This window comes from Oryctolagus cuniculus, chromosome 17 (assembly GCF_964237555.1).
Source record: "Oryctolagus cuniculus chromosome 17, mOryCun1.1, whole genome shotgun sequence".
NCBI lineage: Eukaryota > Metazoa > Chordata > Mammalia > Lagomorpha > Leporidae > Oryctolagus > Oryctolagus cuniculus.
Genome location: NC_091448.1, coordinates 36,791,728 through 36,922,983, shown reverse-complemented (window position 1 = coordinate 36,922,983; position 131,256 = coordinate 36,791,728). Strand labels below are relative to the sequence as shown.

At 44.9% G+C, this 131,256-nt stretch overlaps 2 protein-coding genes, 1 long non-coding RNA gene, 1 other non-coding gene and 1 pseudogene across 4 annotated transcripts; 3 read left to right on the top strand and 2 right to left on the bottom strand.

Annotated features, from left to right (window-relative positions):
- Positions 1-2,920: 2,920 nt before the first annotated feature.
- LOC100357771 (isopentenyl-diphosphate Delta-isomerase 1-like) lies at positions 2,921-6,338 on the top strand (annotated as a pseudogene).
- Positions 6,339-25,791: 19,453 nt separating this feature from the next.
- On the top strand, positions 25,792-32,740 carry CHCT1 (CHD1 helical C-terminal domain containing 1). Its single transcript, XM_002719083.5, has 6 exons — positions 25,792-25,973; positions 26,869-26,970; positions 27,208-27,383; positions 27,768-27,867; positions 30,093-30,288; positions 32,504-32,740. The coding sequence occupies exons 1-6, from the start codon at positions 25,881-25,883 to the stop codon at positions 32,587-32,589; spliced, it is 753 nt and encodes a 250-aa protein (XP_002719129.3). The 5' UTR covers positions 25,792-25,880; the 3' UTR covers positions 32,590-32,740.
- An 8,639-nt stretch (positions 32,741-41,379) lies between these two features.
- APPBP2 (amyloid beta precursor protein binding protein 2) lies at positions 41,380-115,711 on the bottom strand. Its single transcript, XM_008271184.4, has 13 exons — positions 115,261-115,711; positions 93,119-93,207; positions 86,840-86,991; positions 79,176-79,299; positions 62,249-62,417; positions 59,371-59,460; positions 57,262-57,329; positions 57,079-57,184; positions 56,391-56,515; positions 51,041-51,126; positions 49,433-49,623; positions 47,108-47,273; positions 41,380-45,709 (listed from the first exon to the last, which is right to left on the bottom strand). The coding sequence occupies exons 1-13, from the start codon at positions 115,396-115,398 to the stop codon at positions 45,456-45,458; spliced, it is 1,758 nt and encodes a 585-aa protein (XP_008269406.1). The 5' UTR covers positions 115,399-115,711; the 3' UTR covers positions 41,380-45,455.
- On the top strand, positions 70,437-70,570 carry LOC127484530 (small nucleolar RNA SNORA42/SNORA80 family). Its single transcript, XR_007911591.1, has one exon. It is a non-coding gene; the product is annotated as a small nucleolar RNA SNORA42/SNORA80 family (small nucleolar RNA).
- LOC138846155 (uncharacterized) lies at positions 104,736-110,768 on the bottom strand. Its single transcript, XR_011383555.1, has 2 exons — positions 110,708-110,768; positions 104,736-104,937 (listed from the first exon to the last, which is right to left on the bottom strand). It is a non-coding gene; the product is annotated as an uncharacterized lncRNA (long non-coding RNA).
- Positions 115,712-131,256: the final 15,545 nt, after the last annotated feature.

The window sequence follows — 131,256 nt, the reverse complement described above, 5'->3', positions numbered from 1 at the left end:
GGAGGATGGCCAAGTGCTGGGACCCACACATGGAGTTCCAGATGCCTAGCTTCAGTGGGGAGTGGCCCCATGGATGGAAAATCTCTCTTTCTCCCTTTCTCCCCATCATACACACTCTGTCTTTCCTTCTCTGTAAATCTGACTTTCAAATAAAGTGAAATTTTATAAAAAAAAAATCAGTGTAAGAATCTTTTTTTTTTTTTTTTTTTTTTTTTTTGACAGGCAGAGTGGACAGTGAGAGAGAGAGACAGAGAGAAAGGTCTTCCTTTAACGTTGGTTCACCCTCCAATGGCCGCCACGGCTGGCGCACTGCAGCCGACGCACCGTGCTGATCCGATGGCAGGAGCCAGGTACTTCTCCTGGTCTCCCATAGGGTGCAGGGCCCAAGTACTTGGGCCATCCTCCACTGCACTTCCCTGGCCACAGCAGAGAACTGGCCTGGAAGAGGGGCAACCGGGACAGAATCCGGCGCCCTGACCGGGACTAGAACCCAGTGTGCCGGCGCCACAAGGCAGAGGATTAGCCTAGTGAGCCGCGGCACCAGCCCAGTGTAAGAATCTTTAACTTAGTCTCTTTTTCTGTCTTACCACATCCATGTTTAACAATCCTACACTACCCACTGAGTCTGTGAGTGAATGTTTGCTTGTTATAATATTCCCAGTCACCCTTCTTCAGACCAACACAGTGAAGTTGTGTTTCTGTTCCCTATAAATTTTTTTTTTCCAGCAAACGCCAACTACAAACTTGAGGACAACTACGTCAGTTGAACTCTAATCAGCCATGAATACGCATAGAGCAATGCCAATGCAGCTTTCCACACACGTGATATGACTTACTTCAGCTTCTGGGTCGTAAACAAGTTTGCCAAGTCACCTGGAGCCCAAGCTTATCAGTCTAATGTGCTTTCTTAGATAGCTGTGACATGCCGGCTCCAGCCACGTGCCTTTGACTTTGATTTCTTCCTCTTGTAGATGAGAGATTTCAACTCACTCAGGCCTTTTCCTGGTTCTTAAATCTACCACCTCAATATATCTTGAAATGTACACTCTTCCCAGTTCAAATCTTCTGGAGGGGCTGGCATTGTGGCACAGCATGTTGAGCTGCCACTCACAATGCCAGCATTCCCTACCAGAGTGTCCCTTGGTTCGAGTCCCAGCTGCTCAGCTTCTGATGCAGCTCCCTGCTCGTGTACCTGGGAAGGCAGCAGAAGATGGCCAAGTACTGGGGCCCCTGCCACCCACTGGAGATGTGGATGGAGTTCCTGGCTCCTGGTTCAGTCTGCCCTATGCCCAGCTGTTCGGGCCATTTGGGAAATGAACCAGCAGATGGAAGCTCTCTCTCTCTCTTTCTGTCTGCCACTTTCACTTGCAAATAAATAAATCTTTTCTAAAATATGCTTTTATTTTTGTTTCAGCCTGCATTTTTCTCTCCTGGCTATTAGACTTATCCTATTCTGTTTCTTTCTCTTTACTCAAGCACCAGTCTGCTGGTTTTCTAATTGTCCTCCTTTTCTTGACTGTGACTCTTTTTGATCAATAACTATTCAGATACTCAAGAATATTCTGATAAACAAATATTCTGAGGCAGAGATGTGCCCACCTATGTACAGCTATTTAATAGCCAAAGATTATGTTATAATTTGCAAGATCCAGGGATTTGCAGTGAAGTGAGGATGGACTAAGTCACTGGAGTCATGAAAGGAAAGGAAGCCAGACATGCCACAAGCAGTCTACGATTCCACATTTAGGTAAAACTCTGTTCTTGCTGGTACTGATTCAATAATTTCACATCTTGGGACTGGTGGCATGGAATTGTGGGTAAAACAGTTCATGTCTTTTAACAATCTATTTTCAGGGCTGGCACTGTGGCATAGCGGATAAACCCACCACCTGCAGTGCTGGCATCGTATATGGGCACTGGTTCAAGACCTGGCTGCTCCACTTCCCGTCCAGCTCTCTGACATGGCCTGGGAAAGCAGTAGAAGATGGCCCAAGTCCTTGGACCCCTGCACCCGTGTGGGAGATCCAGAAGAAGCTCCTGGCTCCTGGCGTCAGATTGGCTCAGCTCCAGCTATTGCAGTCACCTGGGGAGTGAATCAGAGGATAGAAGATCTCTCTTTCTCTTTATGCCTCTGCTTCTCTGTAATTCTGCCTTTCAAATAAATAAATCTTTTTTAAAAATCTATTTTCCTCCAAATGCATTTGAAATCTGTAAACTAGCATTTGGTCAAAGGTTAGCAAGTTTGTCCAATTGCCAGTGCTCTGCTGGGGGTGACAAATCCAATCTGGGTTTCTTAGAAAGAGGAAGGAAATTCATATAAAAAAAGGGGAAGTTGGCAAGTTCCACTCATGCCTCTTTAGCATTTTCCCACTACCCTAATAATTAGGAGAAATGTTGAAAATAGTTCATTTTAATGTTTATAAAGCACTTTCTAAACCCTAGGGAAAGTAATTACAAATTCTTTTTTAATCTCTGGAGTACTATGGTCAAGACAAATGCAGGATGTTATAAGAACCCAGAGTAGTCCAAGAGTTACAGAAGCCCAGCAGATGGAGTCCTAAGGGATAAATAAGAAAGCAGTCATTAAAAAATGATAATAATTATAATAGCAGTTATTCATTCACACCAATAAATCCAAAGTGCCTACTATGTGGCAAGCATTGCTTTAGGCACTGAAGATGCAAAGTTGAGAATTTACATTCGAGTAGGAAAATGAAGACAAAATAAGTAAAATAATAATGGCACATCAGTCGTTAGCCAAGATCAATGGAGAAAACTGCAGGGGAGGGAAACAAAGTTCTAAGACAGAGGCTGTAATTTAGAATGGTCAGAGAGGAGCAAGAAAGGTGGTCCTTAGCCAAGACCTGACCAAGACGACAGGTGCACCTTGTGGGTATCCAAGGGCTGAGTGTGCAAGACAATGAGGCAAGAATATTTCCTAACAGGTGTGAAAACCTACAAGAAAGGAAGTATGACTGTGTTATTGAAGCCTTCGGCTCTTAGTCTTTGGAAAATGGGAGGCTGCAGGTGTTTGAATGAAGAAGAGGTTTGTCAGACTTTTTTTTTTTTTGACAGGCAGAGTGGACAGTGAGAGAGAGACAGAGAGAAAGGTCTTCCTTTTCCATTGGTTCACCCCCCAGTGGCCACTGTGGCCGGCGCACTGCGCTGATCCGAAGCCAGGAGCCAGGTGCTTCTCCTGGTCTCCCATGTGGGTGCAGGACCCAAGGACTTGGGCCATCCTCCACTGCTTTCCCGGGCCACAGCAGAGAGCTGGACTGGAAGAGGAGCAACCGGGACAGAATCTAGCACCCCAACCAGGATTAGAACCCAGTGTGCTGGCGCCACAGGTGGAGGATTAGCCTAGTGAGCCGCAGCACCGGTGGTCTGTCAGACATTTTAAAAGGTATGTCTGATGCTGGGTTGAGAATGGACTGGAGAGCAGGGACAGAAGACAGACACAGGGAGGCAGGCTAAGGAGGCTACTGCAGCCATCCGGGCAGTGAAGACTAAGGGGTGAGAGGTTGATCCCCAGATCTTATTTTGAAAGAAGAGCCAACAGATTTGTTGACATATTAGCTTGGGATGTTTGAGAGACTATTTGAAGATGACCCCAAACTTAGTGACCCAAGTTACTAGAAGCACAGTGTCGCTCCCCCTCTTCGTGGAGGAACGACACAGGACCCTGCGCTGTTCTTTTGTCTGCTCGGCCCTCCCCGGGTTTGCTGCTGGTTCTTCCCGGGTTGGCTACTGTCCCTTCCACCTCCGTGGAAGGGCGGTTCCCCCTGGCCACTTTCCCCACTTCCGCAGGGGAGCGGCACACCGCCGGCCAGCTCTCTCGGGGGCTGCACAGGTGTTCCCCTTAGATGTTCCTGGTGCATGCCGTCTCTCTCCTCCTTTATAGTCCTCTTCCACCAATCCCAACTCTGCTACCCACACGCCGAGTACGCTGCTCTCCTCCAATCAGGAGCAAGTCCTACAGTTTATTGGCTGAACTGGAGGCAGCTGTGTAGAAGCTGTTTTCTTCTCTCCCAGCGCCATATTGTGGGAGAGCAGATGCATAGAATAAGTCTTAATTCCAGTAACTTAGTCTAGTCCGGGTTGCTCCCCACAGCACAGAATCGCTGTCACTGAGATGAGAAAGACGATGTTTGGGGGAAGACTTAGGTGCAATCTGGGGGCAGATTTTGCTGCAGCAAATAAGATACCACTTGGGACACCCGCTTCCCGTATTGGATTGCCTGAGTTCAAGTTCTGCTTCCTTCCAACTCCAGCGCACCCTGGGAGGCAAGATGATGGCTCGAGTGCTTGAGTCCCAGCTACCTACCTGGGAGACATGACTGGAGTTCTGGACTCCGGTCTTTGGCCTGGCCCAGCCCTAGCTGTTGTGAGCATCAGGGAGTGAACCAATGAGTGGGAACTCTCCCCCTCTCTCTCCCTATCTCTCTCTCCCTCTCTCCCTCTCTCCCTCTCCCCCTCTCCCTTTTCCTCTCTCCCTCTGCCTTTCAAATAAGTACAGGGGCCAGCACTGTGGTGCAGTGGGTAAAGCCCCAATTTGAGTTCTGACCCAGTTCCCTGTTAATGCTCCTAGGAAAGCAGCAAAAGATGGTCTGAGTACTTGAGCCCCTGCACCAATGGGAGACTCAGAAGAAGCTCCTGGTTCCTGGCTTTGGCCAGGCCCAGCCCTAGCCATTGCGGCCATGTAGGGAATGAACCAGCAGATAGAAGATGCCTTTTTCTTTATCTCTCCCTCTCTTCATAACTCTGCCTTTCAAATAAATAAATCTTCATAAGTACATAACATTTTTGGGAGAAGTCATCAGAAATCAGCAGAATTTAAGCTGTCTGGGAGCCGGCGCTGTGGCGTAGTGGATAGAGCCATCGCCTGCAGAGCCAGCATCCCATATGGGTGCCGGTTCATGTCCCAGCTGCTCCACTTCTGATCCAGCTCTCTGCTATGGCTTGGGAAAGCAGCAGAAGACGGCCCAAGTCCTTGGGCCCTTGCACTCACGTGGGAGACCTGGAAGAAGCTCCTGGCTCCTGGCTTCGGATCAGCATAGCTCTGGCCATTGCAGCCAACTGGGGAGTGAACCAGCAGATGGAAGACCTCTCTCTCTCTCTCTCTGCCTCTCCTTCTCTCTCTGTGTAACTCTGACTTTCAAATAAATAATAAGTAAATCTTTAAAAAAAAAAAGCTGTCTGACTAGATGAGCTCTCTCTCACTTGCAATGTGATAGCCACTTGCAGAGAGCCAACATTAAAAGCAGGAAGAGCAGCTAGCAGTAAGACAAGAAGGCAAACTGGAGAGGTGGGGAAGCGCAGAAGGAGAGCGGGCACGCCAAGAAAAAAGAAAACTGTGAGCAAAGGCACAGGGATGTAAGGTAGAACTCAAAAGATAAGAAGCTCTGCCTCGTCAGAGATGCCTTCGTACCAATGGAATCAAAGCCAGCTACCAACACAACCAGAAAATCAAAATTCATTATTAACCTGCAAGGTGATATTTCTCACTACTAACACTTGGTAACAATTGTAAGCAGTTTAGGAACACTTTCAGATAGATTTTAAGAGCTTCATTGATTCTTATCAGATTTCTGTTTTGCCAGGACCTCTTAGAGCTATGAATGGGCAATACTTGACAGGAGGTTCCGGGGACCACGGGCACCCTCCAACTTTGTCCAACAGGAATGGTGTGCCCAGTCCACCTGCAGCCCACGCCTGAGCATCCTGGGGCAGACCATTTTGTAACGATGCCCAAATAAACACACTGCATCTGCGTGAGCAAATTTCGACCCTGGCAGAAATGTGTATCCTTGCTGATGAAAATGACAGTAATGCTGGGGCTGAGACCCAAGAATTGTCACCTGCATGAAAACACTGAGACAGAGTCACTGCACTGAGCTTTTAGTGTCTTCCCGTTCAACACTGAAAATCAGCTCCTGCTAGAGCAGAGATGAGATGCTAAAATTATCTTTCCGGGTTGTTCTACCCATAGCTGTCATAGCATCCATTAAGTAAGCCAGGTGAGCTTGAAGGACATCATGCCACTGGTGTGGGACCCGTGGCACAGGGGTAGTTAAAAGCTGAATCAGGAGATCCGCACAAGAGGGTCCATTGGAAGAAATGAATTAGCCACCATGAGTTCACTACCAGGCTCACTCTGACAGTATCTGGGGTGAACTTGACGCTAATTCATTTAGTTTGTAAGGAAGAATGTAACTTTCAATCTAGATCCTGATGAGATTAAAAAAGAACCAGAAGAACTTGCTGAAAAAAGCAGCTGGTGGTGAAATTAAGATGACTCCACAGTTTCAATTATTGTAGAGACTTTTCTTTTTCAATAGTGTGATACCATAAAACATTTCAGTTTGTTGACTGTGAAAGAATATAAAATATGAATGTGCAGATGGACGAAGACTGAAAATTTTGTCTACCTTAGGAAACTCAGGCCAGCACCACGGCTCACTAGGCTAATCCTCTGCCTGCGGCGCCGGCACACCGGGTTCTAGTCCTGGTCAGGGTGCCACATTCTGTCCTGGTTGCCCCTCTTCCAGTCCAGCTCTCTGCTGTGGCCCAGGGAAGGCAGTGGAGGTTGGCCCAAGTGCTTGGGCCCTGCACCCCCATGGGAGACCAGGAGAAGCACCTGGCTCCTGGCTTCGGATCAGCGCAGTGGGCCAGCCGCAGCGCACTGGCCGCAGTGGCCATTGGAAGGTGAACCAACAGCAAAAGGAAGACCTTTCTCTCGCTCTCTCTCTCTCTCTCTCACTGTCCACTCTGCCTGTCAAAAAAAAAAGAAAAAAGAAAAGAAAAGAAAAAGAAAACTCAGAACAAAAATCATAACACAATTCCCTTAGATCCCTCATAATGATTCAGTGATACTTTATAATCAGAGTAATTGTAGCACAGTGGACTAAGCTGCCACTTGGAATGCCCAGATCATTTATCAAGGTGCCACTTGGGGGTCCTAGTTCCACCACTTCCAACTCAGTTTGCTGCTAATGTGCTGGGAATGCAGCAGATGGTAGCACAATGCTTGGATCCCTGCCACCCATGAGGGAGACCAGGATGGAGTTCCTGTCGCCTGGCAGATACCCGGCTGTTGGCTACCATTTGGAAACTGAAGCATTAAGTGGAAGATGATCTCTCAGACAATGCATGTTAAGATGCTGCCAGCAGCACTGGCATCCCATGTGAGTGCAGGCTCAAGTCCTGGTTGCTCCACTTCTGATCCAACTCCCTGCTGATGAGCCTGTGAAAGCAGCGGAGGATAACCCAAGAGTTTGGGCCCCTGCACCCATGTGGGAAACCCAGATAAAGCTCCCGGCTCCTGGTTTCAGCCTGGTCTAGCCCTGGCTGTTGTGGCCAGTTGGGAAGTGAATCAGCAGATGGAAGCTCTCGCTCGCTCGCTCTCTCTCCCCCTCTGTAACCCTGCCTTTCAATTAAATTTAAAAATCTTTAAAAAAGCTATCTCTATCATCTCTTCCTCTCTTCTTTCACTCTGCCTTTCAAACAAAAATATCTTTTTTAAAAAATGTTCTGTATCAAGAGAATATGGTAGTGAAATTTGAATTTGAGTTTATTTCTCAAACATACTCTCCTCAAAAGGGAAAGCCTGGTAGATACATAAGAGATTAGTTTATTATTACATATGAGTGCAGTATTTCCCCACCTCAACACTCCATCCCTCATTAGCCTCTCATTCCCCTGAAATGCTAATCCACTAATCAGGATCACATTATGGAAGACACATCTTTGTACAAGAGAGTGCACCTGTGCTACTGTGATATGTAGTGCCATCAACGGCAACAACAGTGTGGACATGTGGCACAGTGGTTAAGCTGCTGCTTGGGATGCTTGCACTGTACCCTGTGTTGGGGTGCCTGGGTTCAAAGCCCACCTCTGCTTTCAATCCAGCTTCCTATAAATGCATACACTGGGAGGCAGCAGGTTGTGGCTCACGCACATGGTTCCTGCCACCCATGTGGGAGATCCAAAAAGAGTTTTGGGCTCCTGGCTTCAGCCTAGCACAGCCATGACTGTTGCAGACATTTGTGGAGTGATCCAGCAGAAGGAAGACCTATTTCTCTCTCTCTTTCTGTGTCACTTTGTCTTTCAAACAAATAATAAATAAGAACTTTTTAAAAAGACAAAAAAGGAACAATGACACTTATTTTATTTACAAACCTGCAGTTTAGGCAAGGTTCACTGGGCACTGCTGACTTCTGTCCATTTAGTGTCAGCTGCTATGGTTCGAAGGCCAGGGACTGAAACTTCTAGAGGCTTGGTCACCCACGAGACTGCCGACTGATGCTGGTTGTCAGCTGAAACCTTAGTTGGTGCTTCCTCCTACCTCACACACTGTGGGCAGGTTGCAAAGGGGAGAAGAAAAGGGAAGAAGGAAGGTGGGAGAGAGGGAAAGAGAGAGGGAGAGAGAGAAGCTGCATTGCTGTTTATGACCTAGCCTCAGAGGTAACTCAGTGTCACTTCCACTGCACTGTAGTCCCTGAAGCAGCCACGCATCGTCCTGCCCAGCTCAAGATGGGGGAAATCACCTCCAGGGGCAAATTCTGGCTTGCACGTTGCATTAACCCCTGGAGGTGGAGGGAAAGCCCTTTAATTCCACCTTTGCCCAGATGTCTATGAGAAGACATATCCCATTTCCTTCAAGAGCTAGTGCTGGGATAAATCTCTCTTTGAGAGGGGAGATTTGGCTAAACTGAAACTTGGCTTTTCAGTGCTGTCTGAATTGCCTCTCACTGTAGGCACCTTGAAGCTTCCCTTGGCTCATTCAGAAACTGTGGAGGGATGCACATCAGTCTCCTTGTGACAAAAGAGGTGGGGATTAGCCTCCTCCAAGCACCATCATTGTGCTCCCAGAGCACAGACTAAAAATAGCGACCGCTGAGCAATGGCCTTCTCGTGTTTCCGGCTGGAATAGGCTTGAACAGAAGGCAGGTCTTTTTAGCTACGGTGTCAATCCCCAAACAAACAGGAACAGTCACAAAAGTCTCATTTTAGAGACTGTTTAATACACTTAAAGGCACAGGATGGCCATTTAATATGTTTACACCTAACCATTATAGGTACAATTTTATTCTTTCAAGACTGGTTACTGAAATCCTTGGACCCAAATCAGAAGTTTTGTCACCTCAAAATATCTAATTATCTATGCCAATGATTCATACAGAGTTCATTTTACAAGGCAAATCCTCTTCTTAATAATTTCTATCACTTATTTACCTCTTACACATATCAGACACTAGTTTAAGGTATTTTTCATATATCATTATATTATATAATGCTCACAACAGCCTTATAAAATGTATGTCATCATTATCTTGTTTTTTACAGATGAAGTAAATTGAACTCCAACAAGTTTACATAATAACTTGCCGAAAATCATGCATCTAAGTTGATGCAGGAACTGGAACTTGAACCCAGCAATCTGGAGCTGGAATCCTGCTCAAACCTACACTTACACCGTGTATTGGCAAAGAAAGCATGAACTGCAACAGATTTTTTTTTTTTTTTTTTTGACAGGCAGAGTTAGACAGTGAGAGAGAGAGACAGAGAGAAAGGTCTTCCTTCCGTTGGTTCACCCCCAAAATGGCCACTATGGCTGGTGCTGCACCGATCCAAAACCAGGAGCCAGGTGCTTCCTCCTGGTCTCCCACGCAGGTGCAGGGCCCAAGCACTTGGGCCATCCTCCACTGCACTCCCGGGCCACAGCAGAGAGCTGGACTGGAAGAGGAGCAACCGGGACTAGAACCAGGGGTACCAGCGCCCCTGGCACAGGATTAGCCTAGTTAGCCGCGTCACTGGCCGAACTGCAGTAGATTTTGTGAGCTACTTTTCCTTCCTGAGATTACAGCTAAGCTTTTACTGCCCATGGTGAATATTCATTCCCTGGTAAATTAGTTTGTTTCTAATGATGAATATGAATATGATTAGATAACTTCTCTGCTATTAGAATCATAGGTCCACATGTTAGTAAGTTCTTAGGAGAAAGCAATCAGTCATTTAGTGACACTCGTTCATTAATTTACTTATTTAGCAAACATTGGTTGAGTAAACATTTTGTGTAGTCTGTGTATCAGCTATAACCTGGACAAGCCTGTTGGCTTCTAAAACAAGCAAAAAAGCCTCCAAGGTTGCAACTATTAGTATACTTACCTCAGCTGAAAAACTTTTAGATTTACAAACTGCATTTTTGTAGGTCAATCAGGTCCCCAAAGACTGGCTTCTTTCATCAAATTCCAAAGAAACAGAGGACTTTTTTTTCTGATTGTGATGGAGTTAAAACAAGCCAGATTTACCCTTCCACTATACACAACTTGGAAGCTAGAAAAATAGAGAAAACAGCCATCTTTAGCTATTGGACAATGAGTAGCATAGGGCTGACTATGTTGTAAGAAGGAAAACAAACGAGGTGACTTCTACAACTGCCCTGGCTTTTTCCAGTAGACACAGTCTGGATCATGAAATCAGAACATGGCAGTCTCGTTAAGGACACAGAGATTGGATTCACGGAACCTCAGTAGCGGGAGGTCGTGTAGAATTCCAAAAAGGAACAAGGTATACAAAAACAGAGAGAGAGATCCAAATACCTGCATAGAATTTTGAGTCTTCGCTAAATGTTAATGTAGTCATACACAGAGTTAAATTCCAGGAGGCTGGGCAAAGAATAATCGAACTATAACTGAACAATTCCCAGAGCTCAAACAGGGCTTGAAAACATTCAGAGTTTGGCCAACTGGAGTAGAAATACCTCCATGACAACCCAAGGTTTCAGGAGAGACCTCAGAAGAATCAAATCTGACTGATAGGTCTAAACTAACCCTAACGTATGCTCTACATCTGCTTAACAACAACAAAAACAAGGCTCTACAACATAAAGTTAATCTGAAATTAAGTTAACAGCCTGGCAAAAACAAGGACCTAAGTGCTTCAAGAGAAATGCAGACACTCAAAAATGTAAAAAACTACAGTATATGCCAAGAAGAAGGAAAAGAAAGAACTGGGAGAAATGGCAGACTGCCAGACCCCTGAAATAGACCCAATAATGACAGGAAGATCAGACAAGAAGGATAAAACTGCCACTATATTTAGAAATTTAAAGGAAAATACAAACATAATGAGAAAAGAAGTGGAAGATATGGAAAGAGCCAAATGGAAATCCTAGAGATGAAAAATAGAATAAATGAAGTGAAAACTTCAGCATGGCACCTGGCTTCTCCCAGAGCAAGTGATCAGGCAGGGGAAGAAAAGCGCAAAGAAGAAAAGAAGGTAACGAGGCTTTTTGTGGCTTCGTGTATCCAACGAGGCTTTTTGTGGCTTCGTGTATCCGTTTTCTACAGCCGTGATAACTTGCCACAAATTAATGGCTTAAAAGAACTCAAATTTAGCAGCTCACAACTCTATGGGCTCTCACAGTGTGAGGAAATTGAAGAAGTCCTTTCAAAGGTCCAGGTAGCAAACAATCAGCAGAAAGTTAGCAGGCATGTGAAATAAGCATCGTCCAAGTGGATCTCCCAGGAGCCAGCATTGCGGCGCAGCAGGTCCAGCTACTGCTTATGACTCTGGCGTTCCATTCTGCTTCTGAAGCTCTGCTTCTGATCCAGCTCCCTGTTAGTGCACCTGAGAAAGCAGCAGAGGATGGCCCAAGTGCTTGGGTCCCCACCACCCACATGGGAGACCAGGACGGAGTTCTTGGCTCCTGGCTTCAGCCTAGGTCAGCCCTGCCTGTTGTGTTCATTTGGGAAGTGAATCAGCCGAGAGAAGATCTCTGTCTCTCCCTCTCTAATAAAACAAATAAACCTTTTCTAAAAGAAAAAAAAAAAAAAAAAAAAAAAAACAAGAAAGAAGGTGGAGCCAGCTCTGTGGCATAGCAGGTAAGGCCACCACCTGTGGCACCAGCGTCCCATAGGGGCACCAGTTCTAGTCTCGGCTGCTCCTCTTCTGATCTCACTCTCTGCTATGGCCTGGGAAAGCAGTAGAAGATGGCCCGAGTGCTTAGGCTCCTACACTTGAGTGGGAGATCCGGAAGAAGCTCCTGGCTCCTGGCTTCGGATTGGCTTGGCTCCGGCCATTGCGGTCATTTGGAGAGTGAACTGGCGGATAGAAGACTCTCTCTCTCTCCCTTTCTCTCTCTGCCTCTGCCTCTCTATAACTCTGCCTCTCAAATACATAAATAAATCTTTTAAAAAAGGAACTTTTTTGTTGTGCAGAATTTTTTTTTTTATTTTTTTTTTACAGGCAGAGTGGATAGTGAGAGAGAGAGACAGAGAGAAAGGTCTTCCTTTTGCCATTGGTTCACCCTCCAATGGCCGCCACGGCTGGCGCACTGCAGCTGGTGCACTGCGCCTATCTGAAGGCAGGAACCAGGTGCTTCTCCTGGTCTCCCATGGGGTGCAGGGCCCAAGCACTTGGGCCATCCTCCACTGCACTCCCGGGCCACAGCAGAGAGCTGGCCTGGAAGAGGGGCAACCGGGACAGAATCCGGCGCCCCGACCAGGACTAGAACCTGGTGTGCCGGCGCCGCTAGGTGGAGGATTAGCCTATTGAGCCGTGGCACCAGCCAGAATTGTTTTGTATATTAACTGTGGCTATAAAAGTTACAAAAGTGTATCACTTAAAACTCACTAAATATTACACATAGAATATTTGTTTTTATAAACTGAAAAAAAGATCCTATGAAACAAGTGTAGCTTCCTAAATAGCTATTACCTTTCATATAGGAGAGATTTATTCCATATTAAGGATCTGTCGCTTTCCAACATCAGAGGTACCCAGGAAACTAAATTAGCAGCATGAAGGTTTCTTGGCCAGCAGCTACCATTGTTCTAACTCCCCAACAGCTGATGTCACAATTTGTCATTGTCATTACAAATTTCTGGGATTGCTCACTGATGTTTTGCTCCTCCATTAGACAGTAAGCTCCACAAAGTTAGAGCCTGGGCCTGTTTGCCTCACTTCGGCATCCTCAGAGCGAAATGTGCCTAATATATATTTGTTGAATAAATTCTCTGTGTCAATCAAGGTCCACAAACTAATGCTATAAACACAGATTCCGGGCCTCTCTCACGGGGCGGGGGACAGATTCCTTTTCTCACACTCAGCACGCTGTGCTCTCACACAGCTCCCTTTGGCAGGCTTTGTGAGTTCTCCCTGTCCCTTCCTTTGTCTTCCCGTTTCTTCCTAGCCTGCCTGTCTTCTCTAACTCATGTGAATCCCTTCTCCAGGGGCCGGCGCTATGAGGTAGCAGGTAAGGCCACTGCCGGCAGTGCCGGCATCCCATATGGGTGCCGGTTCGAATCCTGGCTGCTCCACTTCCGATCCAGCTCTCTGCTATGGCCTGAGAAAGCAGTACAAGATGGCCCAAGTCCTTGGGCCCCTGCACCCGCGTGGGAGACCCAGTAGAAGTTCCTGGCTCCTGGCTTCTTATCGACACAGCTCCAGCCATTGCGGCCATCTGGGGAGTGAACCAGCAGATGGAAGACCTCTCTCTCTCTCTCTCTCTGCCTCTGCCTCTGCCTCTCTATAACTCTGCATCTCAAATAAATAAATAAAATTAAAAAAAAAATCCCTTCTCCATCTGCAGATGGTATCACAGACGCTGCCCCTGGCTTAGATGGCTGCCTTCCTTGACATTCTCTTCTCTTCCCTAACCCAGCTTCTTCACTTCCAGGAAGCTATTATGATCCTTTACCTCCACACAATTCTTATTTAAAAATTTTTTTTCATGTGATTTGAAAGGCAGCAAGACAGGAAAACATTCAGAGAGATCTTTTATCTACTGGTTCACTACCCAAATGTCCCCAATAGACAGGTCTGGGCCAGGTCAAAGTCAAGAACCTGGCAGATCTTCCACCTGGTGCCAACGACCGAAGTACTTGAGCCATCATCTGCCTCCAGGGTACACATTAGCAGGAAGCTAGATCAGAAGTGGAGGAGGGGCCAGCGCTGTGGCATTGTGGGTAAAGCTGCTGCCTGCAGTGTAGGCATCCTAGATGGGCACTGGTTCAAGTCCCGGCTGTTCCACTTCCAATCTAGCTCTCTACTATGATCTGGGAAAGCAGTACAAGATGGCCCAAGTCCTTAGGCCCCTGCACCCATGTGGGAGGCCCAGAAGAAGCTCTTGGTTCCTGGCTTTGAATCAGCCCAGCTCTGTCCATTGCAGCCATATGGGGAGTGAACCAGCGGATGAAAGATCTCTCTCTCTCTCTCTCTCTCTCTCTCTCTCTCTCTCTGCCTTTCTGTAACTTTGCCTTTCAAATGAATAAATAAATCTTTAAAAAAAAAAAAAAAAGAAGAAGAAGAAGAAGTGGAGGAGTCAGGACTCAAACCAGACACTCCAATATGGGATGTGGGCATCCCAAGCACGGTCTTAACTGCTGTACCAAACACTCTTTATTTACTTTCATTTTATTTGAAAGGCAAAGAGAGAGAGGAGAGAGAGATCTTCTGCCTGCACACTCCCCAAGTGCCTGGTCAGGCAAAAACCAGGAGTCTGGAACCCAATCTGGGTCTCCCACGTAGGTAACAGTGACCCAAATACTTGAGCCATCATCTGATGCTTCCCAGGGTGCACATTAGCAGGAAGCTGGAATCAGAAGCAGAGCTGGGGAGGCCAGCGTTGTAATACCAGCAGCCCATCCTGAAGTGCTCGTTTGAGTGCCAGCAACTCCACTTCCAATTGAGCAGTCCTGTTCATGTGCCTAAGAGGGCAGCAGAAGATGGACCAAGTACCTGGGCTCCTGCCGTCCATGTGGGAGCTCATGATGGAGCTCCTGGCTTCTGCCTGGCTCACAGCTGACCGCTATGGCCATTTGGGAAGTGAACCAGCAGATAGACTCTCTCTGTTTCTCTCTCTCTCTCCCCCTCCCCTTCTCCCTAGTCACTCTGACTTTAAAATAAAATAAATAAGTAAATGAGTACATAGTGTTAAAAAAAATAAGTTGAGTGGGGCTCAAAGCCAGGCACTCTGCTATGGAATATGGGCATCGCAGGCAGCATTTTATCGGAGGCACCAAATGTCTGCATCCTCACAGTTCTTCCTTCTTACTGTACAGTCTCCATGACTGTGACCAGGCCATTGCCTCCACTGCAAGAAACACTAATTCCCTCTTACCAGTCCACCAAATTTGGCCTAAAAATTATTTATTTTAGGAAACTATTCCTGCCAAACACCTCCTAACTGCTCTGCTCTGCTTGGGTTCAGCCTGGTCACACACAGACTGTGCACTCACGGAGCTGCCACTCAGGTGTACCAACCTAACGGACTTCGCGTGACTGTGATATTGTCCACTGACTTTAAACTCCTGCCAGATGCAGCCCGCTTGCCTCTTTCCCTCGTGTCTCTGTCCTTTCTTATACAACTACCCAGGGCAGAATGCTGTACAAGTTGCCCTAGAACTCTGGATCTGACCGTTGCACAAATGAAATCGCTGTGGGTTAATCACCTCAGGAGCCGACCTGAAGAGAAGCCAGACTTGACCTTACACAAAGAGCTTAAAGAGGACTGTTTGTCTTGGCAGTAGGTTCACAAATTCATCTCTTGTTGTAGGTATCAGAGCTTAGGAATAAAAACACACTGTTACTGTTTCTTTGCCATTAGGGACTCCTTGGAAGATGCCCAGTGAAGGTTTTCTGAAATTACTCTCCATGTGGCACAAATAAGCCATACAATAGAAAAGCTCAGTACAACGATAATGGGGTCCTTTGGTCAACCCAAAGGCCTTATATCTCATATTTGTTATTAAACTTTTTAAAAAAGATTTTTATTTATTTATTTGAGAGGGAGAGTTACAGAGAGAGAATGAGACAAAGAGAGAAAGGTCTTCCATCTGCTGGTTCACTCCCCAAATGCCTGCAATGGCCAGAGCTGTGCTGATCCGATTCCAGGAGCCAGGATCTTCCTTTGGGCCTCTCACACAGGTGCAGGGGCCCAAGCACTTGGGCCATCTTCCACTGCTTTGTCAGGGCATAAACAGAGCGCTGGATCGGAAGAGGAGCAACCGGAACACAAACCAGCACCCAGGTAGGATGCCAGTGCTGCAGGTAGAAGCTTAGCCTATTATGCCGTGGCACCAGCCCCATATTTTTTTGAAACACACTTTTTATTCAGAAATTGTTCTAGATTAACAAAAAAAGTTGTAAAGATTGTGTAAAGAGTCCCTGAATACTGCTTACTCAATTTCCCCTACTGTTAACAGCTTTTATCACCATGGCACGTTTGTCAAAGCTAGAAATCAACAAAGCTGCATTATTAACTAAATTCCAGACTTTATCTGGATTTCACCAGTTTTTTTTCTTAACATTCCCTTTCTGTTGCAGGATTCCACGTTTCATTTAATTGTCATGTCTCCCCAGTCTTCACTAATCCGTGACAGTTTCAAACAGTACTGGCTGGATATCCTGTGGAATGTCCCCCAATCTGGGCTGATCTGATGGCTTTCTCATGATTAGACGGGGGTTATGGGTTTTTCAAAAAACTACTGTAGGGGCCATCATTGTGTAATAGTAGGTAGAGCTTCCGCCTGTGATACTGGCATCCCATACGGGTGCCAGTTGGAATCCTGGCTGCTCCACTTCCCATCAGGCTCTCTGCTAATGGCCTTGGGAAAGCAGTAGAAGATGGGCCCAGTGCTTGGGCCCCAGCCATCCATGTGGGAGACCCAGAAGAAGCTCCTGGCTCCTGGCTTTGGCCTGGCCCAGCCTTGGCTACTATAGCCATCTGAGGCATGAACCAGAGGATGGAAGATCAATCTCTCTCTCTCTCTCTCTCTCTCTCTCTCTCTCTTTCCTTCTCTCTGTAACTCTGACTTTCAAATAAATAAATAAACTACTACAGAGGTTAAGTGTCTTTCTTGGCACATCATAGGTGAGAATATAATATCCACATGACATCATTGGTAATAATATTCAGCCCTTAGTTAAGGTAGTGTCTGTCAGGCTTCTCCATGGTAAAAGACCTTCTTTTTTCCTACCCTATTCTTTGGATAGATTAGATTCTGACAGCCATCAAAAGCCAATTCACCACAGAGCAAGGTAATGTGATACTATAACAGCCTTAATTTTATAGATTTGCCCAGAACATTCTTAATTCAAGCTGAAGTCCAAGAAGACAAAGAATTCTCTCAAAATCTAAAACTCCAAACTATAGGAATGAACTAAAATGCATTAACACCCACAGATCAAGAAATAGAACATCACCAAGGCCTAAAAATGTCAAGATCATTGAATGTAACCTATGGGCCTCTGGGATACCCTCATCTCCATCTCCCTAAAAACTAGAGAAGATCCAACCTTCAGCATTAGACCACAGATCTTCAAAAGACCGCTCAGGCTTTCTCCAAGGACTTCCCAAGCGTTTGTATCACCATAGAGCTGGGTTCTGATCACCTTCCCTGCCTCTGCTACACTTTTTAGTCTGAAACACCATGTCCTGTCACTGTCCCTTCGTTGCCTCACTGGCAGCCGGGGCCAAAAGAGGCCAGCCCGGCTTCTTCTTGATTCATCACATTCCCAAACGAATCCAAACACAAGGCTGTTGAAGAGACTAGAAACTTCACTGAAGATGTGTGTGGGTCATAATGAGAGCCTACAGCAAACAAATACAGCCCGTTTTAACCCAGGAATGCCTATTAGAAATCCCATCTCCATCCCACCCGCCCTACAGCTCACTCCATGGACACCCAGCCTCTCCCTGTCTCTGCTTTTCTGGCTTCTATCCTTGCAGTGCCCCTTATTTCTGGCATCCTTTTCTGGGTCACAGAAAGGTCAAGCTCTTGTTTTCCCTTTCAGAGCTGCTGGGAGAAGACTCTCACCATGAGCGCAGGCCCCACCTTCTTCCCTAGCAGCTTCCAAAGTTAATTCTCTTACTGAAAGTGGTTCTGGTGCCAGCTGTTAAAATAGGAAAGCTCTCCACACTGGCACCAGGAATCCATCCATTTGTTCATTTGTTCAATCTAACATCTACTGCATGCCTCTAATAAAGACTTAGGAAACAGGTTATTTCAGCAGGATTGGCCCTCAAGGAGCTCAAGGTCCCTAGTGAAAAGGGACAAGTGCCATGTGGTGAGCACTCCCACAGGCCTTTTCACCTCAACTAATCCTCAGAGAAATTGCTGTTTCCTTTTCACTCTTGAGGAAACTGGGGGTCAGAATCAGTGGTGTGGAGCCAGCGCTGTGGTGTAACTGGTAAAGCCACTGCCTACAGTGCCAGCATCCTACAAGGGCACCAATTTGTCTCTGGCTGCTACACTTCCGATCAGGATCACTCGCTCGCTCTCTCTGTCTCTCTCTCTCTCTCTCTTTCTCTTTTTAATAGCCTGGGAAAGCAGTAGAAGATGGCCCAAGTGCTTGGGCCCCTGTACCCACGTGGGAGACCTGGAAGAAGCTCCTGGCTCCTGGCTCCTGGCTTCGGATCGGCTCAGCTCCAGCTACTGCAGCCATTTGGGGAGTGAACCAGCAGATGGAAGACCTCTGTCTCTTTCTCTCTGTAATTCTGCATTTCAAATAAATAAAAATAAATCTTAAAAAAAAAAAAAGAATTAGCAGTGCGTTGACAAATGCTTAACAAACACTTGGAGGGGAGGAAAGACCCTGAGTTGTGGCGTTTTTGATTTCCAGCCAATATCTAACTATCAAGGTGATGTCACTGAGCATGGAGATTGGAAGAGATGCTTGACAGATACAGCAGACAAAACCTCAGAAACAAACCTAACTGTATAATGTGGAAAAAACTAGGAATCGTTCAATTTTGATGATTTTGTTTTCAAAATTATTTTTTTAGAAATGTGTATTTAATTTCTGACAGAATTCTACTTACTAATATGAACATATAGATGACACAAAATTTGTCATTTTAACCATTTCAAATATAATGCGGTAGCATTAAGTACTTCACAAAGTTGTGTAATCATTACCACTATTTCCAGAACCTTTTCATCATCTAAATGGAAACTTTCTACCCAATCGACTTTCCTTCCAGACTTGGAAACTTTTTTTTTTTTTTTTTTTTTTTGACAGGCAGAGTGGACAGTGAGAGAGAGACAGAGAGAAAGGTCTTCCTTTGCCGTTGGTTCACCCTCCAATGGCCGCCGCGGCCGGTGGGCTGTGGCCGGCGCACCACGCTGATCCGATGGCAGGAGCCAGGTGCTTCTCCTGGTCTCCCATGGGGTGCAGGGCCCAAGCACTTGGGCCATCCTCCACTGCACTCCCTGGCCACAGCAGAGAGCTGGCCTGGAAGAGGGGCAACCGGGACAGGATCCGGCACCCCAACCGGGACTAGAACCCGGTGTGCCGGCGCCGCTAGGCGGAGGATTAGCCTAGTGAGCCATGGCGCCAGCCCAGACTTGGAAACTTTTATTTTACTTTCTGCGGCTATGAGTTTTTCTGTTCTGTGTACTTCATGTAAATGGAATCAGGCAGTTTTTCTTTTTGTGTCTGCTTTATTTTACTTGGCATAATGCTTTTAAGATTCTTCCGTGTTGTCACATGTATCAGAACTTCATTGCGTTTTCGGGCTGAAGAACATTCTATTGTATGAATACACCTTATTTGTTTATCCATTCCCCTGCTGATGGGCACTTGCCCTGTTCTCCCTTGTTGCCTATTGTGAACAACGCTGCTATGAATATTGGTGTACATGTAATTTAATATTTAATAATGCCTATGGCTAACAGACAGCTGGCAAAAGTTGCTACAAACTTGATGGTCACCCTGTGAGGGCCAGCTCCAGCACGGTCCTGGGCAGCCTGTAGCACGCCCAGCTGGACGCAGACAAGGGCCAGTTTGGGATTCTAGCTCAGCACACCACTCTCAGTTATTTTTTGAAAAGAAATTATAGGAAAAGAATTGCCTGGAACATGTTTTTTAAATTTTTAAATTTATTTGTATTTATTTGCTAGGCAGAGCAAGACAGAGGGTGAGAGATAGCATCCATTCACTGGTTTACTCCCCAGATGCCTGCAATAGCTAGAGCTGGGCCGAGCTAAAGTGAGGAGTCAGGAGCTCCATCCAGGCGTCCCACACGGGTGGCAGGAATCCCAGCACTTGAACCATCACCTGCTGCCTCTCAGGGTGCACATATCAGGAAGCTGGAATTGGAAGAAGAGCCGGGACTCGAACCCCGGCACTGCAGTATGGGATGTGGTGTCCTGAGCCCTGGTTTAACTGCTGCACTACAACACCCACGCACAGGGACAGCTACTAACATACTTATACTACTCCTCCTCCCTCTCTGTCTCTACCTCTCTGTAACTCGGCCTTTCCAATAAACAGAATAAATATTTAAAAAAAAAAAAACAACACAACAATTAAGGGGCCGACATTGTGGTGCAGTAGGTTAAAGCCCTAGCCTGAAACGCCAGCATCCCATATGGATGCCGGTTTAAGTCCTGGCTGCTCCACTCCAATCCAGCTCCCTGTTAATGTCCCTGGGAAAGCAGCGGAAAATGGCCTAAGTCCTTGGGCTCCCGTACCCATGTGAGAGACCTGGAAGAAGCTCCTGGCTCCTGGCTTCAGCCTGGCCCAGCTCTGGCTGTTGCAACCATTTAGAGAGTGAACTGGCGGATGGGAGACATCTCTCTCTGCAAATCTTTCAAATAAATAAAATAAATCTTTTTTAAAAAAATACTGATAAAATTCTGATTCTGAAGATCTCAGTCAGGGAAACTCTGATATAAACCCCCAGTACCACCAATTCCAGGCCTGAAGGGAGAGTAGGGTACAAACCCATGGCCCTGGGAGTGTGGTGGCAAGCAAGGCGGCAGGACTGAATGCTTCAGGGCGGTGCTGTGGCACAGTGGGTTAAGCCGCCTGAGACACCTCACATCTCATAATCCCGGCTACCTTGCTGCTGATCCAGTTTCCTGCTAATGCATTCTGCAAGGCAGCAGATGATGGCCCAAGTACTTGGGTGCCTGCCACCCATGTGGGAGACCTGGATGGAGTTCCTGGCTCCGAGATTAGGCCTGGCCCAGCCCCAGCTGTTGCAGTCATTTGGGGAGTGAGCCAACTGATGAAAGGTTCCCATATTCTCTCTTTCTCCCTTTCTGTCTTTCTCTCTCTCTCTAGTAGATAAAAATATTTTTTCAAAGAATGAATCTTTGAAATTACTGAAAAATTCAGGATGCATCGTATGCTTTCCCAAATCATCTCCAGCTCCAGCATTAATCGTCTGTAACTCTCTCCTGCGCCTCCCCTGAATCCCATCTTAGGAAAGAAAAGCTTCAGAAAGAGCCAAGTGGAAATCATTAGGCCAGCAATTTACACAATCGCAGACACTTGCATATCATCAGACTATTTAGAAACACTGTGAAGTTCTGAGGCTGCCGTTCTGCAGTGCTATTCTGATACTGACAAGATATTTTTAGAGCACATGAAGCCCAAATTAAAACCTTGCTATTACAAAAGTGCATTTAAACCAGAGCTCCACTAACGGGAAAACCACAGTAAATATGAAATAAGAGCAAAGAAAACACTACCTCACATTTTTGCACACTATTGTGAGAGCAGCAGGAGATAAAGGGACGCTCCTGACCTGTGCGCTTGGCTGTGTCTGTGTCGTGGCCATCGGGAAGGGAAAGCCCTCGCACCTGCATCTCCTCCGTACAGCCCTGATGCCCTGTGTCAGCGCGAGAGGGACTCCCCGGCCTGTGATACAGGCTGGACGCAGGTGGCTGGCAGGGGTAACAGTAGCACTTCAGCTTCATTGTGTGTGGTCAAGGACTTCGCTGGCGTTCTGCTTAGTCTCTGGTTCCCTGGATGGGCCTGGGAAATGCTTAGACTTAAACTCCTTTGTCTTCTTCCTCTGTTCTTTTTCTCTCGAGACTTGCTGTTTCTGGTGTTTCTCAGAGTGCCTTTGTTTGCGAGTTTCTAGGAGCTCAGATTTAAAGATCTGAGCCTTGGGAAGTGGTCCACACCCTCATTAGACCCGGTAGATCGCTGGTGCCTAACATCTCTGAAGCTACGGACTTCTCCAGTGAGTTCTCAAAAGAACTTGCAGGCTGGAGTTTCAAAAGGCTCACTGACCAGGAGATCCCATTGAGAGATTCTGTCTTCAGCTGTGATTCAGACCCTGGGGGCCATGCCTTGGCCCTCAGCTGAGAGCTGTCAGTGTGATCTGCAGACATAGCCCCCCTCTAGGAGGAGAACTGTAAGCAGTAGACGCTGAGTCTCTTTCCTCCTTCACTTAGTTCAGGGCGTGTTGTGAGCTCTATCCTGTGGACGGGGGGTGGAGGTGGTTGGTGGGGTGGAGTGAGACACGATGCTTATGAAACCAATCTGTGCCATCGAGGGACATGGTGGCCTGTATGGAGTGCAGAGAAAAATTAAAGGCCCTTGTTCCTCCACCACCTGCCACGTGCCCAACACCTATGGCACAATTTTTTAAAATTAAACTAAATTTAATTTTATTTGAAAGCAGATCTCTCATCTGCTGGTTCACTCCAAAATGCTAGCCGCAGCCATGGTTGAGCTGGGCCAAAGCCAGGACGTGTGAGCGCAATCCAGATCTCCCTCATGGGGGCAGGGACTCACCCACTGGGACCATCACCTGCTGTCTCCGGGGTTGCACGTTCCAGGAAGCTGGAATCAGGAGTACAGACAGAACTCAAACTCAGGCATTCCCATACGAGAAGCCAGCGTCCCAAGTGGCACTTTAACCACACCAGACACCCACCCCTGTTTGCCTGTTTTAATAAATGTTTCAAAATAACCTGTGGAATGAGTTGACTTGTCCTAAAGAGTCATTTTTAAGCTGACTAATTAGTTTTTGAAAGAATGTCTCCCAAAGGCAACGGATTTTTGCTCTTAGTTAATGTTGTGTGTTGAGCCATTATTCCCGGCTCATGTTAGGTTCAATTGTCTCTCCAGGCTACTCCCCATGGTTGATAATACACCCATTATGGGAACAGGGCAGCCATCCAGAGCCTAGCACTCACTGGAAGCTCTGGGAGGGAAAAGCAGGGGTGGAGTAGGGTGAGGATGCAAGCAAGGACAGCACAGCTTTGAAATGCGAGCACCTGGCCACCCCTTTGGAACTGGAGATAGTTGGGGATATACCTATATGAGGTGTTCAAAAGTTCACAGAAAATTGGTATGGAAAAGCCACCCATGGATTTCAATTCTTTGTTTTGGCATCAAAATAAACTCATCGGTGTGGGTGTTTGGTCTAGGGGTTGAGAAGGCTGGCGTCCCACACTGGAGTACCTGGTTCACCAGCTCCCGGTGCCAGCTGCCCACTACTGTAGACCCTGAGGCAGTGGGATGGCTCAAGGGAACGGGTTCCTGCCACCCACTGCGAGGCCTGCACTGCTTTCCTGGCCCCTGGCCCCTGGCCCCTGGCCCTCGGCGGAGGGGGCGTCCTCCTCTCCCTCACTCTTGCAGGCTTCTTGAGTGACCCAGCTTTTGAAGGCTGAGCCAGGTGAGAGTTCTTTCTCCCTCTCCCTCTAAAATACACTCACTAATAAGCTTAAAAAGCAACACCTGTGAATTCTGTTTCCAACTCGAGGTACATTCCTGTGAATCTGTGTGCCAGCACACACACACACACTCAGTTCCTTGCTTCTTTTTACTGTGCTTTCTTCCAGCCTTGTCCACACTCAGGCTCACTTAGGAGCTGTTACCATACACATCCTTTTGAGTTCTGTTTTCAAACTTAGCATCATATAACTTTTTAATGATGTTATTTAGGCTTTTTTTTTTTTTTTATAGGCAGAGTTAGAGACAGAGAGAAAGGTTTTCCTTTTTCCTTTGGTTCACCCCCAAAATGGCCACTACAGCTGGCAAGCTGCGCAGATCTGAAGCCAGGAACCAGGTGCTTCCTCCTGGTCTCCCATGGGGTGCAGGGCCCAAGCACTTGGGCCATCCTCCACTGCCCTCCCGGGCCACAGCAGAGAGCTGGCCTAGAAGAGGGGCAACCGGGACAGAATCCGGCGCCCCGACCAGGACTAGAACCCAGGGTACGGGCGCCACAGGCCGAGGATTAGCCAAGTGAGCAGTGGCACTGGCCTATTTAGGCTTTTCTGTCTGTAAAAGTAAAGCGCATTTTTTGAGTTAGGAAATTCAAAAAAAGAAAATGAGAACTCACCCTTGATATATGGAAGTACATCTTGCAAGACTTCGTACGCGGCTGGCACCACAGCTCACTAGGCTAATCCTCCGCCTTGCGGCGCCAGCACACTGGGTTCTAGTCCCGGTAGGGGCACCGGATTCTGTCCCGGTTGCCCCTCTTCCAGGCCAGCTCTCTGCTGTGGCCAGGGAGTGCAGTGGAGGATGGCCCAAGTACTTGGGCCCTGCACCCCATGGGAGACCAGGAGAAGCACCTGGCTCCTGCCATCGGATCAGCGCGGTGCGCCAGCCACGGCGGCCATTGGAGGGTGAACCAACGGCAAAGGAAGACCTTTCTCTCTGTCTCTCTCTCACTGCCCACTCTGCCTATTAAAAAAAAAAAAAGACTTTGTACGCGCACACACACTGACCATAACGGGACCTGCTACCCATGCTGCTTTAGTTCCTGTTTTCCACGTCAATAACTGTTTCGTAGCTTTTTAAATGGCTTTATGGATATACCTCAAATGCAAATTCCATATTTTTGAAGCACTCCGTTTAGCAATTATTACTCCCAAGAGAAGCGTACACGAGGCCAGCGTGACCATCCTACTTAACAGCCGCAAAATAATTCTGAATTAAGGCTCAGAAAACAAACGTTCCAGATCGGAGACAAAGTGCGAACTTCTATGTTGCCTCCATACAGCAACAACAACAAAGATGCGTTAAACAAGATGGAGTAGAGAGCAGGTTAACACCACTTTGAGGACGCGCAGGGAACTCGATGGAACCCTGGGACTCTGCACCCCCCCACCCCCCCCATCACCACCCCCACCCCCACCCCCACCCCCACCCCCACCCCCACCCCCGCCTCGAGGCAGCAGAGCCGGGGTCCCTGTCACGTGCCCGTCGCGCCGCTAGGTGGCGAGCGGGGACCGGGCCGTCGGTGAGGCGGGACCCAGGCCCGAGCATCGACCGCGGCCTCCGACCTGGTGCCGGCGAAGGGAGGGGAAGAAGCCACTGCGTAGGGAGCGCCGGCCCCCGAGGCCCGAAGACACGAAGGGCGGCCCAGGCCACGCGCCTCCGCGTTCCCGGGAAGACGATGTGGCTCAAGGCGCCGCCCCGTGGTTGCAACGGTCTTTCCGCCGTCGAAAGTCGCCGGGCGCCGCCGAACGACACGAGGGGGCGCCTGAGGCGCGTCGGGGACGAGATGGCCGCAGCTCGCACCAGCGCCGCGCAGCGCCCCCGGGGCCGGCCGGGCGGCCGAGACGCGGGGACGCGGCCCCGCGGGGGCCACGCCGGCCAGAAACGCCGGGGCGGTGGGACTCCGAGCCGAGTCCCCGCGCCCTACTTAGTGGCCGCGCACGCCAGGCAAGTAACAGGGTCTCCGTGTGTCCAGCTCGTGTCTGCGAAACGGGGTTCGCTGCCGGCGTCTTCGCCACGGAGGGTGTCCCTGCCCGCGTGCCTGAGAAACGCCGCCCCCAAGCCCAGCCGGGTGGGCGCCTTAACTCTCGGGCGGCCCCGGGCGTCGAGGAGAAGCCGCCCCCGTTCACTCGGCACAGCCCCGGGAGCCCACTCCGGCCCCCCACACGCGGGACGCTCGCTCCGAGAGCCTTGCCGGGACCCGACGGCCACGGCATCCCCGGCCCACGCTGGGCCCCCGTGGGAGGAGGTGGCTGGCGCCGCCCGCCCCACCCCCGCGGTGAGGGCCTGGGGGAGGGGCTGTGTGTTGGCGGTTGCCATGGTTTTGCCCCGAGTTCTGGAGCCCACCTGCCCACTCCCCAAGAGGTTCAGGTCGCGGAAGCAGTAGGTCAGAAGCCGGAGGGGACATGAGCAGGGCCACCTCGGAGCCTGCCAGCACACTTGTGGAGATGGAGGCCTCGGATGGGCCAGGGGGTGAAGGGGACAAGCCACTGGAGAAGGTGACCACGCGGGTGGGAGGAGGGGAGCAGAGCGGGACCTGGGGGGCTGGTGTCAGAAAACACGGGATAAGAAGAATAAGAAGAAGATAATAAGAAGACGAGGTGGTGGGGTCCCGGAGCTAGCCCGAGGCCACAAGAACAAGAGGACAGGGGGACGGGAAGGAGCCCCAGCCCACTGTTGGCTGTGAAGACACATGGTGTTATGGTCTGTGTGTGGCGGTGGCCGCGTGGTGGGTGTGGCACGTTTAAGAGTTCACCAGCCAGAGCCTCGAGTGTCCTGTGCCTCCTCCATCCGCCTTACCGTGGTCTCGCCCTTGAGTGTGCTCTGGACTTGGAATTTGTCGGCCCAGAACACAGACGGCTCAAAGCCAGCGGGTCAGTTCAGGGCTGTGGTCTGACTTGCGGTGCCGTCTCCTGGCCGCCCTGCTGTCACCACGCCTTTTCTCCTTTCTTTGCCCCACTTTGACTCAAAACGTTGTTTCTCATCATCACCGTCGGGGCGGTTTTCTGCCTGCCCTGACGCACAGCGTGATGCAGAGGGCTGGAGATGCGGAGCTGGGCCCGGGGGCTGGGCAGTGGATCGGTGTTTGCTGGACCAGTGAGCACACGAACCCTGCTCTCAGCTAACCTCACAGAACGCGTGGTGGCGTAAAAGGAGCTCATGTTTATCCAGTGCCCTGCAAAGGGACCCTGGTATGGCATGCTGGGATGACTGTTCTAAGTTTTCTGAACAGAGGGGTTTCCAGAGATGGCCGTGTTTACCCAGTGCTCACTCCAGCAGTTCTGTGTCCGGAAGGAAGTTGTAGGGGGAGTCATCTGGGCCAGCGTTTGCCCGGCAGTGTCCCAGGAAGAGAGGCCCAAGCCCCAAGGTTGACTGCTCCCTGCCTCCTCCCAGGTGGCGAGCGCGCCCTGCCTAGGCAGGAGCTCCAGCACCACCCCTCGGGGAGGCTCCCTCGTGCGCCATGCCAAGGGCCTGAGCCAGGACACCTTCAAAATTGTGAGTGGAGCCCTGTCCCCTGTTGCCCAGGGGTGAGGGAGCTAGGGTCAGGAGTAGCATAGCCTCCAACCCACATCTCTGCCCCACTTGTCGTGCCCTTGTGGGGAGAGGGGGGAGGTCCACTGGCACCTGCTCACGCAACACACACGGCCCCGCCTGGAGCGCTGCGGCTGGCTCGGCTCCCGTGTGCCTCATCGCGTCCTCCCGGGCTCTCCCCCTCTCCTGTTGCCTCCCCAGTGTAAAGAATACCTAAGGCCGCTGAAGAAGTTCCTGCGAAAGCTGCAGCTGCGCAGGGACCTTCCCCAGAAAAAGCAGCTGAAGTACATGAAGCAGAGCCTGCTGGTGCTGGGCGACCACATCGACAGCTTCCTGCAGCACTGCTGCCGAGCCTGGGAGCTGAAGCACTGGAGGAAGTAAGGCCGCCTCGGCTCCCGCGCCTGCCCCGCGCCTGCCCCGCGCCCGCCCCGCGCCCAGGGCCGCGCCTCAGCCAGCATCCCCCAGTCCCTCATCTCTGTGTGGACGGGTCAGGGGCCTGGGGGAGGGGCGCAGGGGGACCACGTACCCAGTGGAAAGAGGCCCCTCCCGCCTCCCAGGGAGAATGGCCTCCAGTGAACATCTACTCTGTGCACGTGGCTGTCCTCAGACAGGAGCTTCAAGGTCTGGCAGATCCCCACCTCTCCATCCCCCCCCCCCCCCCCCCCCCCGACCAAAAGCCAGGAATCAGCAAGTGGCGCATTCCTCCCTGGGCGGGAGCTGGGGCTGTGAGCGCCTGCCCCAGCCGCAGTCTCTCCCCACAGGATGCTCTGGAGGTTTGTCTCCCTCTTCTCGGAACTGGAAGCAAAGCAGCTTCGCCGGCTCTACAGGTACACCAAGAACAACCAGGCGGCCAAGTTCCAGGTGAGGCGGCAGGGCAGCTCCCGCGGGGGCCGGCTGAGGGGTGGCTGATGTGTTCTTCGGTCACCGAGGGAGGCTGGCACCGAGTGGCCCTCCGCTCCTTTCCGTGACTCACTGCCCCCACCTTGACCACTGCACTGGCCACGGCTCCGCCTCCACACCCACACCCTGATGTTAGCAGGGCCATGGCTGGAGACAGCTGGAGCCAGGTGGTAGAGCCTATGACCTTGGGGAAGTCTCCAGGGACTAGTGACAGAGCCTGGCCTGGCTTTTCCAGAAACACTGGCTCTCAAACATTTTGGTCTCCGGTCACATTCGTCAGTGGGGTGGGAGCAGGTGTTTGGTGAGGTGCTTAGGTCACCGTACGGGAACACCCACACCCCCTATCAGAGTGCCTGCTCAGTGCTGGCTCAGCTTCTTTTTGTTTTAAAAAAACATTTTTTAGAAAAGATTTACTGGGGCTAAGCCCCCGCCTGTGGCACCAGCATCGCATATGGGCACCGGTTCTAGTCCCAGCTGCTCCTCTTCCCATCCAGCTCTCTGCTGTGGCCTGGGAAAGCAGTGGAAGATGGCCCGAGTCCTTGGGCCCCTGCACCTGTGTGGGAGACCCAGAAGAAGCGCCTGGCTTTGTATGGGCTCAGCACTGGCCCTTGCAGCCATCTGGGGAGTAAACTAGCAGATGGAAGGGTTCTCTCTTTGTCTCTGCCTCTGCCTCTCTGTAACTTTGCCTTTCAAATAAATAAATAAATCTTAAAAAAAAAAAAAAGATGAAGATTTACTAATATTGTTGAAAGGCAGAGTGACAGGGAGAAACAGAGACAGAGAAAGATCTTAGATCCACTGGTTCACTCACCAAAGGGCTACAACAGCCAGAGCTGGGCCAGGCTGAAACCCGGGACCAGGCGCTTCATCCGTATCTCCATGTGAGTGGCAGGGGCCAAGGACTTGGGCCATCTTCTGCTGTATTAGCAGGACGCTGGATCAACAGCTGAGGGTGAATGAGCCCTCTGATACGAGATGCCAGCAGCTTAACCTGCTGCACACAACGCTGGCCCCCGGCCCAGCTTCTTGTTAACACATGCTCCAGGAAGCAGCTCACGAGCTTGGGTCCAGGCTACCCGCATGGAGGTCATGGCTCCTGGCTTTGGCTTAGCCCAACCCTGGTTGTTGCAGGCCTTTGAGGAGTGAACAGGCAGATTGAAGATCTCTCTCTCTCTCTCACTTTCTCTCTTTCTTCCTCTGCCTGTCTCTCTGACTTTCAAATAAAAATGAAATTAATTAAAAAATTTTAAAATAATTTGAAGAAAAGTTACGACTTCCAATCGTGAAATAATATAAATACATATTTTTAAAAAGCTCAGCAAGTGGCGGTTTCTAAATTGCTCCGTGGAGTCTGAATTGTATCCAGTGAATTTTATGAATTGCCAGACGTTTTAGCTGTGGCAGCTTTAGGTTCACAGAAAAGCTGAGTGGAAGCAGAGGGAGTTTCCGGTCTTGTAGGTGGAGTCGCACAGTCTTCTACCCACTGCCCTCTCTCCCTCGCACTTAAAATGGGCCTCACTCTCTATAGGCGGTCAGAATATTTTTATTTTCCTCTTTTTTTTTTTTTTTTTTTTTTTTTTTTTTTTTTTTACAGGCAGAGTTAGTGAGAGAGAGAGACAGAGAGAAAGGTCTTCCTTTTCCGTTGGTTCACTCCCCAAGTGGCTGCTACAGCTGGCACGTTGCGGCCGAGGCGCTGTGCCGATCCCAAGCCAGGAGCCAGGTGCTTCTCCTGGTCTCCCATGGGGTGCAGGGCCCAAGCACTTGGGCCATCCTCCACTGCCCTCCCTGGCCACAGCAGAGAGCTGGCCTGGAAGAGGAGCAACCAGGACAGAATCCGGTACCCCGACCGGGACTAGAACCCGGGGTGCCGGCACCACAGGCGTTGGATTAACCTAGTGAGCCGCGGCACCGGCCCCAGAATATTTTAAATTACGGTATGGCGGTGCTGCTGTTGCACTGCAAACAGGCCAGATTTTGCTTCTGCCTGAGGAAGGACAGGATCTCAATAAAGGATAACCCACGAGGAGACAGCTGACAGCCCGGCCTCCTGCTCCCCCAGGCCCTGGGTCCCCGCAGCTGTGACTCGGGCCTGGGTGAGGTGCGGCCCGACCACTGCAGGTTCTCACTAAGTCCAGGGCTGGGGCTCAGGAATCCGGTCTCTGTCTCAGCACGGTGCTCTCTTGCAGGTGGCCTTCCGCCCCTTTGACGCGCCGGAGAGGTCCCTGCTGGCCACCCGCGAAGACAGCCTGCCCAAGCTGTGCAGCGCCTGGGGGCTGCGCGGCAACGTGAGCGGCATGAAGGAGAGGCTGTCCAGGATCCAGGCCCCGGGCCGGGAGGCCGCCCTGCCCGCCGAGCCGCCGGCCCAGCCCCGAGCCCGGAGAGGTGAGAGCCGCCGCACGAGGGGGCTGCCGTGGGCGCTGGGTGTTTCCCTGGCACAGACCATGCAGCCGGAGCCATGGCCCTGAGCCCGACGAGTTTCCTTCTCTCCTTTCTGCCTTCTCTTCAGCCTGTATTTTTCTTTCTGTCCTTTCCTTCCCTTTCTCCACTCTTTTCTCGTTTTAGCTCTGTCTGCTCAAAGATGCTTGTTGTAGAAAGTTTAAAACATACAGGTGGGGGTAGACCTGGCGGGTCAGTGTTGGTAAAACTGCTGCTTGCAACGCCTGCGTCCCTTGTAGGAGCACGGGTTTGAGTCCAGCTACTCCACTGCTGACCCAGTTTCTGCCAGTGCGCCTGGGAAGGCAGCAGAAGTCACCCCTGGGGGAGGCCACGATGCAGCTCCTGGCTCCGGGCTCTGACCTGGCCCAGCCCTGGCTGTTGTGGACATTTGGGGGAGTGAACCAGCAGATGAAAGATTTTCTCTCTCTCTCTCTCTAGCTCTGGCTTTCAGATAAGTATAAATGTTCAAAAATAAATACAGGGGCCGGTGCCTTGGCTCACTTGGTTAATCCTCCACTTGCAGCACCGGCATCCCATATGGAACCGAGTTCTAGTCCTGGTTGCCCCTCTTCCAATCCAGCTCTCTGCTGTGACCCGGAGTGCAGTGGAGGATGGCCCAAGTGCTTGGGCCCTGCACCCGCACGGGAGACCAGGAGGAAGCACCTGGCTCCTGGCTTCAGATCGGCACAGTGCTGGCCGTAGCGGCCATTTGGGGGATGAGCCAACAGAAGGAACACTTCTCTCTCTCTCTCTCTCTCTCTCTCTCACTCTCACTCTCACTGTCTAACTCTATCTGTCAAATAAATAAATAAATGCATACACTGTCCAGATAGGAGCAGGTGTCTGGTCTCGCAGCTCAGTCGCCTGTTTCCCATACGGGAGGACCTGAGTTGGACGCCCAGCTCTGGCTCCTGGTCCCGGCTCCTTCCAGTGCAGATCCTTGGAGGCAGGGAAAGGGACTCCGGTGAATGGGTTCCGGCCATCCACCCGGGAGACCTGGGCTGCGATCCGGGCTCCTGACTTCAGCCTGGGCTGCCTGCAGCCACTGCAGCTATTTGAACAGTGAACCAGCGGGCAGGAACTCTCCTTCTCCATCTCTCTCTCTCTCTCTCTCTCTCTCTCTCTCTCTGCCTTTCATATTAAAAAAAAAATCGCCTTTTACAAAAATCTTTTTAAAATATTTATTTATTTGAAAGAGAGAGAGACAGAGACAAAGGGAGACCTTCCATGCATTGCTCTGGCTGGGCCAAGCTGAGGGCAGGAGCAGGGACTCCATCTTCATCTCCCCCACCGGCGCCAGGAACTCAAGCACTTGAGCCATCATCCATTGTTTCCCAGGTGCATCAGCGGGGAGCTGGCCTCGAACTGACACTCCTAGATGGGCTGCAGGCGACCCAGGCTTGGCTTTTCCCCTTGCCCCAGGACACCACCCCCAAAACGTTGCTTCTCAAGTACAGAAAGTAGAAAAGAAGAAAGAAGGACCCTCTCCATGTTCCCCAAACCACACATTTCACCTGGATGTGTCCGCATCTCCCAGACAAAGTCCCCCCCCCCCCCGCCCCCACTGCCCGCCTGTCAGGAGGATGAGGCTGCTGTCCGGCAGAGTGCGCCCCCTCCTGGTCTTTGCTTGATTCCTTCCGGCACCGCTGAGCTCAGTCCCCTCTGTGTAAGCAGGACTTCAGAGAGAAGGACACGTTGGGGATGAGGCTGGGTCCCTCACTCTAATCCGGGCGAGCCACCACCCCGAGTCTCCCTGTGCGCTCGAACCCGGGTGCTGGGGGTGTGGCCCCGTGCTTGGCAGTGGTGTTCGCGGATAGTCTCGCAGCAAAGCTGAGTTGGGCCAAGAGAGCAGAGAAGGGAGTGGGAGCAATCAGGCCAAAGCCGGAGGTGGGGGAGACTTGGTGTGGTGCTGCCTGTGCCTCTGGCCTGTCATAAGGCTGTGAGCAGGTCGCCTGCTTCCCTGTGCCTGGAGAAGGTCCTCTGTGAATCGGGGGTGACAGCGTCCCCCTGCCTTGCAGGGCCTCTGCGAAGAGAGCAAGGGCGTAGGTTGAAACTGAGGTCTGGTTTTCTTCTCTGCTCTCAGCACCCTCCCATCTGTGGCAAACCATGAGTCTCTGTTTGTGACATCATCAAGGCTGTCTCCTGACCTTGCCTTTTGCAGGTTCTTTAAAGAGGCTTCTCCAAGAACCAAAAGTCAAGCGGAAGAGGATTAAGGAAGCCCCCGGAACTCCAGAGAGCTGCCCCTGAGAGGACCAGCTGGGGCAGGGCTGGGGCGGGGGACCCCTTGCGCTGGCTCCAAAAGCTCAGCCCCTGGGAAAGGAAGAGGCCATCCTTATCAGAGGGACGCGTGGGTGTTCACGTGGCTGAAGGGCTGGGAAATAAACATCCTTAACACTTGGCTGAGAGTCGTCATGCAGTTTCTGATGAAAACCTTGCCAGCTGCCTGCTAAGAGGCAGGGGCCTCCCATGTGGGAGGATGGATGAAATGTGGCCTCTCGCGTCCTGGACCGCCCCGTGGGGCGGGGACAGACGTGGACAGCGCAGCGGGCGGGGACTGCGGGATGCCTGGCGGTGACAAGGGCATTGATGAGGGCTGGCCAGGGGAGGGGCGAGCCTGGGGTCTGTGAGGGCGCGACAAGCTGGGCAGCCAGCCTGAGTCACCCAGACGTCACGTGATGGGCTCCCAGTGCCCGCGGGTGGAGGCCGTGGGAGTGAGTGAGGCCAGGCCCCGCTAGCATAGGGTGGAGGTTGGAGGCAGCCAGCAGCCCGCGAGTGAACACAGACTGCTGCTGGGTGTTGACTTCCCTGGTGGTGGTCTGGGTGACATTTGAAGGGGGTGGGTATTTGGAGTAGTGATTAAGCTACTACTTGGGATCCCCACGCCCCATATTGGGGTGCCTGGTGTGAGCCTTGGCTCCACTTCTGACTCCAGCTGCCTGCTAATGCACACTCCGGGAGGCAGCAGGTGAAGGTTCGAGGACTTGGGTCCCTGCCACCCCTGTAGGCCACCTGGAAGAGGCTCCAGGCTCCTGGCTTCAGCCTGGCCCAGCCCGGCAGGTTGCAGGCATTGGAGGAGTGAACCCGTGCTTGGAAGATCTCTTCTTTCTCTCCTTGCCTTTCAATAATATTTTTAAAATTATTTTAATGAGGGCCGGTGCCGTGTCTCACTAGGCCAATCCTCTGCCTTGCGGCACCGGCACACCGGGTTCTAGTCCTGGTCGGGGTGCCAGATTCTGTCCCGGTTGCCCCTCTTCCAGGCCAGCTCTCTGCTGTGGCCAGGGAGTACAGTGGAGGATGGCCCAAGTGCTTGGGCCCTGCACCCCATGGGAGACCAGGAGAAGCACCTGGCTCCTGCCATCGGATCAGCACGGTGCGCTGGCCGCAGCGCGCCAGCCACAGCGGCCATTGGAGGGTGAACCAACGGCAAAGGAAGACCTTTCTCTCTCTCTCTCTCTCTCACTGTCCACTCTGCCTGTCAAAAAAAAAAAATATATTTTAATGAGGCCGGCACCGCGACTCAATAGGCTAATCCTCCACCTGCGGCGCCAGCACCACGGGTTCTAGTCCCAGTTGGGGCGCTGGATTCTGTCCCGGTTGCCCCTCTTCCAGGCCAGCTCTCTGCTATGGCCCGGGAGAGCAGTGGAGGATGGCCCAAGTCCTTGGGCCCTGCACCCCATGGGAGACCAGGAGAAGCACCTGGCTCCTGCCTTCGGATCAACGTGATGCACTGGCCACAGTGCAACGGCGGCGGCAGTCATTGGAGGGTGAGCCAATGGCAAGAAGGAAGACCTTTCTCTCTCTCACTATCCACTCTGCCTGTCAAAAAAAATTATTTTAATGAGTTGCCAATATTAAGACCACAGCAAGGGCCGGCATTGTGGCACAGCAGGTTAAAGCCCTGGCCTGAAGTGCCGGCATCCCATATGGGTGCCAGTTCAAGACCTGGCTGCTCCACTTCTGATCCAGCTCTCTGCTATGGCCTGGGAAAGCAGTAGAAGATGGCCCAAGTCCTTGGGCCCCTGCACCCACGTGGGAGACCCGGAGGAGGCTCCTGGCTTCAGATCGGAAAAGCTCCTGCCATTGTGGCCATGTGGGGAGTGAACCAGTGGATGGAAGTTTCCTCTCTCTCTCTACCGCTCTCTGTAACTCTTTCAAATAAATAAAATAAATCTTAAAAAAAAAAAAAAAGACCAGCAGACTTTATGGTTCTCACAGAAACTCCCTCCACGTGGGCCCGCGCATCAGCAGGCAGCCAAGGCTGGTTGGCATTAAAGAGGCTTGGCTGCCAGGCCCCACTCCGGCCTTGCACCTGGTGCCTTCCCTCAGTGACATCACGTGCCTGAGCCTCGGAGCCTTTGCTACTTGCTACCTGCAGAGCATGCGGGCAAGGATGGTGCACAGAAGAGAGGGTGTAGTGAGTTTATCAGAATACACTGGGTGAAGCGGATTCTGGGGACGGGTGTGAGAGATGGGGGCGGGGGAGGGAGGGAAGCTGGCAGGGGCTCCTAGCTGGGGAGATGGGCGGATGGTTGTCAGCCTCAGGAGCGTAGCAGCTACAGTCATTTCCCGACCACACGGGCGAAAGCCCGGCAGGCTGTGGCCAGGGCGAACCTGGGCCACTCTTTCTCTTGGCTAAGTCTGTGCTCAGGAGTGGAGATGGTCACCAACTAAAATGAACAGGGGCTGGTGCTGTGGCGTAGCAGGTAAAGCCGCCACCTGCCTGCAATGCTGGCATTCCATATGGTGCCGGTTCGAGTCCCGGCTGCGCCATTTCCCCTCCAGCTCTCTTCTACCGCGCCTGGGAAGGCAGTGAAACATGGCCCAAGTGCTCGAGGGCCTGACACCTATGTGGGAGACCTGGATAAAGTTCCTGGTTTCTGCCTTCAGCCTGGCCCAACCCCGGTTGTGGCCACTTGGAGAGTGAACCAGCGGATAGAATTCTCTCTCTCTCTGCCTTTCAATTAAATCTTTAAACAACAACAAAAAATAAGTGAAAGGGAACAGCAGCTGTCATGGGAACAAGCGCAGGGAAACATGAACAAGGAAGAAGGGGCAGCTCCCTGTCTTTCCCAGATCCAAAGCGTCCGTGGAGCGGCCGGAGGAGAGAGCTGGGAGGATGTGGGAGAGAAGGGCAGGCCGCCTGAGGGCGTCGCTATGACCAGGGCGCGCTCAGGTTTTCTTCTCAGGGCTCCCATGCCAGTCCTGGGGAAGAGACCAAGACCTCGGGCACCCCATTTGTGAGGCAGCAGCACCACCTAGAGGAACGGTGGGGCACTACAGCCTCATGCTTCCAGCCGCACACAGGTGGAAGCGATGAACAAGAGAGAGACTCAGGTGCGGGGTGAGGGTGGGGTGTTTCCCATCAGCCTTGACAGCTGTTTCGGTCTGAGGGCAAAACGGACCACAGGGTCAGGCTTGGTGGTGATGCCTTCTTAATTCTCTCCCTCAAGTTCACGGGGACCTTAGAATCCTGAAGAGGCAGTCACACTTCGTCACTCTGCTGAAAATCCTCCAAAAACTTTATTTGGCTCAGAGAAAAAGTCAGAGTCATTACAGGGACCTACAGTGAGGCCCCCTAAGTTCTGTCCCCACTGTCCACTGTGCCACCTCTCTGCCTCATCCTCGTCAAGCACTTCCCTGCCGCAGGGCCTTTGGGTGGGCTGTTCCCGGTCTGGAATGCTCTTCTCCAAGATATGCACCTGGCCAGCTCCTTCCTGGCCTCCAAACCTTTGCTCAGATGTCATCCCCTTAGTGTGAACAGTTTGTCCCTGTCTGGGTGATTGTTGTTTTGTTGTTGTTGTTTTGTTTTGTTGGAGCTTTGAGATGTTTCATCTGAAGGTAATCTTAATACTATTAAATTCACAAATATGCTAATTTAAACACCCAATCCTATTTATCTAAAATACACGGCAAACATTATGAATATCTATTCTCTCCACATGTCAGGCACCCATTCATATCATGGTTCAGAAACAGGCAGCAGGCGCTCCTTTATAGCTAACATTAGCAACATTCACACAAATACTCTCAGAATGTTCGCGAGCATTGTTGATTCACGAGCACACACTTTCCAAACTGCGTTGTGCTATAGACTCTGTACTGCAGTGTAGGAAAATAGAACCACACAAACATGTGAGAGTTAACAATGCCTTAATTATCTATTCCTGCTGCCACTACCATTGACGGTGCACAACACCTGTGCAATGAGAGGCTGAGCCACAACAGGTGAAAGTCCTCAGGAATGCACGTCTAACTGACACCAGGCCACGTTCATCAATAGCTGCACCTTTTGCAAATTGTGGCTGTGAGATCCTGAACAGAAGGGAGGTTTCCCGTGGGAGCCGCAGTCAGTGTGCTGACCATAGATGACCATTCCAGCAGGTGGAAGATCTCTCTCTCATAAAATCAGAAAATAAAAAGAGTAAAAAATATGCTAAAAACATTAAATGTAGCTCTCACTTTTAAAAAATTATTAGGGGCCAGCACTGTGGCATAGCAGATAGAGCCGCTGCCTGCAGTGTCGGCATCCCATATGGGCACCGGTTCAAGTCCCGGCTGCTCCACTTCTGATATGGCTCTCTGCTGTGGCCTGGGAAAGCAATGGAGGATGGTCCAAATCCTTGGGCCCCTGCAACCACATGGGAGACCTGGAAGAACCTCCTGGCTCCTGGCTTTGGATCGGCTCAGCTCTGGCCATTGCGGCCAGTTGGGGAGTGAACCAGCAGATGGAAGACCTCTCTCTCCTTCTCTCTCCCTCTCTGTGCCTCTCCTTCTCTCTTTGTGTAACTCTGACTTTCAAATAAGTAAATAAATCTTTAAAAAAAATTTTTTTTAATTATTTGAGAGACAGATAAACTGTTTCCATCTCCTGGTTCACTCCCCAAATGCCTGTGCTGGTTGGGTCTGGGTTGAGGCTAAAGCTGTAAGGCAGGACTCGGTTCAGGTCTCCCACATGAGTAGAAGGAACCCAATCTTGCACAGGGTCAAGGGCCAGAGCAGAGACGAGGCCCCAGGCACTTTGAAATGGGATAGAATGTCTTAACTACCAGGCCAAATACCTGTTACCATAGCTATCTTTTGGCTATAGGGTTATAAATATTTAAAAAAAATACTTTGTAGTATTTTTTTTTTTAATTATTTATTTGACAGGGTCAGTGAGAGAGAGAGACAGAGAGAAAGATCTTCCCTCTGCTGGTTCACTCCCCAAATGGCCGCTGTGGCCGGCACTGCACTGATCCGAAGCCAGGAGCCAGGTGCTTCTCCTGGTCTCCCATGGGGTGCAGGGCCCAAGCACTTGGGCCATCCTCCACTGCACTCCCTGGCCACAGCAGAGAGCTGGCCTGGAAGAGGAGCAACCAGAACTAGTACCTGGTGCCCATATGGGCGGAGGATTAACCAAGTGAGCCACAGCACCGGCCCCTGTGGTATTTTTCAATACAATTAATATACACCTCCTCTATGGAAAAAAAGAAAGAAAACATTGCTCGACTCTCTGGTTGAGTTGACAGCCCTGCTCCACTGCAGCCCAGTCCAGGGAGAGGGGTCCCCGGGTCTCATCTCGGGACTTTCCCTCATTTAACACCCCAGCCCCGTCACCTTGCCCGACTTCTGCTGGGACCTGCAGCCAGGGAGCTTGGGGATGGCTACCGTGGCTTTGCGAGTGACCTGAAGGAAGGACATGGCTGCTTGTCAGCCGATCCTGCTAGGAAGTGGCAGAAATGGGGTGTCACAAGCCCTGTGGGGTTGTGGCTTTGATGTCCTGGGGTTTCACCGCGTGTGCAGTCCTCCGCACTCCTGCCCTGGACCCGAGTCTGCCTCGCTCTGACTCAGCACACCTTACCGTACGTTCCTCCGTCTTCACGTTCTTTTGTCACATGGGGATAACGCTCTCCTCACAGGTTTCCGTGAGGATGAAGACAACACATAGCAAGGTCTTCAAGAAATTCACAGAAAATGTAGATTATGGAGTTCAGGGTTTTGTTTTTTGTCTTTGCATCAAAATAAATAGCTAGAGTTTAAGTTTATAGTTTATTTATTTGAAAGGCAGAGTGACAAAGAGACTGATGGTATCTCTTCTATCCACCGTTTGACACCCCAGATGCCCACAACAGCCAGGAGGAAGCCAGGAGGTCTGGAACTCCGTTTGGGTGTCGTATGCAGGTGGCAGGAACCCAAGTATCTGAGCCGTCCCCTGCTGCCTCCCAGGGCGTGCATTAGCAGGGAGCTGGACGGGAAGAGGAGACAGGAGTCGACACTGGCTTCCCACACAGCAACTTGCCTGGTGCACCATGAAGCCCGCCCCAACCTCATCGTTAATGTCATCTTCTGTGCTTTGTGGAAGCCCTGACAGAAACATCACAAGCACACACTTGGCACAATTGTGAACTCCCATCTAGTGGTGGCAATGTCTGTTGGCTCATCAGCAAGCCAGAGGCCCAGTGAATGGGCACCAAGCATCTTAAGCCTTTCGTGTTCAGGTGGTTTAGAATAGCTTCCCAGTGGAGTTGGTGCTGTGGTGCAGCGGGTTACGGCCCTGACCTGTGGTGCTGGTATCCCATAAGAGTGCCTGTTCGTGTCCCAGCTGCTCCACTTCCAATCCAGCCCTCTGCTAATGCAGCAAAGTGTGTGTGTATATATATATATATATGAAGAAAGGAACATTTCCAGAGCATATAACTACCATTATGGGCCTCGTGCTCACCCAGGCAGGCACTTGAATTGTTTTACTTAATCTTCATGGTAACCAGAGAAATATTTAGTACTTATCTGGCAGGTAAGGAGCCAGGCGCAGAAACGGTGTGATGGCTCCTTGGGACTCTGAAGTCCGTGCTCTCGTAAACACCTGCCTCCTACAATTCTGTCCCCTCTTTCTTTTAAAAGCTGCTTTTAGGTAAACCGCATATTAAAAAAATATTTAGTTGAGACACACAGTGAGACAGCCTGAGGTCATGGTCCCCCTCTCCTTCCGATCCAGCCTCCTGCTGCTGTGCCTGGGAGGCCGCAAGTGAAGGCTCACATAGCTGAGCCCCTGCCACCCATGTGGGTGAGTGGATGGAGTTCCAGGCTCCTGGCTTCAGCCTGGCCCAGCCCCAGCTACTGTGGGCTTTGGGAAGAAAACCTCTCTCCTTCATTATTCTGCCTTTCAAATAAATATGAAAAGAAAATCACACACACTAACTTTTTTAAAGGCTCAAGGTTGGGGCCAGTGCTGTGATGCAGTAGGCTAAGCCTTCTCCAGTGGCAGCATCCCATACGGGCGCCGGTTCATATCTTGGTTGCTCCTCTTCTGATCCAGCTCCCTGCTTATGGCCTGGGAAAGCAGTGGAAGATGGCTCAAGTGCTTGGGCCCCTGCACCGGCTCGGGAGACCCAGAAGCAGCTCCTGGCTTCGAAATGGCCCAGCTCCAGATGTTGTGACCATTTGGGGAGTGAACCAATGGATGGAAGACTTTTCTGTCTCTCCCTATCTGTAACTGTACCTCTCAAATAAATAAAAAGCTTGGAAAAAAAAAGGTTCAAGGTCATTCAGAGATGTTTTAAAAACAAAACCAACCAAGCAGGTTGGCCTCCTGTCTGCAGCATTGGGATCTCATATGAGCACCAGTTCAAACTTCGGCTGCTCCACTTGCAATTCAGTTCACTAGTATGCACCTGGGGAAGCAGTGGAGGCTGGCCCAAACTGCTTGGGCCCCTACATCCATGCGGGAGACCCAGATGAAGCTCATGGTTCCTGGTTTTGGCCTGGCTCAGCTCCAGCTGTTGTGGCTATCTGGGGAATGAACCAGTGAATGGAAGATTTCTCCCCCTCTTTCTGTAACTCTGCCTTTGAAATAAATAAATTACGTCTTATAAGGGGGATTGTGGCAAACTTACAAAAATTTTCAGTATCATGAAGAGGTCAGGCAATGAGGCTGGGGCTAACTATTCCAACTGAAGTTGGGATTTAGTTTAAAATTTTCCTTCTAGTAGTTCAGATTGAGGCTCATTGCCTGTAACTATTGGGTGATTAAGAGTTGTGCTGCCGGTGCCGCAGCTCAGTAGGCTAATCTTCTGCCTGCAGCGCCAGCACACCAGGTTCTAGGCCCGGTCAGGGCGCCAGATTGTGTCCCGGTTGCTCCTCTTCCAGTCCAGCTCTCTGCTGTGGCCCGGGAGTGCAGTGGAGGATGGCCCAGGTGCTTGGGCCCTGCACCCCATGGGAGACCAGAAGGAAGCACCTGGCTCCTGGCTTTGGATCCGCGCCGGCAGTAGCAGCCATTTAGGGGGTGAACCAACGGAAGGAAGACCTTTCTCTCTGTCTCTAACTCTGTAAAAAAAAAAAAAAAAAAAAAAAAAAAAGTTGTGCTGCCCTTCTTTTTTTTTTTTAAGGATTTATTTTATGTATTCGAAAGTCAGAGTTACAGGGAGTCAGAGAGAGAGAGAGGTCTTCCATCTGATGGTTCACTCCCCAGACAGCTACAATGGCCAGAATTGCGCTGATCCAATGCCAGAAGCCAGGAGCTTCTTCCAGGTCTCCCACGTGGGTACAGGGACCCAAGAACTTGGGCCATCTTCTACTGCTTTCCCAGGCCATGGCAGGGAGCTGGATTGGAAGTGGCACAGCTGGGACTCGAACTGGCGCCCCTATGGGATGCTGGCACTGCATCTCATAATTTGACCTCCTCATTCATGTGCAGAAATGAAACACAAAGAGGGTTCCTTTTAATAAAGATGCAGAGCTGGAATTCCCCCAACATCCCCAGCACAAAGTTAGGTGTCTTCTGAGCTATATGGCCAGAGACAGGAATGGCAGTTAGTTGGTATAGACTAAAATAGCCCATGGCATCAATGGAGAGCCTATTTGCTCAAAGTGCTTCCAGGAGCCCCGCCTGCAGATGCTGTTTCCATGTGTCTCCTCCGCCACATACCCTCATTTTCCTTGACAGCAGGCCTCTTACTGTAGTTAAGTTTGCTCAGAGTTCATTAATGAAAACAGTCTGTAAAGCTTAACAAAACTTCCAGTCCCAACCCAAAACAATCACAACTAAATTGGAAACATGTACACTGTGAAAGCAGGAACACTATATTTATTAGGTCAATAATTCATTTTTAGCAATACAAGTACAGAATATATCACAATGCTGGGTACAAACATACTTAGTATGGTTTAATAATTACAAACCATGATGGGCACTACAAGTCAGTAAGAATGGTATGAAAGGTTGTCAGACACAATGAACTGTCTTCAAAAATCTATTAATGACCTTAGGTATGTCTATAGAAATTACTGTGGCACTAGGAATGGGGATTTTCGTGGAGAGACTGGTTAGTGATTTAACTGGTAAAGTAAGAGCTCTTTGTTTGAGCCTATTAAACTAAAATCCCCTGCTGCTTAATAAAGTATAAAAATAGTACTGACCTGGTAATATCTAACAAAATGTAGCATTCATTCACATCGTAAAAGTAGAACAAAGTTGAAAATTTTTAGTTACCATGGCAACATATCTTCCCATTAAAAAGAATACACAGAACAAGTCATGTTACACGAATGGTACCTGCAATGGTTACTTAGAGATCCAACACTTAACTGTGCACCACAAGCCGAGATTTCTAGTATCTAGATAGAACATAATTTTAAAATTTTATTTTGAAAAACGTGTACTTCAACAAACTCACTAAGGCCACTCATGCTATAGATACCTAGGATTGCAATTAAGCAGTATTTAGTAAATCCTACAGCACACTCCTTTAGATCAACAGGGTAAAACTAGTTTTCTTCTTCAAACATTCCTGAGATTTGTGGAAAAACAATGCTAATTTTTAAGCTGGATAGATGATTCCAATGTCAAGTTAAAAAGAAAAAGAAGAAAAGGGGATTTCCTGGCAGCTGAGGTCCTCCAAAGCCAAAAGGTGAAACATGTTAATTTTTAAGGCAAAAATAAAACTCTTTTAAAGAATGTGTGTACTTATCAAATATTTTTCCAGTTGTATTTTTGCCATCCAAAGAGGTCTAGAAGCAGCAAGGCTACAAATACTGGGGAAAACACAGAAAACAAGTGGCAAGTAACAGTATCTATTACTTAGCAAAGCATCCTTTCAGTTTGTAGTTTTGGCCGAAAGCTTCAATTGTTTTAGGCATGTGACACTGCCCAGTTTTAGTTTGCACTGTAAGCAGCAGCCAAATGGCACCCTCACTATCTCCAAGCCTGACTTATTCCTATCATGCCTTGTCAAACTCTTTATTTTCACAAAGGTAAGAATACCTGGGCAGGGGTTCCTACAAAGCAACAGTTAATTTTTAACCAAGCAGAGACAGAGATTTGATGGTAAGAAAGGTCCTAATTCTAGGGAACCCATGAAGATTGTACTGGGGCAAACCCAACTAACCTTATTAAACAGAGGGCAGCAGTGCCAGCACCAGGATGGCACATGCGAGCGTGTGACAGAGCTCCCTGATGCACCTGACTCCAGTAGCACCAAACTTTAAGTCAGGCCCCTTATTTAACAACTCTCTGCTGGACCTCCAGAAAAATCTTTTAGGCTGGCCAGGGCTTCCTTACATACAACCTCACTAGACGTATACAAAAGGTCTGCAAGCTACTGGTTAACATGAAGTCCATTTCAGCCTTTTTTGAGATTTTTTTAAAACTCCATAAATCAAGGTGGCATTCATCTAATGTCTCCCAAGCATCCAAGGGATAAATTCCAATTAAAATGACTAGGGTATTATTCTTCAAAAGAAAGATAAACAGCATACTAAGTCATATTACTAACAGAAAATGGCGATCTTTTTTAGGCTAGCGTGTATGCATTAAGACAAATCATATGAACTTCATATTAAACCAACATTAAAGCAATGGTAACAGAGAAACGGCCAACAGTGATGTTTATAAAGAACTGGCCGCCACCTGACATCATTACCCTGTGGTCCCAGGCTTCTGAATATCATGCCGCCTTATCACTGTGTGAGAGCTGAGCTGAGGGTGAACGAGGCCTTACATCATATGCTAATTTACTCTAGGAAATGCTAAATGTGCACAAAGCCAAAAATAAACATTAAAAACAAAACCACTTCATATGGCAACATAAATTTCAAAATATTTATTGAAAAACAATTTACCATGACATTCCTTTACCACAGACATACCACAGGACTCTAAGTAAACACTTAAAGTACACAAGGCCTATCCTGAAAATATCTTTGGAGGTATTAAATATATAGGCCCACAAGGATAGAGCTGAGTAACTTAAAAATGTTAGTCCTTGGTCAAACTATTGGTAATTAATAAAGAAGTGCCTCTTGGCATCAGACTGCAATTAAGTGGAAGGGGGACCAGCTTCATAAACTGCAGGTGTGCCAATTAACCTAAAATTCAAAAAAGAAAATAACTGAATTTGAGAAGTAAGCCAGCCTCCTGAACCCCATCATCATCATGCTAGGGCCTGGGCTGCATGTCCATCCTTGAATGTACTGGTTCAGAACAAGATCGCCCATTACAAACTCAAACAGGGTTAAACTGGAGGAGTGCAAATGCATGATGAAAACACACGTTTTCTGTTCTCACACGACAGACAGTTCAGACTTTTCCTCCTCCCACCCAATGTGCATGTAAAAAGAAAACCAAAACCCAACACACATCCACTCACCCACCATGACAGCTCCTGGCATTAGTCAGGAGCAACATCTTTTAACAGCCAAGTCACAAACCCCTGAAAATAGGGGGGAACCCAGATTCTTAACTATAGAGGTACCACATGGGCCACTACAGTAAGAATTGAGGTAACAGCAAAAGACCTTTAAGTTTCTTGGATTGCTATGCGTTGTAATGTCAAATTTCATTACCTCAGCATTAAAGAATTTGGCCTAAAAAAAAAAAAAAAAACCACTAAACAGAAAGACAAATTAGTGAAACAGACATATCATCAAGGGATTTTTTATTTGACTCTTCAATTTCAAATAAAATGACCCAACTGTGTTATTATTTACCATAAAAAAAACAAAGGATTTTCAAAGACTTATTTTGGGGCATTCATTTTCACTAATCCCAAACCATACATTAACTTAAAAGTCTCATGTGGACATGAGCTAATTCATAACCTAGACAACAGACTAGTTAAGTGCGCGGATTATCAGGGTGGCGCTTAGAGTGAGGGCATGGCTGCAGCAGACATTTTTAATTTACAGACTTGCTTATGGCAATGTCATCTGTGTACCTGACTAAAGGCTTGCCACTGAAATTGCCAAATTTCCATAGTTTGGTATCTATATTACATGAATATAATTCTTGCATTATCAGTTTTCATCATATATATAAATGAAATCATTCTATTAATAAAAGTATAGGCAGGTGCTAAAATAATGTCAAGCCTCTGGTCCAAATAACCACCTTCCATGTTAGGCTGGTCCTTTTCAGGTCTTCCTGGTCCTCTGAGAAAACACTATCAGAGCATCTTGCACTGCAGTACCGACACAAACAAGCAGAAAGAATTCAAACTGCTGGTCTATACAATTTTTCACTACTTACAGATCAACACTGGTCCAGTTTGGATGACTCTGACAGCACCCCGTGGAGGTACAGCTCTGGGGTGGTTGTATCCACTTCTTGGGGTAAGGTAGCCAAACCTAAGTCAGGATGTCCCTCTTTTATTAGTACTTGTGTTAACTTTTCTATACTGCATATAAAGATTATTCCCCATAAAATTTCTTTACAATATTGAATACCTCCACATGGAAGAATTATCTGTTAAAAAGTTGTTAAAATCATCCTTACATAATAAGAATGCAACTCTTTTAAACTCTTAAATAGTTTTATTTAGGGGTTCTTTTTTTTCTTTCAGGCTTTTTGCAAAATGAATTATTTTTAAAAAGAAAAAAAAAAGATTTCTTGTTGTTTTTTTCTACTAGGTTGAAAATGTGGGCCAGACTACTTATACATGCGGTACATGCTGAATATAACTGAATATATGCTTATTCCTACGGACACTCTGAAAGATAAGGATCACCCAAAATAGGGTCTTCAATGGACTGGACCAGTGTTTCAATACAAACTCCAGCCCCCAAAAACAACGTGGTTTAGATTTCACAGTATGAATTCCCTGGAATCTGGGAAAAGGTAATTGGTAGACTGAGGTCCTCCCTCAGCAGCTTGGTCCCTCAGCACTGTGAGAAATCAGGAAGGACTGCACCACTTCTTCAGTGGACTGGGGGCTGGTGTTGACGTCTTCAAGCGCATCGGTCACGGAATACTGCCGATCTCGCAACCGGTTCCAGTTAGACAGAACATTATGATATTCAAACACTTTCTCATAATTTCCAATGGAGTTGTAAAGTTTAATGAGACCACGGTAATCATATTCTAGTCCACTGTAGCCTTCACCAAAAAGTTTCTTCCCTGAAAGAAAAAAAAAAAGCTCAAGTATTAGATAAGTACTTTCTGCAACACCAACGCAAGTTCAGCTCTTTATCATCAGGCAGATTGGTTTCACTCCTCTGAAAGGAACAGACGTAATTCTTGCATTAGCACCCTCAACCCATTCCATCTAAGAGCAGTCTAAGGTTTAAAAACAAAAAACAAACAAACAAAAAAACTTCTCTTGTCTAAAGAAGCTGTTCTCAGGGGTCAGTGCTGTGGCACAGCGGGTAAAGTCACAGCCTGTTAATGTCCGTATCCCATATGGGCACTGGTTCAAGTCCCGGCTGCTCTACTTCCCATCCAGCTCTCTGCTAATGTGCCTGGGAAAGCAGTGAAGGATGGCCCAAGTGCTTGGGCCCCTTTCCCTAGAAGAACCTCCTGGCTCCTGGCTCTGGATTGGGACAGCTCCAGCCATTGCACCCATTTGGGGAGTGAACCAGCAGATGGAAGACTTCTCTCTCTGTCTCTCTCTCTAATTCTGCCTTTCAAATAAATAAATAAATCATTAAAAAAGCAGCTAAAGAAGCTGCCCTCATCAGAATAAATTACAAATTCTATGATTTGAAGAGACAGATGAAAAAGTTATTTCTTACTCTGAGTAAAGAATGGCAGTACTAACAATTGGAAGATACTATAGCAGTGTTTGTATATAAACTAATAGAATAAAATGAAAACATATAGAATATTTCAATAGTGGTACTTTTCACTCAATGGCATATTATGTAGCTATAAATTGAGGAGGAATTTCCCTATTCTTTATGAACTGATATGGATGGAGTATACTGTTTTGTTAAAAAAATTTAAGTGCAAACATGTATCTATAGTGTTCTACCTGTTGTATGAAAAAGGGAAAATAAGAAAATATTTGTTGATCTGAAATGGAAATAACCTAAATGTCCCATATGTTCATTAATGATGGAATGGAAAAACACAAGGGGTCTTCAAAGAGTTCATGGAAAAGGCAAATTATGAAAACTATGCATGAACATCACCAAAAGAAGCCAGACACATAAAAATATCCATTGGATGACTCTATTTACACCAAATTCTAAAACAAGTAAAGGTGATCCATGATGTTAAAGGTCAGGCAAAGGGAGGGGGAAAACTCTTGGGGCACTGTTTGCACAAATAATTGCAAATAACTGCTTCTACTTACATGTGGATAATACTGTCACACCTCCCAGAACTAACATCAACCTCAAAAAAGCAATTTCAGCAAAATGCTCCCATGATTTTTGGGTGGTTCCTGGATATCCCCTTGGCAGTGCTAAATCCATTAAGTCTTGTTAGTAATATCATTTCCCTCACACACATAAAAGATATGCTGACATACTGATCTCTAATCAACTGACTAAAGAAAACTGAAAGGTAACATACCAATTGCTATAGATCGCAAATAGAGTTTCTCAGCATTTTCATACTGATTCATGTCATAATTATACAAAGAAGCCAGATGTCCCACAGAAAGGGCTACTTCATAATCTTCTTGACCAAGAAGTTGCTCCTTAATTTGAATTGCTTTGATGTGCATTTCTTCAGCTTCCTGCAAAGTAATTTTGCCAGCCCAATCATTAGATTATGATTTTTCTTAACAGGTCAACAGTTCTTATTGAGTAAGAATGAATCTTTTAAATGCCAGTGACATCTTATGAATGCCATAATCATTAGATCAAAGAACATACAATTTATTCCAAAAGTTGTCAATACAAGCATTACTGATAAAGACATCCTATTCCAAGAGTAAACAAAAGAAAATTTGCTCTGGCAATAAAAATTCTTTAAAAGAAATTAACAAAACATTCCTAAATGAAAATTATTTCGTTTTGCTAACATACTCTAAAATTTAAATGTTGTTAGGAAACTCAGTAGCATCATATTTTAATTTAAACTTCACTTCCTTTTTAGTTTTGCCAATATGATTCCCAAAAAAATAAACTCAGAGTAACTGGGACACAACAACAACAACAACAAAAAGAGTAACTTGGGCAGACACTCATTCTGTCCTTGCTGTGACTCTAAAACAGACAATATTAAGAACATAAGGGGCTGGCACTGTGACATAGTGGGTAAAGCTGCCGCCTGCAGTGCCAGCATCCCATATGGCCGCCGGTTTGAGACCCGTTGCTCCACTTCTGATCCAGCTCTCTGCTCTGGCCTGGGAAAGCTGTGGAAGATGGCTCAAGTCCTTGGGCCCCTGCACCTTTGTGGGAAGACCCAGAGGAAGCTCCTGGCTCCTGGCACAGCTCTGGCCATTGCAATCAATTGGGGAGTGAAGCAGTGGATGGGAGATCTCTCTTTCTCTTTCCCTCTCCTTCTCTCTTTGTGTAACTCTGACTTTCAAACAAATACATAAATCTTAAAAAAACAAATAAAAGAAGAACATGAAACTCCAGGGTAGTGTTGTGGCACAGTGGATTAAGCCGCCACCCACAACAGTGGCATCCCATATGGGTGTTGGTTCTAGTCACGGCTCCCACACTTCTGATTTAGATCCTGCTAATGTGCCTGGAAGCATCAGAGAATGGACCAAGTGCTTAGTTGGGCAACTGCAACCACTTAGGAGGCCCAGATGAAATTCCTAGCTCCTGGCTTCAGGCTGGACAGCCCTGGCTGTCACAGATATTTGGGGGAGTATATCAGCCAATGGAAGATCTCACTCTGCTCTGTAACTCTGCCTTCCAAATAAGTAAAATAAATCTTAAACAAAAATGCCAACCAACAAACAAAAAACCAAAAAACACTAAATGCTTAGAGAATTAAAGTAATTTATATTGCCACAATTAATGGTACTTAGAGTATCTGTCTTGTACCTACCAGATATTCTGCTAAGAGTTGCACATACTTACCTAACTTAAGAGATACAATTTAAGGCTAAAAATCATATTTGCCTCTTGGTCTTTAAAATTTTTCCCTTTTAATATATATTTTTATAAAGATTCATTTTAGGGGGCTGGCGCTGTGGCTTAGTGGGTAAAGCCACCACCTGCTGTGCCGGCATTCCCATGTGGGCACTGGTTCAAGTGGCTGCTCCACTTCTGATCCAGCTCTCTGCTATGGCCTGGGAAAGCACCAGAAGATGGTGCAAATCCTTGGACCCCTGCACCCACGTGGGAGGTCTGGAAGAAGCTCCTGGCTCCTGACTTCTGATCGGCGCAGCTCCTGCTATTGTGGCTAATTGGGGAGTGAACCAGCTGATGGAAGACCTCTGTCCCTGCCTCTCTCTCTCTGTAACTCTTTCAAATAAATAAATAAATACATCTTTAAAAAAATCATTTTATTTATTTGAAAGGTAGAGTGACAGAGAGAAAACACACCTCCCATCTGCTGATTCGTTCCTCAAACTGCTTTAAAAGCCGGGACTGGGCCAGGCCAAAGCCAAGAGCCAAGAATTCCATCACGGAATTCCAGGGACTCCAGTACTTGCGGCATCTTCTGCCGCTTTCCCAAGGTGCATTAGCAGGGAGCTGTACCAACAAGAGGAGTAGGTGGGACTCAAACCAATAGTTCCATATGGGATGCCGGTGTTGTAGGCGGTGGCTTAACCCACTGCACGACAATGCTGGACCGAGCTTTTTTGGATTGATGGATTTATTCTTTATGCACGATCCTGCATTTTCTTATTTATATTTTGACTCTTTATTAAAGACTTAATGAAGTTTATTTAAGATTTAGAGAGAAAAACATAATAAAATATGTTCCTACCTTAAATTTTCTCATTGACTGATAAAGTCTTCCAAGATTTCCATAGTGTTTTGCTGTCTGTACATTAAACTCCCCAAAAGCTTTCTTAGCTAGCTGGAGTGAAGACAGGTGCAAATCATGGGCTTCTTGAAGCAGCCTCTGCTCAGTTTCCTTATTGTGACAGTCAATTGCAATCTCCTCTAAAATAAGTGCTGAATAATGAAAGCAACCAGTCAGTGCACTTCAAAACCCTCTGTCCAAGTTATTCAGAATACTGAACTCAGAACTGAATACAAATATGTTTATTGAAGATGTTAAATGTAACCATGGTCTATACTGGTCAAGATCAAAGTATTCACTTTAACAAAAAAAAAAGTACACTTTGAGGAGGTTACCATATAAGGTATGATGAAGTAAAATTCAAGAAAAAGAATAGTAAACATCAAATTATTTTTATAAAATTAGTTTCTATTAACAAATTGCTATATTTTACTGATATGAATTTGTATTTTAAAGGAAATGGAAAGGACAAGCAAAGTTTTTAGTTATGAAACTGTGTCAAGGAGCATCTAGATACTTCTGAAAATTTTGAAACCACCCTCTGTAAAACATAACCTTTAACCAAATATTACTAAAAAACTGGTTTCCTCCTACTCACTTGACCAACCAAATCAGGAAAGACGATATTTCAATTTCAAAGTTGCATTCAAGACTTTCAAATTCCATCTAATGCCTTAAAAATATACATATTCTTTTACCAGGTAGTTTTATTTCTTGGAAAAATGTCTATGTGCACAAAGGTAAGTAAAAGAAGTTTACTTCACTATAGCATTTTTAAAAACAAAAGGTTTAAAACAATATAAAGGTGCAATAATAAAGGTGAAGTTAAATATATGAGGAAAAAAGGTACACATTTACATGTACTGGAAAGAAAATCAGGTTACAAAACTGGAAAAAAAAGAACTATTCATTCATTTAACTGAAAACAAAGAAAATTTTTTAGAAAATCCACCAAAATGTTCAATCAGGATTGGTGAGATATCAGTTAACTTATTTTGTGTTGCTTTTCTATCTTTTAATTTTGACATTAATCACTATTACTTGTAAAACTTAAAAAATGCAAACCCAGAGGGAGGAAGCCTAGTTAGGGCAAAATTTACCCATGATGTATAAAATTACATATGGGTGGCTCAGTCAAGTTAGTAAAATAATACATTTTATGAAAGAGTTTTGGTAGTGATTAGAAGAAAAGTTAAAAGAAGAAAATACTATTTGGGCATAGCCTTGCAACATGGACAGTAAGCTGATACGAACCTCAGTTTAAGAAGCTAAAGCTATAAAACTCATCATCTATTTTCTATCCATGTGACTGCAGACTTATTTACATTACTCCTCCTTGCTGTTCTCAAACGAAATTAATGCATGTGTTGAAAAATAAAAGAGACAAAAAGAAATTCTGGCTTATTAACTAATGATAAGTGAGAAGCAAACAATCTCATCAAAAATTATAGGAAACTCAACATGTAAGTCTAACCTAGTGTTACCTCTGAGAAAATAAACAAATACTCCTATTTTTGTAACATGTATCATCACCTAAAAATTATCTTGAGACTAGAGTACAAAGGATACCTTTCACCCTCTTTGAGGAAGCCAAAAGAAGATGATCTTCAGGCAGGATGTGGGTAATGATACCAATAGCTCTTTCTGCATGAAATCTGGAATAGAGACAGATATAGCCTAGCATTTCTCCTTGGTTACAAGTGATTTAGCATATATATATATATATGTTTATTTTTTTTTAAATCACACATTATAGAAACAAACCAATTTTTTGTTTTGAATTTTCAATCAGTTGTGGATTAACCTTTCAATATCCAATGGATTACTTTCTCCCTCAGAATAAAATAGGAAGTCCGTGTTATGGTCTCCAAGGTTAACAGGGGCTCTTACATCCTCAGATTAACCCTTTCTCCTCCAGTCACATAGGCCAGGTGTTTCCTGAATATGTGAAATGCATCTTTGCCATGTGCTATCCCCGAATATCTACATGACCTACTCCCACTGAACAGGCCTTCCCACAAGAGACAATATAGAAGTCCCTAAAAAACCTACCATCATTCTGAGAACTCTTCACCTAAATGATGCTACTTACTTTTTTTTTTAGGGAGGGGAAAGGAAGAGTTAGACAGTGAGAGAGAGACAGAGAAAGGTCTTCCTTCCGTTGGTTCATCCCCCAAAGGGCTGCCACGGCCAGCACTGCACTGATCCGAAGCCAGGAGCCAGGTGCTTCTCCTGGTCTCCCATGTGGGTGCAGGGCCCAAGTACTTGGGCCATCCTCCACTGCCTTCCCGGGCCACAGCAGAGAGCTGGCCTGAAAGAGGAGCAACCGGGACAGAATCTGTTGTCCCAACTGGGACTAGAACCCAGGGTGCGGGCGCCACAGGCAGAGGATTAGCCTAGTGAGCCGTGGCGCTGGCCTCTGGTTTTTTTTTTTTTTTTTTTTTTGACAGACAGAGTGGACAGTGAGAGAGAGAGACAGACAGAGAGAAAGGTCTTCCTTTTGCTGTTGGTTCACCCTCCAATGGCCGCCGGCGCCGCTAGGTGGAGGATTAGCCTATTGAGCCGTGGCACCGGCCCCGCTGCTTACTTTTTTAACGTTTTAAGATTTGTTTATCTGAAAGTCAAAGTTACATACACACACACAGAGAAACAGAGAGAGAGAGAGAGAGAGAGAGAGAGAGAGATCTTCCTTCCAATGGTTCACTCCCCAAGTGGCCACACGGTCAGACCAAGCAGAAGCTAGGAACCACGAGCTTCATTTAGGTCTCCTCCATCAGTGGCAGGGGCCCAAATACTTGAGCCATCTTCCACTGCTTTCCCAGGCCATTAGCAGGGAGCTGGATCAGAAGTGGAGCAGCCAGGACTCAAATGATTCAAACTGGGGGTCCTATGGGATGCCAGCATTACTGGTGGCAGCTTAATACACTACACCACAATGCCTACTTTTTTATTCATAGCAGTATTCTCATCTTACACACTTGATTGTTTATGACCAACTCCACCAAATACAAAGTAAATTATCTGTTTTGTCTGCCAGTTTCTTTTTTTCTTTTTTTTAAGATTATTTGAGAGGTAGAGTTATAGACAGTAGAGGGAGAGACAAAGAGAAAGGTCTTCCTTCCGTTGGTTCACTCCCCAAATAGCCACAATAACTGGAGCTATGCTGATTCAAGGCCAGGAGCCAGGCGCCTTCTTCCTAGTCTCCCACGTGGGTGCAGGGGACCAAGGACTTGGGCCATCTTCTACTGCTTTCCCAGGCCACAGCAGAGAGCTGGATTGGAAGTGAAGCAGCTGGGACTAGAACTAACGCTCATATGGGATGCCAGTGCCACAGGCAGAGGATTAACTTACTGTGCCATTGCACCAGCCCCTGCCAGTTTCTTTCAAACAACTCCCAGCCTCCCAGCCCCATCCTCCAGGTAATCACCATTTTCTCAAATCTGTCTCTCAATTTGCTAATTCTCTCTTTGGTTTTAAGTAATTTGCCATTTAAGTTTCACTGAATTTTAATGTCAATAATTTAGTTATTCACTTTATGTTTTACTTGAAAAAAATTTTATTTTTCAATTTACTTGAAAGGCAGAGATAAAGAGAGGGAGACATCTTCTATCCACTGATTCACTCCCCAAAATGACAGCAACAGCCAACACCAGGTTAGGCAAAAGCCAAGAGTCAGAAACTCAATCTGGAACTTCCACATGGGTGGGTGGTGACCTAGATACGTGAGCCATCACCGGCTGCCTCTGAAAGTGTACATTAGCAAAAAGGTGGCCTGGACGTAAAGGCAGGCATACCCTGTATGGGACGTAGGTGTCCCAAGCAGCATATTAACCACTTGGTTTTCTTTTCTTTTTTTTTTTTTTTTTGGGGGGGGGAATAAAGATTTATTTATTTATTTGAAAGTCAAAGTTACAGAGAAAGACAGAGAGATACAGAGACAGACAGAGATCTTCCATCCACTGGTTCAGTCCCCAGATGGCCTCAACGTCCAGGGCTGTGCCAGGCCAAAGTCAGGAGCTCCATCTGGTCTCCGATGTGGGCAGCAGAGGCCCAACACTTCGAATATCCTCTGCTGCCTTTCTCAGGCCATTAGTAGGGAGCAGGATTGGATATGCAACAGCCGGGATATGAACCAGTGCCCGTATGGGATGCTGGAGTCAAAGGCAGTGGCCTTACCCACTATACCACAATACTGGCCTCTTGTTTTATTTATCTTAATAGCTCTTCTTATTAAGATATAATTCAAATAGCACAAAATTTATCATTTAAATTATTATAACTCAACAATTTCTAGTATATTCAGAGTTGTATGAATAACTAGCTCACCATGACATAATCAATTATTCTCCCCCAAAAGAAACATGCTCACTGGCAGTTACTCCCTATTTGCCCACAACTCCCCAGCCTATGTAAAATCAATTTACTTTCTGTCTCTACAGATTTTCCTAAACAAGAAATTTAATTTTTTTTTAAATTTATTTATTTGAAAGGCAGAGTTACAGAGAGGCAGAGGGAAAGAGAAAGAAAGAAAGAAAGAAAGAGAAAGAGAGAGAGAGAGAGAGAGAGAGAGAGAGAAAGAGAGAGAAATCTTCCATCTGCTGGTTCCCTCACCAAATGGCTACAACAACTGGAGCTGTGCTGATCCAAAACCAGGAGCTGCTTCTGGGACTCCCATGCGGGTGTAGGGGCCCAAGATGTGGACCATCTTCTACTGCTTTCCCAGGCCACAGCAGAGAGCTGGATTGGAAGTGGAGCAGCTGGGACTTGAACTGGCATCCATATGGGATGCCAACACTGCAGGGGGTGGCTTTATCCACTAAGCCACAGTGCTGGCCCCCAAGACATTTCAAATAAATGAAATCATACAATATGTGATCCTTCTTAACTGGCTTCTTACACATCACAAGTTTTCAAGGTTCATCTGTATTGTAGCACATACTAGTGGTTTTGTTTTAGAATCTGTCTTTTTTATTGTCCCTCCAAAATATTACTGATTCCTTCTTTTATATCAGCGTCTACAAGCTTTCTTGTAAAGGGCTATAGTGTATAACTCTGCTGTTGGATCATGAAAGCAGCCGTAAGATATACACAAATAAAAGAACATGACAATGTTCCACTTTATTTTGCCTACAGGCAAAGGTATGCCAGCCCATTTTATGGCTTTAATCATTCAAGAATATGTACTTTATGGTACTACTAAGAAAAATTTGGTAACTAAAGTTCTTAGGGTTCTAATCCTGTTGTCTCTCACTCATAATGCAAATGTTTTCTTAAGCAATTAAAAAAAATTTTATATTTACATACTTGAATGGCAGAGAAACAGACAGCGAGTGAGCAATAGCACTCTCATCCAGTGGTTCATTTCCCAAATGCCCTCAAAAACTGGGACCAGTTACTTGACCATCTCTGCTGCCTCCAGGGTCTACATCAGCAGGAAGCTGGAGTCAGGAGTCAGAAGCGGTTTGAACCCAAGCACTGCAATATGGGATGCAGGTGTAACTGCTAGGTCACATGCTCATCTCTATTTTGCAATTTTTGATGGTGAATTTATTTTAGCGAGAGCTATATCTATGAGATCTATGTATGGTTTCGGTTGATGACAAATTATTTCCCAGAGTTTTCCATTTTTCTCCACAAGGCATCTCAGGAGAACTAGCTGCCTCAAAGTTCCTTTTAATATTTGTTCTCAGTTTGGAGGTTCCTGCATCTATGAAAATCAACTGGAAAATAGGTCTGTAGTTATAAATTCTCCTATGAGGTCCATTTCTTTCTTCAAGCACAGCATAAATGTCTCTTAAACTCATGGCTGTTGTTCAATCAAGGCTACTGAAACTTGGCAGCTTTCCCATCACAGAGAACAATTACACCATGGTTCGTGCCTAACCCTTTGGATTCCAGCATGCATTACTAGCCCTTGAGGATTTCCCTTCTTAAAAGCTCAGTTTTGCATTGAAAAAAAAAAAAGATGACATGCACATATATATACACAGAGACACACAGACACAAGTATTTCTCTGTTCTGATTAAAGAAAATACTTAGAAGTCACACTATATGATAATATGCAAGTCTCAATATTAAATCAAGTAAAGTCTAAATGAAAGACCTACACATTTGGCATGATTTTTTATAAATTCAAAAACATTTTAAGGGTGAGTGGCCTAGTGGTTAAGATGCACGTGTTTAGGTTAGGATGCATGCATCCCACACTGGAGTGTCTTGGTTGGATTCCAGGCTCCTGACTCCAGCTTCCATTTAACAGAGAGATTGGGAGGCAACGATAGTTAAAGTAGTCGGGTTCCTGCCACTCATGCAGAAGACCTGGAGTCAGACCCAGGCCCGTGGCTTCAGTCCTATGGGTATGGTGGACATTTGGGGGGTGAACTAGCAGATGTGGACACCCATGCTGGCACTCTCTCTCTTACTCTACTTCTTATTTTAAAAAAAACATTTTTTTTTGACAGGCACAGTGGACAGTGAGAGAGACAGAGAGAAAGGTCTTCCTTTTGCCGTTGGTTCACCCTCCAATGGCTGCTACGGCTGGTGCGCTGCGGCCGGCGCACCGCGCTGATCCGAAGGCAGGAGCCAGGTATTTCTCCTGGTCTCCCATGGGGTGCAGGGCCCAAGTACTTGGGCCATCCTTCACTGCACTCCCTGGCCACAGCAGAGAGCTGGCCTGGAAGAGAGGCAACCGGGACAGAATCCGGCGCCCCGACCGGGACTAGAACCCGGTGTGCCGGCGCCACTAGGTGGAGGATTAGCCTATTGAGCCACGGCGCCGGCCTAAAAGATTTTTTTATACATTCTATTAATGTTCCAGAAAGACAACTTCAATTCATAAGGCATATTAAGTACTACTATATCAGGGAAAAGACAAAAAAGTTGTTAACCCTTCACAGAAAAGACGACTGTGGAACTTACAGTGCATTGTCAAATTTTCCAGAACTATACTGGTGAACATAGGAAGAATAAGCCAAGTCTTCATGAGCTGTTGCTACATGGATATTTTTGCCACCAAATACTGACTGTCGAATGTCAAGAGCTGCCTGAAAGAATCATAAAAATATGACAATACTGTAAGCCTTTAGAAAACACCACCTAGTTAAAATAAGCATCCTAAAAACTTAAATACATATTCTATAGAACCAGTTCCAAAGTTACCCAGAAGGCCTGATATTCCAAGATGGAATCTGAAGTGAAAGGCAGTGATTTAATAATAATCATAACTTCTACATCTTGGGAATCATACCACTGTTTTTTCTCTATGTCTCTCTTCAAAATTAAACCACAAAACCAAGGATCCCTTGTCTAGAGCAATGGAATACAGTGACACCTGCTAAATCAACAAAACAAGCCATCACCTGGGCAAATGAAAAATGGAAAGTGTTCCTAAATACAGGCCACAGTCCATTTCCTTTCCTGATTCTCTTTAATCCCTACAATATTAACTTTTAGGCATTCTAGATAAAACTTGGTAAAATACTGATATGCCCTGGGGAGAGGAGGGAACTCAGTTATTTTTAGGGACCAGTTTATATTCTCCAAATAAATACACATCAGCAAGTCAATTTAAATTGAAAGAAAACAAAAGAGGTAATCATTAACATACCTGATAAATTGCAACAGACTGACAGATATTATCTACATTGAGTAAGTAGAATCCATAATCTAGCAGTGTATCAGAATATTTTGGGTGTTTGGACCCAAAATGATCCCTATAAAAAGATACAAAATTATTAAGGTATACAACAGAGAGACAACTAAAAAGCCATTTTTAATAACAATCACCTACCGTGCTAGATATACTGCATGTTTAATTAGCTGTTCTGCCTTCTTAAATTCACGTTTTACTACACAAGCCTAAAGACAAAGTGAAAAATTATTAATTAACTCATTATTAATTATTAATTAGTTCATTAGTGTGCTACAGTAAGTATAACTTATATACTACTGACTATAATAGTCAATAAGAGGGGCCGGCGCAGTGGCGCAGTAGGTTAATCCTCTGCCTTCAGCGCCAGCATCCTATATGGGCACCGGTTCTAGTCCCAGCTGCTCCTCTTCCAATCCAGCTCTCTGCTATGGCCTGGGAAAGCAGTGGAAGATGGCCCAAGTGCTTGGGCCCCTGCACCTGCAGGGGTCCTGGCTTCGGACCGGTGCAACTCCGGCTATTGCGGCTATTTGGGGAGTGAACCAATGGAAGGAAGACCTTTCTCTCTGTCTCTCCCTCTCACCATTTGTAACTCTACCTCTAAAATGAATAAATAAAATCTTTTAAAAAAATAGTCAATAAGAAAAAAAATCTTCAAACAGAAAATACAAGGGTTCTATTTACAATTTATTTTCTGCCAAGTAGTCCAGAATTCTATTACAGATATATATACAATTCGGGAAAATCATAAAATTTGAAATTTTGACACTTATTCCCCGTGTAAATTTGTTACAATAAAGTATCTTACAAATTGTAGGTGTATAATCCTATCTATGTTTTTAAAAGATTTTATTTATTTTTTATTTGAGAGACATAGTCACAGAGAGTAAGGTCTTCCATCCACTAGTTCACAGAGCTGGGCTGACCTGAAGCCAAGAGCCAGGAGCTTCTTCTAGGTCTTCTATGCAGTTTCAGGGGCCCAAGCACTGGGCCATCTTCCACTGCTCTCCCAGGCCATAAGCAGAGAGTTGGATCAGAAGTAGAGCAGCCAGGACAGGAATCAGTGTTCATATGGGATGCTAGCGCAATAGGTGGAGGCTTAGCCTACTACACCACAGCACCAACCCCAAACCCTTCTGTTTTAAATTAAAGATTTTTTTATTTATTTGCTGCTTTCCCAGGCCATAGCAGAGAGCTGGATCGAAAGTGGAGCCGCTGAGACTCACTCTGGCGTCCATATAGGATGCCGGCACTGCAGGCAGTGGCTTTCCTGCTCCGCCACAGCACCAACCCCACCAGAATATTTTTTAAGGTACTCATATCTAAGTTCTGGAGTAGATTACAATTATCTTTTGTAGTCTTCATTTTATAATTTTGAAATATTACACAATTTTTTAATTCCTAAAATATTTGAACCATGAGGATAACTAGTAACTCTACAAAGTATAAATGATTTGCATATATAAATATAAACTTGCATTAATTTTCAATGTCTTGAATTTAAAACATTCTAATATCCCTTTTATAGTGCTGTTGATAATGACTGAGTCAATAAATTTCAAAGAAATAGCAGACTCTTCTATATCCACAGTTTTGGAATCTTTGTTTTAACTCAATTTCCATAAGTAAAACTAACCAAAATGAAACTTCTGGGTAGAAATTCAAAACTTCTGTGTAGAAAGAGTGTATGTTGAAAAGTACATTAATGCTTTAAGGTCTTGGTATCCCGAAGCAGCAGTTTTGAAATACTACATAACGATTTCAAAGAGTTAACGCACTTACTTTCAGAGTAAGAAACAAGAGAGAAATCAAATCTGAATTGCCCAGAGAGTCAATACAGCAGAAAGCTGACTTGAGACTGTAATACTAATACTAACGTGAGGCTACCCTTTAAGAGAAAAGTGACTGAAGTCCATAAAATTTGGACTTCAGTCACATATGGAGCTCAGGTTGCTATAAAGGTTTAAGAAAAGCAAAAATAAATTCAAGCCAGAGTATCACCAACTACTGTGATGTGTACTTTAGCAATCTGAAAAAATTACCAATACAAATTATTTCAGAGGCTTTCTTGGTAAAGGAAAATTAGTCTTTAAAACATAAGTTAGAAAAGAGTTTTCTAAAACTTGGCTCAAAAAATTTGCAAATAGACTTGTCTGTATAGTATCAAGTAACTAATATATAAGGCAACAGGTAAATTAAAACAAATTTATAGCCTGATAAGTCCTATAATTCATTTAATAAATTATTTACCTTAGATGCTTGTCTTAAAACATCTACCACAACTTTGACTGGTAAGCCTGCTGTGATTTCTTTCATGGCCTCAATACACCACTTGTATGCCTAAAGAGAAAGGCAGTTACAGAATACACAGAGGTGCAATAAATCAAACTAACAGTAGTTAACAAAACAGTTGGGAATCTTTCCTAAAAGCTTTCAAATACTTGACACGGGATGTCAGTATCCCAAGTGGTACCTTAACTACCACACCAAACATCCATCCGTTTATGGTTATTTTTCCTGTATCTGCTGAATCCATTCTGTTTTGTTGCCCTTTGTGTACAATGTTCCAAGTACTTGAGCCATAATACACTGCTTCTCAGGATGCATTAACAGGAAGCTGGATAGGTAGCAGAGAAGCTGGGAGTGGAACCAGTACTGTGATGCGGGATACGATATAGACCTCCCAAGAAGCAATTTGACCTGCTGCGATGCAAAGCCCACTCCTCCCTTTTATTTTATTCCAAGCAGCATTTATAAAATCTTTTATTTTTTTTTAATTTATTTCTTTGAGAGGCAGAGAGACTGAGATAGACAAGAGTGAATTTGAAATTCCTAGTTCATTCCCCAAATGCCTTCAATAGCCTGAATGGGGCTGAGCTGAAGCCAAGAACTAGGAACTCAATCCAGGGATTCCATGTATGTAAGCCATGCCTGCTGTCTCCCACAGCATACATCAACAGAAAGCAGGAGTCAGGAACCACAGCTGGATATCAAATTCAGGCACTCTAATGTGGGACATGGGTTAACCTGCACTTGAACCGTTAGGCCAAACACCTTCTCCTTGACGCATGACATATTCTTTTTTTTTTTTTTTTTTTTTTTTGGACAGGCAGAGTGGACAGGGAAAAAGGTCTTCCTTTTCTGTTGGTTCACCCCACAATGGCTGCTTCAGCTGGTATGCTGCGGCCAGCGCACCACGCTGATCCGAAGGCAGGAGCCAGGTGCTTCTCCTGGTCTCCCACCTGGGTGCAAGGCCCAAGGACCTGGGCCATCCTCCACTGCACTCCTGGGCCACAGCAGAGAGCTGGTACTGGAAGAGGGGCAACCGGGACAGAATCCGGCACCCCAACCGGGACTAGAACCCGGTGTGCCAGCGCTGCAGGCAAAGGATTAGCCTATTGAGCCATGGCGCCAGCCAATGCATTCTTGTGGTAGATATTGAAAGCAAGATGATGCTACCATCAGAGTTACACAAACATCACAATTATTCTATAATTTTCAGACTTTAGTTCTAGTGAAGATTTTTTTAAAAGATTTTAGTTATTTGAAAGCCAGAGTTAGAGACAGAAAGAAGGAGAGACAGAGAGAGGTCTTCTATCTGCTGGTTCACTTCCCAAATGGCCTCAATAGTCAGCACTGAGACAAGCTGAAGCCAGGAGCAAAGAGCTTCATCCGGGTCTCCCACCTGGGTGCAGCGGCCCAGAGACTTGAATCATCCTCTGCTGCTTTCCCAGGCACATTAGCAGGGAGCTGGATTGGAGTGGAGTAGCCGGGACTCAAACCTGTGCCCAAATGGGATGCCAGCATTGCACACCAAGGCTTTAACCCATTGAACCACAGCATTGGCCCTAATAATTTTCATTTAAACACAGTATATGTATGTATGATATATATATATGATGTGTGTGTTTGTGTGTACACATATATGTGGACAGGACAAAATCAAGATATGGATTATTTTAAAATATGAAAGCAAAATGGCAGCTGTTTGACAGCATAAAATAACTACAGCTGCCGGTGCCGTGGCACAGTAGATTAATCCTCTGCCTGCGGTGCTGGCATCCCATATGGGTGGCGGTTCAAGTTCCGGCTGTTCCACTTCCATTCCAGCTCCCTGCTTCGGCCTGGGAAAGCAGTAGAAGACGGCCCAAATGCTTGGGCCCCTGCACCCACATGGGAGACTAGGAAGAAAACTTGGCTCCAGGCTTCGGATCGGTGCAGCTCCAGCTGTTGGGGCCATTTGGGGAGTGAACCAACGGAAGGAAGACCTTTGTCTCTCCCTCTACTGTCTATAACTCTACCTCTCAAATAAATAAAATAAAAAAAAATACATAAGTAAAATAATTACAATATCCTTTTATAAACACAATAACCACCAAAGGAGTTAAGCATATATAAAGTATGTATTTATTAGCACCTAAGCATTAATTTATCGATTAAAAAAAAAAGGCCAGAAATGAAGCTGTATTCCTCATAAGGTAGGGAGCAAAGCAATGAAATAAAATCTAGCTTCCCAGGGCAGGTGTTTACCCTAGCAGTTAAGACATCCTCATCCCACATCACAGTATTTGCATTTGATATTGGCTCCAGCTCCTAACTCCACCTTCCAACTAATGCAGATCCTAGGCAGAGATAACTCAAGTAATTCAGTTACTATCACACATATGGGAGACCCCAATTTTGGCTCAGCCTAGATTGCTGCTGGAATTTGGGGAGTGAACCAACAAATGGGAGTGTGCTATCTCTCTCTTTCAAATTCAGAAGTAAAAAAATAAAATCTAGCTTTGCATCGAAATGAACACCTTAAATTAGGAGAGTTGATTTGGAGCTACATATCCAATCAAAAGCATCTATGAAGGTTCATTTAAAAGAAGATGCCCACCAAAACAATTTAGGCAGAGAGACACTAAGTCAAATTAATATAAGAACAAAAAAGGTCCTAAAATTGTAAATGTACATATTTAAAGTCCACCGCACAAATACTCCTTCTAATTTTAAATATTCCTTTACAAAAGTGTAAACCTAACACTTGAAAATGAAAATGAGATCTCTAAGACATACTGGGGAAGACTGATTTATCCTATTTTATAGGTGCTGATCACAATGAAATGTGCCTCAAAACACTTACCTCATCATAATGGCTTTTTGCAAATAGAAGTGCACACAGCTCTCCATAGAGTGCAGCTTTGTTTGCTTGTTGGCCATGTTTTGATAGTTTATCCATATATGTCTGAGCTAACTTAAATGTTTCTTCACCTAAATGGTATTTGCAGTTTCCATTTCGCACATGAAGCAACCTGTAAAAACACAAGTACAATCCTTTATGGTTGGTATTTTTAGTAGGGCAGACCTAATAATCTCTTTCAGTTCACCACATAGTCCCATATGACTCAAGGCAACTAGATCAGACCAATGCCCAAAAGTTAGTACAGCACACGGTCTTCTCAGCAGACCTTCCATGACTAAGTTAAGCTCATACAATACTGACTCCCTATCTTCTTAAGTACTTTCACATACTTTGTGTACTCAGCATGTGCTACCTTTAAAAAAAAGAACACTTACTCCTTGGGTTCCAAATCCAAAAGTAACACGGTTTCAGCATAAGCAATTTGGAAAATCATGAAGAAAATTATACAGAACACTACCATCCATAATTTCCTTTTTTTAAAAAAGGAATAAAAAAGATCTATTCATTTGAAAGGCAGACTAACACAGAAAAAGGGGAGAGGGAGAGGAAGAGGGAGAGGGAGAGGGAGAGAGCGGGAGAGGGGGAGAGGGGGAGATGGAGGAGGGGAGGGAGAGGGGAAGGAGGGGAGGGGAGGGGATGGGGACAGGGAGGGGGAGGGGGAGAAGGAGATCCCCAAATGGCTTCAACAGCTGGTGCTGGGCCAGGGTGAAGACAGGAGCCAGGAACTCTACCCTGGTCTCCTCACATGGATGGTGCATTAGCGGGAAGTTGGGTCAGAAGCAGCCCAGCTAGGACCTGAATATGCACTATAATATGGGATGCTGGCATCACAGCTTAACCCATAGTACCACATACTAGCCCTTGTTCTTATTTTTAAATCATCTGTGTAACACTTGAGCAATTACCAGTGAATTCATGATGATTCCTAACAGCTTATTGTTGTTCATCTTTCCAACAAGACTAAGTTCACTAAAAACAGCACTAGAGTCAGCAATTTCTTTGATGACCTCTATCCCCTATGGTAGAAAATATCCAGTTCTTTCCACAAAATAACCACAGAAAGATGCTTTTTAATGATATATAGGAACAGTAAAGCGCTTTAGATCAGAACATTTACACAGACTATATAAGATAGAAGGATAGTGTGAGGACTAGACAAATCCTTATGTATCTATAACAATGCTAGCGAGAATACTGTGTCCACATACCAGGTCAACAGAATTTTCTGAAAATGCTTAGCCTGAGAGGGAACAGAATTATAAAAAGCCACTAAAAAAAAGTATGGACAGGTTAGGAAGCAGTTTTCAGGAGTAAAAAGCTAACTGATCAACAACCCAAAATGAGAACAATTCAAATAATCTTCTATTCTCTAGCACTCCTTTAAACAGTCAGAAAAAAACAGAATAACTTCAAAATAACAAGAACTTATCAATAAGGTGGTGCATACCATACAATATCAGCATGTTTCTGCTCAACACTCATTGTAGAGTTAACTGCTTTTAGGAAATAACAAAACCCTTAAACAAAATAAATAATATATTTTGGTTAATCCAAAATCGTGCAGTATCTTTTAGAAAACCAAATTCTAGTTTAAAGTGGAAATGAATATAATAATTTGCCAGGCTACTCTAGAATGGTGAGTTGAATGAATTTTATTTTTTTTATTTTAGGATTTTTATTTTATCTGAAAGAGTTACAGAGAGAAGAGACAGGGAGAAATGGGGAGAGATGGAGAGACAGAGAGAGAGATCAATCTTCCATCCACTGGTTCACTCCTAAATTGATGTCAAGCAGCTGGGACTCCAACTGGTGCTCTGATACAGGATGCCAGCACTGCAGGTGGAAGCTTCACCTGCTATGCAACAACGTCGACCCCAAAAGCTTCCAAAATGAAGTGCTTAGCATAGAGAGAATTCTTCTGAGGATGTAATATCAAAGTTGGGACTTAAAATGTTGGTAAGACAGCCACGTGAAGAATGCCAACTGCAAAGGCCCTAATAAAGGGGGAAAATGTGTCACAAAGAACAGAATGAAGGGTATAAGAATTAGGGCTGGTGCTGTGGCACAGCAGGTTAAAGCCCCGGCCTGCAGCCCCGGCTGGCATCCCAAATGAGCCGGTTCGAGACCTGGCTGCTCCACTTCCAAACCAGCTCTCTGCTATGGCCTGGGAAAGCAGCAGAAAATGGTTCAAGTCCTTGGGCCCCTGAACCCACGTGGGAGACCCAGAAGAAGCTTCTGGCTCCTAGCTTCGGATCAACTCTAATCTGGCCATTGTGGTCATTTGGGTAGTGAACCAGCAGACAGAAGACCTCTCTCTCTGGCTCGACCTCTCTAACTCTTTCAAATAAATAAAATAAATCTTAAAAAAAAAAAAAGAATTATGTAAAGATAAATAAGATAGAAATGTCAGGCCAGCGCCACAGCTCAATAGGCTAATCCTCCACCTTGCAGCGCCGGCACACCGGGTTCTAGTTCCAGTCGGGGCGCCAGATTCTGCCCCGGTTGCCCCTCTTCCAGGCCAGCTCTCTGCTGTGGCCTGGGAGTGCAGTGGAGGATGGCCCAAGTGCTTGGGTCCCTGCACCCCATGGGAGACCAGGATAAGTACCTGGCTCCTGCCAACGGATCAGTGCAGTGCGTCGGCCGCGGTGGCCATTGGAGGGTGAACCAACGGCAAAAGGAAGACCTTTCTCTCTGTCTCTCTCTCTCACTGTCCACTCTGCCTGTCAAAAAAAAAAAGATAGAAATGTCAGAGATTTCTGTAGGGCCTTGGAACCATGAAAATAATTTTTAGTTACAAGAGCAAGTAAACTAATTTATGATACAAAACAATGCTATCTAATACAGTTTCCCTAGGTATTATGTTAATTTTTTACTGGCCAGCATTGTGGCGCAGCTGGTTGAGCCACTACCTGCAACACAGGCATCCCTTATGGGCTTTGGTTCGTTTCCCAGTTGCTCTACTTCTAATCCAGCTCCCTGCTAATGGGCCTGGGAAAGCAGTGGAAGACAGCCCAAGTATTTGGGGCCCCCCACCCACCCACCCACATGTGAGACCAGAATGTAGCTCTTGGATCCTGATTTCAGCTTGGTCCAGTCCTGGCCATTGCAGCCACCTGGGGAGCAAACCAAAGGATGGAAGATCTGTCCCTTCCTTCATCTCACTTTCTTGCAAAAAAAAAAGTTCTGTTACCTGTGTTGCTTAATTTAGTAGCAACTAGCCACAAGTGGATTCTGAGTATTAAGAAATGTGCCGGGCCGGTGCCGCGGCTCACTAGGCTAATCCTCCGCCTTGCGGCGCCAGCACACCGGGTTCTAGTCCTGGTCGGGGTGCCGGATTCTGTCCTGGTTGCCCCTCTCCCAGGCCAGCTCTCTGCTGTGGCCAGGGAGTGCAGTGGAGGATGGCCCAAGTCCTTGGGCCCTGCACCCCATGGGAGACCAGGATAAGTACCTGGCTCCTGCCATCGGATCAGCGCGGTGCGCCGGCCGCAGCGCGCCGTCCGCGGCGGCCATTGGTGGGTGAACCAATGGCAAGGGAAGACCTTTCTCTCTGTCTCTCTCTCTGTCCACTCTGTCAAAAAAAAAAAAAAAAGAAAAAAAAAAGAAAGAAAAAGAAAAAGAAAAGAAAAGAAAAAAAAGGAAATGTGCCGAATGTAATTAAATACTCATTTTTAATTTTTAATTAATCTAAATGTAAGAGACTGGCATTGTAGCAGGTTAAGATGCCACCTGCAATGTTATACCCTGTATTAGAATTCTGGTTCATGGTCCAGTTGCTCCACTTTTGACACAGCTCCCTGCTAATACACCTAGGAAAACAGCAGAAGTCGGCCCAACTGCTTGGGCCCCCACCACCTGGGTGGGAGACCTGGATGGAGATTCTGGCTCCTGGCTTCAGTCTAGCTGTTTGTGGCCACTTGGGAAGTGAACCAGTGGATGGAAGATCTCCCTCCCTCTTTCTCACTGTTCTTCCCTCTCTGTCACTCTGTCAAATAAGTAAATCCCTCCCTCTTTCTCACTGTCTTTCCCTCTCTATCACTCTGCCAAATAAGTAAATCTTTAAAGTAAATAAACAAATTTAAATGTAAATAGTTACATATGGGTAAAGGCTATCATATAGGCCAGTACAACTCTAGTAAGATAGTTCCAAAGCAGTGTAGAAAACGAAGTGGAGCAACCAGGGTCCAGAGCTGTGGTGTAGTAGGTGAAGCATCTGTCTGTGATGGCAGCATCCCATACAGGCAATAGTTGGAGTCCTGGTTGCTCCACCTCTGATTTAGCTCCCTGCTGATGGCCTGGGAAAACAGCAGAAGATGATCCAAGTGGTTGGGTCCCTGCACCTGTGTGGGAGACCCAGAAGAAGCTCCTGGCTCCTGATTGGCCCAGCTCTGACCACTGCGCCCATTTGGGCAGTGAACCAGCAGATGGAAGACTCTAATTCTGCCTCTCAAGTATATAAATAAAATTTAAAAAAATAAATAAAGCAGCCAGTATAGAATATAGTGCAATAGTCCAGGGGGAAAAAATCCTTGTAGTAGAAATAAATTTGATAGTTAGCTAAATGGCTGAATGAGAAAAAAGGAGAACTCAGGCATCAATTGTAAATTTAGAGAATGAAAAAGTGCTTACTTCTCATTTTACAATGCTAAGGATTGCATTTCCCAAGGCTTTCACTCACTTAAGTATTCCCTGAAAATAACAACTTCTGAAAATTACATAGTAAGTGGTGTATGATGAGGCAGCAAACTAGACATTTTATGCCAGAAAGGCACAACTTAATGTTTTCTCTAGTCCCTACTGCTTGTCTATTCAAACAGAAGGTTGAAGTAAACACACGGAGACTCTTTACAGTCAATGTGGCCATCTGAGCTGACACTAAGCAGCATGCAGGAGAAGGAACTTTTGGCTCAACCAAATGTACAATTTTTTTTTATTTGAAAGGCACAGAAACACAGAAAAAAAGAGACAGGGAGATTATCTTCCATCTGCTGGTTCACTCCCCAAATCGCCAAAACAGCCAGGAATGGGTTAGGCTGAAGCCAGGAGCCCGGGACTCGATCTGTGTCCCCAAGTGAGTAGCAGAGGCCTCAACATTTGAGTCATCACCCACTGCCTTCCAAGTTGTATTAGCAGGAAGTTAGATCAGAAGCCAAATAGGCAGTACTCAAACCATCACCCTGGAAGGCTGGCATTACAAGTTACTGTTTAACCAGCTGTGCCACAATGCTGGACCCTTGTCTAATTTTGTCTTGAGACTTAGGCTAAGGAAAAAGCATGTTCTCAATTCTCTCCAAGTGTAGCACTACCAATGTTAAGCATGGTATTTTACTTTTATGACAACACAAAAATCACATGTACCTGATCAATGCTATTGTCAGAAGTGTTAGTTAATTAGCTCAGCCATTCAATGTTTGGAATGGAAAATCTGAGTATTTAGATGTCACTAGTTATTAAGTTATTTACCTTAAGAAGAATTAAGATTACTAGTTAGAACTCATCAGACAGATATGACACAAATAAAGCATACTGAAAGCAAATCTAATTCTAAGCAATGAATTTCTCTCCTTCCCACAAGCATCTTTTGAAAAGAATTTGATAAAACTTTGGAAAAATGACAGATTGAAAGGGGGAATAGATGGATGATGAGAATAAAGACTGGTACAGGTTCTTAACTTCATCATGAGAATATATCTAAAAGATGCCATATTCACCATATTTAGATACAATCCAGTGGCATTAATTATATTCATCATGTCTTACAACCATCACCACCACACCTCTCCAAGATGATTTAATCACAGCCCCCCCGCCCCCCCCCAATTCTGTGACAATGGGTGTTTGGCCAGTGGTTAAGTTGTCCATTTCCCATACTGGAACACTTGGATTTGATGGCTGGTTCCACTCCCAATTCCAGCTTCCTGCTAATGTGCACAATGGGAAGCATCAGGTGAAGTTCAAATGACTGAGTCCCTAATATGTACGCTGGAAATCTGGATAATGTTTTCAGCTTCTGCTTTAGTTCTGGCTGAGCCCTAGCTGTTGTGGGAAATCTGGGGAGTAATCCAGTGCACAGATTTTGTTTTTGTTTTTGTTTTTTTTTAAAAAAGGGTCTGGCTGGGCCGGCGCCGCGGCTCACTAGGCTAATCCTCCGCCTAGCGGCGCCGGCACACCGGGTTCTAGTCCCGGTCGGGGCGCCAGATTCTGTCCCGGTTGCCGCTCTTCCAGGCCAGCCCTCTGCTGTGGCCCGGGAGTGCAGTGGAGGATGGCCCAGGTGCTTGGGCCCTGCACCCCATGGGAGACCAGGAAAAGCACCTGGCTCCTGGCTCCTGCCATCGGATCGGTGCGGTGCGCCGGCCGCGGCGGCCATTGGAGGGTGAACCAATGGCAAAGGAAGACCTTTCTCTCTGTCTCTCTCTCTCACTGTCCACTCTGCCTGTCAAAAAAAAAAAGAAAAAGAAAAAAAAAAAAAAAAGAAAAAAAAAAAAAAAAGAAAAAAAAAAAGGGTCTGGCTTTGTGGCATAGCAGGTTAAACCTCCACCTTCGATGCCAGCATCCCATACAGATGCCTATTCAAGTCCTGGCTGCTCCACTTCCGACCCAGCTCCCTGCTGTCTTTTCTTGTAAAGTGTTTTTCAGCTTTAGTACCAGGGTAATGGTGGCCTCATAAAATGAGTTAGGAAATAATCCCTCCTCTTCAGTTTTCTGCAAGAATTTGCACTAATTCTTCTTTAAATGTTTGGTTGAATTAACTAGTAAAGTCTCCTGGTCCTGTATTTTTCTTTACTAGGGAGTTTTTGATTACAAAGTCAATCTTTTTACTTGGTATACAACTGAGATTTTCTATTTCTTTTTGGGTCACTTGGGTAATCTATCCATTTTATCTACACAATCTGGTTGGCATGCAATTGTTCATAGAATTTTTTAAAAGATTTTTTAAAGATTTATTTACTTGAGAGGTAGAGTTATAGACAAAAAGAGGGAGAGACAGAGAGAAAGATTTTCCATTTGCTGGTTCATTCCCCAAATGGCCACAGAGGCTGGATGTGGGGAGCAAACCGGACTAGACTGAGTTACTGGAATTAAGACTTATTCTATGCATCTGCTCTCCCACAATATGGCGCTGGGAGAGAAGTAAACAGCTTCTGCACAGCTGCCTCCAGTTCAGCTAATAAACTGTAGGACTTGCTCCTGATTGGAGGAGAGCAGCGTACTCGGCGTGTGGGCAGCCGAGTTAGGATTGGCAGAGGAGGACTATAAAGGAGGAGAGAGACGGCATGCACCGGGAACATCTAAGGGGAACATCTAAGGGAACCTGTGCAGCCCCCGAGAGAGCCGGCCGGCGGTGTGCCGCTCCCCTGCGGAAGTGGGGAATGTGGCCAGGGGGAACTGCCCTTCCATGGAGGTGGAAGGGATAGTAGCCAACCCGGGAAGAACCAGCAGCAAACCCGGGGAGGGCCGAGCAGACGAAAGAACAGCGCAGGGTCCTGTGTCGTTCCTCCATGAAGAGGGGGAGCGACAGCTGGAGCTGAGCTGATCTGAAGCCGAGCTGATCTGAAGCCAGGAGCCAGGAGCTTCTTCTGGGTCTCCCACACGGGTATAGGGGCCCAAGCACTTGGGCCATCTTCCACTGCTTTCCCAGGCCATAGCAGAGAGCAGGATCACAAGTGGAGCATCCAGGATACAGACTGGCATCCATATGGGAAGCAGATGCCACAAGCCGGAGACTCAGCCTACTATGCCACAGCACAGGCCCCACAAAATTCTCTTTGTCTCTGGAAAAGGTTGGTAGTGATGTCCTGAGTCTCACTTCTGACTTTAGCTATTTGTGTTTTCCCTCTTTTCTCTTTGTTACTCTGGTATGGTTTTCATTTTAAGTCAAGGAAGAAATCACTGTTAGGTAAGACACTGTTGGCCCCTTAACTGACAACCATAGTTCCTAACTCTTACTTGATGGTAAAGCTCTGATTTTGTTCAGGCATCAAACCTTTTCATACAGGACTTAGGAGTAAATCATGATTATTTTACAATTCCCTTTGACCATAAGTGAATCTAGACATCACCAAATGATCTGGCTCTGGCTAATGAGACTCATGGATTGAGAAAGATTGTCTTTAAAGACAAGAAATGGTATGTATGGGTTTGGATTTACGGCAGGCCCACTGTCCTGCGCCTCTCATGGTATCCCACACCAGAGCGAACTGTGGCCCTGAACCATTGCCCGGCCTCTGTCCATGGGGTACTGGCACTCAAGTGGGCTGCACAGTAGGAAAAAAAGAAAAAGAACATGGTGCTTAAGAGTCGTCTCCTGATCCATGTGGAATCTTCAATGGATAATTCAAACAATGGCAGCAATCTTACAACACCAGAGGGGCTGGTGTTACGGCACAGCACGTAAAGTCGCTACCTGCGACACCAACACCAGCATCCTACACATGACCCAAATACCTTCACCTGCTGCCTCCAAAGGGCACACATTAGCAGAATGCTAGATAGGAAGCAAAGCAGCCCCGACTCAAACCAGGGACTCTGGTAAGCAATGTGGGCATCACAAGAGCAACTGAAGTACTCTGCCAAATGCCTGTCTCTGTACACTTAAAAATCAGTGCATCCTACGACTGTTAAATCTGCACTCTTAAATCCATTTTCACATGAACTTTTTGAAGGCCTAATATAAAGTAATTTAAATATAGTAAGATAAGCCTCTCGTTCCAATTTAAAAACATTTATCAACTTGAAAATATCAAGTTTTAGGGCTTTAAAGGACTTTTTAAAGCTTATAATTTTAATCTTTTGTTAATAAAGTCATTCTTAAAATTTAAACTTTTGAAAATTGCTTTTGTGCCTCACAATTTATAAAACTATTCCAACAACTGACATACATTGGAAACATGTATTCAACAATCCCATAGTTAATTCTGAGTTATTTGACAGCTTTTCAGAGTAAAACACTTCCACATGTGAAGTCCATGTTTAAGTGTGATGTCACCAGAAACTTTAGCCAAAGCTATAAGTGACCAATTCGCAAAGCGTTAAAAACAGACATCTATGATCTTCACAACTGAATCACTCCCTGAATCTCTCAAATGCCAATTAATAAAGATACAACTATATTATTTACAGATACAACTATAAGGACATTTTTTTAAGATCTATTTTATTTATTTGAAAGGCAGAGTTACAGAGAGGCCGAGACAGAGACAGAGACAGAGAGAGCGATCTTTCATCTGCTAGTTCACTCCCCAGGTGGCCATAGCAGAGAGCTGGATTGGAAGTGGAGCAGCCAGGTCTCAAACAGGTGTCCATATGGGATGCCAGCACTGCAGGTGGCGGCTTTGCCCACTATACCACAGCGATGGTCCCCAGAGTAGTTCTAAACCTGTTAAATTTTATTACTTCCTTAAAAAGAAAACTGCCAGTGGTTTCTAGAAGCTTCCTGACCATCAGCACTGACAGCTGTTCAGAGTACTTTGCTGTTCACTCCATGTGACTCAAGAAACTTTCTTCTGCTTTTGCTAAGGCAAGATTTTCAGAAAAAGAAAACTTACATTTAAGAATATATGGTAATTGAGAGTCCTTTCTTATGTCATTTCTATTATCAGCCTTTCATTTCCAATTTGAAAAGTATACTTAAGACCTAGTAAAAACATCCCATTACATATTATAAATTCTCTTCATAGTATATTTACATGAAAAACACGTATTATAATATTCATTACTCACTACTGTTTCTACATCTTTCCTTAACATTTGTTATTACTCAACTTGTAACTGGTTACAGAAATTCCTTGAGTATTTAACTCAGATAGGTACAAAGAGGGGTACTGGGTCTTGGTAGACTTGAAAATTATTTATTTTACCCTAGAAGTTGGCAAGGTATAGTTATTTTACCTCAAAACTGAGATCCTGCTATTTTCTTCTCACTTCTAATTTCAATTTAACTTCGGATTTCAGGAAATTCTACTGCCTAGGACTCACGGTTTTCTTTCAATCTTGATTCAAGTCTCTCCCCAATCTTTACTTCAGAAAGCTGTTTTTCCACTTAAGAAAAAAAATTAAGATAATCATGGTCTATGATTTAAAAAAATAATAGACAGTAGAAAATGATTAAAATAAAAATGTTAAGTTTTGGGGCCAGCGCTGTGGCACAGTTGGTTAAGCTGCTGCCTGTAATGCCAGCATCCCATCTGGACACAGGTTCAAGTCCCACCTGCTCCACTTCCAATCCATCTCCCTGCTAATGTGCTTAGGAAAGCAGCAAATGATAGCCCAGGTGCTTGGGTCCCTGAACCCACATGAAGTTTCTGGTTCCTGGCTTCAGCTTGGCCCAAGCCCAGCTGTTGTGGCCATTTGCGGGGGTAGGATCAGCAGATGGAAGACCTCTCTCTAAGTCAGTCTTTTTTTTTTTTTTTTTACAGGCAGAGTGGACAGTGAGAGAGAGACAGAGAGAAAGGTCTTCCTTTGCTGTTGGTTCACCCTCCAATGGCCGCCGCGGCAGGCGCACTGCGGCCGGCACACCGCGCTGATCCAATGGCAGGAGCCAGGTGCTTCTCCTGGTCTCCCATGGGGTGCAGGGCCCAAGGACTTGGGCCATCCTCCACTGCACTCCCTGGCCACAGCAGAGAGCTGGCCTGGAAGAGGGGCAACCGGGACAGAATCCGGTGCCCCGACTGGGACTAGAACCCGGTGTGCCGGCGCCGCAAGGCGGAGGATTAGCCTAGTGAGCCGCGGCGCCGGCCTTCTAAGTCAGTCTTGCAAATAAATAAAATAAATCTTTAAAATAAATAATTTTTAAAAAAGACATATTGCTAAAACAAAAAAATCTAAGTTTCTTCTGCCCCTCCTCAGAAGGCCAAAACAAAGTTCTCTCTCCTCTGGAGGTCTAGAGAAATCTTAACCTCAAATAAATCATACTCATGGACTGATTAACTTGAGACAAGGCTCGAAAAGGAGATCAGGTACATGCTTTTAGGTTGTCAGCCTCCAAAAATGTAACATCAGTCAGCCCTCCATAAACGTGTTCCTTTCCATGGGTTCTGAGGATAGAGAACATTCAAGAAAAAAAATCTGCATATGTACTGAACATATACCAATTTTTTTTCTTGTAATCTACAGTATAACTATTTACATAGTACTTACATTATATTAGGTGTAAGTATTCTAGAAATAATCTAGGGTATATGTGAAGATATACATAAGCTTTATGCAATATTTTTACCATTTTATATTAGAGAATTGAACATTCATGAATTCTGGAATCCCAGAACCAACTGTGGGTCAATCCCACATGAAAGCTGAGAGAGGACTATATAACAACTGTGGTTATTTCTGTGTAGCTGGGTTACACATAACATTTTCTTCTTCATAGCTTTCTCCATTTCCTGAATTTGTTTGGCAACAGCATGAATAAACAACAACAAAATAGTTCTTAAATAAAAAAAAGAGTTAAGGGAAACAGGCAAAGTCCTGAAGGAATACAAAAGAACTAAAAAATTGTACCAGGTTTAACCCCAGAAATACTAAGAAAGGGGCTGGCACTATGGCAGAACAGGTAAAGCCACCAGCTGCAGTGCCGGGATCCTATATCGATGCTCGTTTTGTTTTTGTTTTTGTTTTTGTTTTTTTTAAGTTGTACTGTGTGTTTATTGACACCACGAAGTCCTGGCTGCTTCACTTACAATCCAACTCTCTGTTATGGGCTGGGAAAACAGCAGAGAATGGCCTAAGTCCTTGGGCTCCTGCAACCACGTGGGAGACCCAGAAGAAGCTCCAGGCTCCTGGCTTCGGATCAGCTCAGCTCCAGTGTTTGTTGCCATTTGGGGAGTGAACCTGAGTATCAAAGACCCGTCTCTCTCTCTCTCAATAACCCCGCCTTTCAAATAAATAAATCCTTAAAAAAAAAAAAAAAAAAAGAAAGAAAGAAAGAAAGAAATGCTAAGAAAGCTCTCTGACATTAGCTCTATAATGTTTTCATGCCAGCCACAGATAAGAAATTGGCTTTGTGATATTAAATTGAAAAAGTCATCCTTTCTCTTGCACCAATCTCAAAACTCCGGGGATTAGCCAAATAGATTTCATTAGTATCTGTTCTCCAAAACACTTTTTTTCCAATTTTACCAAACACATGGTCAATTAATAACCCACATTTCTTTCCGCCCTAAAATAACAAAAAACAAAACTAGGTCAGAAAAATTTAACTGTCTTTTTCAAACAATACTAAGTATATGACAGAATTTTAGATTTTATATAAAGTAAAAAAAAACTTGCAATAACCAAGAATTTGGCAAACATATTTATGTAGGAACAAAGTATATTTTGAAATCTCAAATTCGTAAGTACAAAATGTCTTGGCCTGGTATACAGGCAGTAAGCTAGCATTTTAAGTGGCTTGGTTTCCTGGTCCAGCCAATATTCTAATTTCGCATGTACTTGCTTCAAAGGCAAGGTAATCACTATACTGTTAGTTGCCTATTCAATATTCTCTGCTCCCTTTTCCTTAATACAGACCCATGAATTTACTCAGGGTAGGAAAATGCACAATTAAAAATGTTTTGCTTCCCAGACAACCTTACACAAGTGAGAGGGTATTCAGAATTTTCTGAGTTTACACTGGGGGGTTGGGGGTGGGGAACAGGGGGTGTCTGGTGTAATGATTAGGGTGTGGCTTGAATACCTAGATCGTATATCGTAGTGTCTGGGCTTGAGTCCCACCTCTGCACTCTAGAGGTAGCACATGATGGCTCTAATACTTGGGTCCCAGCTGCAAACTTAAGAGACCTGGACGCATTTCCCAGCTCCTGGCTTCAGCCTGGCCCACCATTTGGGGAGTAAAGCAGCACACAGGAACTCTCTCTGTGTCTATATGTCTCTTTGCCGCTCAAAAAAAAAAAGAGAGAGAGAGGGAGAGAGAGAGAGAGACAGGCTTATGCTTCTGGGAAAGTAGTATGTTTTCTATTACAAAAAGAGAGGTAGGCAGGGTCAGTATTGTGGCATCGCACATAAAACCTCTGCCTGGGGTGCTGGTTTCTCATTTCAGGGCTGGTTGGAGTCCTGGCTGCTCCACTTCCGATTTAGCTCCCTGCTAATGTTCCTGGGAAAGCAGCTGAAGATGGCCCAAGTACTAGGGTCCCTGCACCCACAAGGGAGATATAGAAGAAAAGAAGTTCTTGGTTCCTGGCTCTAGCCCCACCAAACCCCAGTCATTGCAGCCATCTGGGGAGTGAACCAACAGGTGGAAGACCTCTTCCCTCGTCTCTCTCTGCCTCTGCAACTCTGCCTTTCAAATAAATCTTTTTTTTTTTTTTTTTTTGACAGGCAGAGTTAGACAATGAGAGAGACAGACAGAGAAAGGTCTTCCTTCTCCACTGGTTCACCCCGCAAATGGCCGCTACAGCCAGCGCACTGCACCGATCCAAAGCCAGGAGCCAGGTGCTTCCTCCTGATCTCCCATGTGGGTGCAGGTGCCCAAGGACCTGGGCCATCCTCCACCACCTTCCCGGGCCACAGCAGAGAGCTGGACTGGAAGAGGAGCAACCGGGACAGAATCTGGTGCCCCAAACTGGGACTAGAACCTGGGGTGCCGGCGCTGCAGGTGGAGGATTAGCCAAGTGAGCCGTGGCACCAGCCAAATAAATCTTTAAAAAAATTTTAAAAAGTGACGTCAGTTAACAATCATATCCCACCTCAAAGCACACAGGTTTAACTCCCAGCTCTGGCTCCTGACTCAGCTTTCTGCTATTGTGGACCCTGGCAGCAGCAGTGATAATCCTGCAACCACTTGTAGACCTGGATTGAGTTCTGGATCCTGGCTTCAGCCCCAGTCCACCCTTGGCTGCTAAAAGGCATTTGAGGAATGAACCAACAGATGAGAGCTTTCTCACTCTCCTCTCTTTTTTCCTCCTCTGTAGCTCCCTTACTGCCCCTCAAATACCTAAATAAAAATTTAAAAAAGAAAAATAACAGACTCAGTTGGCATAAGCCTTTGCCCTTCCCCCTTCCTCCTGGTTATCACACTTCCAACTATAACACTGTGTGCTACTTGATAAAGATGACAATCTAGGAAGGAAGGAGAGTCTTGCTCCTAAAACAAAAGTTAACTTCTTGGTTAGGCTAAAGAAAAATTTATACAGGAATCTGGGACCGGCACTGTGGTACAGGAGGTTAAGCCTCTGCTTGTGGTGCCAGCATCCCATATGGGCAGTCAGTTCAGGTCCTGGCTGCTCCTCTTCTGATCCAGCTCTCTGCTGGTGGCCTGGAAAAGCAGTGGAAGATGGCCTAATTGCTACATACATCCAGGACCCTGCACCCATGCCAGAGACCCAAATGAAGCTCCCGGCTCCTGGTTCCAGATTGGTCCAGGTCTAGCAGCTATGGCCATTTAGGGAGTGAACCAGTGGATGGAAGACCTCTCTCTGTGTCTGTCTCTCTCTGTAGCTCTGCCTCTCAAATAAAGAAATACTGGGTATCTGGATGAAATGAATTTTATGATTCAGTGAATAACAACCAAACACATAGAGAAAGAAATATATTATCTTTTGGTCAAGAAAGCTATAAACTATAATGAAATCATGTGGAATGGGTTTTCTATTTTAAATAAATCAATTCACATAATAAAAATATGTAACTCTTCAAATCTCATATGGGATACTCTAGTCTCCTATTCCTACAATGACAGAATAGGCAGAAGTGGAATGGGTGACACAGACATGTTACTACAAATTACTAATATGAATTACTTGTCCAAGTCTCAAACCCTTGAGTTTCTTGCACATAAAAATTCTTATAATTCATCATCTAGTACTTATTAAATACATGTGGGGATTTATCATAAGCTGCTAAAATAGTTATAAATAAGTCTATACATTATTAACTTTTGAATGTCTCTATAGGGAAGGCCTACATAAAATAAACTCAAAGTACAGAAATCCAACTGGTTAAAATAGAGCATGTTAGCTTATAAAAAAAAGATTTTATAGAACAATCTATATTCTAGTTTTGAAGGGGTTTAGATTTAATTAAGTCATCTCTAAAATACTCAGGAACTAGGAACACCGGCAGCCTAGATCAGTGTACCACTCTGAATACTGGCTGCTCTGCTTCGATTCAGTTCCTTGATAGTACACCTGGGAAAGCAGAAGATGGCCTAAGTACCCAGACCTCTGCCACCCATGTGAGAGACCCTGGAAGATCTTTCTGTCACACTGCCTTTCAAATAAAAAGTAAACCTTAGAAAAAGAGTGACAGAAAAGTGGCACAGGGAAAGAGGGAGGAAGGGATAGAATGCTGTGGACAGAAAGATAGACTAGGCCAGGAAAAAGCTGGAAACCAGAAACTTAATCTATGTCTCCCAGATGGGTGGCAAGGACCCAACTACTTGAGCCATAACCACTGCCTTTTTTTTTTTTTTTTAAATCTAGCCTTGCTTTTCTTTCTTTCTTTTTTCTAAAGATTTTATTTATTTATTTATTTGACAGGCAGAATGACAGAGAGGAAGAGAGAGAGAGGTCTTCCATCTGCAGGCTCACTCTCCAAATGGCTTCAACAGCCAGAGCTCTGCTGATCTGAAGCCAGGAGCCCTGCAGGAGCTTTTTCTGGGTCTCTCATGCAGGTACAGAGGGCCAAGGACTTGGGCCATCTTCCTCTACTTTCCCAGGCCACAGCAGAGAACTGGATCGAAGTGGAGCAGCTGAGACTCAAACCAGTGCTCATATGGGATTTTGGCACCACAGGCAGTGGCTTCACCTGTTATGCCACAGCATTGGCCCATCCACTGCCTTCTTGAGGGCACATTAGCACAAAGCTGGAAATGGCAGCAGAGCTGAGACTGGAACTTAGGTACTCTTGATACAAGACATTACATCCCAACTGGTGGCTTAACCAACAGGTCAAGGGTAAATGCAAATTTTTAAAAATTTATTTTGAGCTCCCTTTAGTTTTATATAAAAACATATTTTTTAGAAAATGCCAAATCAGATTGTGGTACAGAGGAAAAATGTATATGAAAATAGCTAAAGATAAATGTTATATGTGCAGAAAAAGATAATGAAAGTAACCACTAAGGGATAGCATTTTAGTATATCAGGTTACACCAATACCTGTGATGCTGGCATCCCACTGGGTGCCAATTCACACCCAATTCCCATCCCAGCTGCTCCACTTCTGATCCAGCTCCCTGCTAATGGCTCAGAAAAACAGCAGAAGATGGCCCAAGTGCTTAGGCCCCAAATACTCATTTGGGAGAACTGAAAGAAGCTCTTGGCTCCTGGCTTTGGCCTGGCCCAACCCTGGCCACTGTGGCCTTTTGTAGAGTGCACTTGAGAACAGAAGACATCTCTATCTATTGCTCCTCCCCATCAACTATGCTTTTCAAATATCCTTAAAGACAAAAATCACCTCTAGATTTGTTTGCCTTTAAGAACATCTGAAAAAAAAAGGATTTTTCACAGAAAACAGCCAAGTTATAAGTAAAATATTAATAACTATGCACAATAATAGAAATGTAAATAAAGCATGGATTTAAAGAAAACACCCAAGGAAAAAGTATGTCTTGAGTTTACCAGCATCGAATACCTAACATAGTTTCTAGCACAAATGAAATAAATATTTGTTGAACGATCAAACAAGATCTATGAGAAAGCAAAAATACACATATGAAACAATTTCTGATTCGTAATAATGCAATCTAAACTAAGCTGTCTAGAACAGATTAACCATATTTTGAAGATGAACTACAAAAGGCCAGACTAGTGAAACTTTGACATATAAATACCCCAGTAGACACTTACTCAAATGCTTGAGTATACTTGGAAGAACTTAAACTACAAAAGCCACTCAGTGCCACCAGAGCATAGCTGAAGGATCCATTCCAACTTACCGCACACAGCACTCTACCGCACGAAACCAATGAAGCATCTCATCATGGAGAGTACACAACTGCAGGCAAGACAGGAAAACCTTCTCAGCATCACTGTACCAGCCTGCATCTGAAAGAAAGCCACCTGAAGAACAAGAAAACCCAGTAACTTCAGATAACATAATACAGTTCTTGAATCCAAACAGTGAATATCTAAACTAAAAAATTTCATAATATTAAAGTTCCCTATTCAGCCGTCACTTATTGTGAAGGTTTATTTTCTAAAAATGTTTCAAATTAAGGGAATTAGGATCAAAGCTGAACTCTGAATGAGATTTCAAGAGTTTTAACCCTCAAAGAATTCTCTATTGCCTAAGAGTTGGTATTTTATAGGTAATGAATAATAATCAGACTAAATTCTAATTATTCTGTATATATTTTCATCTTGCAATACATGCATAACTTTCAATCTCCGCATTCCATAAAGAAAATTAAGAAATATGAATATGGGTCCAGTGCTGTGGCATAGCAGGCAAAGCTGCCGTCTGCAGTGACAACATCCTATGGATACCAGTTCAAGACTCGCCTGCTCCACTTCCGATCCAGCTCTCTGCTATGGCCTAGGAAAGCAGAAGATGGCCCAAGATGCACCCACATGGGAGACCTGGAAGAAACTCCTGGCTCCTGGCTTCGGATCAGTGCAGCTCTGGCTGTTGTGGCCAACTGGGGAGTGAACCAGTGGGTGGAAGACCTCTCTCTCTCTGTGTGTCTCTCCTTCTCTCTCTGTGTAACTCTGACTTTCAAATAAATAAATCTTAAAAAAAAAGAAAACTATAAGAGAGACAAGGTTTAAAAAAAAAAGAAATATGAATAAACTTAATCTTATTATAGCGGTACATCACCAAGAAGAGAGACAATGAGGGGCAGGTGTTTAGTGTGGTAGTTAAGACACCTCATCCCATATTAGAGTGCCTGGATTTAAACCCCAGCTCTACCTAATTTTTAAGATTTATTTATTTGTAGAAGTTTCAGAGAAAGAGGGAGCAACACAGAGAGTCTCCCATCTCCTGCTGGTTCACTCCCCAAGTAGCTGCAATGGTCAGGGCTGAGCCAGGCCAAAGCCAGGAGTTTCATCAAGGTCTCCAAGGTGGGTGGTAGGGGCCCAAGCACTTCAGCCATCTTCCACTGCTTTTCTCAGGCCATTGCAGGGAGCTAGATCGAAAGTGGAACAGCCAGGACATGAACGGCAGCTTTATGGGATGCCAGCATCACAAGTAGGATATTTACCCACTGTAACCCAACACCGCCCCTACTCATTTTCTAATTGAGATGTTTCTTGTTGAGTTGTACTTTGTTCCTTTCTTTTCTATGATTTACTTTATTTATTTGAAAAGCAGGGGCTGATGTTGTGGCATAGATTAAGCCTCCATCTGCAGTGCCAGCATCCCACAGGGGTACAGGTTTGTGTCCAGGCTGCTTCTTTTCCAATCCAGCTCCCTGCTTATGGCCTTAGCCCTATGTGGGAGGCCCAGAAGAAGCTTCTGGCTTTGGATCGGCCCAACTCTGGCCACTGTAGCCATTTGGGGAGTGAACCAGCAGATGGAAGATCTCCCTGTCTCAAACTCTGCCTCTCAAATAAATAAGTAAATCTTAAAAAAAAAACAAAAAACAAAAAACAAAAAAAAAAAACATTAGAAGAAAAGAAAAGAATGGCAGAGTCATGGAGGCAGAGTCTAGGAGATATCTGAACCATCTGCTGGTTCACTCCCCAAATGGCCCCAGTGGCTGGAACTGGGCCTGGCTGAAGCCAGAAACAGGAGCTTCAGCCGGGTCTCCTATGTGAGTACAGGGGCCCAGGCATTTGGGACATCTTCCTATGCTTTCTCAGGTGCTTTAGCAGGGAGCTGGATTGGAATCAGAGCAGCTGGGACTCAAACCAGTGCCCATATGTGATGCAGGCACTGCAGGCAACAGCTTAACCTACTATGTCACGGTGGAACCCCCACCACCATCCCCAGCTCTACTTCTAATCCAGCCTCCTGCTAATGCACACCTTGAGAGATAACAGGTGGGTCTCTGCCATCCATGTAGGAAACCAGACTGAGTCCTGGGATCCTGCCATTGGCCTTGCCTGATCCTGGTTACTACAGGCATTTAGGAAATGACCAGGAGTTGAAAAATCTTTCAAATTAATGAAACCATTTTAAATATGACAAGTTGGTTTCTCTCCTTTTTTTAAGCAAGAAATTAAATAACTGCCCTCCTACAGACTCAACATACTGCACATCATTAGCTGAGAATATTGTTACATTTTTGGAGGATTTTAGCCCCGTACAATACCTAACATTTAATACATTTTTACTAACTATGTAAATCGTTTTGTATCGTGTTAATAATGCCATATGAATTTTCTCATTCAAGTTTCACAACACATTCAACTTAAACACTATTACTAATCCAATTTAACAGAGAAAAAACCTTGAGGCACAGTAAAATCAAAGTTTACAAGGTATGAGGTAAAAAGACTTGAATCCATTCAATCTGATTGTAGAGGCTCAAATGTAGTTATTATTCCACCTTAGCTATTATGAGAAACCTCTCACAATGCTATTCAGGATTAGTTACAATAATAACACAAAAAGTAATTTACTGTGTTTTTCTAATCTTAAAACACATTTTGGGCCGGCGCCGCGGCTCACTAGGCTAATCCTCCGCCTTGCGGCGCCAGCACACCGGTTCTAGTCCCGGTCGGGGTGCCGGATTCTGTCTCGGTTGCCCCTCTTCCAGGCCAGCTCTCTGCTGTGGCCAGGGAGTGCAGTGGAGGATGGCCGAAGTATTTGGGCCCTGCACCCCATGGGAGACCAGGATAAGTACCTGGCTCCTGCCATCGGATCAGCACGGTGCGTCGGCCGCAGCGTGCCTGCCGCGGCGGCCATTGGAGGGTGAACCAACGGCAAAGGAAGACCTTTCTCTCTGTCTCTCTCTCTCACTGTCCACTCTGCCTGTCAAAAAAAAAAAAAAAAAAAAAAAAAAAAAAACCCACACACATTTTTGCACATTTTAAAATCTTAAAAAAAATTTTTTAAAGGATTTCATTTATTTATTTGAGAGGTAGAGTTACAGACATTGAGAGGGAGAGACAGAGAGGAAGGTCTTCCTTCTGTTGGTTCACCCCCCCAGATGGCTGCAACAGCTGGAGCTGTGCTGATCTGGAGCCAAGAGCCAGGAGCTTCTTCTTGGTCTCCCATGTGGGTGCAGGGGCCAAAGCACTTGGGCCATCTTCTACTGCTTTCCCAGGCCACAGCAGAGAACTGGATTAGAAGAGGAGCAGCCAAGACTAGAACCAGTGCTCATATATGCCGACGCTGCAGGCAGAAGATTAACCTACTGTACCACAGCGCTGGCCCCTAAAGACTTATTTTTTTATTTGAAAGACAAAATTATATAGAAAGAGGTAAAGACAGAGAAAGAGAGGGATTTTTGCTCTTTCCGTTCTCTTAACACCTGGTTCAAAACTCTTAATGAAAAACAAATTCTATCTCGACAACATGGGTGGACCTTGAAAACATTACAATAAATGAAAGAAGCCAGTAACAAAGACCATGTATTGTTATGAGTCCATTTATAATCAGAAAGCAGCTTGACAGTTGCCTAGGGCTGGAGGGAAGTGGAGAATGCTTATGTGTATGGGTTTCTTTTTTGAGGTAGACAATATTCTAAAAGCGTCTGTAATGATGTCTGCACAACCTGCTTCAGCGCACAAGCACTAAGTACTCTGAATCATATGCTTTACACGGGTGAAATCAACGGCATGTGAATTATCTGTCTCTAAACTTGTCGGTTTGTCTTTTAATCTCCACCACTGTATACTCCTGGTATGAAATTTTTTCACTCCTTTAGATAATTTTAGGATTAAGACTGATAATATGAGAGCCGGCGCCGTGGCTCAATAGGCTAATCCTCCACCTAGCGGCGCCGGCACACCGGGTTCTAGTCCCGGTTGGGGCGCCGGATTCTGTCCCGGTTGCCCCTCTTCCAGGCCAGCTCTCTGCTATGGCCAGGGAGTGCAGTGGAGGATGGCCCAGGTGCTTGGGCCCTGCACCCCATGGGAGACCAGGAAAAGCACCTGGCTCCTGGCTCCTGCCAGGATCAGCACGGTGCGCCGGCTGCAGCGGCGGCCATTGGAGGGTGAACCAACGGCAAAGGAAGACCTTTCTCTCTCTGTCTCTCTCTCTCACTGTCCACTCTGCCTGTCAAAAAAAAAAAAAAAAAAAAAAAAAAAAAAAAAAAAAAAAGACTGAAAAGACTGATAATATGAGTTTGTTAGGACTGCTTCTATCGCCAAGATATCGAATTCATTTCAATGGCCAGATTGATAACAGTATATGTGGAGTTGACAGAAAAACTCAATGAACACTACCTTGCTTGGCACTATTCTCCCTTATAGATTATTACAAGATCTAAAGTTATTTTTAACTTCTAAATTTTTTAATTTAAAGTTTTGTATTTATCTTTATTTATTTGAAAGTCAAAGTCACAAACGGGCAGAAAGAGAAAGCAAACTCTTCCATCCTCTGGTTCACTCCTCAAATGCTTGCAGCAGCTAAGGCTAGGAAAGGAAGAAGCCAGAAGTCTAAAAATCACCTGGAGTCTCCCATATGGACGACAGAGCTGCATCCCAGAGGGTACAGTAGCATGAAATTGGATTGGAAGCGAAGCAGGACACAAGCACCCTGACTTGGGATGTGGATGTCCCAAGCAGTGACTCAACTACTGTGCCACAATGCCTGCCCTGACCATCTAAAATTAACTGGGGGCAGGGGCAATGTTGTAGCATAGTGGGTAAAGCCATTGCCTATGATGCTGGCATCCCATGTGGGCGCTGGTTCATGTCCTAGTTGTTCCACTTCTGATCCAGCTCCCTGCTAATGGCCTTGGAAAAGCAGCAGAACATGGCTCAAGAATTTGAGCAGCTGCCAGCCATATGGGAGACCCAGATGAAGCTCCTGGCTCCTGGCTCTGTCCTGGCCAAGTGGTGGCTGTTGAAGCCATTGGGGGAGTGAACCAGCAGAACTTTCTCTCCCCCTGACTTTCAAAATAAACAAACAAATCTTTAAAAAAGAAAGAATAGTTCTTTGTAGTGGTCAAAGACAGTTTGCTGAAACAACCTAAGAATAAATATTCTTTTCTGGAAAGAATTTTCAGTATTTACTCTTTCAAAGAATGTCTCTAACAATGGAGTGCTGTGACCTTAATAGATGTCTGTGATGACAGCTTTTTATTAAATAATTTATTTGAAAACCAGTAAAACAGAGGAAGATGAACAGATGTCCCTTTGATCTACTGGTTCATTCCACAAATGCCCATGACAGTTGAGGCTGGGCTAGGCCAAAATCAGGAGCCAAGAACTCAATACTGTTCTCCTAAGTTTGTGTCAGGGACCCAGATACTTGAGCCATCACCTGCTACATCCCAGTGTACACATAGCACCAAATTGGAATTAGAAGTAGAGCTGGACATTCTGATACGGACTATCCAGCAGGAAGCTGGATTGGAACAGCTGGACACAAACTGGCACCCATATGGGATGCTAGTGCCACAGGTGGCATCTTTACCAGCTACCCCACAATGCCAGCCCCTGCAAAGGAGTGGGTATTTGATACAGTTGTTAAGATGCTGTGTGGACACCTGCATTTCACATCGGAATACCTAGGTTCCAGTCCCCACTCCATTCCTGATCCAAGCTTCCTAACTAATGCATACAACAGCAAGTGATGGCTCAAGTACTGGATTTCCTGCCACCCATGTGAGAAATATGGACTGAGTTTCCAGCTTCAGCTGTTATGAGCATGTGGGGAATCAAATCAGTGGATGGGAAATTTCTCTCTCCTGTTTTTAAATAAATAAAAATTAACAACTGAAAACAAAGATTTAAAGACGTGATGAAAGCTTGTTGGAAAAGCCTTGTATATACATATGGGTTTGCACATGCATTTGACAGAGAAAACATGCATATGCACACAATAATGTGAGAACCTAAAAAACAAAAGGTAGTCTATAGTGACAGAACAGTATTGTTTCCAGACAGCAATGAGGATGACACAAATCTACATGAAACCAATTACACAGAAAAACACACATACACAATGAGTGCATGTAAAAAGGTGAAAACTAAGCAAGGTCTGTAAGCTAGTTAATAGTATAAAATTCCCTGGTTTTAGGGCCAGCGCTGTGGCACAGATTAATGCCCTGGCCTGAAGCACTGGCATCCCATATGGGTGCCAGTTTGAGATCTGGCTGCTCCACTTCAGATCCAGCGCTCTGCTGTGGCCTGGGAAAGCAGCAGCAGATGGCCCAAGTCCTTGGGCCCCTACACACACGTGGGAGATTGAGAAGTTCCTGGCTCCTGGCTTCAGATCGGCACAGCTCCTGCAGTTGTGGCCAATTGGGGAATGAACCATCGGATGGAAGACCTCTTTCCCTCTCTGCCTCTCCTCTGTGTAAGTCTGACTTTCAAATAACTCTTTAAAAAAAAAAAATGCCCTGGTTTTGATTTTTGCCTACAGTTCTAAAAGAGGTTATCAGTGGAGGCTGCTAGAGAAACAGTTCAAAGGACTCTAGGTAATCTTTTACAACTTTCTGCAAATTTACAATCATTTCAAGGAACATTTTTTATTTTATTTTTTTTTTTTTTGACAGGCAGAGTGGACAGTGAGAGAGAGAGACAGAGAGAAAGGTCTTCCTTTGCCGTTGGTTCACCCTCCAATGGCCGCCGCGGCCGGCGCACCGCGCTGATCCGATGGCAGGAGCCAGGAGCCAGGTGCTTTTCCTGGTCTCCCATGGGGTGCAGGGCCCAAGCACCTGGGCCATCCTCCACTGCACTCCCTGGCCACAGCAGAGGGCTGGCCTGGAAGAGGGGCAACCGGGACAGAATCCGGCGCCCCGACCGGGACTAGAACCCGGTGTGCCGGCGCCGCAAGGCGGAGGATTAGCCTAGCGAGCCGCGGCGCCGGCCATCAAGGAACATTTTTAACCATGAAGAAAAAATGAAATGCAATAACAACACAAACAATTGCCTAGAACCAACTTATCCATACAGACTTGTGAAAACCATTTAAAATGCTATCCAAATACTAAACATTTTTCTTTATGTACAGCATACAAAATTTTTTAGAATGCTTCTACATTTATATTTTACTATCCTCATAATATTCCCATGAAGAAACACAGAATAAACCTCAATTTAAACATGGAAAAAATTAATGCCACAAAAGCATTAAATCCCATTACACAACATACAGCAGACGCGTGAAAGAGACTGATGGCAGTATGACATGGTAGAAAGATATGTACTTTGGAATTATATAGAAACAGGATTCTAAACTTAGCTCCACTACTAGTATGTGACTTGAGTCAGTCAACTTTTCTGCTTCCACATATGAAAAATGCTATTAATACTGTCACTTGACTGGAATGTCATGATCATTTACAAAGATTTCATTTAAATGTCTATTACAGTATTTGCCATAGAGTTAACAATCAACAAATCACAACTAGTTCTTTCGATGTTGTTCCCATAATCTCCTCATGCACACTTTGGCAAAGTCCTGGAGGAATCTTTTATTGTTAGGTTGAATTCTGGTCCATCACAGGACAAAATCATCCTCTATATTACCATTACTTACCTAAAACAAAGCCAACCTGAATGGCTTTTTCCTTTACTGTAGCATCTGATTCTGCTATATAAGAGCACCGTCTACTGAATGAGTAGGCCAAGACTGAAGCAACTTTAACACCATGATCCATCAAAGCCTGAAAGCAATGATGAAGTAAATGTCTAAAAGAGAAGAAAAAAGTTATTTTATAAAGGTAACATTTTTGTCATTCTGAAAATGCTAGCTGCCTCTCTATCAAATAACAGCACCACTGGGGCTAGCACTGTGGCACAGTGGGTAAAGCCACTGCCTGCAAGGCTGGCACCCCACATGGGAGCTGGTTCAAGTCCTGGCTGCTTCACTTCTGAGCCAGCTCCCTGCTATGGTCTGGCAAAGCAGAAGATGGTCCAACTTCTTGGGCCCCTGCACCCATGTGGGAGACCCAGAGGGAGCAGCTTCTGGTTCCTGGCTTCAGATAGGTCCAGCCTATCTGAACCATTTGGGGAGTGAAACAGCAGATGGAAGACCTCTCTCTCTCTCTCTCTCTCTCTCTCTCTCTCTGTCCCTGCCTCTCTGTTAACTCTGCCTTTCAAATAACTAAATACATTTTAAAATACTAACAATAACAGCACCACTATTTTCCAAGAAGGAATAAGTTAAAATGTGTTTTGCCCTAAGACTTATAGGCTACAACAATTCAATATTTAGTCTGATACGCTTATTCAGTGGATCGCTCAGTAAGTCTGTAAAACTGAGAAGTACTTAGTATATAACTTGATGTCAAAGATGCAGGTAACTTTTTCAAAAAATATTTACTTATTTATTTTGAAAATGAGAGTTAGAGAGAAGGCAGAGACAGAGAAAAAAAAAGACATTGCTCTTCCATCTACTGGTTCACTCCCTAGATGGCTATAATAGCCAAGGCTGGGCCATGCCAAAGGCAGGAGCTTCATCTGTATCTCACACCTGGGCTATCCTTGGCTGCTTTTCTCAGGACACTGGCAGGAAGCTGGACTGGAAGTGGAGCAACTGGGACAGAACAAGTGCCTTATGGGATGTCAAGCCACAGGGAGAAGCTTAACCTGCTGTGCCACAACACCAGCCTGAAGGTAACTTTTAAAAACCAATTTATAACTCAACAATAAAAGACAACTAATTAACAGGAAATAGATTTGAAGATTTTGCCAAAGAAGACACACAAATAAATGGCCAACAAACACAAGATGCTCAACACCATCAGTGATTACAGAAATATATATCAAAATCACAATAGGTAACATTTCACATCCAATAGACTAAGGTTCTCTGAGCTGGAACATCTATCTTCCCCTGACTTGGATACTGGCATTCTTGGTTCACACTCACTGATATCAACATTGTCCACCACTTGGTTCTTGGGCCTTTGAACTTAATCTGAATTATATCACCGGCTTCCCTGGTCTTCAAACTTGCAGAGGGCAAATATCAGATTTCTTAGCCTCCATAATCAATAAGCCAATTCCCATTATAAATCAACGTCTCTCTATCTACACACACACAAACACACACACACACAAAGTATATATGTAGATACATATTCATACTTGTATATCCTACTCATATATATTTATGCATTTGCTATTCATATGTATCTTATTCATCTACAATCTGTATTTTATGTGATTATACCTGTATACATACATAAATGCATTTGTGTGCATGTGTATGTGCACACATATAAATCTCTCATTTTTCTGGAGAACCTGACTAATAAAATTTTGGTAGTGATGATGTTTGAGAAACAAATTTTTTTTGAAGATTTATTTATTTAATTGAAAGTCAGATTTACATAGAGGAGAGGCAGAGAGAGAGAGAGAAAGAGAGAGAGAGATGTCTTCTATCTGCTGGTTCACTCCCCAACTGGCTGCAATGGCTGGAGCTGCGCAGATCTGAGGTCAGGAGCCAGGAGCCAGGAGCCAGGAGCTTCCTCCAGATCTCCCACGTGGTTGCAGGGGCCCAAGGACTTGAGCCATCTTCTACTGCTTTCCCAGACCACAGCAGAGAGCTGGATTGGAAGTGGAGCAGCCAGGACTCTAACTGGTACCCACATGGGATGCTGGCACTGCAGGCGGCGGTTTTACCTGCTACGGCACAGCGCCAACTCTGAGGAACAGAATTTTAAGTATGACATTTCTGAATTAGTTCTGAAGTTTCTGGAAGTGGCTCTCTGATATTAGATTTAAGGATGCTAATGGCCATTTTCAGTAGTTAAGAGAATACCAATATTCCACAACAAAAACTGCTTATGTTGATGTACAAAATGTTTGCATTGGCTACTCCTAATCAACCACTTTTTTAACAATCAAGGAGTTAAGCAAGACTTTAGAAGATTTTGGAAAACTAATCAATATAATGACAGTGATTAGTTGCTTCTAATGTCCCTGGACAAAATGGATGAAACAAGGGCCAGTGCTGTGGCTCATTTGGTTAATCCTCTGCCTGTGGCGCCGGCATCCCATATGGGTGCCAGGTTCTAGTCCTGGTTGCTCCTCTTCCAGTCCAGCTCTCTGCTGTGGCCCAGGAAGGTGGTGGAGGATGGCCCAAGTGCTTGGGCCCCTGTACCCACATCGGAGACCAGGAGGAAGCACCTGGCTCCTGGCCTTGGATCGGCGCAGCGCACCGGCTTTAGCAACCATTTGGGGGTGAACCAACGGAAGGAAGACCTTTCACTGTCTCTCTCTCTCATTGTCTAACTCTGCCTGTCCAAAAAAAAAAAAAAAAAAAAAAAGCTGAAACAAAAGGATGTGTCAGGGATTCTCCAGTATAAGAACTATATAATCTTTTTTTTTTTATTTTTAATGTTTTTTTTTATCTTTTATTTAATGAATATAAATTTCCAAAGTACGACTCATGGGTTACAATGGCTTCCCCCCCCATACCGTCCCTCCCACCCACAACCCTCCCCTTTCCCACTCCCTCTCCCCTTCCATTCACATCAAGATTCATTTTCGATTATCTTAATATACAGAAGATCAGCTTAGTATACCTTAAGTAAGGATTTCAACAGTTTGCTCCCACACAGAAACATAAAGTGAAAAATAATAAATGATTTTTTTTTAATGATGATGAAATCAGATCAGACCTATTGTCATGTTTAATCCCAGTGAGAGTCAAGTTGGGAATTGATAATTTCTTTTTTCTTCTTTTTTTTTTTTTTTTTACAGAAGATCAGTTTAGTGTACATTAAGTAAAGATTTCAATCGTTTGCACCCCCATAGAAACACAAAGTGAAATATAGTGTTTGAGTACTCGTTATAGCATTAAGCCTCAGTGTACAGCACATTAAGGACAGAGATCCTACATGAGGAGTAAGTGCACAGTGACTCCTGTTGTTGACTTTACAAATTGACACTCCTGTTTATGGCATCAGTAATCTCCCTATGCACCAGTCATGAGTTTCCAAGGCTATGGAAGCCCCTTGAGTTCTCCGACTCTTATCTTGTTTAGACACGGTCATAGTCAAAGTGGAGGTTCTCTCCTCCCTTCAGAGAAAGGCACCTCCCTCTTTGAAGACCTGAAGAACTACATAATCTAAAGGCTCCTAGATGTGCCCTGAAGGTCCCATCTCCTGTAGGTCCTGGGCTGAAACTGCTGAAAATAAAACACAGAAAACTATAAAAGGGGGAAAAAAAAAAAAAAAGGCTAGTGGTTAAGATACAGAAAAATTAGAAACCTTATACACTGGTGACAGAAACGTAAAATAATACAACCACCACAGAAACAGTTTAGCAGTTCCTCAGAAAGTTAAACAGTTAAACATAAGGTTATATACCCAGAATTAAAAACACGTCCACACAAAAATCTAATCCATGAATGTTCCTAACAGCATTATTTATAATAGCCAAAAGAAAGAAACAACCCAAATGTTTACCAATACACAACTGGATAAACAAAACACAGTCCTGCAAGTACAATGGAAAATTATGAGTAGTCTTTCTTCAAAAAAAAAATGCACAAAAAATGCACATTATGAAGACTATTCATAGATTTCAGTATTTTTTGTACCCAAAATAAGCATCTTTTAATTCCATTTTGCCACAAACTTTTTGGAGTTTTCTCATATCCAGCCATAAAAAATGGTACCACTGACACAACCATATGAGTGATCCTTGAACATATTATGCTAAGTGAGTTAGCCACAAAAGACCACAAGATTCCATTTTAAAAAAGATTTAGAATAGGTAAACCCATACAGATAGAAGATTAATAATCAGCTAGGGTATGAGGAAACAGACAGCAACTGTTAATGGTTTCTTTTTGAGGTGATGAAATGTTCTAGAATTAGGTAGTGATGGTTGCAAAACTTTGTGAATATACTATGAGCCATAGGATAGTATAATTTAAAATGGTGAATTTCATGTTCTGTGAATTGTATCAATAACACAATCTTTAAAAAACAAAATTATGGGGTCAGTGCCGTGGCACAGTGGAAAAAGCCACTGTCTGCAGCACTTGGATCCCATATGGGCACCAGTTCAGTACCTGGCACATAATAGCCACTTGACAAGTCTTTATTTAGTTTGTTGAACAAATCAAACAACTTAACAATATCTGTATTAGAGATGAGCAGTATTTTTTTTGAACTATTTTATTTTTCTAGAAATTTGGGTCAGGAAAAAGAAATAACCGTTTAACTAAATTTAAGGACAAACACTAAAAAGAATATCGAGTATAATCAAGTCAATCACCTCCCCCTGTGGATCCTATTATATGATAATACCTCATTGGGGAACATCCTTCCTGGATCTCAGAGAGTTACACTGGGAGCAAGTATTAGGCACAGCGGTTAAGTTGCTTGGGATTCCTTGCATCCCTTATCAGAGTTTCTGGGTTCAAGCCGTGGCTCTACTTCCAATTCTAGTTTCGTGTTGATGTGTACCTTGGCAGGCAGGTAATAGCTCAAATACCTGGGGTCTCTGCCACCCATATAGGAAACCTGGATGGAGTTTCCAGCTCCTAGATTTGGCCCTGTCCAGCCATAAGCATTTAGGCAGTGAACCAGGGACAGGAGATCCATCTGCCTCTTTGTGTCTTAGCTTTCCAAATAAGTAAAAAATGAACTTATGAAAAACAGTACAATGGTTTCTCAAAACAATTAGAAGCTGAATTATCATAAAGTGATTATACATCTTGGTATATAAACAAAAGAATTAAAAGCAGGGACATGAAGAGATTATTAGCATGCTCATGTTTACAGCAGTATTATTTACACTAGCCAAAAGGTGGAAATAACCCAAATATTCACTGATAAAGAAACAGATATGGGACTGGCACTGTGGTGTAGAGTAGGGTAAGCCTCCACCTGTGGTGCTGACATCCCATATGAGCACCAGTTCACATCCTGGCTGCTCCATTTCCAATCCATCTCTCTGCTAATGTGCCTGGGAAAGCAGCAGAAGATGGTCCAAGTGCTTAGGCCCCCGCACCCATGGGAGAGATCCAGAAGAAGCTCCTAGCTCCTGGCTTCTACCTGGCCCAGCCCCAGCCCCAGCCATCATGACCATTTTGGGGAGTGAACCAGTGGATGGAAGACCTCTCCATCTCTTCCTCTGCCTGTAACTCAGCCTCTCTCAAATAAATCAATCTTAAAAAAAAAAAAAGAAAAAAAAAAGGAACTGGATAACAAAATATGGTAAATACAATATAACAGAATATTATCCAGCCTTTAAAAAGGAATAAAATTCTGGGGCCAGCACTGAGGCTCAGGTTAAGCCACTGTCTGCAGCACTGGCATCCCATATGGATGCCAGTTCATGTCCTGGCTGCTCCACTTCTGATCCAGCTCCCTGCAAATGCACCTGGGAAGGAAGCAGAGGATGGCCCAGGTGCTTGGATCCCTGTACCCACGTGGGAGATCCAGATGAAGCTCCCAGCTCCTGGCTTCGGCCTGGCCCAGGCCTAGCTGTTGTGGCCATTTTGGGAGTGAATTGATGGATGTAAGGTCTCTCTTTCTCTGTCTCTCCCTCTCTTTCAGTGACTCTGGCTTTCAAATAAATACATGATTCCACGTATGTGAGGAACCTAGGAGAGTCAAATTCACAGAGATGAAAGTAGAATGGTAACTTCCACCTGCAGATGGGGGATTACTATTTAATGAGTATAGATTTTTTGTCTGAGGCAGTGAAAAAGTTTTGTAAATGGACAGTGTTGATAGTTCTACAACGTGAATGCGTGAATGTATTTAATGCCACTGAACTATATACTTAACAATGATTAAAATGGTAAATTTTATGTTATATGTATTTTACTACAATTTAAAAAAAATCTTACCTTTTATCCAAAGCACGCAATACTTTAGCAAAAACTTCCAATTCACAAAACTCACTGCCCAGTTGACATAAACGTCCCTGTTGGTAAAGCTGAAATAAAAAAATGGAAAATGATGATTTTGAAGTTCTAAAATTCATTTCAATTTCTACTTTAATCATAGTTTATGAGTATAATGGATTCAATATATGACATTAAGGAATACAATTCAAAGTCAGGATGACTAGGAGGTAATATTAGGAAATACGCCTATGGTAAGAGAAATGTAATACTAGTTGAAGAAATGTCTATAATCCATATAAAAACATTTTAATACACATATATAAACACTTAGAATAATACCTAGAATATGGCAAGTACTATGAAGTGCTAAATATTTATGTATTTATTAAACACAAAAGCTATTATACTAAAAAAACTTAAAATTGTTAACCTTTTTCTTTAAACAAAACCAGACAGTTAATGGAAAATTATCAAAATAATAGCAAAGATAATTTCCAAAAAGCAGAGCTGGTCAACAGATTCCATTAGATTCTTCAGATCATCTTAAGAGCCTCAGTTCTGTTCCAAGCATGATTCTTCATAAACATCCTAAATAGAGATGGCGAGCGGTAATCCAGGATGCCAGGATTTCTAATCATGTCATCATCACTTACACAGGCTGACTTTAGAACTGCTATTTACAATAACATTTTAATACATGCTATATGTTTATCTCACAGAATAATGCACAAAGTAATAAATAATAATGTATATGGTAAAGAGATATCACTACTGCCTCCCAGGGTCCTCTTTCATCCTGCCTTAATTTTATCAAAAGCTTAAAATTTATATTCACTCTATAAATAATACAGTACATATATATATATATATGTGTGTGTATGCATGTATTTTTTTTAAGGATTTACTTCTTTATCTGAAAAGCAGAGTTAAAGAAGGAGAGGGAGTCAGAGAAAGAAAACCTTCCATTAGCTGGTGCACACCACAATGGCCAAGGCTGGACCTGAATAAGCCAGAGCCAGGAACTCCACCTCAAGTTTCTCATGTGGGTGGCAAGAGTCTGAGCACTTGGGCCACTGTCTGCTACCTTCCCAGGAGCAGGTGCATAAGCAGAGCAACCAAGCCTCAGACCAGGGCTCCACTAAAGGATGATGGCATCGCAAGCTGCAGCTTAAGCCTTTATGCCCTAATTCCAGCCTCAGGAATTTTGCTATATTAATATGCTGCATGTTATAGGCATTTAAGTCTTAGTTCAGTTGATAAGAACATGGTTTCAAAGAGAGGACAGGCTCATTCACCAAATGGGCCCATTTACTTGACTTAGAAGGCAGAAAAAACATTACAAACTTAGAACATTCAAGCATAAATCAAGTCACAACAGAATTCAGGTCAAATTAGGCATATGTTTTAATACAAATCAAAATTAATGTTGCTAAGAAACAATATTACTGATTGTTGAAGGGCAGACAGGATGGTGATCACCACTGCTCAAGAAGGTGAGGCAGAAAAGTTATGTTCACTGAATGGCTGCAGAATCCTATTAAGAAATATTTGCTATTCTTAGAAATAATTCTGGATTTTCTGTTACAGAAAAATATGAGCTTCTGGAACTATACATAGAAAAATGCTCTAGAGCCAGTGCCGCGGCTCACTAGGCTAATCCTCCGCCTTGCAGCGCCGGCACACCGGGTTCTAGTCCCGGTTGCCCCTCTTCCAGGCCAGCTCTCTGCTGTGGCCAGGGAGTGCAGTGGAGGATGGCCCAAGTGCTTGGGCCCTGCACCCCATGGGAGACCAGGAGAAGCACCTGGCTCCTGCCATCGGATCAGCGCGGTGCGCCAGCCGTAGCGTGCCGGCCGCGGCGGCCATTGGAGGGTGAACCAACAGCAAAAGGAAGACCTTTCTCTCTGTCTCTCTCACTGTCCACTCTGCCTGTCAAAAAGAAAAGAAAAGAAAAGAAAAGAAAAGAAAAGAGAAGAGAAGAGAAGAGAAGAGAAGAGAAGAGAAGAGAAGAGAAGAGAAGAGAAGAGAAGAAAAGAAAAGAAGGAAGGAAGGAAGGAAGGAAGAAAGATGCTCTACTATTAATCACTGTCATTTTACTTGACTGTTAATCAATACAGAGTAACTCAGAGAAAATAAAGCTGAGAATTTATGACCAAATTCCTATTTGTGTGCTTAATGTGATAAGCTTCTAATATGGAGCAGGACAACAACACAGTTATCAAAATAAATGTATACAGGATAAAAAAAGAAAAAGAAAAAAATATATAGATATCTCAAAAAACACTAAGATAGGTCTTTCATCCACTGGCTTACTCCAAGTGTCTGAAAAAGCCAGAGGGTTGGCCAGGCTATTAAGCCAGAAGCCACACACTCAATCTGGGTCTCCTGAGTACTTAAGTCACCATCTGCTGACTCCCAGGAAGCTGGAAAGTGGAGGCAGAGCTGGGACTCAAACCCAGGCACTCTGATAAATAAAAGCAATTATATTCAAATTTATGTGTTCTGTAACTTACAGTAACCCTGTAATAACTGAACACTAGTTTATCTTATTAAATGTGATTTGAAAATAGAATTTAGGAAAGTTGCTTACCTTAGTCATGATCTAAAAATATATATTAACAAATGCCAGCATTTTTCTGTAGTCAGATATTTAATTTCTCTTGTTAAAAATGGTTTCACATATAAATCAGGGGAAAGGGTAATGATATATTGTTAACTTATCCTTACCAAGTTTTTCCAAAGAATGCAAATTAATACATTTTATGAAGCAAAGGGGTTTTTGGATACCTCTATAATAAAAATACACCTAATCTTTATAGAGATCTTCTATAATCCAGGCACTGTTCATGGTGCTTTTCATAAATAATTCATTCCATCCTTTTATCGATAAGGAAACTGAGGCATACAGGGTTAAGCCCAGAGTTGGGAAGGAGAGGTGGGAATCAGGGCTGGAAGCAGGGGAATTCAATTTCAATCCATATCATCCAGATGTGTGGTAGGAACCTAATTACTTGAGGCATCGTCACTGCCTCCCATTAGCATTAGCAGGAAGCTGAACCTAGAGAGCAACCTCAGGTACTCCAAGCGGGATGTGGCTTGCTAACTAGTAACTTAATACTATGCCAAACACCAGCCCCACTGTTAAACCCTTTTATAGAACAGAACAATTCAGAATTAATCCCTTCATACAGTCATATATCATATGAAATAGAGCATAGAGGTGAGAACAATGAGGCTCGACATTCTGTTAGTGACTCTCTTAATCAGATTTTTAAAACTTGATTCATGAGTTCATTATTACAATGTTTAAATTCTATATCCATAGAATAATGAGGCTATTAAATGTTATCAACTACTTTAAGATGCTGGTACCCTAAATAAAAACAAGTTTATTTCTAGAAGTATGCAAATTGTCTCCCACATAACAGACAATCAAAATACAATCAAAACTAGCATATTTATTATAAGATAGGCCAACCAATAGGACAAAATGGAAAGTTCAAAAACAAATCATAAGCAAAAATTGACACAAAACAAACATTTTAAAATCAGAGGGAAGAAAAATTAGTTGAGTGCATAAAACCTTGAAAACAAATATTTTTATCTGATAAAACCTAACAAAAGTAAGTTCCAGATTTAAATGCCAATAAATTAAAGCAAGGTAGTATTAAATGTTACCTGGAGCACTGTCTTTCTAAGTATTGTATCTCAAACAAAAATCAAGGGGGATAACTGATTATTTAAAAATGTAACATGTGCAGGGCCAGTGTTGTGATGCAGAGGGTTAAGTGGCCATCTGAAGTTACCAGCATCCCATATGGGCACTGGTTCGAGTCCCAGCTGCTTTGCTTCTGATCTAGTTCCCTGCTAGCGCACCTGGGAAAGCAGTAGACGATGGCCTAAGCTCTTGGGCCCATGCACCGATGTGGGAGACCTAGAAGAAACTCCTGGTATTGGCTTGGCCCAGCTCCAGCAGTTGTGGCCATTAGGATGGATGATCTTCCCCCCCCCCCCCAACTATGCCTTTCAAATAAATAATTAAATCTTTAAAAGAAAAATAAGCCTAATGTTTTAGAAGCAAGGGCTTACAGGGACTAAAGTAAAAACTTTGAGGAAAATCAATGGCAGCTATTGTCAAGGCCATGGAAGACACCCTGATCGCAGAAAACAACAATGGAATAAAGATGGGAATGAAAGCCTTCCTTAACTCAAGAGATTTTTAAATTGCCAAGGCTAAGAGTGAACAGCTTAGTCTTAATAGCAAATTAGCACAGACGCTAACCTAGCTTAATTCTCAGCAACAAAAATTTATAAAGGTTTAGAAAAATCTTAATACTCATACAAACATGCACATACACAATGAAACATGTATAATACTCATGTTTGGAACTCTTGAGTTTTTAAGTCATGAAAATTTTCAGAAATGAAAAAGAGCTGTTATCAGAAAAAAATGATCATACTATAAAAAGTTTTCAAAATCTAATGCTATTATTTTTAGCATTTAATTTTTTCCCCTGATATATTCTAAATCTTTTGAGATCAGGGAACAATTCTTAATGACTTTGTTGTTTTGTTTTGAACATTTATTTTATTTATTTGAAAGTCAGAGTTACACAGGGAGAAGGAGAGGCAAAGAGAGGTCCTCCAGCCACTGGCCACAATGGCCAGAGCCACGCCAATCCAAAGCCAGGAGCCAGAAGTTTCTTGTAGGTCTCCCACGCAGGTGCAGGGGCCCAAGGACTTGGGCCATCTTCTACTGCTTTCCCAGGCCATAGCAGAGTGCTGGATTGGAAGTAAAGCAGCCAGGTCTCGAACCAGCACCCATATGGATGCCGGCACTGCAGGCGGTTGCTTTACCTGCTACACCACAACACCGACTGCTTAATGACTTTGTATTCTTGTGGTACTCACAGTCACCACTATATTAGTCATCAAAACTAACATAGTGCCTTCCACAAATGCTCCCAATGATGAATGTCAAGTGTCTCTAGTTGTAATATTCTTGCCTATAGTAAGCTGAAAACCACATAATGAATATGTTAAGGTATTTGGTGAACAGATGTTAAAATAGGAGATATCTATTTTTGTCTATAAATTCAAGCAACTATTTACTAAATTCATAGATTCTCCCTCCATTTTTATTATTTTTCTCATAAGTGAAAATTTAATGTAGCTGTCCCACTAGGTATTGGCAACAAGTTGTCTTTCATGACCCCACTTTATTAAGTTTACATTAATATTTGTTTTCAGAATTTACTACATGTGCTTGTTCCAGAGGGAGTACTATAAAAACAGGACATAAAACTGCCATTAAATCTTTCTTTTTTAGCTGTTTACAGTCTGAAGAGACAACAGTAACTGTTAAGTATATGTGAAATAAGGGTTTCAGAGTCAAATTCACCAACTTAGATGACTACTTCAGAGCTGAGACTTCTCCTGAATTTCTTTGCTTCCTTTGAGGTTCCCAGTTCAATCTAAAGGAGATAACTAACAATTTGGGTTAATTCCTTGCAACACAATGCCTATCTACCCACTTTTTAATACAAGTGACCAACACAAAATTATTCATATCTTGCAGGGTAAAAAGTACTTTGCTAGGGCTGGCGCCGTGTTGCAGTAGGTTAATCCTCTGCCTGTGGTGTTGGCATCCCATATGGGCACCGGTTCAAGTCCCAGCTGCTCCACTTCCAGTCCAGCTCTCTGCTATAGCTTGGGAAAGCAGCAGAAGATGGCCCAAGTCCTTGGGCCCCTGCAACCACGTGGGAGACCAGGAAGAAGCGCCTGGCTCCTGGCTTCGGAGCTCAGGCCGTTGCGGCCATTTGGGGAGTGAACCAACGGAAGGAAGACCTTTCTCTCTGCCTCTCCTTCTCACTGTCTGTAACTCTAACTGTCAAATAAAATAAATAAAATCTTAAAAAGAAAAAAAAAGTAGTTTGCTAAATTTTTAGTAAGCCCAAGGTTTAAGTGTACATATTCACATTATTAAAAGCCAAAAGAAACAGAATATTCAAATTGGAAGGCCACCCTTTGCTGAAGCTAAAATATGCTCTGTACTTATTAAGATGAACTTATATTTAATTACCCAGATCTTCTAATTCTATCCCTTACTGTATGGGTCAATGGCATAAGTTGCTACCACAATACAAATGAAAACTCAAAACTAAAATCTAGTTAGATGCAAGAGTTATTAATCAATGGTGCTCAGCAACACATAACTCAGTAATCTATATAAGGCATGTTCAAAAAACCTATGAAAACACACATTATCTTTTAAAAATAAATTTTTAAAAAAAATGTATTTCAGGGGTGCAGAACCTTTTTATGCCAAAAGCCATTTAGATATTTCAGGTTCCTGGCTTTGACCTGGCCCAGCTCCAGCTGTTGCATTCATTTGAGAAGTGAACCAGCAGACAGGCAAAAAGATCTGTCTCCCTCTCTAACTCTGTGTTTCAAATAAATAAATCTTTATATTAAAGATTTTATTTATTTATTTATTTAATGTGTGTGTGTGTGTGTGTGTGTGTGTGAGAGAGAGAGAGAGAGAGAGAGAGAGAGAAAGGTCTTCCATCCACTGATTCACTCCCCAAAAGGCCTCAACAGCCAGAGCTGGGCCAATCTGAAGCCAGGAACCAGGAGCTTCCTCTGGGTCTCTAATGTGGGTGGCAGGGGCCCAAGCACTTGGGCCATTCTTCACTGCCTTCCCAGGCCATAAGCAGAGAGCTGGATCAGAAGACGAGCTGCCAGGACACAAACCAGTGCCCATACAGGATGTCGGCACTGCAGGTGGAGGCTTACCCTACTACGCCACAAAGCCGGGCCCCCAAATAAATTAATCTTTTGTTTTATTTTGTTTTTCTAAAAGATTTATTTTATTTACTTGAAAGAGTTACAGAGAGAAGCAGAAATAGAGAAGTCTTCCATCCTCTGGCTCACTTTCCAGATGGCCGCAACAGCCAGAGCTTCACTGATCCGAAGCCAGGAACCAGGAGCTTCTTCTAGGTCTCCCACATGGGTGCAGGGGCCCAAGGACTTGGGCCATCTTCCAATGCTATCCCAGGTCATAGCAGAGAGCTGGATGGGAAGAGGAGCAGCCAGGACTAGAACTGGGGCCCATATGGGATGCCAGCGCTTCAGGCCAGGGTGCTAACCTGCTGCGCCACAGCACCGGCCCCCCAAATAATAAATAAACAAATCTTAAAGAGAACAAGCAAGAAAGAGTGAGCACATGCAGGAACTTGAACCAGGCACTCCAAATATGGACACACTAGAATTATTTTTCTATATATACAAATACATACAAATTAGATTTTCTGAATAATTCTACAAATTATTTTTCTAGATCTACTAATGAGATGTTACTATTTTAGAATTAGTTATCAGTCTTAGCTTTTTACTTTTTTAAGTGTGAAGAATTAGGATGGTCTAAAACAATTTAAATATCAATAGCACCAACGTTTCTTTAAATATTCTCAATGTTTTTGAAGTTGGTAGTTTCATTTGCTGAAGTAGGAGGTAGCCAGTCAGTGGTAAAAGTATAATTTCTCTATCTCAGTTTTTGGTCTGCTAGATTCTCCCACAGGCCATTTATATTTTCTTAGAAACAGTAAGTTTTCCAGCCTGATTAGTGTGGCATTATTCAAACTATTCTACATCTTAAGAAACCTAATAGGCCGGCGCCACAGCTCAATAGGCTAATCCTCCGCCTAAGGCGCCGGCACACAGGGTTCTAGTCCCAGTCGGGACACCAGATTCTGTCCCAGTTGCTCCTCTTCCACCAGTCCAGCTCTCTGCTGTGGCCTTGGAGAGCAGTGGAGGATGGCCCAAGTGCTTGGGCTCTGCACCCGCATGGGAGAACAGAAGCACCTGGCTCCTGGCTTCGGATCAGCGTGGTGTGCCGGCTGCAGCGCACCAGCTGCAGTGGCCATTGGGGGGTGAACCAACGGAAAAGGAAGACCTTTCTGTCTGTCTCTCTCTCTCACTGTCCACTCTGTCAAAAAAAAAAAAAAAAAAAAAAAAGCCTCATAATCTGTAATTTAAGAAACTCATTTTCTCCTTTCCATTTTATCTGTGGTTTTCTTTTTCATCCCTAATTTTGAGACTGAGCTCTTTCCCATTATTTTTTATTTAAATAGCCGGTGAATTAACAATATGGCTAGCTGAATTACTTGCTTTTTAAGCAGCCACTTGACATTTTCTTGCTGTCAAAAAAAAAACTGTTAGAGCAACTTTGCGTCCCACACATCTTCTTCCTAAAAATTTCATTTTGTTTTTAAAAATTATAAATACATTTTCTGCTTGATGAAACAATATATGATCCTAAAAATCCAAGTATTAGGAAAAGATAGATAATATATTAAAAGCAAATGACTATAATCCTACCTTTTGAGAAAACATCACTAAGTTTCTTGTATTCCTCAACTGTTATTTTCAATGCATACAAAGAAATATACATATATATAGGGCTGACGCTGTGGCATAGCAGGTTAAAGCCCTGGCTTGAAATGCCAGCAACCCATATGGGCGCTGGTATTGGTCCTGGCTGCTCCTCTTCCAATCCAGCTCTCTGCTATGGCCTGGGAAAGCAGTAGAAGATGGCCCAAGTGCTAGGCTCCTGCACCCATTGGAGACCCGGAAGAAGCTCCTGGCTCCTGGCTTTGGATCGGCGCAGCTCTGGCCATTGCAGCCATCTGTGGAGTGAACCAGCAGATGGAAGACCTTTCTCTCTGTCTCTCCCTCTCTCCATCTGTAACTCTCTAAAATAAATAAATAAATAAATAAAATAAATCTCTTAAAAAAAAAAAAAAAAGTAAAGCTCAAGGGCCAGCGCTGTGGTGTTAATAGGCTAAGCCTCTGCCTGTGGTGCCAGCATCCCATGTGGGGCACCGGTTAATGTCCTGGCTGCTCCTTTTCCCATTCAGCTCTCTGCTATGGCCTGGGAAGCAATGGAAGATGGCCCAAGTGCTTAGGCCCAGCACCTACATGGGAGGCCCGGAAGAAGCTCCTGGCTCCTGGCTTTGGATCGGCACAGCTCTGGCTGTTGTGACCATTTCAGGAATGAACCAACAGATGGAAGACCTTTCTCTGTCTCTTCTGTCTGTAACTCTCTCTTAAATAAATAAATAAAATCTAAAAAAAAAAAAACCAACTCAATAAATTCTTACAAAGTGAACACACATGCAACCAGCAGTTAGATAATGAAGCAGAGTATTACTGGAATCCCAGAAGGCTTCTCTCGTGTTACTGCAGTGACTACCTTAACTACCAACACCTTGGATTAATTTTTCCTGTTTTTGAACTTTATGTAAAAAAAGCTTGCACTATAAAATCAGTTTACAAACTACAAACCAAGGTTCCCTGGGGCACTTCAGGATATAAAAACATGTATAGGCTAGCACTGTACCATAGCAAGTTAATTCCTTCAACAGCTACACTCCAGCTGGAGTATCGGCTGTTCCACTTCCAATTCAGCTTCCTGCTAATGCATTTGGGAAAGCAGATGTCCCAAGTGTTTGGGGTCCTGCTACCCATGTAGGAGACCCAGATGAAGTTCCAAACTCCTGACTTCAGCCTGACCCAGCCCTGGCCATCACGATCATTTGAGGACTTAACCAGAAGACAGAAGATCGATTTATCTTCCTCCTTCTAACTTTTTCAAATAAATAATCTTTTTAAAAAAATGCAAAAATTAACATGGAACAGGTAACAAGGGTGATGGTGTCTTATCTGGTTTCAAGGTGTTGAAATGCTATACAGTATTTGGGGCCGGCGCTGTGGCGCAGTGGGTTAATGCCCTGGCCTGAAGTGCCAGCATCCTATATGGGTGCTGATTAGAGTCCCAGCTGCTCCACTTCCGATCCAGCTCTCTGGTATGGCCTGGGAAGGCAGTACAAGATGGCCCAAGTCCTTGGGCCCCTGCACACACATGGGAGACCCGGGGGAAGCTCCTGGCTCTGGATCGGCGCAGCTCTGGCCATTGGGGCCAATTGGGGAGTGAACCATCAGATGGAAGACCTCTCTCTCCCTCTCTCTCTGTATAACTGACTTTCAAATAACAAATAAATAAATCTTAAAAAAAATAAAGAAAAAAATGTTATACAGTGATCAAAACACACAAACATCCCATTAGTAACTGTGGTTATTTAAGAACGAAATACTATTATTTCTCTATAATATTTTTTCACTTAATTTCTGTGAAGACTTCAATTTCACAGAACAATTATTTGGACCTCACTACTTAGTATAAAGAATTGATATTTATTTCTTTTGGCCTGAGGGTACCACAAAGCAACTGCTGGAGGGACAAAGTTTGGGAGTCTTGGCTATCTACAGTAATCCCAGCTTATTCACAGGAGAGACATCCCAAGACCCTCAGTGGATATGTGAAACTGCAGATGGATTTTTCCCTACATGCCTTGTAGCATTGCTATATAGTATCAAAGTTCATATGTCCTCCCATGTATATGCTCCAGTGCCTCCCTTCATCACTACTCTTGTACTCTGGAACATTATGAAGTAAAATAAAGGTTATTTGAACAAAGCACCAGGACAGTTAATCTGATAACTGAGAAGGCTACTAAGTAAATAAATGGCTGGGGTAGCAAACAACGCACAAGCTAGACAATGGAATGATTCACATCCTGGGAAGGATGGAAAAGGGACAACACCAGATTTCATCACAATACTCAGAATGCTGTACACTTCAAAACTTATGAATTGTTTACTTCTGGAATTTTCCATTTAGTATTTTCAGACCACAAACGACCAAAAGTAACTAAAATCACAAGAAGTACAACTTCAGATAAGGAGAGACTATATTATGTATATATGTATTCTGTGACTTTACGAAGAGTGACAAAGAAGGAGAAACAGAGAGAGAGCTCTTCCATCAACTGGTTCACTTCTCAAACACCTCCAACAGCTGGGGCTGGGCCAGGCTGAAGCCAGAAGCAAGGAGGTACGAATTCCCTATGGGTCCCTCACATGGTGGCAGGAACCCAACCACTTGGGTCATCATCCACTGCTTCCCAGGCATATAGCAGGAAGCTAGATATAAGTGTAGCACCTGGGATTCACACCAGGCATTCCACAATGGAATGCAGGCATCCCAAGGGTGGCTTAACCTAATGAGCCACAACTACCACCCACATCCCATATTTGAACATTGGTTTAGTTTCCAACAGCTTCCTGTTAATGCTCAAGAGAAGGCATTGGAGGATGGACAGAGTACTTGGGCCCCTGACAAACATATGGTAGATGTGGAAGAAGTTCTAGATTCCTGGCTTCAGCATGGTCCAGCCCAAGCCATTACATCCATTTGGGGAGTGAACCAGAAGATGGAAGATACTACTATGTCTGTCTGTCTGTCTGTCTGTCTGTCTCTCTCTCTCTCTCTCCCTCTTCCCCACTCCCCCCTCCCTATGACTTTGCCTTTCAAATAAATAAATAAATCTTAAAAGAAAAAAAAAAGTGAAAAGGCATAGTCCAGCAGGAAAAGAGGCATATAATCAATGGAAAAGATGTTCAATTCCACTCCTATAAAACCAAATTTTAAATAGTCATTAAATTATTGAAACTATACTAGTATATAATTATAATCCCAATCTATTTGGTAGACGATAAGTAATTTTTATAAAGATTTATTTATTTGAAAAGTTGAGTTACAGAGAAATCTTCCTTCTGCTGGTTCACTCTCCAAATAGCCTCAAAGGCCGGGGCTGAGCCAAGCCAAAGCCAGGAACTCCATCCAGGTCTCTTATGCAGGTGGCAGGGCCCCAAGCACTTGAGCCATCTTCTGCTGTCTTCCCAGATGCATTAGCAGGAAGCTGGAACAACAATGGAGCAGCCAAGACTTGAAAGTTTGCATTGCAGGCTGCTGCTTAACCTACCACACCACAATGTTGGCCTGAAAGGTGATTTTTTAAATCAATAAATCTTTACTCAAATAAAGGAAATTTTTTTCTAAAACTATTTTTTTCCACATTGAGATCAGCAATCTATGTGCAAATGATTTTTGTAGATAGTATACCCCCCCTACAGAAAAGTTACAAACCAAAATCTTATCTTTGACCTTCCCTATGGTACTGCTGTCAGTGCCAAAACTGTATTACCTTAATTGTTACAGGTAGGTAACCAGGAGAAGTCCTTCTGGGTGTCTTTTTCTTCATGACTGGCATGGCTGATACTATATTTGAATTTGCACTTCAATTGGATATCCTCAGATACTTATTGGTCATTCATACTTGGCTGTTCAGGTCTTCTAGATATGGTCACCTTTTTCATACATTAGATTTCTCTGCATTAGGAAACTTGCCCTTTACCTATCAAATGCCATTTGCATAGTATTTTCAAAATGTGCTAATATTTTCTCCTTATTTTTAACGTATTCAAATGTATCCATTTTTCTTTTTTCATCAATGATTTTGGTTTTATATTTGGAAAAGTCTTCTCCACACCAAAATGGTATTACAAGGTTGACAAGATGTGTTATCAGCAGACTTTACTTCTTACATTACTGATCTGTATAATGTCTGATGTTTTTATAATTTGCAAATTCTCTTAGAAACAAAATATCTAAAGAGAAATTTCAGTCATTTCTGAATACAAGATACTGACAAAATAATTAATTCTGGTAATTAAGATTTCAGCAGCCAAATTTAAATATTCAACTTATTTGGAATTCATTTTGATATATAATTTTTTTGTTGTTTTTTTGTTTTGTTTTTTGTTTTGAAAGGCAGAGTGGACAGTGAGAGAGAGAGAGACAGACAGAAAGGTCTTTCTTTTCCATTGGTTCACCCCCCAATGTGTGCTGCAGCCAGCACACCACACTGATCTGAAACCAGGAGCCAGGTGCTTCTCCTGGTCTCCCAAGCGGGTGCAGGGCCCAAGAACTTGGGCCATCCTCCTCTGCACTCCCGGGCCACAGCAGAGAGCTGGACAGGAAGAGGAGCGACTGGGACAGAATCTGGCATCTGGACTGGGACTAGAACCCAGTGTGCCAGCGCTGCAGGCGGAGGATTAGCCTAGTGAGCCGCGGCGCCGGCCTCATTTTGATACATAATGTGTTTTTTCACAGTCAAGTTACCCAAGGCATTTTTAAATTTCTCCCCCAGATCTGAAACATAATAGTCTCATAATTTTATCATGCAGTACCCCCCCCCCCCAATTTATTTATTAGAAAGGCAGAGTTACAGAGAGAGAGTGGGAGAGACAGATTTTCCATCCACGGTTTACTCTCCAAATGGCCACAACAGCCAGGACAAAGCCAGGAGCCTGAAGTCCATCTAGGTCTCCCAATTTGGTGGCAGGGGCCCAAGTATTTGGGCCATTCTCCACTGCTTTCCCAGATGCATTAACAGAGAGCTGGACTGGAAGTGAGGCAGTAGGAACCTGAACCCATGGTCAAACAGGATGCTGCCATTACAGGAGGTGGCTTAAAGTTTTCCAATGTTTGTTTCTTTCTAAACTGTTATGGTCTATAAATCAATTTGTCTCTGTAGTTCTTGTGCCAATTCTATACTGTTAGGAAAAATATGTAGCTCTAATAAACTTGTAGCTAATATACTTTACTGTCTTAAAATGCACATCTCTCCTAAGTAAAACGGTACTTCAGAAAAGTTCATTATAGGGGTTGGTGCTGTGGTGTAGCAGGTAAACCCGCCACCTGCAGCCCCGGCATCCCATATGGGCACCAGTTCGAGCCCCAGCTGCTCCACTTCCATTCAGCTCTCTACTATGGCTTGAGAAAGCAGCAGAAGATGGCCCAAGTCCTTGGGCCTCTGCATCCACGTGGAAGACCCTCAAGAAGCTCCTGGCTCCAGGCTCTAGATTGGCCCAGCTCTGGCTATCTGGGGAGTGAACCAGTAGGTGGAAGACTTTTCTCTCTTTCTCTCGCCCTCTCTCTCAAATAAATAAATCTTAAAAAAAAAAAAAAAAAAAAAAAAAAAAGTCATTGTAAAAATGAAAACAAAAGAAGTTTACTTTCACAGCAGGCATTTGGCTCAAAAGATGTCCATTTCAGAGTACCTCAATTTGAGTTCTGGCTCTGCTTCCATTTGCAGCTTTTTAAAATTTATTTTATTTGAAAGAATTATAGAAAGAGAAGGAAAGACAGAGACAGATCTTGCATCCACTGGTTAACTCCCCAAATGGCCACAACAGCTGAAGCCAGAAGCTTCATCTGGGTCTCCCATGTGGGTGCAGGGGCCCAAGGACTTGCAACAGAGAGCTGGATCTGAAGTTGAGCAAACAGGACTCAAATTGGCACCCTTTTTTTTTTTTTTGACAGGCAGACTGGACAGTGAGAGAGAGAGACAGAGAGAAAGGTCTTCCTTTAACGTTGGTTCACCCTCCAATGGCCGCCGCGGCCGGTGCACCGCGCTGATCCGATGGCAGGAGCCAGGTATTTATCCTGGTCTCCCATGGGGTGCAGGGCCCAAGTACTTTGGCCATCCTCCACTGCACTCCCTGGCCACAGCAGAGAGCTGGCCTGGAAGAGGAGCAACTGGGACAGAATCCGGCGCTCCGACCGGGACTAGAACCCGGTGTGCCAGCACTGCAAGGCGGAGGATTAGCCTAGTGAGCCGCAGCGCTGGCCTAAATTGGCACCCTTATGGGATGCCAGCACTGCGGACGGTGGTTTAACCCGAGGCACCACGATGCTGGCCTCCAAATGCAGTTTTCTGTTAATACATATCCTGGGAGGCAACAGGTGAAGACTTAAGAGTTTGGGTCCCTATCAACCAAGTCAGAGACTCAGACTGAGTTGCTGGCTCCTGACTTCATCGCTCAGTGCAACCCCAACTATTGTGGACCCATACCATGGTACCAGTAGATGGCAGAGAGCAATTTCTCTCTTCATCTGCCTTTCAAATAAATTTTTTGAAAATTTTTACAAATTTATTTTGATGCAAATGCAAATTTAAACTACGAAATTTCTTCTTAATATCTATTTCCCATAAACATTTTGAAGATCCTTTATAATATGCTCCAAAACTTACTTAGCTCACTTATTCAGAGGTAATTAGTTCCTCCAGATGAACTTTATATTCAACCATTTTCCTATACCAAATAAAATTCTGAGATTCTAATATAAATTATGATAAACTCACAGCTTAAAGTGAGATGAGCTAACATAGGAAACATCAAAAGATTTGCAAAAAAATGGAATTAAATATGAGTTTATTTGGAAGCAAAAAAAATCATTTTGATAATATGTAGAAAATAATTATGAAATACTATGTATGAATTTCAAAGATTTTTCTTTTTTTTTTTTTTTAAGATATATTTATTTGAAAGACAGAGTTACAGAGAGATGCAGAGACAGAGAAAGAGGTCTTCCATCCACTGGCTCACTCCACAGATGGCCACAACGGCCAGAGCTGTGCCTATCAGAAGCCAGGAGCCAGGAGCTTCTTCTGGGTCTCCCATGCGGGTGTATGGGCCCAAGGACTTGGGCCATCTTCTACTGCTTTCCCAGGCCATAGCAGATCATAGCTGGATCAGAAGAGGAGCAGCCGGGACTAGAACTGGCGCCCATATGGAATGCCGGTGCTTCAGGCCAAGGCTTTAACCCACTGTGCCACAGCACCGGCCTTCAAAGATTTTTCCACCAAAATAAACTCATACTTTTGATTCATTTTTTCTGTAAATTTTTAAAGTTTCCTTGTATTTGGAAAATATTATCTTCCCAGGCCGGCACTATGGTGTAATAGGTAAAGCAGCCACCTATAGTGCCCAAATCCCATATGGGTGCCAATTCAAGTCCTAGCTGTTCCACTTCCCATCCAGCTCCCTGCTAATGTGCCTGGGAAATCAGTAGAAGAAGGGCCAAATGTTTGGGTTCCTGCATACACATGCGAGACTGGGAAGAAGTTCCTGGATCCTGGCTTTGGATGGGCACGGCTCTGGTCATTGCAGCTATTTGGGGAGTGAACCAGGGGATGGGAGATTGATTGATTGTGCGTGCGCTCTCTCTCTCTCTGCCTCTCTGTACTCTTTCAAATAAATAAGTTAGTCTTAAAAATATATTATCTTTCCATCCAGATACATGGTACGGCCAGCTCTCTATGTTTTTCATGTTCTTTCCCCAATTCCCCTGGTAAGTTTGAGTTCTCATCTTACTGAAGTCTAACAGTTCTTAATACGAAAAGGACATTAACTGTTCAGTTATTAAATATGTTGCACATTGGGGCAGGCACGTGGTGTAGTGCTTAAGATACCACTTGGTAGGCCTAGGTTCAAGTTCCTACTCCACTTCTGATGTCAGCTTCCTACTAATGAATACCCTGGGAGACAGCAGGTATTGGCTTAAGTATTTGTGTTACCACACACATGGGAGACCTTGACTGAATTTCAGGCTCCTGGCTTCAGCCAGCTCCAATTCCAGCTGTTGTGGTCATCTGGGAAGTGAGCCAGCAGATGAAAGGTCTCTGCATCTGTCTGCCTGCCTTTCAAATAAAGATTTAAAATTAGAATATATTGAGGCCAGCGCTGTGGCATAGTAGGCTAAGCCTCCACCTGCAGCGCTGGCATCCCATATGGGTGCAGGTTCGAGTCCTGGCTGCCCACTTCCAATCCAGCTCCCTGCTAATATGCCTGGGAAAGCAGAAGATGGCCCAAGTGCTTGGGCCCCTGCACCCACATGGCATACTTGGATAAAGATCCTGGCTCAGGCTTCAGCCACTGCAGCCATTTGGGGAGTGAACTAGCAGGTGAAGACTTCTCTCTCTCAGTCTCTCCCTTTAAGACTGAAAACACCACACAGACCACATTACTTAAAAACTTCACCTAGTCAAAACTTAACTCTGGCAAAGTTTGTATTTGGATCAGGGCACAAAGTAGACCATTAGACAGTCAAAACAAAACGATCATAAACTTCATTCTTGAAAGATCTTAGCCCTCAACACTACTTGCTTTCACTTTGTATATGATTTTATAATTCTTCAAATTCACATTACCTAACTTCCTTACCAAATGGCTGAACACTTCTGGAGAAAACGCATTGAAGATCAAAGTTATTTTTAATTTCCTGGTTTGTTTTTTTTTTTTTTTTTTTTTTTTTTTTTTGACAGGCAGAGTGGACAGTGAGAGAGAGACACAGAGAGAAAGGTCTTCCTTTGCCGTTGGTTCACCCTCCAATGGCCGCCGCTGCAGCCGGCGCACCGCGCTGATCCGATGGCAGGAGCCAGGAGCCAGGTGCTTTTCCTGGTCTCCCATGGGGTGCAGGGCCCAAGCACCTGGGCCATCCTCCACTGCACTCCCTGGCCATAGCAGAGAGCTGGCCTGGAAGAGGGGCAACCGGGACAGAATCCGGTGCCCCAACCGGGACTAGAACCCAGTGTGCCGGCGCCGCAAGGTGGAGGATTAGCCTATTGAGCCACGGCGCCGGCCTAATTTCCTGGTTTTTTATTCCATCATCTATATACTGTCTGTGAATTCTTCTATACATTTTTAGTCAGCTTCCCTTCCCATATACCTTATTAGCTATTTCCAACCACCATTTAGCCTTTCTACATAAAAGTTACTGCTTCTATCCCTTACCCTTACAAATATCCCCTCCTAACTTGTGGCAATCATCCATTCCAAACTTACCTATACTGACTCTTTCGGATCTTAGAGGAAAAAGTATTCTTTCTCCAATTCCAATCCAATACTTTAATTTATCGACCGTGAAACAAGAAAAACAAAAAACCAGCAAGACTCATTAATTAATGCTCCTGTTCAGGAACTCTGCTCCATAATTTATTTCCCATCTAACCTGTACAATCTCTTGGTTTCTGTCATCTAGCCAACAAATGTATTTTAAGATCTCCCAAACTTAAAGAATCACTTCATATTTTACCTTTTCTACTTACCAACCTTCTTCCTTTCCTTCTTAGTGAACAGTCAACATTCTACTTCTTTACCTCCCAATCATTCCAAACCTCCTTTCCTAATGCTTTATGGCTGTGTGGTCATCTGAAGCTATTTATCAAAATTAACACAGTGACACAGGACTACAACCAATGAAGAAAATGGAGAAACTTTTGATTCCACAAAAACCACAATCTTGTCTATGAGTATTGACAGAAATTGGACTACAAGAGAAATCTGACTGCGTTTCTCTGTGGTGCTAATGTGAAGAAGAGGGGAAACTACGTAAACAGTAAGCTGCCTAAAATTTTTACCAACGTGAGCAGGGGATGAGTATCTTGCACCTATCCATGTACTTAAAGTGCTTAAGAATCACATTTATGTGCTGATACAGTATTTTTGTAGATTTATTTATTTGAAAGGCAGATTTACAGAGGCAGAGGCAGGGAGATAGAGAGAGAGGTGTCTCCCATCCACTGATTCACTCCCCAAATGGCCAGAGCTGCACTGGTCAGAAGCCAAGAGCCAAGAGCTTCTTTCGGGTCTCCCATGTGGGTGCAGGGGCCCAAGGATTTGGGCTATCCTCCACTGCTTTTCCAGGACATAGCAGAGAGCTGGATAAGAAGTAGAACAGCCAGGACTCTAACTGGAAGCCATATGGGATGCCGGCACTGAAGGCAGCAGCTTTACCCACTAAGCCACAGCGCCAGGCCTGGTGATATAGTATTAAGCCTGGTTACTAACATTCCCTTCACTCTATTAACTTCTATAGGAACTAAATAAAAACCTAGTCTACAATGTATTTTTTTAAAAGATTGATTTTATTTATTTGAAAGAGTTACAGAGAGAGGCAGAGACAGAGAAAGAGGTCTTCCTCTTTCTGGTTCACTCCCCAGATGGCCGCAACGGCTGGAGTTGTACCAATCTGAAGCCAGGAGCTTCCTCCTGGTCTCCAATGTGGGTACAGGGGCCCAAGGACTTGGGCCATCTTCTACTGCTTTCCCAGGCCATAGTAGAGAGCTGGATTGGAAGAGGAGCAGCCGAGACTAGAACTGGCGCCCACATGGGATGCTAGCACTTCAGGCCAGGGCTTTAACCCCCTGCACCACAGCGCCAGCCCCTACAATGTATTTTTTTAAACTCATCTACTATATCTAGTTTTAGCATCTTTTAAAGCAAAAACAAACAAAAAAAATACACAAGGAACTCAAAGACTAAATATTGGGTTTTGAGACCTTGACTCAACTACTTAACTTTCTCACCTATAAAACAGGGTTACACTCTACTGTTCAGTTTAATTGTGAGGATGAAACAAGGTAACAAATGTAAAAGCACTTAGGGGACTGGCAGTGGAAAATGGCTCAGGTCCTTGGACCCCTGCACCTGCGTGGGAGATCTGGAAGAAGCTCCTGGCTCCTGGGTTCAAATCAGCTCAGCTCTGGCCACTGTGGTCATTTGGGGAGTAAACCAGCGGATGGAAGATCTCTCTCTCTCTCTGTAACTCTTTCAAATAAGTGAAATAAATATTAAAAAAAAAAAAAAGCACTTAGCACAGTTTCTGGCATATATTAAATACTCTCTTTCACCTTATCATAGTGCCAAAGTTCCAATAAGCATACAAGAAAGAGTAAAAGTGTATCCAAAAAAAAAAAAAAAAAAAAAAAAACCAAAAAACCCGAAGTATTAACTTTGTGAACCACAGAAAACATGACAAAAGCACCATCTGTTCAAATGAAAAACTTCCATTAGAAACAAGTTAGAAGCCAGCATTGTGGTTTAGGAGGTAAAGTCGCCGCCTGCGATGATGGCAGCCCATATGGTCAAAGGTTTCAGTCCTGGCTGCACCACTTCTAATCCCCTGCTAATGTGCCTGGGAAATCAGCAGAAAATGGTCCAAGTGCAATGGGCCCACGCCATCCACGTGGGAAACCCAGATGAAGTTCCTGGCTTTGGCTTAGCCCAGCCCTGGCCACTACACCCATCTAGAGAGAACCAGTGGATGGAAGATCGATCTCTCTTTCTAACTCTGCCTTTCAAATAAATACATAAACCTTAAAAAAAAAAAAAAATAAGAAGAAACAAACAAAAGTCAGTAGAAGACATGGGAATAGTTTGAGGGAAGTCAACTAGTAAATTGCTCTAAGGTGTACAGATTAATATAAGTTAATAAAATGCGGAGATAGCACACACCAGCTGCCAGTAGTGAGGTTTAAAAAGACAACCTAATTTGTCCTGCTTTAGGAGGAATGGACAGTAACTTCAATATACAAAATTTCCTTTGATGTACACAAAAGTCAATCAATGTAGGCCGGCGCCGCGGTTCACTAGGCTAATCCTCTGCCTAGCGGCGCCGGCACACCGGGTTCTAGTCCCGGCTGGGGCGCCGGATTCTGTCCCGGTTGCCCCTCTTCCAGGCCAGCTCTCTGCTATGGCCAGGGAGTGCAGTGGAGGATGGCCCAGGTGCTTGGGCCCTGCACCCCATGGGAGACCAGGAAAAGCTCCTGGCTCCTGCCATCGGATCAGCGCGGTGCGCCGGCCGCAGCGCGCCGGCCGCAGCGGCCATTGGAGGGTGAACCAACGGCAAAGGAAGACCTTTCTCTCTGTCTCTCTCTCTCACTGTCCACTCTGCCTGTCAAAAAAAAAAAAAAAAAAAAAAAAAGTCAATCAATGTATCAAAGGGAACTGGAACAGAGGGAGGGTTTTCCCTAAATCTAGTAACAATAGTAACAGGCATAGGGCCCTCCGCTGTGGTGTAGCAGCTTAGTGACTAAAGTTGCAGCCCCTGCAGTCCATAGGAGCGCCAGTTGGTATCCAGGCTGCTCCACTTCTAATCCAGCTCTCTGCTAGCGCCTGAGAAAGCTGTAGAAGATGGCCCAAGTCTTTGGGCCCCTGCACCAGTGTGGGAGACCAGGAAGAAGCTCCTGGCTCCGGATCAGCTCAGCTCCAGGCATTGCGGCCAATTGCAGAGTGAACCAGCGCATGGAAGACACCTCTGTCTCTCTGCCTCTCCTTGTCTGTGTAACTCTGACTTTCAAATAAATAAATAAATATTTAAAAGATAATAACATGCATGACTAAAACGAAGCTCCTTCAAGTTTTTAAAGGAAAAAAAAAAAAACTTTAACTGCTAGAATCGGTGCCAAACAGCTGGATTTAGTAAAACACAGCAAGTCAGCTGCTAATTCTGAAAAAAAAAAATTATTCAAAGGGTGTAGAAAGTGGGCAACTTTCCCAATAAAACCGCCATAAAAACACTATACTTATATAAGACCGTACACATCTGTTGAGTATCAATTTACATTATTCTAGCCAACTTACAAATCAAGAAGAAGTACTTCAGAACTGAAAAATAAAGCACATTCTACTTCTGGTCACATTTTGCATGATGGCTACTGGAGACTGGGAGTTGTCCACCCCGACTCCAGGCAAGAACTGAATAATAAAACCAGTGTTCACATTCAAATGTGGGAGGGGAGAGGAAACGGGAGGCTCTGCGTCCCTAAGTTCTCCTCCCTCTCAAAGCACTGCACAAACAGTCCACGTCTGAAGACACTCACCCTTGAAACTCCTTGGACAGTGGCTTGAGAAAACTTGCTGCTCAGATTTTTGAGGGGGAGCACTTTAGGAATGCTACAAGTCTGCGACTTTCAAATACGCGGACATAATTTAAACTACGTACACCCCCCCCCCCAGAATTTTTCCTCCCTTCCTTTTCAGTGAATCAACATTCTCACAAGAGGAAAATCCCCAACTATAAATTTTAAAAAAACCGAAGCCTTAAAGAACGTGCAAATCAAGCACAAAGACTTCCAATAATCCCTAAAACTCCCTCGCGACTGGGAAGTGAAAGGAGGAACGAAGGACAGGACATTTAGGGAAGGAAAAGGCGGCGAGATGAGAAAGTAGGAAAGGGCGGGAGGAGGAGCAGAGCAGCAAGTCCAGCTGATGCTGACACAATTTGGGAGGAAAATACTCCGAAGACACAGGCCGGGGGTGAGGGGCACGGGGCGCAACAGAGGAAGTCCCCGCACAAGGCCTACCCCCGAGGGGGTCCGCGGTCGAGACGGGACACCTGAAAGGGGGCCAGACTCATCAAGAAGAAAGATCGAGGTCCCCCAGCGAGGAAGGCAGAGGACGTGGCGATACGGCATCTCTACCCCCGCAAGGCGGATGCCTCGAGAGCGCTTAGGCTACGCGGCGTGAGGGGTTAACCGCAGGGGTTCGCAGACGTGGAGGGGGTGCGGCCCCGGGGGTTGCGGCAGGAGAGCCGGGAGCAGGCCCACGGTCCCTACCTTGTAGTAAACATCGAACTGGATGTTCTCGGGCAAGGAGCGGATGTCTCGGCGGGAACGGATGTAGTTGTCCACGACAGCGGAGATGGCGGTGTTATAGAGAGTCTCTGGGATCCACTCTAGTTCCACGGCCGCCATCTTCCTTCCCTCCTCCTCCGCCTCCTCCGCCTCCTCCTCCCGAAGGCCCCCGCCTCCCTCCGTAGCGAACTCTTCTGCGGCCCCGGAGGATTCTGAGGGCGGTGGCAGCCACGCGGGCACACGGCAGAAGGGCACGGCCGCCCTGGCACCTGCGGGAGCGCGCCTGGGGCCAGCGGCGGCGGACGCAGGCCTAAGCTACGAACGGGACAGGGAGCACCCGACAACAGGGCCGGAGCCTCACATTCCGGGTTTAAGAGGAACCCGGGTTCCGTCCCAGCGCCGATCTCTGCAGGGGCGGGACTGCGTGTGCGGCGTCATGACGTCAGAGCGCGCCGACGCGCCGGAGGGAAGGAATGCGGCAGGCGAGAAACTTGGGGAGAGGAGGGAGCTCTCTCGCACAGGGAACTTGTTTTCCGAGAGGTCCTGGAGTTCGGCGGCGGCAGACGGAGTTTTTACACGGGGAGAGTTTGTCACGGGGTTTTAAAATCGGTCTGGAGCCGTTCGGGCGCTCCGGCCCGGCCCCCTCCGTAGGTCCCGCCTCGGGCTGTACTGAGGCTCAGGCCGAAGTTGGGATCCTCTGCCCGCAAAGGTGCACAGTTAAACCCACCCTGGAAGTTACCTGCGAGCGGTGGGGAATTCGCGCGACTCCACAAGTGCTTTATCTTACGCTCCAGCCCTTAGCCCGAATTCAGAACCCGCTTGCTTCTCGTTGTGTACCTATTTGCCTCCTTTGAACTTTTTACCATGTCTCGTCATCCAAATACAATTTAGACATTTTTATAAAGCCAAAATAAGTCCTGCTCTAAAAGGAAGGTTAGCTTGATTATGGAATGACACGCAATGGTGAGAGGAAAGAAGACTAAGTGGGGACTGTGATAGCGCTTAATGGTAAGATAGAAAAGGTTTCCCGTTTTCTCCCAGAGTGGTACTTCTGGTTCGAAGGTACTTATTTCAGTTCCTTTCCTTCCTCAGCCTGAACATCTTCTATTCATGTAATTTCATCTTGTAAGCCTGCAATTTGAAGAATTTGATGCAGCCTATTTCTGTTCCAGGAACTTAATGAAATTCTGGCCATAACTTTGAGTGACACTAGCCATCTTATTGGCACTCCTAACAGTTGAAACCCTGAATATGACAATAATAGTGTCTTGATGTTTAGAGATAAAGGGATTGAAAATTTACTCTTCTGCCTGATATTTCAGTGCTAAATGGTTTAGAATTCAGTGGAAACCAGAGAAGCACATTTAGTCTTTCAGCCTACATACATTTTTCTGTAATCTGGACATTTAGGAAAGCTGTAATTGGTCTCAAGAGTTGCCAGATTTAGCAAGCAAAAAATACAAATGCCCAATTATATTTCAATTTCATATGAACAGTGAATGGTTTTTAACTGCATCTAACTGTTCCGTACAATAGTTAAAGACATTTCATTTTGAGTCTCATAAAGACATCATTTGGGTCAGCAAATCCTGTACCAAGAGTTCTCAGACACAGATCCTTTTGAATCTCTGGTGGACGTTTGGGTCTCCTCCCCACAAAAGATGAGTAATTATCCTTTATCCATGCGAACGTTGAAGAGGACATACTTTTTTTTTTTTTTTTTTTTTTTTTTTTGACAAGCAGAGTAGACAGAGACAGAGAAAGGTCTTCCTTCCATTGGTTCACTCTCCAAACGGCCACCACAGGTGCGCGCTGCACCGATCCGAAGCCAGGAGCCAGGTGCTTCCTCCTGGTCTCCCACGCAGGTGCAGGGCCCAAGCACCTGGGCCATCCTCCACTGCCCTCTCGGGCCACAACAGAGAACTGGACTGGAAGAGGAGCAACCAGGACAGAATCAGGCGTCCCAACCACGACTAGAACCTGGGGTGGCCATGCCGCAGGCAGAGGATCAGCTAAGTGAGCCACGGCACCAGCCAGAAGAGGACATACTTAACACTGAAAAATAATTACATGTTCATCTGAAATTCAAATTTAATTGAGTGTCTGTATTTTATCCAGGAACCGTACCTTGAGGGATGCACTGAGTCCCTGAAATTGAATACAGATGTTCTAGGACTAAATGCTAAATTTTTTTTTTGCTAAATCAGGACCTCAACTCTAGTTTGGTAAACAAGTAAATTATGTGTTAGGGGCTGACGCTGTAGCACAGTGGGTTAAAGCCCTGACCTGAAGCGCTGGTGTCCATTATGGGCGCCAGTTCTAGTCCCAGCTGCTCCTCTTCTGATCCAGCTCTCTGTTATGGCCTGGGAAAGCCCTAGAAGAGGGCCCAAGTCCTTGGGCCCCTGCACCCATGTGGGAGACCCGGAAGAAGCTCCTGACTCCTGGCTTCGGATAGGCGCAGCTCCAGCTGTTGCAGCCATCAGCAGATGGAATACCTCTCTGTCTCTACCTCTCTCTGTAAATGTCTCTGTCAAATAAATAAAATAAATCTTTAAAAAAAGCATGTTAGACACACATATTGTTTGCTGTATGGAACTTAGATGCTGGTGGGCACACTTAAACATTTAAAAATACTAGGCCTATGGCCGGCGCCGCGACTCACTAAGCTAATCCTCCGCCTTGCGGCGCTGGCACACCGGGTTCTAGTCCCGTCGGGGCGCTGGATTCTGTCCCGGTTGCCCCTCTTCCAGGCCAGCTCTCTGCTGTGGCCAGGGAGTGCAATGGAGGATGGCCCAAGTGCTTGGGTCCGGACCCCATGGGAGACCAGGAGAAGCACCTGGCTCCTGCCTTCAAATCAGCGCGGTGCACTGGCCGCAGCACGCCAGCCGCGGCGGCCATTGGAGGGTGAACCAACGGCAAAGGAAGACCTTTCTCTCTGTCTCTCTCTCTCACTGTCCACTCTGCCTGTCAAAAAAAAAAAAAAAAAAAAAAAACCAAAAAACTAGGCCTACATTGTGGCACAGCTGGTTGTCACGGCTTGGGAAAACTGCATCCCACATAGCGGTGCTGGTTCCAGTCCCAGATGTTCTGCTTCAGATCCAGCTCCCTACTAATGTGCCTGGGAAAGCAGCCAACAATAGATCAAGTGCTTGGGTCCCTGCCACCCACATGGGAGACCTGGATGGGGTTCCTACTCCTGACTTCAGCCTGGCCCAGGCCCGACTGTATAGCCATTTAGGTAGTGAACCAATCAATGCTAGATCCTGTCACTCTGCTTTAAAAAAATAAATAATCTGGCCGGCGCCGTGGCTCAACAGGCTAATCCTCCGCCTGCGGCGCCAGCACACCAGGTTCTAGTCCAGTCAGGGCGCTGGATTCTGTTCCGGTTGCCCCTCTTCCAGGCCAGCTCTCTGCTGTGACCCGGGAGTGCAGTGGAGGATGGCCCAAGTACTTGGACCCTGCACCCCATGGGAGACCAGGAGAAGCACCTGGCTCCTGGTTTCGGATCCGTGCAGTGCGCCGGCCGCGGCGGCCATTGGAGGGTGAACCAATGGCAAAGGAAGACCTTTCTCTCTGTCTCTCTCACTGTCCACTCTGCCTGTCAAAAATAATAATAATCTGTCAAAAAAATAATAATCGTTTTTAAACATTTAAAAAATGTGTATAGAAGTAGAGGTTGCCACAGTAGTTAGGCTTGGGATGCCCACATCCCTTATCAGAATGTTTGGTCCTGCATCCGGCTCCACTTCTGATTACAGCTTCCTGCAAATGTGATGGCTCAGTATGTAGGTCCCTGTCACCAAGGCCAAGTTCCAGACTCCTGGCTTCAGCCTGGCTCAGTCCCAGCTGTTGCAGGCATTAAGTGAGTAAATCAGCAGATAGAAAATCTCTGTATATCTGTTTCTGTTTTTCTGCCTTTCAAATAAATATTTTTTAAATTTATGTAAAGAGAGATACAGAGGGAACTATGGACAAAAGGGCCTCTTGATCCCTTTTTCTCTGCTTTAAGATTAGAAGTTACAGGACCAGGCCAGCACTGTGACATAGCAGGTTAGCTGCCAGCTGCAATACCGAATCCAGTATCCCATATGGGTGCCTATTCCAGTTCTGGATGCTCTACTTCCAATCAAGTTCCCTGCTAATGCGCCTGGGAAAGCAGCAGAAGACAGCCCAAGTCCCCTGGTCTCCTACCCCTACATGGGAGACCTGGAAGAAATTCCTGGCTCTTTGCTTAAGCCTGACCCAGCCCTGGTCTTTGTGGCCATTTGGGGAGTGAACCAGCGGATGGAAGATTTCTCTCTGTGTCTCTTTCTCTCTGTTGCTCTGCCTTTCAAATAAATAAATAAATCTTAAAAAAAAAAAAAGATTGTAAATGACTAAAATATATGTAATAGGCTGGGAAGCCTTGACCAAAGCAGACTGTTCAAAAGGTAAGGCCTCTGAGGAACAATTCATCTTGAGGGTTAGAGGAGTCAGAGCTATTGGGCTTGCATTTATACAAAAGGTCAAGGGTCAAGAAGGAACATTGACTCCAGATTTAGAATCCTCCTTCAGGAGTGTGGGTGTTTGGCCTAGCAGTTAAGATACGGATGTCTGCATTCCATATCACTGTGCCTGGGTTCCAGTCTTGGCTGTATTCTGGACTGGGTCCCAGGCTCCTTACCTGGGACCAACCCAGTCCTGGCCTGCCTGGACCCAGCCAGCCCAGGGAGTGAACCAGTAGGTGGGTACTCTGTCTCTCTGCCTCTTGAGTAAATAAATAAATAAACAATTTTTTAAAAAAAGTTTGGGCCCCCAAGAACTGACTGAACAGAGAAACTGATAGAAACTAGGTCATTTTTGTTATAGATTAGCTTCAACTAAGAGAAGAAATGTCATCTCCTACACTCCAAGAAACTAATGAGGCCTACCAGAGGTACGAATTGAATTCAGTAATTATGCTGTAGTATATACTATATGTCATTTCTTGTGTTCATCTATATCATAGAATATGAGTTTGCAGTGATCAGAGATAGGTCATGAAAGGTCTTATCTGTGATAATGATGGCCTTCGACCTTATCCTAGAGATTAGGGGGTTATATGCAGGAAAGTAAAAGGACTGTCAGATTTGTGGGTGAGAAAGGGCATAAAAAAGCCAGAAGATCTAAAATTATGCATTCCCAGCTCCAGAAGAATATAACATAGAGGAGGCCTGCTAAACTGTCAGGATCATGGCCACCTATGTATTTTGGTGGACAGACATCCTTTGTGTCAAAGTTAACTCTGAGTTATGCCAAATCCTTGATTTCCATCCAGTAGCCTCAAATTTGGTAGGTGGTCTTTTAAAAAATAAAAGATTTATTTATTTTTAAATATGTGTTATTTTATTTGAAGGGAAGAGTTACAGAGAGACAGAGAAAGAGGGAGAGAGAGAGAGAGAGAGAGAGAGAGAGAGAGAGAGAGAGAGAGAGAGAAAGTTCTATCATCTGCTACATCACTCCCCAGATTGCCACAATAGCCAGAGTTGGGCCAGGAGCTTCATCCAGATCTCCCACATGGGTACAGGCGCCCAAGTACTTGGACCATCCTCTGCTGCTTTCCCAGGTGCATTAACAGGGAGCTGGATTGGAAGTGGAGCAACCAGGACTCAAACCAATGCCCATATGGAATGCTGGTGCTGGTGCCAGGCCATGGCTTTAACCCGCTGCACCACAGCACCAGCCCAGCTTCTTAAGATTTTCAAGACCACCTACCAAGGGTCCAGCACAGCATTCCAGATGACAGTGTGTTGAGGTTTTTTTTTTTTTTTTTTTTTTTTTGACAGGCAGAGTGGATAGTGAGAGAGAGAGAGCACGAAAGGTCTTCCTTTTGCTGTTGATTCACCCTCCAATGGCCGCAGCGGCCGGTGCACCGCGCCTATCCAAAGGCAGGAGCCAGGTGCTTCTCCTGGTCTCCCATGCAGGGCCCAAGCACTTGGGCCATCCTCCACTGCACTCCCGGGGCCACAGCAGAGAGCTGGCCTGGAAGAGGGGCAATCGGGACAGAATCCGGTGCCCCGACCGGGACTAGAACCCGGTGTGCAGGCGCTGCAAGGCGGAGGATTAGCCTATTGAGCCACGGCGCCAGCCTTTTTTTTTTTTTTTTTTTTTAAGATTCTTCTCTTGGGGCCAGCTTGATGACAAACCTGCAGTGTCGGCCTCCCATGTGGGCGTTGGTTCGGGTCCCGGCTGCTCCTCTTCCAATCCAGCTCTCCACTATAGTCTGGGAAGGCAGTAGAGGATGGTCCAAGTCCTTGGGCCCCTGCGCCCACGTGAGAGACCCAGAAGAAGCTCCCTGGCTTCAGATCAGTACAGCTCTGGCCGTCGGGGCCATCTGAGGAGTGAACAGCGAATAGAAGACCTGTGTGTGTGTGTGTGTGTGTGTGTGTCCTCTCTCTGTGTAACTCTGACTTTCAAGTAAATAAACCTTAAAAAAAAAAAAAAAAAGATTCTTCTCTCTCCTTGTTTGTTGTGGTTGCCTAAAATTAGTTGGCTCTCGGCCAGCTAATGTGTGGTTGCTTTGGTAAATTGCCACTTAGGGGAGAGCCAGTTTGAGAGTATAAAATCACGATCCTTTTTTTCTTAAAACAGTGAACACTGCTTCACGGTCATTTTGCATGCACTGTTGCATGAGAAAACACAGAAAGTTGTGTTGGTTTTTTTGTTTGTTTTCATCTTTGGAATATGGTAAATCACCAGAAATCACTTGGAATCATCTTTAATTCCTCTCTTTCTTGCACCCCACATTCTACCCACTAGTAAGTCTTGTTAGTTCTTCAAAGTACTGTATAGCTGATCACTTCCCATCATGTCTATTACTACCCTCTGGTCCAAGCCACTGTCATTTCTCACTGGACACCTGAGCTAGCCTCCAAAGCCCTCTCCCAAAATCATCTCACTGCCCCTCTCTGGCCTGATGCTCTGCTGCTCCCTTCCTCTCCAGTCCTGACACAGTGGGCACCTGCCCTTCTGTTCCCTCTGCCTGGAGCACTCTTCCCCCTGAGACCTTAACTATGACCTTTGTCACCTTCTTCAGGTCTTTGCTCAAAGGAGAGCATTGTCAGGGAGGGGTCTCTATTCCCCTGGATGATGTTGTAGGTAGCCTTCGCACCAGCTGACTCATAGCCCTTCCCATTCTCTACTTTCTTTTCCCATAGCATTTATCATCGTCCAACACACCACATGCACACTTATCATGTTTACTGATAGGGCCTCTCCTTCCACTGCAATCTAAGTTCCGGAACAACAGGGATTTTTGTTTCTTTGTTCACTGTTCTATCCCTAGTGAGTAAATCAGTGTACAATATGTGCTCGATAAATATTTGTCAAGTTGAATAAATAGAATATCCAAGGGCATTTCAAAAAGTATGTGGAGGGGTGGGCCTTTGGCTGAGCTAATAGTTAAGGCACAGTGGTTAAGATAGTGTTTGGGATGTCCACAGCCCAAATCAAGTGCCTGGTTGGAGTACCAGCTATTCTGCTTCTGGTCCAGCTTCTTGCTAACGCACACCTTAAGAGGCAGGAGATGATGGCTCCAAGTACTTGGGCCCCTGCCACCCACATGAGAGACCCAAAATGAGTTGCAGGCTCGTGGCTCTGGCTTGGTCTATCTTGGATGTTGCAGACATTTGGGAAGTAAACTGTCTCTCTGCCTTTTAAATAAAATTAAAATAATTGAAAAGAATTTAAGAGAAGTAGAATTCTAAGAAAAATTTATTTTGGTGCAAAAAATCTTTTGAAAACCCACACATTTGAGAGGTCTTCAAAAAGATCATGGGAAATGCATCTTATGAAAAAACTGGGACTGGCATTGTGGCATGAGAAAGCAGCATCCCATATCAGAATGCCAGAAAATGTCCCAAGGACTTGGGTTCCTGCTGCCCACAAGGGAGACATGGATGAAGTTCTTTGTTCTTGATTTCAGGTTGATCCAGCTCAGGCTGTTTCAGGTGTTTGGGAAGAGAACTAGCAGATGGAGGATCGCTCTTGCTCTCGCTCTCACTCTTGCTCTCTGTTTTTGTATCTCACCTTCTCTTATTATCTGCTTTTCAAATAAATATACACCTTAAAAATTATGCATGCATTTCAATTTTAAAAAAATAAACTTATACACTTGAGAGGCAAAGACAAAGTTCCCATCTACTAGTTTACTCTTCAAATGCCTGGGAACCAGGAACTCAATTCAGATTTCCCATGTGTGCTACTGCTGTGGCCTAGCGGGTAAAGCCTGAGTGCCGACATCCCATATGGGCGGCCAGTTCAAGTCCTGGCTGTTCCACCTCCAATCCAGCTCTCTGCTATGGCCTAGGAAAGCAGTAGAAGATGGCACAAGTCCTTGGGCCCCTGCACTCCTGAAGGAGACCAGGAAGAAGCCCCTGGCTCGTGGTTTCAGATTGGCACAACTCTGGCCATTGTGGCCATCTGGGGAGTGAACCAGCAGATGGAAGACTTCTCTCTCTCTCTACCTCTCCTTCTCTCTCTGTGTGTAACTCTGCCTTTCAAATAAATAAATAAATCTTAAAAAAAAAAAAAAAACAGGGGCAGGCACTGTGGCACAGAGGGTAAAGCCGCCACCTGCAGCGCTGGCATCCCATATGGAAACTGGTTTGAGTCCCGGCTGCTCCACTTCCAATCCAGCTCTCTTCTATGGCCTAGGAAAACAGTAGAAGATGGCCCAAGTCCTCGGGCCCTGTAACCATGTGGGAGACCAAGGAAGATGCTCCTGGCTCCTGGTTTTGGATTGGCACAGTTCCAGCCATTGCAGCCATCTGGGAAGTGAACCAGTGGATGGAAGACCTCTCTCTCTCTGCCTCTCCTTCTCTCTCTATGCAACTCTGCCTTTCAAATAAATAAATAAATCTTTAAAACACGCAAACAAAACAAAACACAGATCTCTCATGTGGGTAGCAGGGACCTGACTACTTACGCCATCACTGTTGCCTCCCAGGGTCTACATTAAGAAGAAGCTGGAATCAGAAGCTTAGCCAAGAACTGGCACAGGTACTGTGATATAGGGTGTGAGCACTCCAACTGGCTTCTTAACTGGTCAGCCAAACACCCACCCTTAAATTTATCTTTTATTTATTTTTAAAGAAGATGTATTTTACTTTTTCATAAAAAGATTTATTTATTTGAATGGCACAGTGATGAAGAGAAGAGAGACAGAGGCAAAGGCAGAAAGAGATCTTCCATATACTGCTTCACTCCAGAGATGGACCAGGCCAAAACCAGGACCCAGAACTCTATCCAGGTCTCCCACATGGGTGTGGGGGCCCAAGGAGCTGGGCCATCTTCCTCTGCCTACTTGAGCACATTAGCAGGAACCTGGACCAGAAACAGAGTTAAAAAGACTTGGACCAGCTCTCCAATATGAGATGCAGGCATACCAAATGGTGACTTGACCTGCTGGCCATACACTTACTTCTAAACTTTTAATTCCATTTTCTACAGTCATTTTAAAGTATTCTTCTATTTAGATAACTCCCTGATATTTAAATATCAGGTTTACTGATACTGTTTATGTAACTGGCTCTTCTGTAGCCAGCAACCTAAAATGTAGACAAATGTCACTTTATAGATATTGTTTCCCAAATAAAGGTCATGTCACGCATGGAAAGCTCTCAAAGCAAAAGCCGTCTTTCATCTCAAAACGAGATAATCTCAAACATTGATTATACACTTGATTCTGTCCTCCAAATCTTTCATCTGACTCAGCTTCATGGAAATTACTTGAAGATCAAGATAGGAAAGGGCTTCCTTTTTTAGTTCCCAGGAACAAGACAAAAGTTTGCTTCTGCTCAATCTTGAATCATTTCATCAGGAAGTTGGAAAGAGAAGAAGAGGAACATTTGTGATTTGTTCATCACCTAAGCCAATTCTACATCTGTTTTGTATTCATTTTAAAAAAAACAGTATTTAAAAGTTTCCTAATTTCTAGTTAAAAATGGTACTTTGAATATTGTTTTTGTTTGTTTGTTTGTTTTTTGCCAAAAACTTCCCTCTTCACCAAAACTCCTTTATAACAGTGGTAAAGACTTTTTAAAAATCTTTGTAAAAAGATGTAATCCAACAAGGTATTAGCCAACAAGAATGCAAACAGTAACAACAAAGTCTCAGCGACTGGAATGAAGGTGTATGTGTGTTAGCTGACTTAGGAACTTAATCACAAGCTTAAGTTTGTGATTAGGAAAGCACAAACTTAAGCCAGCGATGGACAAAATAGAGGATCAATGTGATCTATAACACAGAACTCAGTGTACCTCTGGAATTGTGGCGAACAAAAGGACAGAAACAGGAGGCTTGACTGCAAATTTGGTTAGGAAATGTAAGCCTGTCTGATGCTCACATGCCCACAGCCTGCCAGGTAACTGTGCTGTTGGAGGGGAAGAAACTCTTTTCTTCTTTCCTCCTCCTTCTCCTCCTCCTCCTCCTCCTCCTCATTATTATTATTATTATTATTATTATTATTAATGTTTGTCTATTTTCATCTACTTGAAAGGCAGAGCTACATAAAAATAGAAAGGAAGAGATCTTTGGTTTACTGGCTCACTTCCCAAGATGCTTGCGACAGAAGCCAAGAGCCCTAAACTGAATTCGGGTCTCCCACATGAGTGGTAAGGGCTCAAGCCCTTGAACCATCATTGGCTGTCTTCAAGATGCATTAGCAGGGAGCTAGATCAGAAGCTGAGTAGCCAGGATTTGAATTAGCACTCCATTATGGGATGTGGGTGTTCCAAGCAGTAGCCCAACCTTCACAGGGGATATTTGGATTGAAATCTGGGCTCCTGGCTTTGGCTTTGCCAGCTCTGTCTCTAGTGGGTATTTGGGGAGTGAACCAGCAGATGAAGATCAATCTCTCTTTCTCTGACTTTCATATACAATGAAAATCAATAAATGAAAAATTTGAGAAAAAGAATGGATTTATATGACTGAAAAAGATCTGAGATTGAATTAATAGTATACAATTAGTGGTTGGCATTGTGGCACAGAGGGTTAAAGCCCTGGCCTGAAGCTCTTGCAACCCTTATGGGCATTGATTCGAGTCCCAGCTGCCCCACTTCAGATCCAGCTCCCTGCTAATGTGCCTGGGAAAGCAGCAGAGAATAGCCCAAGTGCTTGAGCCCTTGCAACCAAATGGGAGACTGGTAAGAAGGTCCTGGCTCCTGGCTTCCCATCAGCTCAGCTCTGGCTATTGTAGCCATTTGGGAAGTGGACCTGCAGATAGAAGACCTCCCTCTCTCTGTCTCTACCTCTCTCTTTAGCTCTGTCTTTCAAATAAATAAAATAAATTCTTAAAAAAAAAGTAAATAGGTAGAAAGTGAATGAGAAAACAAAGTAAACTCGTGAAAGACAAAAATGGGCAAGAAAGAAAGAGTAATCTAACACTAGTTTTAATGAGTAGCATTTATATAATGATGCAGCATATCACTCCATTGATATTATGATTTAAATATATGGGAAGAAAAAGGAAATTGGAAGGATTATTATGTGACATGGCAGAGGATGACAGAGTTAAATTCTCATCTTCCATAAAAGGAAGACAATAGGTATCGGACAAATTTGAGAAATAAGAAGTAGCAATGTGTGCTATTTTAGGTATGGAGGTAAAGGCTAAAAAATATAGGTTAGAATAATGTAAATTAATTGCTCTTGGGAAAAATATTTTGTGAAAAGGGTAAGCAAATCACAAAGGCATCCAGCTTCTCAGTAGGAACACTGTTGTTGGGAAACTGATTAATTAGTGTGCACATCCAGAGACTGACTTTATAAGAAAAATGATTTCAAATCTAAAACAACCTGGGCAGGGAGGCAGTGTTGTGGTGTAGTGGGTAAAGCTACCGCCTGCAACGCCAGCATTCCACATGGGCGCCAGTTCAAGTCCCTGCTGCTCCACTTCAGATTCAGCTCCCTGCTAATGTGCCTGGGAAAGCAGCAGAAGATGGCCCAGGTGCTTGGGCCCCTGCAGCCAAATGGGAGACCCCAAAGAAGCTCCAGGCTCCTGGCTTCAGATCAGCCCAGCTCTGGCTGTTGCAACCATTTAGGGAGTGAACCAAAGGATGGAAGATCCTTCTCTCTCTCTGTCTCTCTCTCTCTCACTCTTTCTCTCTCTCCACCTCCCGTAACTCTGCCTTTCAAATATTTAAAATACATAAAAATAAATCTTAAAAAAATAATAATAAATAAAGCTATTTGGGGATGAAAAATGAAAGAACTGCTGTTTTATGTTCTCTAACTTACAGAACAAGTAGACTCTTCAAATTATGTGGCTGCAGAACCCAAGAAAACTAATTACAAAATATTTTATATCCTTCTATTTGGGGTATTTTATTTAAAATTAAATAACTCAAAATGATTAAAAAGCTTGCTAATTATTTTCCTTATGCAGATATTAAAAGCTAATTTTTCTATTTCATAAAGTAACTGACAAATGATTATGTATGAAAATGTTCATGTTGGCCAGCGCCGCGGCTCAGTAGGCTGATTCTCCGCCTAGTGGCGCCAGCACACTGGGTTCTAGTCCCGGTCGGGGCGCCGGATTCTGTCCCAGTTGCCCCTCTTCCAGGCCAGCTCTCTGCTGTGGCCTGGGAGTGCAGTGGAGGATGGCCCAAGTCCTTGGGCCCTGCACCCCATGGGAGACTAGGAGAAGCACCTGGCTCCTGCCATCGGATCAGCGCGGTGCACCAGTCGCAGCGCACCGGCCACGGCTGCCATTGGAGGGTGAACCAATGGCAAAAGGAAGAGCTTTCTCTCTGTCTCTCTCTCACTGTCCACTCTGCCTGTCAAAAAAAAAAAAAAAAAAAAAAAAGAAAAGAAAATGTGTTGGAGCTCAGTAGGGTAACCTGCAGCTTGGGATACTAGCCTCTCACATCTGAGTACCAGTTCAAGTCCTGGCTGCCCTGCTCCCTGATAATGCACACCTTGGGAGGCAGCAGATGATGGCCCAGCTACGTGGGGGACTGTGATTGAGTTCCTGACTCCTGGATTTGGCCTGGCCCAACTCCAGCTGGTGTAGCGGTTTGAGGAATAAACTGTGGATTGAAGATCTCACTGTCTCTCCCTCTCTTTCTGACATTCTGCCTTTCAAATAAATACTCTTTAAAAAAAATTGGAAGAATCTTGATAGTAAAAAATTATTGTACCATATTTAATCCATCACCTCATAAGACACTTATATTTTTTCCCTTTTCATCATGAATATTCCTTATACCCTGTATACTTGTGTGTTATCATTAATACCAATTCCTAGAGATGAAATCATGGAGCAAAAGAGTATGTCCATTTGGAGCCAGTGCTGTGGCATAGCAGGTAAAGCCACTGCCTGTTGTGTGGGTATCCCATATGTGCAGCAGTTGGAGACTTTGCTGCTCCACTTCTGATCCAGCTCTCTGCTGTGGCCTGGGAAAGCAGTAGAAGATGGCCCAAGTCCTTGGGCCCCTGCACCCGCGTGGGAGACCCAGAAGAAGCTCCTGGCTCATGGCTTCAGATCAATTCAGCTCCGGCCACTGCACTATTTGGGGAGTGAACCAGTGAATGGAAGACCTCTCTCTCTCTAGCTCTGCCTTTCAAATAAATAAATACATCCTTTTTTAAAAGATTTTTTTATTTGAAATACAGAGTTACAGAGAGAGGTAGAGACAAAAAGAGAGGTCTTCCACCTGCTGGTTTACTCCCCAGATGGCCGCAATGGCCGGAGCTGCACCTATCCAAAGCCAGGAGCCAGGAGCTTCTTCCAGGTCTCCCATGTGGGTGCAGAGGCCCAAGGACTTGGGCCATCTTCTACTGCTTTCCCAGGCCATAGCAGAGAGCTGGATCAGAAGAGGAGCAGCCGGGACTAGAACCAGCGCCATATGGGATGCCGGCACTGCAGGCGGTGGCTTTAACCCACTGTGCCACAGCGCCAGCCCCACATTTTTTTTTTAAGAGTATGTCCATTCAAAACTGTGATAAATATTGTCAAATTTCTCTGCAAAAAGAAGTCATACTAATGCACACCTTCATGAAAAATGTTTGGGGTGGTTTTTGGATATTTCTTTCCCCACCTTTATTCCAATTCTGATTAATGGAAAACATGCATCAAGAAACTGGAAAATAGGAATGGACATGCAATTCTATTAATATGGGCAACACCTCAGTTTTCTTCAGCTGCAGTTCAGCTGAGGTTTGAGGCCACATAGGGCCTTTTTCCGTTCTGAATTCAGACCTTGTGACTCACATACTCAGGCTTTCTTATAGAGAAATTAAAAGATGAAATTTCCTTATTTTTGTAAATTAGAGTCCCAAATTCTAGCCCCAATTTCCACTGAAATTAAAATGGTGTGTCTGGTTTCCAACCACAGTAGCTAAAGATCATGTCCCTCCACTACCCCACATGGGGAAGCCCCTTGGAAGTACCTCCAAAATGGTCCATTGCATAGATGGGGAAGTTGAGGCCTGAGCCTGTGGCCAATGCTTATATTAAACTCCAGAAAGTTGGAATGATGGCTTGCTATTACAAAGTCAACAATACCAGGGTGTAAATAATATATCATTTTACTTCCTTGATTAAAGCCCTCTGGTGACTGATCATTGCTTAAGTCATCAAGGTCTACATTTTCTAAGAGAGCTCTGAAAATCCTTCACAATCTATACCAAACCCACCATTCAGCCTCTTTCATTACACCCACCCTACTTCCACCCCACTCTCATACTTCTTGCAATCTGATCTCCAGCTACACCAAAAAGCTACCAATTTCCTAGTAAGGTGACACCTAATGAATCGTGCTCCCTGTGCTCCTACTATGCTGCATCAATACTGCAGACACCTGTCTGCCGCAGATTACTCAGTGTATCCCACCTGGGCTGTCAGGCATCTCAAAGTTAGATTTGATGCCTACTTGCTGAACTCCCATTGCTAACTCTTATTAGCCTAGTTATCTTTTACATAACTTTAGACCACACAAAAGCACTTCAAAAAGTTCATGCAAAATGCAATTAAAAGTCGTTTAGGGGCTGGCAGTGTGGTATATCGGGTAAAGTAACCGCCCACAATGCCAGCATCCCATATGGGTGCCAGTTTGTGTCCCAGCTGCTCCACTTCTGATTCAGCTCCCTGCTAATGAGCCTAGGAAGGCAGCAGAGGATAGCCCAAGTGCTGGGGCCCCTGCCACCCATGTGAGAAGCTCCTGGCTTCAGCCTAGCCTAGCCCTGGCTGTTGTGGCCATTTGGGGAGTGAAACAATAAAGCAATAGATGGAAGACTCTCTCTCTCTCTCTCTCTCTCTCTCTCTCTCTCTCTCTCTCTCTCTCTGCCTCTGCCTCTCTGTAACTCTGCCTTTCAAATAAATATATAAATCTTTTAAAAAAAGTTTAATTTTGGAGCTGTGCTGTGCCATAGTAGGTTAAACCTTTGTCTGTGGCACTGGCATCCCATATGCATGCCAGTTCTTGTCTCAGCTGCTCCTCTTCTGATCCAACTCTATACTTATAGCCTGGGAAAGCAGTAGAAGATGGCCCAAGTGCTTGAGCCCCTGTACTGCATGGGATACCCAGATGAAGCTCTTGGCTCCTGGCTTTGGATCAGCCCAGCTATTACCATTGTGGCCATTTGGGGAGTGAACCAGTAGATGGAAGATCTCTCTCTCTCTTTCTCTCCCTTTCTCTATCTGTAACTCTCCCTCTCAAATAAATAAATAAATCCTTTTAAAATTTTTAGTTTAGGGGTGAATGTTTGGTGTAGCAGTTAAGAGATCACTTGGGGTGTCTGAATCTTATATCTGAGCACCTGGTTTGAATCTTAGTTCCACTCCTGATTCCAGCTTTCTACTAATACACACCTGGGGGATAGCAGGTGCTGGCTCAAATAGTTAGATTTCTGAGATTTCAGTTGACTTCTTGGCTCCTGGCTTCAACTTGAGCTAGCCCAGCTGTTGCAGATATTTGGAGATTGAACCAGCAAATGGAACAACTGTGTTTCTCTGCTTTT

Coding starts and splice junctions, on each gene's coding strand:
- APPBP2 (XM_008271184.4), bottom strand. CDS start 115,398: ATGGCGGCCGTGGAACTAGAGTGGATCCCAGAGACTCTCTATAACACC. Junction 57,330..59,370: donor TTTTAAGACAAGCATCTAAG/GTAAATAATTTA, acceptor CTTTGTCTTTAG/GCTTGTGTAGTAAAACGTGA. Junction 45,710..47,107: donor TTTGCGATCTATAGCAATTG/GTATGTTACCTT, acceptor TTTTTCTTTCAG/GGAAGAAACTTTTTGGTGAA.
- CHCT1 (XM_002719083.5), top strand. CDS start 25,881: ATGAGCAGGGCCACCTCGGAGCCTGCCAGCACACTTGTGGAGATGGAG. Junction 26,971..27,207: donor GCCAGGACACCTTCAAAATT/GTGAGTGGAGCC, acceptor TTGCCTCCCCAG/TGTAAAGAATACCTAAGGCC. Junction 27,384..27,767: donor GAGCTGAAGCACTGGAGGAA/GTAAGGCCGCCT, acceptor CTCTCCCCACAG/GATGCTCTGGAGGTTTGTCT.